At 38.7% G+C, this 144,179-nt stretch overlaps 2 protein-coding genes across 2 annotated transcripts in view; both read right to left on the reverse strand.

Annotated features, from left to right (window-relative positions):
- Positions 1 to 808: 808 nt before the first annotated feature.
- LOC117382985 (kinase non-catalytic C-lobe domain-containing protein 1) lies at positions 809 to 64,378 on the reverse strand. Its single transcript, XM_033980229.2, has 31 exons — positions 64,145 to 64,378; positions 51,041 to 51,239; positions 47,187 to 47,245; positions 42,744 to 42,890; positions 38,953 to 39,061; positions 38,727 to 38,866; positions 37,435 to 38,031; positions 36,466 to 36,580; positions 35,673 to 35,744; positions 35,520 to 35,581; positions 34,971 to 35,129; positions 34,098 to 34,175; positions 32,496 to 32,580; positions 32,110 to 32,299; positions 31,275 to 31,915; positions 30,440 to 30,578; positions 25,864 to 26,123; positions 23,206 to 23,537; positions 20,169 to 20,262; positions 19,481 to 19,578; positions 18,753 to 18,937; positions 17,985 to 18,095; positions 17,724 to 17,871; positions 16,964 to 17,119; positions 16,150 to 16,356; positions 15,297 to 15,379; positions 13,918 to 14,059; positions 7,642 to 7,764; positions 5,611 to 5,670; positions 3,855 to 4,012; positions 809 to 1,432 (listed from the first exon to the last, which is right to left on the reverse strand). The coding sequence occupies exons 1-31, from the start codon at positions 64,259 to 64,261 to the stop codon at positions 1,204 to 1,206; spliced, it is 5,295 nt and encodes a 1,764-aa protein (XP_033836120.1). The 5' UTR covers positions 64,262 to 64,378; the 3' UTR covers positions 809 to 1,203.
- Positions 64,379 to 106,430: 42,052 nt separating this feature from the next.
- LOC117382974 (adhesion G protein-coupled receptor A3) overlaps positions 106,431 to 144,179 on the reverse strand; it is a 368,539-nt gene continuing 330,790 nt past the window's right edge. Inside the window, exons 17-19 of the mRNA XM_055227043.1 lie at positions 128,415 to 128,572; positions 108,070 to 108,165; positions 106,431 to 107,820 (exon numbers count right to left, since the gene is read on the reverse strand). Coding sequence (XP_055083018.1) covers positions 106,479 to 107,820; positions 108,070 to 108,165; positions 128,415 to 128,572 — 1,596 coding nt within the window. The 3' untranslated portion in view covers positions 106,431 to 106,478. The remainder of the gene's footprint in view (positions 107,821 to 108,069; positions 108,166 to 128,414; positions 128,573 to 144,179) is intronic.

Here is a 144,179-nt window from a genome sequence, read left to right on the forward strand (position 1 = left end):
TCATTCATTGTTAAGGCCAGTTATGGTGTAGTTATTATTATGTGGTGCCAAAATCTATATAATACAAGACTAGTTTGTAAAATAATTTCTCAGGTGAGTCGCATGATCCAGCTGTAGTTAGAATTCACGTCCCACTTTGACTTGCCAACTTGTTTTGTTTTCATTGTTTTGGTTCCTTGAGACTGCTGTTCTGGGTAAACAGACAAACAAAGCCTTTTGTCTAACTTAATCTGTCCACAAGGTCAAAGGCTCGTATTTGTCATTTAACTTAAGGAATGGGCACCTTACCAGTCACGGGAGGTTTGCTGGGTCAAAACCTCATTCACACACGTGCTTCTGTTCGGCCCCTGGGCAAGACACTTCACCTACAGTGTCAACTCCAGTCCTATATGTGAATTAATTCGGTTTTCCTATATTTTTATAGCGTTTAATGTTTGTTTTCAGAATGATATCACAACAATCTGTAGGATAATACTTAATGGAGATGGGGATAGATAAAATGACTATGTTAGATGTGCCGATTGTTGTTATATGTTTGAGTTCATGGACTTTCTTTTATTAGATTTTATATGCATGTCTGGTGCTGTGTTTTTATTGTATTTTGGATACTTACTGAAAATACAGCAACTGAATACTTTCCGTTAAGTGATTCTGATTGTGATTAATCATTATTAGATTGGATTAGAGATAGAATTTATGGGTATTCCTTATGAAAACACCATGTAATCTATCAATAGGAAAATGTCTTCTGTCACAAACAGAAAACCGCCACTGAGAAAATACATACAACTGATACTCTGATACTGGCTGGTACTACTGCCTCACACGAGATGGTCTGGGGTCTGATTTTTGGGCTGGGTTGGGTCAAAGTTTGCATGTTATGTTCATGTCTGCAAAGGGTTTCTGGTGCTCTTATTCCATCAGATGAGAGGACTCAAATTCAAATACAATTCTCACTTTTCTAGTTAAAGAAAAATACATTTGAAAACTATACATTCAACCTGTACCACTTTGTCAAAACATATGGTCGGTAAAATATATTCTGGAAGATTTGAGAATACTGTCTCTGTGTAAGTGCATTTAAAAATAAACATTTGTTAAAATAGTTTTCTGGTCTGCACAGGCCCAGGCTGGAGGTGTGGGTCCAGAGGCTGTAGCTGTGTGCTGTCGACCCAGTGTCGGGGTCTTGTTTTGGGGCAGAGCTCACTGAAAGCTGGCCTTGACCCTCCGCAGTGTGTCATGAATTCTCCGTGCTTGGCGCTCGCTGGTCTGTTGGAAGTTGGCCTGGTTTCCTGAGGCCAGCTGGTGGATGTCTGCGGAGCCCATCCGTGTAATCCGGACCCGCAGGTATGACTGGAGGTCCCGGTCTGGACTGTAGGGAAACACAGCCTCCTGGAATGCATGGACCTGGCTCACCACCTTCGCTATCCTCCTGAAGAGAAGAATAACAGGACAAATGCTGATAGTGTGTAAAACGGATGAATGTAAAAGAAAATACTGTTTAGCGTATGGAGTCATTTTTCTCCATTATGAAAAATGATATGTTCAAATCCAGCACATGCTTTGTTTTCCAAAACCAAGGAAGGGCACCTGATGTAAAATCCATACCAAAAACATCATGCAAAACACAGGATGAAGAGGGGCATGTAATAGGGTCTAGCCAATTTGCAAGAAAGTAAATCAAAGACACAGAAGCACGGAAAACTATACAATTCATCACCACATTATCAGTGCCTATTTTGCAGTCAGTTTAATCAGCTCAGTTACTCTAACATATGGAAAGATAAGCACTCTGGAAAAGCTATTTGTTATCTCTTTCAAAAGGTCCTAGGTTGAAACCAGTTAAACAAATTACAAAATGGCAGCATGTGCATTAAAAACATCTCAACTAACTAAAACTACTCAAATAAAGTAAACATCCAAGTCAATTATTAGTAATTATGTCAAAATATTTGTCTTTTTTGACCAAAAGTCTGTTGTTTGCACCAAAAAAAAAAGTCTTAGAGAATGTGTGAATCTTTATTATTATTATTGTTTATACGTTGCATGGTACAGTAATGAACATAAATGACAGATGCTGCAAACATGTCCATCCGCTGTCCCACATTCGCTCCAAAAAACACCCATCTATAGAGACACTATAGGGATGGTGCGTGAAGTGTCTTGCCTAAGGATACAGTGACAGTGTGTACTACAGCCACAGTCACCTCACTGCGGCACCTGGTATTCCCAGCGAGATCAGGCATCGTCGAGGCATGGCCAAATTTTATCCAAGTTTTAGTAAGTTTAAAAGTTTTGCCTGCATTTATAAAACATTCTCACAGCATTGTCTCCTGACCTAATTTAAAAAGTCCATGTTAACTCCAGACAGTGTCCACCCTGACCTCCACATCTGGACAAGAATCTCTCTTTTTCCAATCAACCCCTCACTCCTGTGTTCTCCATCTGCCTCTCCTGGCTCCTCACCACCAGCTGAACCCAAACAGATGTGCCATTACCATCCCAGCATCACGAGCCCCGACCCCAGCAGCTGTCGGCCATATTGAAGTGGGAGAGAAGGACACAGGGAGAAGTGTCCCCAAAGAGTGTGGGCCAACTCTGTCATAGACGGATACAGCGCACGGGTTTGGGAGAGGAGCTAATGTACAGTTAATGAGGCAGTATGCACAAGGACACAGTGAAGTGACAGGGAATTACAGTTTAATTTGATCTACTGTAAAATATAGCCAGGAATATTGATTATAGGCTGAAAATAATGGCAATGGACTGTGAGCATATTGTGGGGTTAATGGCTTTACGAGAACAGAGGCAATGACATTCTGACGACATTCAATAGAGAAATTTTTCAGAATGGAGAATTTGGTTAAACAAAATCAACTTATCAGGAAAGTAGAGTTGAACAATTTTGGAAAAATATCTTTTGGCATGCATTGGCTTCAAATTTGATTTTTGATTTAGGTTTTAATAATGGAGTTCTGTTCAAAGTCAGCATTTTAAACATGCTCAGGAGCATTAACACTAAAAAGATTAGAAACATTAACTTTTTAATTTAAGATAACAGGATACTTTATTTATTTTATTTTTATATTTTTTCTATTACTAACTATTTTGTGGTTTAAGCTGTGTTGGCCTCAAGTCGAAACATTTCTGTGAAACGAAGTGAAACATTTCTGGTGGATGTTTTCCAACATGGAGAATTATAGATGCTTTTGCTTTGCCTGGAATGTTTCACAGTATGGCATTAACATGACCTATATCCAGGTGACGCCAAGGGAATGAGCAAGTTTAATGCCATACAATGAAACATTTCAGCAAAGCAATAACATTTCCAAGCAGTCAAGCGAGTAGCAAACCCTCAAACAGAACAGTTATATAGTGCAACAAGAATCCGGTCACAGGTCAGAAGAGGCACAAGAGCTTGAGTTTTGTCTGTTGAAGTGTGGCCATGCCTCCTTTGTAGAGAGGATTATAGACTCTGATGACAGAGGCTAAATAGAGCTATCAGCACTGACATTTCAACAAGGTACAGTAATGACATTTACCCATCACATCTGACATTAAATAGAGTGTATTATCCAAAATCAAGAGAGCTTTCTACCATGTTATAATATTGTTCCCTCAATAAAAAACATGCCTTGTGATCTCCCGGGTGACTATTCGAACCCTCGCTACGCATAGCAGTATGATTTTATCCAAGACTCCGTCACTCCTGCGTGGCAATTATCCACAGTTAGCCATTAATACCCCACCGAAGTGTAATCCCCCTCTTTAAACTTACACAAATCAATATGGCAATTCTATGAGGCAGATTATTTCCAAAGTGAATGCTAAACAAATGAGTTACTGAATGAGACCTGAGCTTGTTCCACTTGTATGCTCCGGTGGTGAGTTTGAACGCTCCGATCTCCAGCTGCTGTATGTGCAGAGCCAGGATGTGAGCCGAGGGCAGAGTGGGCCTCCTCCTCATGTGGTCCCCTCCCATCAGGCACAAATCGTCACTCTTCAGAAACACCTGAACACAGTCACACAAAATGTTCAAAATGAAAAAAAGGATTCTTCTTAAAAACTGACTTTGAAACCACACCTGTAACGTCTCTTCAGTGGTGTTTAATAAATCTTAGCTACTTTGAAAAAAAAAATGGTGTGATAGATACGGACACTGACCTTGTCTCTAATATAAAGCTTTCCTTTCTTCAAAATTCTTGATAAATGATAGAGGGATATTGGCTCATACCACTTAATGAATCGGAAAGTTTGATTTCATACATAGCTGGTCACATTGTTGAAGAATGGTAATGTATTAAAGAACTAGAAATGAAAGGAAATAGTGTTTACAGTGTCTATAACTCTGAATTAATTGTAAATGATGTCTCCTCCTGAATTTCTTCGCAATGAAATCTGAACTTGTGAAATCCCTGCTCTGGAAGTATTTTTACAAACTGAAAAAAATCAAAAGACACTAAGAATAATAAGAACCGAGACAGTCACTTTGCATGTGGGTCTCTTGATGCACCACAGAGTAAAGTTTTTGCTACAACTAAAAATACTTGAGCAGAAATGGCATAGCTCCAGGCTTTATTTCTTGTAGTAAAACTCACCAGGGCCTGCTGCCATTTTGAGACTGTCAGAAGCACTTCACACTTTTCAAAGCTCAAATGTGGTTCTTTTTGGGTCAGAACTGATTCGAAAACTATGTGGTGAAGGATTGTATTGCAAATTTCAATTGATAAAATCTGAGTGAAGTGTTTCTAAAAGAGTCATTTGTAGGTTGCTTAAAATGGTATTAACCTTTTTTTTTCTCATTTGTGTTAGTTCACATTTAGATCCTAGTTTAGACAATGCTGGAGACCTGGTTTAGATTTAGATATGGTGGGATTTCTTCTGACAGAATGTCTTTGAGATGGCCTATTTTGATTATTTAGTATTAAAACAGCTTAAATAGAAATAATACACAATGGAGAAAAATCTGGACACCGCTTTCTTTGCTTTTCCTTGTGTCAGTCTAACTTTATCTGAAGAATTTTACGGTGATAGCTTAATCCTTAACATCCTTCCCGCATACATTTACTACTCCACTACTCACTACTACACTACTGTATATGTCTTTGCTTTGAATGTTCCACAGCCTGGCATTAACCATACATATCTTGCATTTATTCAATTACAGGTGTTACTACTGTCAAAACAAAAACAAATGACCTTGAAAAACATGCATTCTTATAGACTTGCTTTTACATAGACCAGTAACTTCGCCTAGTGTCACCAGCTGCTTGTCTACATGGCAATAGATAAGTTTAATGTCATACCGTGGAACATTACAGACAAAGTAATAACATCTCCTGAAGGTGGCAGACGCTCCACCAGAACAGGTACTATAAATGAAATAACTTATACATTTTTTTCAAACGCTTTCACAACTTCCTTACTACTAAAATGCTGAATTGCTTTTTCAATTTCAACTTTTATTGACAGTATGAGCTTCAAACTTGTCCTGCAGAGTTAAGTAGCTTGAAGCGGTTTTGTATTGATTTCTTTGCCCTGCAGGCCACTTCTCGAGATATTGTGCACAGGGCATTTCAGTGGCTGTTTGGATGTTTGGTAGGCACCAACCTGAACAGCTCTCAGCTCCTCCAGGATTTCACACACCTTAGTGGGCAGGTGTTTCCAGGCCTGTAGGCGAAAGAGGCAGACTTTTATTTAGCATCTAATACATGACTAATTAAATCAGTTTCAGTGAGTGAGCTAATGAATTATAACCTGCTTTCAAATGAGAGACACTGTAAAAAAGGAATACAGTGTTTGCCATTGATTTAGTTGAGATTATGGTGCCACTTTTTTATATGAGTAATTGTGGGGTATAACCATAGACTATATATATATATATATATATATATATATATATATATATATATATATATATATATATATATATATATAAATGGACATAGCTAACCTGGTAGCTGCCACATTCCAAATAGGACGGGAGCATGGGCGTGCTTCTGGAAAACTCTCACCCCTCTCTCTCTGCTGTCAGGCTCGTCATTTTGGTCTTAAAACGTTCACATTGACCCACTCTACGTGATCCTGGTATTTTTATTTTGCTATTGTGTCCATAACTCAAAATATGAACATTAATAAGAGGCGTCTTCTTTCCCCAAGGTTGCTCCTACTAGCGTTAGCAACAGTTTTGACTTACAGTGTTGCTAAGCACCTGCTCCCTGTTAAACAGACAGACTGGAGCCAAACGCTATGGATGACGTCACACTGCCTTAGTCCTTTATACAATATGGGTATAAATGACATGTATTGTCTATTTTAATTAATGCTGTCATTTTTTAGACCTATAATTACTTTTGCATATTTACAATACAAAACAGTACAAAGTGATTTTGTTGTGTCAGTGTAGTCCAGGTTGGAGTTGCACATACTGTAAGCACTAAGCCACTGCGCTCAAAGTAAACGTTGTATTAAGGTCGCAAAAATAAAATTTGTTCACTTGACACAATTCCCTCTTTTGCTTTGAAACTACCGGGAAACAGTTAGCAGTTAAACAGGTAACAGGAAACAGTTATGCTAAGGTTTCCTATTATTCCTATTTGTAACATTAGTTATGAAGATTGTAAGTCAGTCAGTTCATACATATAAACGTTTAATGATAACTCTTGACAGGCTTCCCAGATGAACAGTTTAAATGACAATTCATGTGGGGTGGTTTTGTGGTTTGGGCCTGTTTGAAGGCATTTTCTGCCAATTTTTTGCATTTGAAAATTTTGAGCAAATTTGAGCCAAAGGATAGCTGAAAAAAAACTTATTTCAGGCCATGTCAGGTTTGGGCCAAAAAGGCGCTTTGAAGAGCTCATATTATGCTATTTTCTGATCTATGTTGATCTTGTTATAATGTTGTTGTGATCTTTTCCTTCACACATTTAACACATTAAACTCTGCATGTTCAGGCTGAGTTCTTCTCTCAAACAGAAAACACTCTGTTCCACCTTGTGATGCCATGTGATACAGGAAGTGCTCCACTGTGTTTTTAAAGTCCACACACATCCACTAGAATCATTTTGACAATTTCAGTCCTGGAATTGCCAATCTCTGCTGAACTAAAGGTAAAAGGTAGCTGAAAACAACCACTACATGACATCACACGGTGGAATAGAGCATTTTGAGCTTTGGAGGTGTAGACAGACTTATAATACAGGATTACTCAAACGTGTGAATGCATCAAAACACAACTCTGGGTATGTTTTAATGAAGTAACAACATTATAACACGGCTTAAAGCTCACAAGAATTCATTTTGTGTAATAGAGGACCTTTAAAGGATGGGTCAAATGCAGAACAAATTTCTCTCCACCAAAAGGCATTCTGAATAAAAGGTAGATTTTTTTTGCAGTGTTTGTGGAAATGTGGTGGCTTTTTTCCTCTATGCTAGTGTTTTTAATTACCACTCCTCATAGCTTTCATTCCTCTCTGCTATGCTCTGCTCTATTTGAATGCATTAATGTTAATTTCTCATTTGTGCAACTAATTAAACACAGTCTAAAACCAATCACAGTTGAAGGAAACATTTGACTCCGGGGCATCTGACTTATTGCATGCGCTGAAATCCCGAATGTTGGTTATGAGACGCGGAGCTTACGGGTAATTGCCTGACGATCACGTTCTCCAGGCCTCCCAGGATTTGCATGGCGGTGGCAAAGTTTCGGGATTCGTAGCAGTGTTTTCCAATCCACAGATACTTGGTCAGCAAAGCAACTTGAGTCTGCCACAAAAGCAGAGAGAAAGTGGTCATTATAAAAGCAAAGAAATGCAACACAAGGGAAATTGTATAAATAGGCTTGTGCAGTGCCGGATAATTATGGTTGTGTAATGAATAGAAAGCACGGGAAATATTAATAAGCAACATCCTATTATAAAATCCATTTGTATGTGAGCAGTCTATCAGGAAATGCAGCGAGGGAAGGAGAATGTTGGTTTTACTTGAGTAAGCTCTGAGGTTTTGACCAAAGTGTGTATCTATGTTTAGTCTAGTGCTGTAGTCAAAGCCACACGTATTAACTCAGAACTATGTGTTATGCAGGCAAGTACTCGCAAAGTATTCACAAACATGAAGCTTACAGTGCAGATGACAGGTTAGAGTAGTAATTTCACTAAAACATAGCTGACATAGTTATATTTAAGATTTTATCAAAAAATGTTGCCTAGTTTCTTTAAATTTTGGTGAAGTTTATAATTTTGCTTATATGCAGAGGTATGTTACCTAGCAACCATAATGTTAATTAAAGCCGCAAGCGGCGATGATGGCCCTCGCCCCCCGCGCGACCGCCCGGGGCCGGCCACCGCCCCCACGCACCATTTTCCCCGCCTGGCCACCCCACGGCTGCAATCCGCCCCCCTTCACACAGTTTCTATATAAATATGTGTGACCAACACATTATAATGGAGGTCCACGGCGTTGAACCGGCAACCTCGTGCACAATACAGGTATGGTGTAATGGACTTTTTTGCCTCTTTTGAGGTCCACAATGATATCACCAACTTTCATGCCAATCGGACAAAGTTGAGTTTTTTACCTGTACAGTAGGGGGCGCTATGGAGGTCACTGGCCACATGTTTATAATGGTTCTCTATTCACAGTTTTAATCCGCATCAGTGATTAGAATTTGAGCTTTTTAGTCTGATCCACGTATCTGTGAGAGGGAATCAAATATGCAGGAAAGCAGTCATATTTTGACAGTGTGCTGTGCATAAACCAGAAAGAATATCCCCAAAACGTGGATGATTATTGACAATAATCATGTGTACATGCTGTATGTGGAGTTTGAGGAAATTTGGATGAAAAACCTAGGACTACACAGTTTTCATTTGCACTTAAGGAAAAGTCGTGTAGGAATTTAAATCCAATGACGAAGTCATATTTTGAGGGCATCCTACTCATGAACCATAAAGAATATCCCCAAAACGTGGATGATTATTGACAATCGACATATGTACATGCTGCATGTGGAGTTTGATGTAATTCGGATGAAAAACCTAGGAGTAGATATGATTCATAGACATGCAAGTCAAAGTGCCAAGTGCCAATTTCTTTTCAATTCATTGCGCCCCTGGTGGCCAACAGTGGAAAATAACCCATGGCCATAATGTAATTTTTTGTTTCTTCTGAGACCATGAATTGATGCCCCAAATTTCATAGGAATTGGATAATGTTGGCATTTCATCTTTATGGTAGGGGGCGCTATAGTGTTCATTTTGATTAAAATTAATATTGCATTCCATTCAAGGCCCAATCTTGCATATGTGATGTGAAAGTGAGCTCTGTAGGGCAATGCCTGTGGTCGTGAGAGGACATCGAAAAAAACAGGAAACGAAGGCGTATTTCGGTGGCGGCGTACGGGCGAACCGTGTGGAATTTGGAGAAAACGTGGATAACTTCTGAAAACCCATGTGTCTGGATGTGGCATGTGAAATCTGAGCTCATTTGGACCAAAAACCTGAGACTAGTAGCATTTTGAAAACATGCAGCGAAAAATTTGGCGAATTTTCGATTCAATATAGCCGACTTCCTGTCTGTCATAGAGCAGTGCTTCAATTCATATTTATGCTTGTCCCCCCATTCTCTATCACTGTTCTGATTTTTGTGTGTGTTTTCTAAAATAAACCAGGCTCCTCTCCCATAGGGGTGAATTTTTAGGTGGCGCCGTCGAGTCAGGGGGCATGGGACATTTTCCCGACACCAATTTTATGAAATTTTTTGCAGAGCCGGTCGATTCTATACCCCCATGTGAGACTTTTCGTGAATGTTCAGGGGGTGAAAAATGCGATTGTTTTGGCGGAAAAACGAAGAACAATGTTAATATGCAGTGTGGCCCTGAGCTGTGTGGCCCTGACTCTATATGAGAGGGGTCTGTGGCTTTGCACCGGCAACCACGTACATAATACAGGTATGGTGTAATGGACTTTTTTGACCCTTGTAATGCTCACAATTATCTCCCCAAGTTTCATGCCATTCGGACAAAGTTGTGTATTTTACCAATACTGTAGGGGGCGCTATAGTGTTCATTTAGATAACAATTAATAGTGCATTCTATTAATACCCTCACATCACACGTGTGATGAGAATTTCAGCTGTCTAGAACCATGTATGTGCGTGTAAGAAATTTTTTAATGATTTTTTTTTTGTATTTGTGCCCCTGGTGGCCAACCGTGGAAAATGACTCATGGCCATAATGTAATTTTTTGTGTCTTCTGATGCCACTGATTTATTCCCCGAATTTCATAGTAATCCGATAATATTGGCGTTTCACCCCCTATGATAGGGGGCGCTATAGTGTTCATTTTTATTACAATTAATAATCCATTTTATTAATATCCTCATATCACACGTGTGATGTGAATTTGAGCTGTGTAGACCAATGTATGTGCGTGTCAGACATTTTTAAATTATTTTATTTGGAGTCTTTGCGCCCCTGGTGGCCAAGTGTGAAAAATGACCTATGCCCCTAATATTATTTTTTGGTCCACGTCATGCCCCCAATTTATTCCCCGAATTTCGTAGGAATCCGATAATGTTTTCGTTTCACCCCTATGGTAGGGGGCGCTATAGTGTTCATTTTGATTAAAATTAATATTGCATTCCACTCATGCCACAATCTCGCATATGTGATGTGAATGTGAGCTCTGTAGGGCAATGCCTGTGGTCGTGAGAGGACATCGAAAAAACAGGAAACGAAGGCGTAGTTCGGTGGCGGCGTACGGGCGAACCGTGTGGAATTTGGAGAAAACGTGGATAACTTTTGAAAACCCATGTGTCTGGATGTGGCATGTGAAATCTGAGCTCATTTGGACCAAAAACCTGAGACTAGTAGCGTTTTGAAAACACGCTGCGAATGAAGTGGCGAATTTTTGATCCAAAATGGCCGACTTCCTGTCTGTCATAGAGCAGTGCTTCAATTCACATTTATGCTTGTCCCCCCATTCTCTATCACTGTTCTGATTTTTGTGTGTGTTTTCCAAAATAAACCAGGCTCCTCTCCCATAGGGGTGAAATTTTAGGTGGCGCCGTCGAGTCAGGGGGCATGGGACATTTTGCTGACACCAATTTTATGAAATTTTTTGCAGAGCCGGTCGATTCTATACCCCCATGTGAGACTTTTCGTGAATGTTCAGGGGGTGAAAAATGCGATTGTTTTGGCGGAAAAACGAAGAACAATGTTAATATGCAGTGTGGCCCTGAGCTGTGTGGCCCTGACTCTATATGAGAGGGGTCTGTGGCTTTGCACCGGCAACCACGTACATAATACAGGTATGGTGTGTAATGGACTTTTTTGCCCCTTTTAATGCCCACAATTATCTCCCCAAGTTTCATGCCAATCGGACAAAGTTGTGTATTTTACCAATACTGTAGGGGGCGTTATAGTGTTCATTTAGATAACAATTAATAGTGCATTCCATTAATACCCTCACATCACACGTGTGATGTGAATTTGAGCTGTGTAGACCAATGCATGTGCGTGTCAGAAATTGTTTAATGATTTTTTTTTTGTATTTGCGCCCCTGGTGGCCAACCATGGAAAATTACTTATGGGCATAATGTAATTTTTTGTTTCTTCTGATGCCACCGATTTATTCCCCGAATTTCGTAGGACTCCGATAATGTTTGCATTTCACCCATATGGTAGGGGGCGCTATAGTGTTCATTTTTATTACAATTAATAATCCATTTTATTAAAACCCTCATATCACACGTGTGATGTGAATTTGAGCTGTGTAGACCAATGCATGTGCGTGTCAGACATTTTTAAATGATTTTATTTGGAGTCTTTGCGCCCCTGGTGGCCAAGTGTGGAAAATGACTCATGGCCATAATGTAATTTTTTGTTTCTTCTGATGCCACTGATTTATTCCCCGAATTTCGTAGGAATCCGATAATATTGGCGTTTCACCCCTATGATAGGGGGCGCTATAGTGTTCATTTTTATTACAATTAATAATCCATTTTATTAATATCCTCATATCACACGTGTGATGTGAATTTGAGCTGTGTAGACCAATGCATGTGCGTGTCAGACATTTTTAAATGATTTTTTTTGGAGTATTTGCGCCCCTGGTGGCCAAGTGTGAAAAATGACCTATGCCCGTAATATTATTTTTTGGTCCACGTCATTCCCCCAATTTATTTCCCGAATTTCGTAGGAATCTGATAATGTTGGCGTTTCACCCCTATGGTAGGGGGCGCTATAGTATTCATTTTGATTAAAATTAATATTGCATTCCATTCATGCCCCAATCTCGCATATGTGATGTGAATGTGAGCTCTGTAGGGCAATGCCTGTGGTCGTGAGAGGACATCGAAAAAACAGGAAACGAAGGCATATTTCGGTGGCGGCGTACGGGCGAACCGTGTGGAATTTGGAGAAAACGTGGATAACTTTTGAAAACCCATGTGTCTGGATGTGGCATGTGAAATCTGAGCTCATTTGGACCAAAAACCTGAGACTAGTAGCGTTTTGAAAACACGCTGCGAAAAATTTGGCGAATTTTCGATTCAATATAGCCGACTTCCTGTTCGTCCTAGGGCCGCACTATGATTGGCTTTTTTGCTTGACTCCATAAGCTCTATCACTGGTGTGAATTTCGTCAAGCTAAGGCGAAAAATGCATGTCGGCTCCCAATTCATTTTAAAATTTTGAATTTTCTAGGTGGCGCTGTCGAGCCAGTGTGTGTGGGTCATTTTTGTGATGCATATTTTCTTGAATTTTTTGCCAAGCCGGTCGATTTGATACCCCCATGTGAGACTTTTCGTTGACGTTCAGGGGGTGAAAATTGCGATCCCAGGGGGAGAAAAAAAATAATAATAATAAGAAGAAGAAACCCAGGAAGAACAATGCCCCTCGCCATCACTTCGTGAGTGGCGAGGGCCAACAAGAACCAAAACCTGTCTAAACTGCGTGTTAGTTAGGATTGGACAAATAAAAATAAATCCTAACACATTTAGTCAAATCCATGTTTAATTTATTTTAAGATGTGAAACCTGAAATATCTATCCATATCCTAATGTAGTGCAAACAAACCCATCATTTGCATGGTCTGATAATTTGGTGAAACACTTTAACTTCTCCACCAAGGGCAAGGACACTAACCCACTAATGATGAGCTCCAAAAAGTTTCTAATTAAGTTTGTATTCAGTGAATTCTAATGAATCATTTGCCTGATGAAGGCCTAGTTGCCAAAACATTGCTCCACTTTAACTAAAGCTCACCTATGCAACAAAGATGGAGTGAAAGACATTTTATACTTCAGCTTATAATCATATATTTATTAATTTATCAGTTAAAATGCTGGCTCTGCTCTGCAAGTTGTTGCATGGTAGCTCTAAGTACTTGTGGGTACATCAAAAAAACACAAAACTGTTCACAGTTTTCAGCTTCTAATTTTATGAATCATTTTGAGGACTTCAAATTCAAAATATATGACATTTTATTTCACTAAATTGTGAATTGCTGCGGCAACAGTCCTGGTTACTCATCATTCTGAAACTCATGAATAGAGGATCACTACCCCTCTTCAGTGTTTTAGAGTGAATAACATTGCCTTATTTGTGTGCACTTACAAATGCACTGTGTTCTTTGTTATTTACGGGTAATAGACGCTTCTCCATAAGTCACGTCTGAACCTAACAAGAACCGGTTATAGCCACATTCAGTTCAGTTCAGTGACAGATACAGAGTGAAGCCACAGTTGGTCTGAGTGGGACTGACACTTCGCTCTGCGCCCGATGAAGAATCTAACCCACATGCTGAGAGACTGATGCTCTGGTCTCGCCCTGCACCCTGACCCTGAGTGACTGATAGTGCGCTGTTATTGGTGTTATTGGTGTTATCGGTGCTACAGTGAGAGTGAATGAGGCTTCACCTTCACAGAGTCACACAGGACCACTTCAGCGCAGACCCAGTGAGACACGCGGTCCGAGTGGAGGAGCAGCTGATGTAAAGAGCTGTGATCTGCAGACAGAGCGCCACTGCCCTCTGCTGGACACACTGGGGAGGACACGTTTCTGAAGGAAGAACAAACAAGATGGACAATATTTTTTAGTAAAGGTGCTTATGTCCCTCGGTCATATGGGAGCAATAACCAGTCCTATTAATTTGAACGTACTTGATTGTTGTTGTATAATAATGCATTGGATTTATATAGCGCCTTTCAAGACATTACATTATTCATTCACTCTATACTTGGTGATGGCAAGCGGGGTAAAGTGTTTTGCTTAAGGTCACGGTTGTAAGAAATATAACACTTCTTGAAACTCATTCTATATTTTGCACTGTGTACCCTACTGTTTGTTAGTTGCCAATTGTTGCTGCAAATAGGGTCAGGGTTTTGTCTGGATGAGAGTATGAATGCTTATTGTTGTCTGTCTGCTCACGTATAATCTAGTATTCTATTGAACTGCTGAAGTGTTGTTCTGTGATGAAACCAAACCATGTATATGTGTCTATATGTTATGTTATTGTATGAATTATATGTGCATTATATGTGCAGGTTTGAAATAAATACTCTAACTAACTAAATATTGTGGAATGCTAGTAAATGAATGTTCTGGATCGTAAAAAAAATATTTACTCATGCACTTTATAAAGGCTACATTAGTTTACAAATGGTAATAGAAGCAGGAGATGTGTTAAATATAAACTGTATTTATGCCTGAAGCCATGTTAGTCAGGGTTACAGCACTGACCTGACCATAAAACTGAAAACTACTTACTTGGAATATAATGCATTTCAAGACTTGGTGGACCTACATTAGATTACATCATGTGTTTCAACATACAGTTTTGTTATACTGGGAATATATAGTTTGCGTGCTAGCTGGGTCACCGTTAAGTAATGTGACAATCAGGTGCTCTTCAAAGATTCCAACTTACAGGCGTTAAGAAATATTAAATAACTAAGCATATCGGAGTGCCTCAGATCTTTTCTTTTACCTAATACAGTTTTGTTACTTGTTTAAATGTGTTCTATTACAAGATAAATACGGCCAACGAGGTACAGAAATGGCACTTAAAGTTACAATATTTTTTTTTTCTTGAATACAGTTGAAAATTCTTAATAGTGAATAAGTCTACATAAGTTAAAACTACTCAAAAAAAGGTTCATACTCTAAATGCATTTCATACTAAGTCATATAGATGTTCTTTATGTTTACAGTGTATGGAGATTGTACTGTCTCTCTCCATTTCCCTTAAAGTTTGAGTTTACAGTAAACAGTCCAGCATGTGACAGTAGTTTCTTACTTGTTTGTGCTCAGGGCATTGTCTGTGACCCCCTGAGTTCTGGAGTTCAGAAAATGAACCGGGTGACACCTCCGGAAAATCTCCTGCAAAAAAAACCCAAAAAACAAATCAGTTACATGTGAGGTCAATGTGGATTAACCTGCAGTATGAGCAAATGGGAAAATTCATGTCTGTAAAAGAATAAGAAAAGGTGAGATCATCAATGGGCCTGATCACAAGTTAAAAAAGGGAAAAAGAGGAAAATATTTTAAGTAAAAGTCCTTCATTTAGGCTCAGGATATGAATATTATACCATGGAATAATATTGCGCATAATTATACATAGTGTCACCAAGTTTGGATCCAAGATTCAAAGCTAAGTGACTATAATTATAACTCTGTGTAGCTTTTTAAATAATAAATTGCTGGTGTGAGCGTGCATGAGATCAAATTTGCAGTGAAAATACTTTAATAACAATTCTTGAGCATATTGGTGGTTTGGGGCAAGAGCCAGTTTTCCCTATTAATTGCATTGTATTCTCATAATAAAAATGCACAAATGTTGAACCCGATCATTTATTTTAGTGAGTAGACCCATTAACTTGCTATATTAAAACACAAATTAGCGTTTTAACAACATTCATTTTAGCCGCCCCCAAGTCTGTATTAAACATTATTGGCTTATAGAATATTATAATGTCCCAGCAATCGAGGTATTTTAATTTTCAACTTTTTTCCCCAAACATTTCTTCACAAACCGATGCAAAACTGCGATAAATATTGACCACAGGTACTATCCCACCAAGCAACGTATTAATTATTAAAAAAAACTCGATGAATACCTGTCTTTATGCATGTTAGTGCACCTATATTACCTGTTCGATTAGAGTGAGTTGCTGGGCCAGGTGCTGCGGGCTGTATTCGCTCTGGCAAAAGGGCAGTCTCTCCTCAGCGTGCACAGAGGCGCTGGGCAGGTCCTCAAACAGAGAGGCGTAACAGGGCACGGGGAGAGCAGCCGAGATGGAGAACGACTTGTCTTTGGGCAGAGAGGGAGAGGGCTCCACCACACGAGATATACGCCACTGAGGAATACGTACGAGCAGATATGTGTGTTTTTAGAGTTTGATGTGTGGAACAAAAACGCGTTGACATCATGTAAGGGCTGGCAAATCAAATGTGTAATCAAATTGAAATGAAATTGAGGTCCAATCAATAACTTTTGCTGTTTTGCTTTGTATTTATATGGAAACAAAATACTACTTCAGGTGCAACACATATGAGAGAACATAAACTATAACTTTAAAGATGCAACGTATAACTTTTGTGGTAGAGGGTCTCCATGGGGATGTTAATACGTTGCCAGGAATATTCCACAGTCTCCATGAATAGAACTAGGATACAACCACTAAGGATAGTTACAGGTCTGATCCATGGAGTCAAAAGCCAGCACACAGTAAGAAAACATGTATTTTTTTCAGCCATCAAAACACATGTGAGTCAATAAATACCAAAGTTTCATGCCATACCGTGGAACATTCCAGGCAAAGCAATAATATCTCCATGGTGACAAGCAGATAGTGGACCAGTTCTCCTTTCAAACATGAATTTGGTCATATATTTTAGTGTTAAAAATGTCAAACTTCAAATCATAATAAGTCTCATGATATGTGATGGTGTTGATGATCTCACCCTTTTCCCCAGATCCTCAGTTGACGAGTGGAGACAGACCAGGTCGTCCTCCTCCACCAGGCTGAGCTGACTGCCTCTGTCCTGGGCTGAGGTGGTGTGAGTGGAGCTGTGCAGAGCAGACAGAAGGGCCTCTCCACGACTGTCCACCGGGATCACCTGAGACATGAGAGGTATTTAAACTCCATATAGTGTTTAAACGTAATTCACTCTTAAATTTAAGTATGAATTAATGTCCGTTCTTTTACAGTTATGTGGGTCTCTGTTACAACACCTCCACGAATGCACGGTTTGAATCAAATTACGGTAGTTTTTGAAGAGCTTGTTCAGAGCAGTGGTTCTCAAACTTTTCACATCAAGTACCAATAATGGGGGCAATTATTTTTTCCCCAGGCCATATCCAAATCCTGGCATGTGGCGTAGAGCTGGACTATAGTGTAATCATTGGTGTAACAAATGCTCATTAGCACATTTCTACTGCTGCTGAATGCTCTGAACTGACTTAGATAATGTCTGGCTTTGTGAGAACCATCAGATCTAAACTCAGCAGGCCTAAATTATGGTTAAGCATAATGGATAAGATAGCTGTAAAGGAGGACAAAAACATGACTAGATTTGTTTCTAAATATAAGAAAAACTTAAACTGGCCCTTATGTACCACGATTTAAGATACACTGAAGTAGAGCTAAATGTACTTTGAGGTATTATTAACCGATACGTAAAAGTACAAGTGTTGGAAAAAGGTTTATTTGTGTGGCCAGACCTGTGTGATGATAAAGTTTTCTAGTGTCTCCATCAGGCTGCTTCTCCCTGTGAAGTCCACGTCTTTACAGGGTGAGACCCAGAGCTGCAGCAGGTCCAGGCTCCTGTGAAACACCTTCAGACTGTCCCCTGACAAGTCCGGACCCTCCCTACAAACACCAAATATGTTCATCTTTCATACTATTTCTATTGGCCAGTATTGGATTTATATTAGAATAAAATATACTATATATCTATAGTATACATATTGTTACAGTTATACCTTGCAGCGCTCATATACTTGTCCATTAGAAACTGTAGTAACTCCTCTGGGGTGCAGAAGTAGCGGAAAGTGTACAAAAACTGCTGGATGTAGCCCTCCATAGCAGCATTTCTGTGACAAAAAGGCAACTTGGTTAAACTAAACATTTATATATTAATATATTGAGTGTTCAAGCTAATTCTGTCCACTGCATAATTTGATTGTAATATTTTTGTGACAAAGGAGATTAGTACTAGCACCGCAAAACACAATCGAAAAGTTCTATCTTCCCCAACATATACAGTATTTAAGGCTTTAAAATACATACAGATTTGGCCTTAGGTGGTGGGAACTGAAAGTGGGTCAGATATTTTCTACACCAGACTACGAAAATTTAGAGTGTAAGCAGACGAAATATAAAATATTTAAGAAACCAAGACAACAGGCAAAAATAATGATGATATCTGGCTCTTTATACTGAATACTGTCTAAATTTGGATGTTAACATAAAGTGTTACATAGAACACATTTAAAAGATCAACTTTTACTCTAGATGTATGTGCAGGAGCTTCCAGTTTCATTTAAGACAATTAATCCACTTGTAATAGGCCTAAGATCCAGCTGTTTCAAAACATCAGAGATCATCTTGGGGCTTTGAATACGAGGGGTCTACAGCCAAACTAAATAGTGAAAGACATTTTTATTTAAAATCAAATACAAAATTGTGGCTATCTGTTTTTTCCCCAGCTTGTATTATACATGTAAAATATCCAATCATCTCTTCTTTACCTGGCAAAGAGATAAGCCATGAGTCCCAGAGGAGAGCCGAGCTGCAGAGTGCTCCTCCCTTTACAGCAGTTAAACGACAAAACAGAAGAATCCTCTGAAGCCTGCAGCTCCAGACCGTCAGCTCCACAATCAGCCAGAGAGGGCAGAAGTGATACCTCCAACCCCCACTGGTCAATGCTCAAAACCTGGACAACGAGATACATGTGAGGATGGCAAAACTTTATATACTGAAAAACATACAATTAAAAATACATGCAAAGCGTAGACATGTAATTTGACTTAAATGCCCTGATTTTTTCCAGGTATTTGACCAAAAAATGTGCCCCAGTACATATGTATTTGTATAAGCTGCTCTTGTCCAAGAATCAGGAAGTGCACAGTTAGCATGCTAGTTGTTGTTAGATTTAGCATTGTGGCAAAATTCCACTCTGGTCTCTGAAAGTTGTAAAAGTGGTTTAAACTCATTGTGATAAGTAATTAAGATGCTCTGAATGCATAAGTTAAGTGAGGAATAACTTTAGGCCACTTAAAGCTGCTTAAAAACTGAAAATTACATGATGTTATTGCACTTATTACATATTTAGATTCAATTTCCCAGGTCCGTCCCTCCATGTTCTACATTCATCAACATGTCTCCTCTTTTTCTACAATTTAAGGGGTTACCCTAGTGGCGACTGTAATTTTCAGTACAGACAATGTACAGCCTTTAGATACTATAGCGATTTTACCTCGAGGTATTTCTTGACACTTTCCAGGAATATCACCCTGGACCGCAGCTCCTCCAGCTGAGACTTCAGTTTACTCAACATCGCTTTGTTGTCAGAGCCTTTGGAACAAAATTATGATAACATCAACTTTATATTTGGAGCCGTGGCCTCAAAAGAGTTTAAGCTCAGACTGTGTTTATTATATGAATGTTGGTTAATTTGCATGTTTGTTATTGACCAATGACAGCTTGATTTTGTTTCTGTTGGTTAAATCAATAATCTCATTAAACCCTGAGAGGCGACTGCTGTTGTGATTTGACTTTACAAAAATTAATTGACTTGAAATTGAATAATTCATCTAAGACTTGAATAGAAATATGAAATCTAATCTTCTATTATTAAAAGCTGTGCTCTTCTGGTGGATGGTTCACCACCTTCTTGTCTCCATGGAGATGTTATTGCTTCATCTGGAATGTTACACAATACTACATTAAGCATCTCTAACCCCATGCAAGCAGGTAGTCCCACCAGGTCAAGTTACAGATCAGATCTGTGAAAAGGCTACCCTGATCACAGCACAAATTAAGTTTTAAACTAAGTTTAATGCAATACTGTGGAGCATTTCATGCAAAGCACAGGTGACCACCAGAAAGGTTACATAGTGGATCTTTAACATCTTTTACTATATCACTATTATACTTGCACTTACCTTTGTTCTTTCTCTCCTGTTGAAGTAATTTGTGATAGAAATTCCTTGTTTTCTTCAAATTTCTCGTCTCAATTACCAACTGCTGCTGTACTTCCTGTTCAGAGGAAATTAAACAGAATTAGACACAAAAAGTATAGCCAGCCATATTGAAAAAAAATATATATATCAGAAGATTGTGCAATTTTTAAAGGTTCTACATTACACAACATTGACTCTTGTGAACTATAAGCCATGTTGTAATGTTGTTGCCTCATCAAAAACATACCTGGAGTTGTATTTTCTTTCACTCACACATGTTTGAGTAACACTTTATTATTAGTCTGTGTACATCTCCAAAGCTCAAAATGCTCTGTTCCACATTGTGATGTCATGATGCTGCAATTTTCATGCTACCTTTTACCTTTTGTTCGGTGCAGATTGGCATTTCCAGGGCTGAAATCATCCAAATGATTCTAGTGAAGGTGTATGGAGTTTAAAAACACACCGGAGCACTTCCTGTATTACCACATGACATCACAAGCTGGACCAGAGTGTTTTCTGTTTGAGAGAAGAACATAGCCTAAATACGCAGGGTTTTGTGTGTAATACCTGGAGTTGTGTTTTGTTTCATTCACACATGTTTATGATGAAGAAACATTATAATATAGATCATTAAACAGTACAATATGGCCGCTTTAACGTACAGTGTGCAAAGTAGGAACCATTTCTACAGATATATCTTCTGAAGTGCTCTTCTGTACAGACTCAGAGCTCCTCAGGTGTAGCATTATTAGTGGATGTGAAGGAGGAGAGGAGCCATCAAAGTGCAGAAACACAAAGAGCTTCATTAATATGCTTCTGCTGATGATAATAGCCTAGTCTGCCCAGGGCTGAGTTCACCGTGTTAGTATTCACGTTCAGCTTGGAGAGAGTAATATACAGCTATTATCATACAGTCTCACACATGGCTCTGCCCTATTTCGCCGTCAGCCTCATGTGCCCCACTTCAGAGCACAAAAGAAAAGATGCATTCAAAGTTCGCGAAGGAGTAAGTGGAACAAGAACGAACATTGGAAATATTTAATCCAATTAGAGTTCATGAACAATTTGCAGAAGTGGGCAGATTTAAGTTATCACAATTGTCATATTCTTTTATTCATATTTTAACTGTCTTGATTATGTATTTCTATTATTTGGTAGTTTAATGCATTACTGTTATTGCAAAAAAAACTTCACAACATTTTGAATTTTTTCTTGCATGTTCCCAAAATGAATACGATCATTTACATTAAAGGTGTACTATGAAACTATCTGCACAGACAGCCTTCTCATACAAGCGGATTAAAAAATGGAACGAGATCCCAGACAGACTGAAACTCTCCTCTCCCTCCTCTGACCTGAGGGGCTTCTTTTATAATGTCCGTGAAGTCCTTTTATAGACTCAGCATTGTCAACACTGATTTGTAACTGCATGCAGCAACTTATATGGTAGTTTTTGAGAGTGAGAGAGTTAAGTGTCTTGCCCAAGGATACAACAACAGCATTGTGGGAGCTGGAATCGCACCGCCAACCTGTGGATCAGTGGATCTGTTCGCTCTACCCATGATGCTTATGTGGAGGGTTCAAACTACCAACATTCAGATCAGTGGATGAACACTCTAACTGAGCTACTGTCACCATCTACTGGCGGAAAAAAAACAGGAAAAAATAGATAAATAAATAAACAAAAAAACATAAAAATAAAAAATAAAACTCAATAAATCTAAAAAAAAATAAAAATACTAATTATATATATATATATATATATATATATATATATATATATATATATATATATATATATATATATATATATATATATATATATATATATATATATATATATCTCATTCTAACCAAACCAATAACAAGCAAGAAAAAAAAAGTTATAAATCCCCATTGTTATAATGTCATATTTTACTGTGGGAAAAACATTTACATGCATACACAATTATTTACTCCAAGGATGAAAAAGTAAGTCTTCAAGATCATCATAATATGGAACCACTAGATTAGATTAGATTAAAGTTTCTAATTAAGTCAAAAATAACATTCAGATTCTGTCTGTTACATCAGAGTTTCCCAACCAGTTGTACAGGGACATACTGAGCACGTGGCAGGATGTATTTGAATGGTTTCAGATTTTAAAATCAGGTGAAAATAAGGTGGTGTTTGTGGTACATTTACATCCTTCAGAATCCTTTATTATCAAGACGAGAAATATAACAATGCAATAATTCACGATAGTAGTTAACAGATTTAGTACCCAAATGAGGGAGTACTTTGAGCACTTTGTAATTTTAAAGAGGGGGTACTTTTTACCTTGTATTGTTCTGAAAATGCTATATTCACCAGAACAATGCATCATCATGTCTCACTTTCATTTTTGAAGCTCTAAGTCTCCCCTCCCTTTCCTCCTCATGCTAAGTCACTCCCCCTTCAGTACACTATCACATCAGGTTTGTCAAGTTGCTGTGTATAGTTTTGTATCATGTTTTTGTATATTTATAGAGAAAGAGCGAGGATGACATAGGATTGTGGGCTGAGCATTGGACAGAATCTTCTAGCTAATTGTAAAGAGGGTTTGAATAGAGCCCAGAAGAGATCGCTAAATTGCTCAAACATGCATGGATGACATCTAAAACCTCTTCAGGCATGTTTTTGATGAGAGAACAGCATTATAATATGGTAAAAAGCAAAAAAATAAATTAAAAAATACTGCTACTAATAAAAAAATGCATAACACCCCGTCTTTAATAATTTTAACTTATTTTAAATATTTTCTAAACCCCATGACTGCCTCTGTCCTGCTTTAAACATCAGTCTAACTCCCATCCAGAAGAGCACCTGGGTAAAAGTTCTATTAGTTTAGCTGCAAAGACGTCAGCCATGATTAAATAAACGCTCATAATATTCAAGACAAAAAGGTTAGGAATCACTGTTGCATAATAAACAAACCAGACACACTCGTCTTTGTTCAAATAATGTCATATTTGATGTCACCTTTGCTTCTCCTCACCTGTGTTTTCACGTCCACACACGCCGCTCCTCCTGTATGCTGACCCAGATCCACTGCATACTTCACCACCTCTTCACTAAAGCACTGCTCCTCATAGAAGGCTAGGTCCCAGGCTGAGCTCAAGGATGGCCCCGCTCCCTCTGCCCCAAAACCCCTCACTGTCCCCGGGGAGAGCCGCCTATCCGAAGCCCCCGAGTCGCTGTCCTCCAGGTCCATGGATGCTTCGTCTCTGCCCAGCGCTAGCTCGGCTTCAGAGGGGCTTTCATCGCTGCCCCCCGCCGAATGTTCCCCGCCCTCCATCAAACCAGTGTCCGAACTGTCTGTGCTTATGCCTAGAGTAACAAAAATAAATTATAAAATGCAAAAGGCTTAAAAGAAGACGTCAGAAGATCACATGCAGTATCAAAACAAGGAATAGTCCAAGGCAGTAGCTGGGGGTGTGGGCTCATAATGTTAGCACGGTCGAACAATGAAGATACTGTTTGTGGCTTTGTGCTTACAGGCGATTGAATATCAACGGGTGTGTTATCATTGTATTTTGAGTATAAGACCAAGTGTGTGACCGAACAGTTGGCTTTGGGTGTTGTCCAAAGTTGGTGTATTGAAAGAAAGTTGAGAAAAGCATATTTTCCACAGACTTGGACTGGAATGAATGCACTGAAATCTTTAGAGAAGTGTCCAACTGCCAATCAAATTTGGTTTATGACGTCAGTGTGTGTGTGTGTGTGTGTGTGGGGGGGTGGGGGGGGTGAGGGGGTGGGTGTGTGTGTCAACAATGAATGGAAAATAAATATAAATAAACATTGGACTAATGAAATTTAGGTGACTTTGTTCTTTATGTTCTGACAATAAAATATAAGTAAAATAAATAAAATTAGTATTTTATGTGCACTGCAGAGTAATATCTAGGTTACAATTACTTGAAGTAAGAATATACTATCTAATTTGATTCGTTTTGACTTAGAATAAAGCTTATTGATCTTTTTCAGCTGATGTCATCAACATTTCCTGGGGGTGTAAAGCTAACTGAAGGCACTATTCTGTCTGAATTAATAAAGCTCTGTTAGTTAAGAAGTTAGACTTTAATCTAAGCTTTATTTTCACACAATCTAATCATAAAGAACCGATGTGTTGGAACTACAACAGGTGAGCTAATTTATGCTGTTAAACAAGTCTCTATCGAAAAAATATTACAGTCAAAAGCTAGCTAGCATTAGCCAACAGTTTTTCAGTTAGTTATCAACTTTATTGTTGAAAATCAAACACCTAAACAGGACTATGAACATACTGTAAATATCGTATTGATCACAGGCTGCTGAAAATGTGCTGTTTAAATCCATTTTGTATTTTTTCTTGAGTTTTCAGACTTAGATCATGAAACTTATCAGGCTGTGTTTGCTAATGCGAGCAATGTGTCACCATGGTAACTGCTAAACATTCCGCCATAGGCATAGATGAAGTATACTCCCAGTGTGAAATTTCAATTGCACTTAACATAAGTGCACTGTGTTATACCTAAAGTAGGAAGTAACAGCATATTATATTTCTGAAAATATGTTTGTACATTTGGATAACCACTTGAAATGAACCATTCACATTTTCAAAGGCGTCCTATGGAAAAACATCATTACATTGGCAGATAATGTTGCTGTAATGGTCAAATGCACTCAAATAGAGGTTTTACTTTCATTTTAACCCAGATTTTGTTGACCAATATTATGAAAATCGTGATCCTGATGCTACTCTCTGCTGCAATGAGCTGTACAATGTCATCTTCTTATCATTATTCACATCTGCCCTTAATCGGCTCTGCTACAGGGAATGCTGTATATGCCATGTGCTTAACACGGTCTCTGTGCTAAACAACAGATTACTGTATATTATCGTCTCAAGCCTGTGGTTGCATAGATTCTATTATACTGAGGCAAATACAACATCAACGCAGTAAAAGTTCCACAGTAAAAGTATGTATATTTGTAGTTCAAGTAAGTAGCACTGATAATGCTTACAAGACTCGACTAGAAGATTACCTTCACAGAAACCCTGCCAAAATCTGCTGTTTATGTCAATTATATAATGAAACTGAATTACTGCAATATGATTCGATGAGTAACACATGATTCTGTAAGGGATGTAAGGGATCATGACGTAACAGAGTTTCACTGACCTAGTTTTTGTCTTTTATCATTTTGAAGGACCAGAATCTTATGTCAGATTCCATTAACACTACACTATGGATCAGATACTATGTCCAAACACCTGTCTAGTATTTGAGAAGTAATTGGACTTTATTTTTTTTTACTATGACTCGAGCACATATTCAGGTCACTGCTTGTTACTTCTACTTAGTTAAAAGTAATGGTTCTCTGACTTGAGCACATTTTTTTTTACTCTGCATCTTTGCAACTATGGGTGGGAGATATAGATGATATATTGTAAGTGTTGTTTGAAGATATGGAAAATTGGAGCTATATAGTCTACAATTTAAAAATAAAGAAAGAAAAGGGCTGCAGTTACAAATGCTTAAGAATACTTCAACATATTATTTTGGTCAATATTGTCCAACTCTATCTGCTACTTCATCTTTAAAAGAATGAATCCAAGCCATTACTTAAAAAAAAATGATGGCGATCTCTCATGTTTATTCTTATTTTTTACCTTGAAAAATGCCTCTCTGCCTCTGCTCTGCTCCTAGTTCATCGTCTTCAGCTTGGTTTGCTTGTCCATGACTAGCCTTGAGCTCAGCCTGGTCCCATGTGTCCTCTGCATCAGTAGCAGCTGTAGTGTGGATGTTTCCATTGAGGTCCAGGCACAGCTCTCTGCAGTCTTCTCTCCAGCCACCAGGGGGAGCTACTTCAATGCGAGATGCCCTTTTCACTGCCTTTGAAGCTGCCTGCTCATTACTGCTCCTGTATGGGCTGCATTGGGAGACACAAAGCAAACATGTTCAAAGATGGTCATGTTAAAGACAAAAACAGAGGAAATGTTATTAATCCTGTGTTAATAATGCGGGGCCAAGGTAATATCAATGATGAAATGCGATTACAGAATGGTACAGTGCACTTTCAATGACTCCCTTCTTTTAGCGTTCTGTTTATAGGCATCCTTTTGAGTACGACTGACCATTCAGAAGATATAATACTTTGTGTTAACTGCTATGGCAATAAGGCAAATTTTCCATCCCTCTAAAACCTATGGATTTGAGATGAGCGAAAACGGTATTACTTGACAACTACTATATTGTTTAGTAGTTAAAAAAGACACTCAAAATGTGTTTCTACTTTAAAGTGTACTTTTCTGATCCACCATCTGCAAGTTTCTATGGAGGTATTATTGCTGTGCCTGGAATGTTTCATGGTTTGGCATTAAACCCATGCATCTCCATGGAGACAAGAAGGTGACAACATCAAACCAGGTTAGAGGTCAAACCAGTGGACAGGTGATCCCACTCGCAGTAAGAATGTTGTGTTTTTAGTTAATTTCAGCATAACTATGAACTTCTGATGTAGACTGGCTCATCGACTAAACTAAACTAAACATATCCTGATTTGCAAAGTAGTGCATAAATATTAAATCTACGTAAAATGCACACGATTATGAATCTAGAACACTTCACACCCAAAGCTGCTTCAAAACACTTCTGAAGACAGATAAAAGATTACACAATGTCATATGAATGAATAAAAACTTGTGCTATATACACACAACACAGTGTTACCTGTTACAAATGAAACTGTTTTAATACACAACAAGTAGTGACATTTTTACACATATTTACACATCACATTGTATAAAAAAGGGTTTACCGTATCAGTTCACACCTGTATGTCAAACTCTATCCCGACAAGACCAAATTCAACACACGTCTTCCCTTAATCACTGTATATTCGTATATCCAAATACATCGGTACTCCACGCTGTTATGTCCACTGCCCAGAGGAGCAAGCTAGCCTATTAAAAACCTGTGATGTTTCCCACTGGAGCAGATTAAAGGTTTTTTCCATGTATCGCCCAGAGCAGAGAGCACGGATGAAACGCAACAGCAGACAGACCAGTGCCTATGTGCAAGCTATTCAAATGAAAGCGAAGGTGCATGCAGCAGAGTAAACTAGCTTCATTCATTCTCAATGGACTCTTGAGCCTTGCCATGGGCCACTTGTCCATTACCGTGACAATAGACTATCTTCAACATTGACACACTAATCACAATTAGATACACAGTGTACAGAAGTAACCATAGGGATAGTGCCTTGATGAGTGAAGTTAGTATTAAGTGTATTGTGTTAAAGCTGATTAATGCAGAAATGGAGTGGGAGGAGGAGAGGCTCTTAAAGCACACAATGGAAAGTAAACGAGAACTGAAAATTAATTTGTGGTTGTTTAATGACTTTGCATTAATTAAGACATTTGAAGAAGGGGGAATGGAAAGGGAACAGGCAGGGGATTGTTTTATGGGCAAAGACAGGTAAATCAAGCAGATGCTAAATGACATCATGTTTTAGTGTTACCGTTGTTATTAGTGTTATTATCACTGTACCTCAAAGCTGAAGGTTGCATTAATGTAGTTATTAAAGCTCACAGTTATCCATCTTGTATGATTGCTAATCTGCTCGGGTCAGCTCACAGTTTTTTTTTAAATATTTTATTAACTGCGGATCACTGCAAACCATTTGAAGTCAACTTTTTTCATGTTTTGAGACAGGTACAGTGCCTTTAATCATGACTGATGAGGTAGCAAGAACACCAAGGGGAAAGTCTAATGCTACTCATTTATTTTGCCAAAAACTACGTGGTTTTAATATTGTAGTATTTTGTTGTTCAGCTCATTGACTGGTGTGACTGGATATATAGAGCTGTAATGCCAGTCTGGGTTTTGTCAATATTTGCACCAAAGCATCTTATTAGTTTGTGAGAAAAAAATCCATCCATTTACTTCTGCTTATCCCGGGCTGGGTTGTGGGGGCAACAGTCTAAACAGGGACTCCCAGACTTCCCTCACCCCAGACACACCCTCCAGCTCCTCTGATGGGACCCCAAGGTGTTCCCAGGCCAGTCAAGAGACATAGTCCCTCCAGCATGTCCTGGGTCCTCCCCGGGGTCATGCCCAGAACACCTCCCTAGGGAGGTGACCAGGAAGCATCTGGAAAAGATGCCTGAGCCACCTCAATTGTCTCCTCTCTACATGGAGGAGCAGCGGCTCTACTCCGAGCTCCTCTCATTTGTGAGAAAAAAAATCAGAATCTGAAAATGTACAAAAAATGAATAAATGTTGCACACAGCCTTCAAAATCCTGTCAACCAAGTTTTAGTTGACACGTATAAAACCTTACGGCGAGAAGGAGCCAGTGATGAGTCAGTCTTTTATACTTCCAATAACAAAGATGTTTGATCTTTAGCAAGAGCATGTTGTGATTTATTGTATAACTGCCAATATTATTCAAAAACTTAAATCTTTACATTTGAATATTTTTCCACCTCGAGTTTAAAGACTGTAGGAGTAGTTAATGTAGTGACACTATTCCTGCTCTGAAACAGCAGTGCATGTTGATAACACCATGAGAACATTACATCATATTACACCCACTGGTTGTGCCATCTGCGCAAGTGGCAAACACATCTTATTTTGATTTGTCGTGCATCAGCTCTTCTCTTATGTAATTATCTTAATATTGTGATTGCTGTACTTTTAAATGACAACTAGTCTTTTTCTCTCACAGAACTGCTGTTCAGGGGCGTCATGTGGCACAGGTCTGGGCAATTAATCAATTAAATTTGAATTGAGATAGAGATTCAGTCATTTCTATTTGGGAACGGTCAGCTTGGGTCTTTTTAATCGAAAGGTTCAGAGTCAATCCTCTGTCAGTAAAAGCATGTGAGTTGGAGTTCGGACTTTGGAGGAACAAATTGGGCTTTTTGTGTTAAATGACTTATGAAATTCACAAAATAAATACATACATATTCAAAAACTTTTAACTATGTAATACTGTTGTCCCCTCATCAAAAACATACGTGGAGTTGTATTTTGTTTCACTCATGTTTTTTCATTAATCTAAAGTTGTTTTCTTTTTTCACATTTCACATTTTGCCAGTATAGTTGCATCACAGATAAAACTCCGGACTTCTCCTATGCAATTTTTGAGCTGATAAACCATCAGTGGACTCATTCTATGGTCAAATTGTGTTCACAACGAATGCATAACTATATTAGTATAACACGGGACATAAGGACTTCATTTGTTTGGTTTTTAATTGTTTGTTCCTTTTGCTGACAGCAGAGGGAGCACTAGCTCCTAAATGCCTCACTGGAAACAGAGTGTAGTTTACAAAGTTTATGTTCCAAATTCGGACATTATTAGAATTACCGTAGATAATGTGAAGTACTTATCCCAAGATGAGCAATTCTTTGAGGGGGAATTAAAGCCACAAGAATGCATGTGTTGTTGAAAGCAATTTTTATTTTATTTTTAAATGAAATTGAAATTGTAAAGAATTAACATATATGATTTATTCTCTAGTCATATCTCCCAGCCCGAGTGTGGTGAGTGAAGGTTGCCTGTGTGGTCAGAGTTATTTTTTGCAGTTTTACAGCCTTAAGTGCTTCATGCGTCATCATGCAATTATTGTTTTCCACTTGACATTTTAGTGCCCATAATTGCTATTATGACATTGCGGATCAGTACAATTGTCTAGAGAGCACTGCTGAGATAATAACATAACTGACAGACCTCCATAAGTTAACACAAATAAACCAAATTTGATTTATTTTATTTTAATGGAGAAAGTAAAATAAAATAAATCAATGATGTATTGATTCTATTGTAAAAGTGACTCAATCTGTAGCTCTATTAAGACTATCAGCAAATGGATGTGTGTCAGTCCTGGACACATCTGCAGCCTCCCGTCCATGGGAATGGATCTCTCCTTCACTGTGGTTCTCCTCAAGATTTCTCTTTTTCCCACTGGGTGTTTTAAGTGTTTCCTTGCCAAGGACAGAGGACAGGGAATGTTCTGGGCAGTTATGCATTTGCTTGTCTTCTGTTGGTTAATGTGCTTGTCTGTTGTTGACCAGTGTCTGTTTCACTGTTGATTTTATAACTTTCTGTTGGTTAAATCAATGATCCTATTAGGTTATAAGAGGCAACTGATGATTTTGGGCTTTACAAAAGTAAATTGAGTTAAAATTGTTTTGTTATTTGAGTTATATGATGGCTAGTGTTTGTCTAGGTGTTACTCACATAGTGACTGAGCTGTAGTTGACCAGACAGTGCAACACTCCCAGCAGATCCTCATCCCAGTACAGGTCACTGAACCTCTGCCTCACCACATCCGCAAACACAGAGAACTCCAGCTCCTTTAGAGAGAAGATGTACTCCCCTCGGGACAGAGAAACACACACGATTTTAAATGACTGTCTGTGACTGGTACTACAACTACTAGTATTGCTGTTGCTACTACTGCTCCAACAACCTGTTACAACAACCACAACTACCATTACTACCCCTACTCCTACTACTAATATGAAAAAACAACAACGATAATCTGATGCTAATTGATGACTTAATTAATACTGAAACTAAGAATCTATGATTATTTTGTGTTGCAAAATAACACTCTTTTGACTAAAGAGTATATTTGTATTATCTTGCAGTCCTGAAATCGGCATTGAGCATTTCCTGTGTGTTAAAGTTTTGTTTGAAATTTTCATTCTGCTAATCTAACTTCAATCCAATAATGAAGACCTTCTTTAGAAAAAATAGAGTACATTTTGAATAGTAATTGGTCATTCATTTCAAAACTAAACTAGGTCTAAAACTTCACAGTGACTTTAAATTTTACACAAATTCTACTGGGGCTGTCATCTAAAATTGAGGTTTCATAAACAAACAGTACTAGAATTAGAGTGTACAATTTAGTCACTAAATTAGAATTAAAATCAGGATGACAAGAAACCAGGCAGATATTTTTAACATCACCCAAGGCATGTCATTTGGAATACTGGTTAAATACTACACTGATTATAAAATATAAATGCAGATATAAGATCAAAAGACTTATCCATCTGGTGCTTACCCATTGCGATGTCCTCGTGTCCATTGTCCAAACCAGAGTTGAGAGTAAACTCCCCTTTGAGCAGGTCTATCACCTCCTGTAGAGCTGGGTGGACCTCTGGAGACATGGACGCTGAGGTTTGTCTACTTGGCTTAGCTTGTCCATTTTCACTTTTATTGTCAATTAAAAAGCTACAATTATTATCTAAAGGAGGAGCATTGAAGCTAGTGCTGTCATTGATTTGTGAATTTGCTAATAGTCCCTTTAAAGATGGTGGCACCAGAGATAAGTTTATGTCCAGGCCTGGTACAGAATCGGGGGCTCGGATTTGAACAGGGACCAGGTAAAGCTGTCCAGTTTTGGGATCTTGCCGAAAGAGGTAATTGTTGAATACACCACAGTTATTGAGGTTTGAGTTTAAAGATGAAGGTAGAGAGACTTCAATATGAGAGACTTCAGAAACGGTGGGGTCAAAGGTCACTGGTGGTGGGTCATTTGGTGGTGTGTTAGCTGAAGTAATAGTTGTGTTTTTAGGTGAACAATGTAACTTCTTTGCAGTAGGGCAAGAGGCAAGGTCTACAGGAGGATCTTCAGGGATGGAAGAGGAGTCCAGGCCAATTTCCTCAATGTTTTCACTGCTGTCTATGAGTCCTTCCATATATCTGAAGACAAACGGGAGATTTTAGTTAGATTTAGACCTCTCTTTGTCACCCATATACATAAAACTACTTTGAGAAAACCCAATTTTGTCTGATCTTGAAAGCTAAGCAGGGTTGGGCCTGGTTAATACAGGGATGGGAGACCACTGCGAATACCAGGTGTGAAGGTATGTACTATCTAATGCATATCTCCTTACCCCTCCAGCTCATCTCCAACACTAGGACTCTTCTCCGCTGCGTCCTGATTGGTCAGAATGATGGGGGTGAAGTGAGTGGCGGTGGAAGTGAAGGCTTCTGGGAGCTGTAGTTCTCTGACGACTGGATAACTGTGGGGAATAGGGCCAGGTACAGGAGCCAGTCGGCTCTCAGTGGCCATGGGCACAAAGCCTACGCACAGTTACAACAACGCCAGACACAATATCAATGATACTGCCACATGCACTGCACAGAGATATGACTGAAGACTCATGTGACAGTATCCACACAGTATAGACATGTACACAGACTTTAGCCTCTAATACAAGAACATACAACTGGAGAGCAATATACTGCAGCTGCGAGAGTGTTATTTAATATTACATACCACCGTTGAGTTGTGCGGAGTCTTCATTTGAAAGTTGTTGACTATCACTTGTTTTCAAATCATCTTCTATGTATTTTGACACTGGCTGAAAAAACAAAAACAGACTACTCAAAGCACTTTGCATTGTATTTTTCTTTCACTCTACCCACTGGGCCGCGTTAGGAAGTGAGCATGGACGAACTTCTGGCTCCATCTGACTCCAATTCACTTTCTATTGAGAAACTGTTGCCCATATCTATGGAAACTGCTGCTGTCGGGCTCGTCATTTTGGTTTTAAAATGTTCGTATTAACTCGCTCTACATGATCCACTCACTACTGTGTCTGTAAATCAAGATATGAACAACAGACAAATCAGGCGCCTTCTACCCTGAGGTCACTCCCGCTAGTGTTAGCACCAGGTATAATTGGCAGCATTGTTAAGCACCCGTTAAACCAACAGTGTGGGCAGGAACGGGCATTTACCTTCAACAGCCTCATTTCAGATTGTCTCTTTGGTTGCTATGGTACCTGCAAAATATGGAACTACAAATTTGTCCCTATAACTGCTAGCATTGATGAGCTTTATTTGACTGGTCGATATCACACTCACTTAGTCCACTTCTTTATACAGTTTATGGTTGTAATATAGCAAGTTCTAGGGAATAGTCACTAATACGATTGACCGGTTTCAACATTTTAGAATTTTGGATATATCTCAGGATTCAGGACAATACAATGTTATTAATAGGGGAAACTGGCTCTGGGCCCCTATCTGGCAATATGACATAATTACATTCTAGCTCCTGAAAAATATCAGTAGTTTTGTTCAAGGACACAATGAAAGTATTTACCTGGAGCTGGAAAAAAACAATTGACCTTTTGATCCATCGATTCAATGTTCTAATTCATGATTCTTGGAACAGGCTTGTGAATGATGTACATGCTATTCGAATCATGAACGGACAGAAAATAGACTGATGAGGCTGATGTTGTGAAGAGCCACAGCGGTGACTGTGTAAGTGTGTACGGGTTTTGATCAAATTGTGAGGACTAAAATCTGTGCATACGCTAGGGTTGTCAAAAGTATCAAAAATCAGATACTAATCGATACTAAAACTAATATCAAAACTAGATAGTCATTCACAGGATAGAAATGAACCTTCTCTGAACAGCTTTAATGTGATCTTGAGCTGTATCAGAACACGTATGAGGCTACACAGACTAGTACACGCCCATGGTATGAAACCTACCTGGATGACTAGAGGATTACATAAATATAAGCCCGCATGATAATATAAAAGAAAATACTATTATTTCAAGTCTATTCCTAAGTATCAAAATCGAGTCTGAACTTTAAACATCATAACAACACTAGTACACACTCACATCATGGGGACGGCTAATCCTATGAGGACAAATATTAGGTTCCAATAATCAATGACATGGTTTAAAGTTCAGATATGGGTTAAAATATGTTACGGTTATGGTTAGGCAAGTAGAGACGAAGGTTAGGATCCTTCTCAGAAAATGAATGCAAATCAATGAAATGTCCCCATAGGACATGCAGTCATGTGTGCATCATGTGTGTGAGTGTGTGTGAGATAAGAATAGCCTGACCTTACCTTGTGCACTCTTTGTATGAGCCTGTCCCACACTGTCTCTGCGCTGGTCCCCTGACGTGATAAGTAGTCACGACAAGTCTGCAGCAGATAAATGTGACGAAAACAGCGCTCAGGGACACTTCGGAATAAACAATGTGACAGAGTGGAAAATAACAGGGTGCATGAAAAACTGACTGCAAATCAAATACAAAAAGCATTGTAGCTGATCAATGCCAGTATAATTAGCACCGGTACGTTTTGGATGAGGTTCATTCAAAACAAAACTCTTCTGGAATAATGCACTTCATAATGGACAGATTCAGCACAGCACTTAAAAAAAAGGTGACTTATGTACTTATTTGTTAGTGAAAGAGTTGAAAGAAATGTTTAAAATATTCAACATCTCATCTAACTGTATTTTAAAACCATATGTAATTAGATTAGCCACCCTGCCCCTGTTGTATTCTTACATAACACCACTTATTATGTTACCACTATCTGATAATGTACCAGCTTTAGCCTGACAGAAGACCAGAAAGCACAGAGACAAAGGGGGAGGGGGAACAGGTTTCAGATTTACTGGCGATAAAAAAAGGGAAAAAAAATCAAATAAACCAATAAATGTATAATTTATAATGTCTATCGAAAATAACATATCCCCCATAGGCTGAGTAGACTGTGATGGCAAGTATTTCTTCCTTAAATAACTGTACTGATAGAATTATTTGATTATTATTTAATTAAACAACAGGCAAACAGTATTAGTTGTTATACCAAAACTATTGCTGTAGTTGTTTTTAAATGATGCGTGAGAAAATTTGACAATGAGGGATCGCAGCAATAATCTCTATCAAAGGGATACACTGAAAAACAGACTTATAAGAAACAACAAACCTTTTTAGCCGTGGCAATAGTTGGCCTCTCGATGGGAGTCCTCTTGGCCATCTCCAGCAGCAGCCTCTTCAGTTTACGGGGCATCGCTAGCTTCTGATTGGCTGATAAATTGAACTTTGCCGTAGCCCACAGAATAGCAGCGATGCCGTAGATGCACACCTAAAAATATATGAGATACTTCATTAGGTCTATCCTGATTTAAAGGTGCACTGCATAACTTTTTTGGTACTTCTGTCTGGCATCTGCTTGTATCTGAGATGTTATTTCTTTGATTAGAATGTCTCACAGTTAAGCATTAAACTTATTCCATCTTCGTGGAGACAATGAAATTATCCTACGAGGTGAAGTTACAGCTCTTATCTGTAAAGAAGCAAGTTAGCTCTCTCTTTTCAAGCTATTTTATGCAATACAAACTCCTGAAATTAAATAAATGTTGTATATATGAATGCAATACTGTGGGGGATTCGAGGCAAAACCATTTTATCTCCATGGAGACACGACAAAATTAAGCAGTGCACTTCTAAGTGTGGACAAATTCATACAACCAACCTTCTCAGTGACTATTCCATGCTCTTGATATTCAGGGGCAAGATAGAATTCATCACAGTAACCTAGAAATACAATGTTATTGAATAAAAGGGCATTATAAGAAGTACGAAAAAACCCACACAGTTCAGTATCAGATAAACAATGTAAAAATACCTATGTTTTTTGGCTTTAAGAAGAGTACCTCCCCCTCACAGCCCACAAACACGGTGTCCAGGGAAAGATATGCTGGAAGAACAAACAAGAACACAGAAAAAAGAACAGAGAAGTTCAGTGCATTTTGTTATTTATGCATTTTAAATAAAACTGAAGCATAAATTCAACCAGGGAGACTGCATTTTCTATCATAGATAAACCTCAAAGGGCCTGTATCCATTTTCCCCATGACTTTGAGCAATATTTCTCTTCCCCCAGTACAAATATATTTTATAAGCAGCTCTTGAGGTCAAAATAATGTAGTGCACTTCAGGATCAGCCACAAAAACACTTCTTAATAAGCTTCAGACAGAACACGGCTAACATGTTATTTGCTGTTAGCGTTTTGTTAACTTTTCCCTGACACTCAGCTCTGAAAGTTGTGAAAACTCATCACGGTGAACAATTGGGGTGATTGGGATGCATAAGGGAAGTGAGGAATAACTTTGGATCACTGCAGACTGTTTAAAATTAATTAGTTTAGTTTTTCACGTTTTAAGACAGTCAAAATCCTTTAATCTTGTCATATCTTTTTTCCTACTCATCATCCTGTAATTACATTTAGTGCTATAAAGCTGTAGCAGCAGAACCAGTAGCCTCCTCAGATTTTCCCTCATTATCTCATTGCCAACACTGTACAGTTTATCCATAAGCTATTCATTACACCTCAATAATTTGGCTGTCTCTAAATGTATTTCCTGATTGTATTGTTTGTTAGTGAGTTATTGTTTATATTATTGTCACATCTTCTGACCTGGGAAGTCGATGTAGGTCTGCAGAGAGGAGAGGCAGGTGTAGCACAGGGCCCACAGCTCGTTCACACTCAGCCTCCGACCACAGCGAGTGAGCAGCTCTCTCAGAGAAATCCACTGCAAACAAAATATTCAACTGAAATGCGATACAAGTTAACATAAAACCATATAAAATAGTAATTGTGTGCTCCTGACGGCTCAGGTAAAGCACCTTGAGTACCCTGAAAGGCTGTATACAAATCAAAGTCATTATTACAACCTTAGTGGCAGCTGTGCTCTGATGTGTCGTAAGAAGTGGGCGTTGAATTTTGTTTTCTAAGATTAAGTTGTACCTTGACAATTTATAACTGACAAAATAGCTTTCACTTTTCACCCTTTAAATATCAATATCAATATTTTAGGAACATGCACACCTAACTTATCATATATGCAGTTTATAGAATCTCTTTATATAGTTGTATGGTAGCAGCTTAAGATCTCTTTAAACAAGTATTCTATCTTTATCTTAACATTACACATCTTGTATTATACAAAATGGATTCTTGTGAGCTTTAAGCCATGTTATAATGCTGTCACCTCATCAAAAACATACCTGGAGTTGTGTTTTGTTTCATTCACACATGTTTGAGTAACACTTTATTATTAGTGTGTCTACATCTCCAAAGCTCAAAATGCTCTGTTCCACCTTGGGTCTTCTGTTTGAGAGAAGAATTCAGCCTAAATATGTAGGATTTCTGTGTTAAATATGTATAATGTATAATTATACATATATATAATTGTATTCTTTTGTAATCTCTAAAGCACTTTGTGAATAAAAAAACTTTCTTTACTTACTTATTTGTGAGCTTGGCGAATAATGATATTGTTGATGCATTATAATTCAAATGTAACCTTTTTCAGCTTAAACCCAATTTTCCACTTACCAAACTTAAAAACAATGCTAGTCAGTGCTTAAAAACAGTTAAACTAACCTCATCCTGAGATTCCTCATTGAGACACAGCATACTTTTGGTCATGTGGTTATTTGTGCACAGCCCATTATTTAGAGAATTCCCACAAGAGTCCTGCTCCAGATCTTGACAGGAATTACAGAGCGACAGTAAATCCCTTTCTCCTTCTTCCTCCCTGTCCTCCTCTCTGTTCACCTCCTCTATATGCAGCGGTTCATTTAAGCTTTCCCGGGAATTGTAGCATCCCATCGTTGAGTTCATATAGTCTTCAATGGTGCTAACAGTGTAGCATTCACAAGAACTACCCCGGTTTAATCTCTCCATTTTCCAGGTGGATTTTGGCTGGTCCTCGTCTCCGCCGATCTCACTGAGGTCGGACACGGGAATGCTGATGTCTCCACAAGACTTGGGAGACAGCAGTGGGGGATTGTTGGAGTCCGGGACAGAGCAGGAGCGGTTAAGAGCCCCTCGGATTCGGTTACACCGGGCCTGGGAACGCCTCATCACTGGGGAGCTGTCAAAAGAACGGAAATCCAACTCGTCTCTGAAGTTCATACTATGTCCGATGCCACTGTCCATGTCCTCAGCCCATAGGGAGGAGTCCCAGCCCGTGCACACCTAAAGAAAAAGAAAATGTGAATTAAAACATAAAACTGTAAAAGGCAATGATCTACCAAGGTAGACAGATGTATTAAAAAAACATTATTATACGTAATGCATCCTTTGTATACATTTGTGCACTCTGGTATTTCTCATATTTCTCTTTGTACTTGGAGTTGAAATTTGGCGCCCTCTGCTGGTAACCATTCAGAACACAGCATCTTGAAATACCTTTTTAGCAGCAGACATACCTTACCTTAGCATGGACAGAAAATCATTGTATGGTAAGGTATACAGTACTTTAATGATGCCTCGTGAGGGAAATTCATTCTCTGCATTTGACCCATCCTTTAACCAGTGCCACGGGGGCATTGGTGGGTTACTGCCACACATGATCTTGACCCAGGCTTAGTCAGGACTACCTTAGCTGGGAGATTTTACCTATGGTGCACCTATGGTTTTGGGTTGATGGAGGAAATTCACACAGAAACATGTAAACTCTGCACAGAAAGGGTGACCCGGGAATCGAACCTGGAACCTTCTTGTTGTGAAGTGTGAGTGTATTCAGGCGAATTGTGGTATAGAAACCTATCAACATAAAACTTGTACTTCATTATAATGTTGCTCAGACACAGAACTGAACTGAATCTTAGACCGCTACCATGATAAGTAAATAAAGTCTATAACAGTCACAGTGAAAAGTTGCCCTATACCTGTTGCCGGGACAAACCGTTGGTCTTAATTGGACTATCAGCGCTCAGGTTTTTGTCATTCTCCTCTGAGCTCAGTCCTTTCAGCAGACATCTGGGTTTGGGATGCTGCCACCGCGCCTCCCATGAGCCTTCTGCTCCATCTGCGGAAAGACAAAGACGGCAATTAGTCCAGATTCATCCAAACATGGACCAAATGGAGAGAGAGATAGAGAGGAGGGAGGGTGACCTTGGAAGGACTCGATGGAGAGGACCCTCCTGCCTGCAGACGACAGCCTTCTGCAAACAGCTGCGGAGGAGGTGTGAGAGAGGTGGGACTGGGCCAGAGACAAGACGTCCTACAGGGAGAAGGGGGGACAGTATCAGACACATGACTATTCAGTGAAGAATACAGAGGAACAAGGACAAAAGATAGGGCTGCATGATATTAGGAAAAAATATGTCAGGTTCTGTTCATAAAGCTAATTTCCAGAGCACTAACATTTGAGCAATGATTTGAATATCAAACGCAAACCTCTAATTCAAGAATCCCATGCAATTCAGAACATGTTCGTAGAGTTACTCGTAGAGTTTTTTTTCAATAATAGTCTGTTTTGTTGTTCATAAAGAACATCCTAAACAATTGAAGTCTTTGTGATTTCACAATTGGATGCAAGGATTCTGTTCTGTCAGCATGTTCATTGTTCCTTTGACAAATTGTTTTAGACAATGAACAAGCAGTATCAAGTGATGCCTCATAAGTGGGCCTGTCACAATAACACAATTTGAAGTGCAATATATTGCTGAGGTAAATATAGACAATAAATGATCATCTAAAAACTAATTTATGCCACTGATGCAATAATTCAAGAGCAGATTTAAACTATAAAACTTTTTGAAATGGACAATATTGTTAAAAAAAATCATGAGCTGCAATGAATGATTATCAAAATGAAACACTTTAGTACTTAGTTTGTATCTGTAATGGGTCATGGAAGTTATTAATTCAACCTTTTACAGCTTAAATCTTATTGTACAGCAAAAAATAAAAAATAGAAAAAATTCCGAGTAGTGCAAAGAAAATATATTAAAAAAAAAATATGTTCCAGCTTTCATATATTGAATGATAAGTTGATATAGTAATTATTGTGACAAACCTACACATAATACAGACAGAAATATTTATCGTAAGTCTGGGCCGTTCTGTTCTGGAGTTTGTTTGGAGCATCTACAAATATTTTGGAATCTGTGTGGACTCATCCCTGTCATTCACCACACATATCACACTTATCACAAACAAAGGTGAAAGCCAGATTATCATTCCTCTTCTGAAATCAAGCTTCATTTACTCATTACACCAAACACACCTTGGTTCAGACAACACTGGTGCCCATCTTGGACTATACCGACATAATCTAGAAAATAGCACCTAGCACCATTCTCAAAAAACTGGGTATACTTTACCACTCAGACATTTGCTTTTGCACCAACGCTCCCTTTCACACTCACCACTGTGACTTGTATAAACTGGTGGGCTGGCCCTCACTTCATACGCGGCGGCTTAATCATTGGTTTCTCTTCATTTATAAAATTGCCTTTGGCGAGACACCTGCTAACTTATCATCACTGCTCAGTCTCACTCAGAGCACACACAGCACCAGATCAAATCAGCTCCTCAGGTTCACTGCTCTTAAAAGCTCTACTGTTTTTAGCTGTGACACTTTTACACTACTGTCCTTTGTTTTTAGCCTGTTGATTGTTGATTTGCTCTATATATTGTATCTCTGTCTCTGATGTGTAGAGTGTGTATGAATGTTTTCCTGATTTATCTCAGTTCATTTAACGTTTTCAATTCATTATACAGCCCTATTTATCCCAGCAGAAAATGTATCATAAACGGTTTTATGTAGCGCTTTTTTACCTTCAAGGCACTTAAAACGCTTTACATCAAGAAACCACCACCAAATCGCACACACTCATACGCCGATGTAAGCAGACACTGAGATCAAGGTGGATTAAGTGTCTTGCCCAAGAACACAACACAAGCAATCATCTGTGGAAGCTGGAATCACACCACCAACCTGTGGGTCAGCAAATCTGACCGCTCAACCAGTGCTGTTTACGTCAAGAGCAGGATTTGAACCACCAACCTCTGCATCAGTGAACAAACACCAACTGAGCTACTGTCACCTATGAATAATAAAACTAATGCTGATGTGTTTTCTAATTCTGGAAATCTGGATAATATTGAATAAAACATTTCAAAATTAAACTACAAATTTATAATCTACTATCCTCGAGTTTAATGTTTTGTTTTACATTTACAAAACTCACATTTCATTTATATACACATTGTTCAAATGAAAATATTTGATTAGTGTTGATCCACTGCAAGATAACTAAGGTTATACAATACTTTTAATATTCCATCTGCACTGACACACTTTCACCACTAGGCGCTGTTGTAGAGCAAAAAATGAACAGAGGCCAATCCTGTGCATGTAACTCATGTAAACGCTATGGGCTACAGTGACAGCGGATATAATTACTCGTATGTGGTTCTCAGCTCGTGTCAGTCTGTAACACGCTGCAGCGAGTGGTAATTTACACATTTCTTAAGATATGATTAAAACAGACCAGCGATGATTAACCCCTCCGTCTCATGCTGAGGGTTTAGTCTGATTTACTGGCTGTGAACTGCTTAACCGTACTGCAAACTTGATAAATGAAAATGAGTGAATTAGACAGACAGCCTTGTTATAAGCCCTGAGTTAAAGCTGGACATATAAAGACATTTCATTTATGCTGGACATCCATTAATATATCAGTATGTACATTTTTACCTTATTAAACACCCTGCTCATTTTTTTTTCTATTTATTTGAGCAAAATGTGTCTTGCTCCAGTACAGATACATTATATAAGCAGCTCTTGAGGTCAAAATATGTCCACTGTGTGCTGTCTGCATCTAATTATAACACAATAATCAGTGCACATTAGCATGCTAGTTGTTATATCTTGTGAATAAGTAGGATGCTCAGAATGTATAAGGTAAGTGAGGAATAACTGCAAGCAATTTAAAATGAACTAGTTGTTTTTCACTTTTAACGACAGTAAAAATCAGGTACAGCGCTTTTAATTTAGTTACAGAGATGATGAAATAGCTCAAAATGAAAACGAGATAGATAAATTAATGTCAAAACTACACTGATTACTGCTCTGGTTAGTAGTTAGTGGCTGTCTTTGCCTGTGTCATATCATCTTTTTTACATGAATAAGCTAATGACAAAAATAAAATGTTGCCACTGTTATGAGTATAGAGAAAACATCTGGTAGTGCCCCTTTAAATCTTATATGGGTTATTGTAAAAATAGCACAGGCGCATTGTTAAACCCTACGTTCATTCATCTTCTTGTGCAGAGGTCGCAGGTGGCTAGAGCCTACATCAGCATTTTTCCTCAGTATATGAAATCTCGCTGCTTAAACAGTTGAAATCACAGTGTTTATGTAATTAAAATAAGCCTTTAATGATCACATATGTATTTAGCGCTTTCGTATCTCCACTGATTACATAAAGCCCCGTGAATACATCAGGGAGAGCTGTGATTAACTAAAAGACACAACAACAGTAACAGTATGTGATGTTGGGAGCGGGAATCAAACCACTGACAGTTGGGTAAGCAGGCGAACACAACCGACAGCTACTAATTTTTGTGGCTCTGTTATTTATTTATGTATTTGATAAGGACTTAGGGATGCCAAGGTTATTCAGTAAATCTGTAGTGAAGATTTTACAGATCATAATATAATATAATATAAATCTTATGAGCTAAAAACAATTACATTTGGCCATAACATTTTACAGTTTGGCATAAAAACTGTTGTTCCGAAGTATAGTTTTAACTTTCAATTTCCATACGATCATGCAGATGACGTGCCACCTTCAAAAAGTTACTCAAGGTTACGTGTTTGTTATTGAAATGTGTCTTTCGCTGCTCCAATAAACCAGCCTTAGTCCTCGTGTTTATCCCAGTGGCTGTACCTTAAGGGCGGGCCTGTCCTCGGGCTGCTCCTGCTGCATCTGCTCCAGGAGAGAGGACAGCTCCGGTCCCAGATCAGACTCCAGCTCTGGCTCGATCACAAAGCTCAGAGCAGCAGAGAGAGTGGAGCCCAGAGAGAAGACATGGCCCTGCAGAGAAAAACATACAGCACACAGGGACAATGTCAGAGGAGAGAGGGGAGTGTACAAGGGATCCACATTCAAATAAGATACTTTTCAACCGGATTTAATCACAACAACAAGAGCCAAGGGATTGAATTGCTTGGGTGACAAAGTTTCACCAGAAGACATCACCAGAAGACATTAATATTGTCCGTCACCACGAAAGCAAACAGGTGACACCACCAGACATGTTACAGGTCAGATTTGTGGAGCTTACTGTATATTATTAATATTATGTTAAACTAAATGTATTTTGTTGCCTAAAAACTTAAATACTAAGTTACATTCTTATAATGAGCGGGTTAACCTCTCCACAGATCTTACCAGATGGTGTCACATGCTTGTCTCAATGAAAATAGATAAGATAAATGCAATATTCTAGAACAAGGGTTGTCAAAGAGGGGTCCGGCGCCACCTGGGGGGCCTCTCAGATACTGCAGGGCAGCCCTCAAAGATTGTCTACACAACAAGCACCTGAGTTTGAAATCAGATACATATATACATATATTTGTTTAGAATGATTACACAAGTACTGCTTTTTTACAAATTAAATCATTGTTATTTACATTTCAACTTTCAACTGTCATTTGAATAGGAGGCTTTGAGGGATCTTTGGATGAATAGGGAAGGCCAAGGCGCTGCAAACTTTGGGAACATCTGTTCTACAACATTTCAGGCAAAGCAACAACATCTCCATGGAGACAAGAAGGTAGCAGACACCTCAAAAGAAATGTTACAACTGAATATACAGTATTTTTGAATTTCTATATTGTGTATTTTTTCCTAACCCTAAAAAGCGATGAACATGACATACTTTGCAAAATAAAATAAGTCTCAGCATAACGAGCTTTGCAAGTTTACACTAGTAGTAACACAATCTTCTAAATTTAAAAGTTCATTCTGAAATCTTGATCCTTAACCAAAACATTGAATTTGAAGCATTTTTGTGGATTTCAGGAAAGACTGGTAACCCACAGATTTAAATTTAACAGATCAAAGGACATATTTCTGTCACGGTGCGTAAAATTTAAAACTGGAATGCACTTTATATTTGCAGTAGCACCATTCATATGTTTCATGGTGCTTTTGTTTTGCCGGGGCTGCGTTCCCTTGTTATTATGGTCAGGACTTTGGCAGAGCTATATTCAAACCAGGTGCAGTTCAGTCATCGTGACAGACAAGGGTCTAATCTCTCATAAGTCAAGTGGAGTGTGGCTGTAATTATGTGGCAGAGGAGAGCTCCGTGGGTCACCAAAATAGATTGGTGCAGAGTGAAGTCGCTGTTTTGTTTTCGCTAGACTTGTCTCTCAAACACCAAGAGGCATTATGGGTGTGCTGTCAGCGAGCACAGAGCAGAACAGCAAAAACTCAGGGTAACAGCGGGGGATATTGACAAAGAAATGAATCTGTTATGAGGACGAGATTATATTGTGACAATCCATCATCGTCAAGGGTTACATGTCTCGGTTAAAGAAGCGGCATTAAGCAAAATAGATTGTTTTTAATATTTCTGCGTTATAATGTTGTTCCCTCATCAAAACAAAATGTGGTTTTAGATACATGTTGCAAGTATTTTTGAGCTCTCTCTTGGGCCCTATTTGAACCCTCTTTACTGTTAGCTGTAAGATTCTATCCCACAAGCCTACATCATCCTCGCTCCCACACGACAATTCTCCATAAATATACAAAAGCATGATACAAAACTGTACACAACAACTTGACAAACATGATGCAATGTGCAATAGCAAGATGCAAACTATTGGTGTTGCGATAGTGCTTTGAAGGGGCAGTGAAACTTATAAAACATGATAATATGCTGTTTTTGTTTGATGAATATAACATTTTCAAAAATAAAAAGAAGCATAGTGATCTAAATATGTTATGTGTTAGTTGTTAAACCCCGAGAAAAGTAAAATAACTCCCCTTTAAAGTAAGCGTATTGTAGAAAACGTTGCTTTTAATGTACCTAAAATGAAGAAATACACTGATTTTAAACTCTAACTTTTGTGGTGGGGGGCTTGTATCCACGGATATGCTATTGCTTTGCAGAGATGGCTCCACAGTCCGGCATTAATCTTGCGTATCACCTTAAAAATAAGCAAGTGACACCACCCGCCCAAGTTATGTACAGGTCCGATCTGTAGAGCTCACAATAAGGATGTGTGTGTGTGCTTTTGAGTTTTTTTTAAGCCATAAAATTTGTAATTGGATAAACAGAAAATAGACAGGTTTAATTAATATTTAAATACTGATGAACATTCTAGGAAAAGGAGTAGCATGTCTTGTTAACTTATATTTAACGACATTTATACAGGTAGGGAAAAACGATGTATTGTTTTATTTATGAGCTATTAGGATTGAATGTGATGAAAACAGTCCATCATAGAGAAGGGCACAGCTGTGGGAGTGAAAGTGTCTGTTAGTGTCTGTGATTAAGTCATTGCTCATGTCCAGTATGAGCCAGCGCCACCTCATGTCCACAGGAGCGGAGAGCCGGTGACAGACGAGTCCACCACGCATGAATTATAAATGAAGCTTGTTTAGTATGTCACATTTCATCTGCGGGAGCTGGAATTGCACTGCCAACCTTTGGAATTGCACTGCCAACAGTAGGTCTGACCAATGATGTTTATGTCCAAACTCTCTACCTCCACCACCAACTGAGCTACTATCGCTGTTCCAATTAAATCAGAAAAGTGTGAAGTATGCCATATTTTGTAATCAATAAAGTGCTATAATGGAACAGGATAGAGGAAACTATTTGACCCAGGGAAGTTTCGCCCGTTTGTTCAGCTGACACACTTTTTGACTTTTGCTTTCGGGATGGCAGCGAAGCATCGACCTACACGAAGGGACGCTCGATATTTGAACTCTCACCTCCTCTTGAAATAACACCCTAGTCCATAACACCACCACCTGCGCTCCATTTCTATAACACAGTACCGTACTGTACCATATTTACAAGGGCTGAACGATTTGGAATTGGAATTGGATTTTTCTGACAAGCATTGACAAGATTTGCAATTTAGATTTTAATTGTAGGATTCTCTCCAGTGTTCACATGTCCAGAAGAATTTTCAAACAAACTAATCACATTTCAGAGCATGTTTGTATAGATGTAAACTACAGAGTACATTTTTTATGCAGAATGAGACCGGATATTTTTGTTTGTGAAGGAAATTATGGTACTTCCAATACTGCAGCCTTGATAATTGTGTCCTATCAAATTGCAATTTTGATTTGACTGTGATTAATCTTACCGCCCTAATACTTACTTCTAACATAAAATTGTCCTTTTCTTGTTCAAATTATCTTTATGGCTGGCCTGTGTGAGTCCATTCCACTGTCCCATGTTTTCCTAGTCACCTGCAGACTGGAGCTCCACCAAAAACTGCAGTAAAGCCTAATTCAAGATGATCTGTTGGTTTTTTTTTTTCCACGTGCCATTTTCTTTGCATTTCTATTATATTTACCAGAGTTTTTTCAGATTATCTGCACCTGCCTCTGCTCAGCTCCAGCCTCACTCCAGCCAGTCAATCCTGCCTGTAATAAAATTTTAAAGTATTTATTCCTCTCTGCCTGCATTTTTGGATCCATTCTTGTACTAAGTTTAACAATTATTTTTATTTCTTTTCTGTTACTTTGTACGTGTTAAAAACATTTACACTAGCTTGTCTTTATTTGTAGAAAATGTTACTTCTTTATACTGATTTATACTGAATATTGGTATTGCAAAAGTCAATGATTGCTAATACTATAGGCAATTTGACAATAAAAAGTCATCATCTCACACTGGGACGATTTTCAAATCTATAGCGGCTACACTCGCTCTTCTTCTGTTTGGTCTGCCTCAGTTATAAGTGACAGGCGGATACAACCAATCACAATCACAGCAGATGTAAAGCTTCTTACATTTTAAAGTACAATGACATTCTTAGCCCAATATAACCCACTTGGTTCCATCTAAATATACCCTTGTACTGCAGTATGAGGAGGTCTTTTTACAGGCACGTCCCAGAAAGCCCTAACATTTTTCAGTAGGGCAGAAACATCATTATTCTACACTGGGAGAATTTGCTGAACTGACAAAAATGGTTCAAACCCTTGGACTTGGCTGGTCTATTTTAAGCCAAGGAAGAACCACATACAGCAGCAGAAGCAGTAGTGTCCTCCACCAAAGTGCCCCTGACTTTGAACTGTTCCCTGAGGTAGAGGCGAGCAGAGGGGGGTCTGTGAGGAGGAAGACCATTCATCAAGTCTCACCTCAAATGTGCTGCCGGTGCTGTCAAACTCCGGCGGGACAAAGCTGCCCTCTGGGTCATCTGCAACACAAAACACACAGGTTTAACAGAGGGATATTGTGTTGTATTATGTTGTACAGTGATAAATCAATATGTAATGGCAAATGCACCTTACACCAGACTTACTTTGATCCTTTCAGTCACACCTAGAATTACAATGAAGGGATGACATATCGCTTCTATAAAATATTGTATAGTCATAACTAGTGTTTGACAACTTTATTCATGGTGCACAATGTGACTTTTCTGGGGGAAGGTAGGCTAGGTTACTGGTCAGATCTATGCGGAGGTGACCCCTGTTCAAGAAGGCATGCTTTTCAACAACAAGATTTTTACCCATAAAACAGAAACGGTAGATTGTTAGGGTCACAAATGTATCACTCCAAATGCTCCAACCACTTTCAAACTAAATAATGTCTTGCCTAACGAAACACAGCAAGTTTCTACTAGAGTTACTGTTGTTCTACTGGTATTCCTAGCCGTCTCCCATCCATCCAACTACTGGTATTTCTATTCAGGGGTGGGATTTAATATGTCTTCTTCTTCCCACTCCTTTTTGAGCTTATATAAGGATTAATTTGTGAAATGTACTTTAAGTGTACCTGATACATGTGCTCGAAATGAATAAAAAAATAAAACAAAACAAAAAAAACTACGAACCAGGCTCAGCTCAGGTTTAACCAACAAGTATAACCACCAAAGAAATCATTTGCACTTTTTTCTATCTTCAAACATGAATCATAATATAGAAAACAGAGGAACATTACCCCCTATTTCCATCATATTTTTCTTTTGATCATATAGAAGTATATAAGTACAAAAGGCTAGTAAAGTGTAGGTGACCCTGAAACAACCACTGAAATAGGTTTCCATAGTGACACAGACGGCCTTGGGAGCTGATGTGGAGATTGGTGAGTCATCAAAGCTGCGGATCAACAGGTTTTCACCGCTCTTCTAAACATTATTTCCTCCAAAGAAAGTGGTGTTGTCGGAAATGAAATACGAAGACTTCCTTTCAATCGTTTCTCCTGGTGGGCAACAGCTCACTTAGTCACTATGGACATTGCAAACTGCTGTTGGGCTGCACACAGAAACCGTGAATTGGTTACACAGTGTCTCAGCTCCAATAAGTACACTGTTGTTGTGTTGATGGGCAAAACACTTCACCACCTCACCAATGTAGGGAGAGTGCAATGTGTGAGTGAATAATTGGATACGGAGTTAAATAAAGTTGCTGATGGACAACTTGGTCAAACGCAAGTAACTATAACACTCACTTAAAAAACAGATTGTATTACTTTTTACTCACTGCATTTGAAAGATAAATATAATAGTTTTCATCTCTGTTATGACAAAAAGTATTCATTTAAAAAGAAAACTTGGCTGCAGCAAAGAAGACCGCAGGCAGCACATGTGTTCATAGGGGGATACTGCATGCCTGGCAAATCCAGGATGATATCTCTCTGTATTTTTTATACAGATTGATATCAGTCTGGTCCCCACGTCCTCCATTGTGTCTCAAGCCCAGTCAAACGTGATTGTGCAAGCAGATTTGTTTTGTTTTTTTCAAGTGACGCATGTGAAACAAAGGAGCTCACTGGTCACCTTGCTGTTATATGGGTCTAAATCTATACGCAGGTACCAAACAATGAAAGTACAGCAGTGTGAATAGCTTTTACCAACAACAATTGTAAATATTGGCTTTCAAATGCATGTCTACAGCCTCAGTATCCTTTCCCAGACGGCCTGTATACAACACATTGTATTTGTGCGTCTGTAAACGTCCTTTCCAGAGCTGAACATCTCACTGCCTCAATAGCTCACAAAGAGTTCAATTAAACGGGATCGATACTGAACAATGGTGGAGTTTAGTGTTTGGCTGTGTTCACTTTGTACCACGATCAGCAGCTTCTCTCTCTCTCTCCACCTACACGTGAAACAATCCAACAAGGCATGTCGGTAAATCACTCCGCAAGATCTGGAGCTATTGAAGTACTGATAATAAAAGAGTTTTTATTGTATTTTATTGATGCTTGGAGATTTTAGAGGATAAATAGATGAGATGGGTTTATGATACAACACAGAGTTAGCAACGCAGCATGTGTAGAGGATGAACTGAGATGTAACAAGAACTAAATTTCCCTTGACAACAATAGGGCCAATTCAGTACAAAAAGCCTCTCCAAATGCTGTGACTGCAAAATAAAATAAATAATCGGTGAAGACTCCATTGTATTTCCCACCGCCTGCCTCTGTTTGTCTGTTATTCTATTTTTTTTTTCAATGTGAGTACAATACGTTTACGCCTACTCCTACTCTTACTTACTCTTCCCATTGTGAGTAAGTCTACAAGTGACAAAAGCTTTACGTTGGCAATATGAAACAATTTGAACACTTGCGTTTCCTGCACCGCTCTTTCAGAAATAATTACGTTTTTTCAAATGTGAGCTATCCTTTGAAAATACCAGACGTGTGCATTATGTAATGTTTAATCCTTCCTTCCAATTACATTAACTTCAAATTATAAATCCGATGTTACGACGCGACAGTTGCTCTTTTTGGACTACTTGGACTACTATACTTTTTATTTCTACTCAAGTGATATTATTTTGAAGTAACAATACTATAAAACCATCTCCTCTTCTCCTCCATCTGTCTATTTGTCTCATGAGTATTTCTTTACAAATCCATCATTCTCTCCCTTTATTGAATATCTGACATCTCTTGCTTTATTAATGTATGTAGATTAGGACAGTACATGTTATTTAATATATCAGCACGCAGTTTCAACATAAATAAGATGGATTTTTACATCTAAATACCTACAAATACACATAGAAAACACAGACTATTTACAGTAATAATCATGTCTTGCTGGGGTCTAGGTGCCAAGGTTTATCTTCAACAAACTTTCATTGCATCTCACGTGTCGGTCTGTGTCTCTTTAAATCTATTTTGGATTTTGAAGCTTGCATATTAAAAACTTTGAAACTCTTGCACTGTTTTTCTCTTCACCCAGAATTGAAGTTACATAATCCTAAATTGGCTGCATAGCTCAAGGGCCCGCTTGTGTCAATTGCCAATTTCTAAAGAGATTTAAGTGACATTAGAGAGAAGACGGATGTTGCTGTTGTGGAGTCAGATAAAAGTTGCTGCGGTTTAATTTCCTTTCTCTAAAATGAGTTATCGATGTGGACAAACGTCTGGGTCAATGCACCGATGCAATTTAACAGTTCTGTCTAAAGAGACTGCGGCAAATTGGGAAGCATTGGACTTTAACAGAATTTTAACAGAAGTTATATTGAAAACACAGCTATTTTGGGTTAGAACTTTCCTGAGAATGTGGTTTTATATTGGACAGAAAACTGAAGTAAGCAAAACGAGCACAAACATCCAGAATAGTGAGAATGTGCAGACTGAATCAAACAGAGATCAATGAGGTTAGATTATAAAAAAAAGAAAGCTTATACTCAGCTTCTACTTCTACTTTTGCTGTCCAGGGCATTTTTTTATTCCCAGATTGCTTGTCTTCATGGACATGTTATTGCTTTGCCTGGAATATTCCACTGTATAGCATTAAACGTATCAATCTTTCCTTTATTATTACAGATGTTTTTGTATTATTAACACTGAAACACATGCATTCTTATTGTGAGCAAGTTTGCCTCTCCACAGATCTGACCACTAACTTCATCTGCTTGTTTTCATGAAGACATCAGAAAGACACCTAACCACCACAAAAGTTACACAGCGCCTCTTTAAGTCAGCGTATTAGCGTCACATATGTCTACAAACGATCAGTGCAGCGTTGACTCACCGCTGAGCTGCTCCATGAAGCACACGTTGCCATGGGCGTTGAAGGCCAGAGTGTCGGGGGTGATGCACAGAGAGTGGAAGAGTTGAGACTGGCTGATACTCTGAAGAGCCAGAGCACACTCCCCACACATGGCCCACACCTCGTCCTCCAAAAGACAAGTGTCCCTCAGAGACAGGATATCAGCCAGGGACACGTTCTCCTGCAGCCAGAGGAAGGAGAGGTTAGAACAGGGCTGGGCAATATGACAACAAAAATAATGGGGGAAGACAGACTATAAATCAATGCCATTTAACACCACAAAATAGTTCAATCTGGTCTCTAGAGTAGAGCTGACTGTTCTGTGGAAAATATCCAATGTGTTTGTGATTAGATTTGCATTTACATCTAAAAGTGTTTTAATCATAGGATTCTGTTCTACCTGGATTATATTCAATTAAACCTGTCCAGAAGAATTGACAAAATTACTGAAATAAGAAGTGACAAATAATTAGAATTACGCATTTAAGAGCCTGCCAAAGAGTTAGAAGATAATATATTTTGTTATTTGTGGCAAACTGAGATATTGCACTTATCCAATATTTATATATAATGTTTACATGTTAAATAGATAAGCTTCAGTGTAAAATATTTTCTTCGGATCAAGATAAAATTAATAAAATATGCAAAATATATCTGTTAGTCAACATTAGTTAGTCATTTGTGGCCATTAACAAAGCGGCTGGAAGAGAGCTTGGTTTAAGTTAAAATGCTTAAAGTTCTAGCTGTAACAATTGTGTACTTTATTGCATTTTGTTATTATAGTCAAAAATATTACTTATTGTATTATTTATACTTGTAGGATTAAAAGCATGGTGTCTGAACAAGTACTATTTTATTAAAAAGTGAGTAGCCATCTCTGATTATGCTAATACCCTGATTTCCAACAGGGACAGCTCATTTATTTCACACAAAGAAATATTCCCCTGATAGAACAGGTGCACTTGGTAAATTAAACAAAGGACATGAATGGCTGAGCACAGCTGCAAATTAATAAACAGGGTTAATACAATAGAAACATTGAAAAAATAAGTATCAAGTATGTAGACTGTGGGCAATCAAATCACTTTACATCAAGGAACCACTCACCCATTCACTCACACATTCATACACCAGTGTACACAGACACTGGGGACGAGGGGGGTTAAGTGTCTTGCCCAAGGACACAACAACAGCATCATCCATGCCACCACCAACTTGTTGGTCAGTGGATCTGACTGCTCAACTAATGATGTTTACGTCGAGAGAAGGATTCGAACCATCAACCTTTGGATCAGTGGAAAAACACTCCATCAACTAAGCTACTGTCGCCCAAATACATTGTTTCCTAGTACTTTTTTCTGCAGAAATTGTTGTTTTTGCATGAACCCCCCTAAGGTGTAGTCTTGTGAGCACAGTCTGGGTTAGATCCATAGAAATACGTAATTGTTTTTACAGCTTTAACCACGCCACTTTTTATTCAGCTAATTGACCTATTCTTTAGTCGACTTCAGACCTAGTACCCATAGTTCTACGGTGCTCGTTTCTTATACTGCAATAGTTTATCCACATCTCAGTGACATTTTGCTGCCACTGAATTTTTTAAGAGTGTGGGCGTCAGGCAGAAGAGCTATAGGTGAAAAGGCTCCTTAGTTTGCATAAAATATAACAAAAAACAGTGGAAGAAGTACTCAATTTTGTTACTTAAGTAGAAATACAGACACTGAAGCAAAACAATACTCAAGTAAAAGTAAAAGAATCATATGGAAAAATCTACTTAAGTAAAAATATTTAAGTATGTGTTTGAAAATGTACTTAAAGGGGAAAAAATAAGCTTTTACTTTTCAGTCCTGTTGTAGTGTAGTCGAGTAGAAAGTATCGATACCTGCTCTCATGTAGTGAAGTAAAAGTATAGAGGATGCTCAGAATGCATAAGATAAGTGAGGAATAACTTTGGACCACTGATTTTCATGTTTTTAAGACAGTAAAAATCAGGTACAGAAGCACATTAGAAGTAGAAGCACATTACTACTTCAAGGTCAAAGTACTTACCTCTTCCCTCATGTAACCCATCTGCTGACAGACGCCATAGAAACAAGAAAAACACTGTTATCCGCGCTGCCTCACCTGTCATAACATCAGGACTAATTGGTCCATATCTCCAGCAGGATTCAAATGACAGTAATTTACACTGAGCCAACAATCTCATGTGCGTACTTCCTGTTGCTAATACTATCTCAATATTGCAATATCGTGCAATAAAGTAAGGAACTGATTTATGGGAGCATTATTTACCAGAACGTCCCATTTTTCACTCTATATTTTTTGTGATAACACCACGAAGTATTTAAAGAGTGTGCACAATTTCCATGTCTAAATAATTTGTTAAAGTTGATGTATTATGTAAAATCGACTTTTTAGAGCCTTTAACCATGTTATAGTTGTTTCCCTTCAACATTTACTCAGTTAAAGGTGTATTTGGAGTGATTTGTGTTTATTTTCAAGACTCATATTAATCCCAGTTTCACCTCCACTGCTCTCTACTTAGTTCTCCAATTTTATTTTCTTAATTAGTGATACGAGCAGGATTCAACAGTGTTGCATACTCATTTTGGTGCAGATGAAAACAAATCTGATACTCACTAGCATGATCTGCAGCTATCCATAGGCGACCCAAAGAGCCGACAGCTGCATGGCTCTTTGTTGTAACGATATTTGCAGTGACCTCAGCTCTCACTGGGCACCACATTGTTCAGTGTTTCTTTTATTAAGTTTTTTTACATTAATATTAAGGTTTAAAATGTGCAAACTATAACATATTATCCATGAGTGTTGCAGATTATAACTACATAAGAGACACAAGCAACATATGTCTTCTTTAATAATGTTTAGGCCAAGCAATGACTTTAGTTAATACAGCGCTATTTAGTGTTTACTGATACAAAAGTGCATAGTCAGACCTGTTTACATGTTGTCTTTGTTTTATCTAAAGTATCAACTGAATAAAAAGTGTATCTCTGAGAATACATTTAGATAATTCCTATTTCTTTCAGGGCTAACCCTCAGCAACAACTTTATATTTTGCCTTAATTCTAATCTCAAGATGTCTGGATGGCAGATCGAATATACTACGTCAATGCAAGGGAATTACTTCAAAACGAACAAGAACTGCAGTGAAGAAGGTGGCACTGACAGAAGAATGAAGTCATCTTTGGAGTGATGCCAAAACCAATACACAACCAGGGAGACAAACAAAACACTCTTCACTTAAGTAGCTCTTATTGGTCAAGACGGATAAAGTTTAAGGAGACTTCTGTGTGAGAGGTACAAGCTACTTCACTTTTGATTGGTCTAGTTACTTAACAACAACATGCATCTAGAAAAACACTTTCTTTAGACAATACAACATGATTTTCAACATTAAATAAACGTATTTTCTTCTATATTACCATGTGGCCTTATATCTGTGTAATCTCCCAGCCGTTCAGGCAGGTTTCATAGTGGTCCATGGGCGTATACTAGTCGATATTATTCTGATACAGATCAAAATCATTCTAAAACTATTCAGAAAAGGTTAACTTCTGTCCTGTGAATGTGACTTTTTTTAGTATCGATACATGCTCAAGTTTTAATACTAGTTTTAGCATCAGTTAGTATCTGATTCACTTTTGACAACGCTGCCTTGTTAGAGCTGAATGATTTGGGGAAAATATCAAATTTTATCTGATTTTGTTATGAAAAGCATTGCAATTATGTATAATAAGATTCTGTTCAAAGTTCAAATTTGAAATGTGTCCAGGAGAACGCACAAATAGACTGAAATATCCAAAAAGTAAACAAAACTAATACACAGTCACATTTCAGAACATGTACACTTCTAAACTACAGAGTTAGCAGTATTTATGTAGTATTGCAGCCATCTCTATTTAATTCCAATTTATCTTTCAGTCCTAGTTCTTGTACAAATTTTTACCACTCAAGTTGAGACGCCTTGGCAACATCAGAGACAAACGCCTGCGGTGAACGTAAACACCACATTTATTTTTGGTTTCTGCCTGTCATACACAATTAGCTGTAACAATACAATGTGAAAATAATGGGATTTGAGATGTATCCATGTTAACAATACTGACACATGACAATCATTATGAAGTCTAACCGCGGGAATGTCCGGATATTCTTTTCAAAATATACTGGAATTGGAAAGATAGATGCGTCTAAGCCAAATTTCCAGCCTTGGTTCCCAGCGCAGACCTCTGGAGTGTGATGAAGGAGATCATGTATATATGTATTACAACCATCAAAGAAAACCCAAGCTGCTCGTGTTTAGAGCCAAGACACGATTTGATTGCACTGAGCCAACAGTGCAACAGCTGCAACTCAGAATATAAATCTGAGAACGTAAATACCAGAAAAACACATCGCTTTAAGTGCTTCTGCAAATGAGACTTATGATGGATTGAAGCATTGTTGCATTTTAATGAGGTTTTAGTCAGCCAACGATTCTGACTCCAGCACTATAGAAGTTCCAGGGTTTTTCATGTGATATTTGCAGTGGTGGAACGTAATAAAGTAAAAGTAGTAAAGGACTGTACTTAAGTAAAAATTTTAGGTATCTGGATTTTACTTACGCACATTTTAAACTGGATACTTTTTACCTTTACTTCACTACATTTGAGAGAAGGCATCTGTACTTTCTACTCCACTACATTTTTGAACTGGAATGAAAAGTAAACGTATTTTTTTATTATTGTTTGAGAGCTGCTGAAAAGGCTGAGGGATTTATTTTCAACAGGTTAATAGCAAATAAAAATATACAAAGAAAAACAGCCAAAAAAACCCCGGCTAATTCAGTTGTTTCTGTTGAACAAAATTCAGGACAAATCTGTATCAAAATCAATACATTTGAAGACACTTGTACTTTCATGTGATACTTTTACTGTTACTTGAGTATTTTTTGCTCCAATATCTGCACTTTTACTAAAATAACAAATTGAGTACTCAGTATCTGTGAAATTTAAAATGACATTCATGATGTAGTACAACTTTCCCACATATGTCAACTTTAATTCTGAGCTGATATTCTCAGGAAAACCAACCCACACAACCTCATGCATTAATGATCTGATATTAAAATGTGGTTTAGAGGGAAAAAAGCTCAACCAGAAACTATGAAGTACCAAACTTTTTTGTGAATTACTGCTTCAGGACATCTTACCACGCCAAGCCAACCGGGTCTGGACCAAAAGCCCATGGGTAATGAAGGATTTTATTTATTTTTTCCCCACATTACAACAATGAAACAGATGACCTTTAAGATACATATTAAACTTGGAGGCAGGGCTCAACGATTAAGTGGAATAATCGTCACTAATCGGATATTAAAATAATCCTATTCGTATTTTTAACACTGTCGACTGCACAAATCAGGCTCTAAAACACAAGCCAACAGATGTTCTAACAGAAAGACAGCTGCATTATGAAATCAAAATGGCAAAAAAGATTAAATTATCTCTGATTTGCATAAATAGTACACCTTATTCATAAATACTCTCTAAAAGCCTTCAGTCAGCATATTTCACCCTTTATTTGGCCAAAATGTATTTTTAAAAATTCTCAATGTAAATTAGAAAGAACTGTTTGACTAATAGTGTCATGATACTACAATTTCAAACTCAATTTTGATACTAAGGAATAGACTCAATACTTAATACCGATTCTAATACCACGAAACTGCATACTAAATAGTTTCACCTTTAGATCAGCTGGTCTGTCGTTTAAATGTGTTCAAGTCTATCCGTTGTCATAATTCTGTAACTTTTGGTGTAAATCTATGTAGACCATGAGATGAGCCTACATTTTGTTCAATTAGATATTAGACCATACTATATTTCAAACTTGATTTCAATACTAAGGAATAGACTCGATACGCAATACCAGTTCTGATACCATGATGATCATTATGATAATTTCTTTAGACAACAGAATTTGATTTTCAACATTAAATAATAGTGCTTTCTTTCATATTATTATGTGACCTTATATCTCTATAATCCCTCAGTCATCTACGTAGGTGCCATAATGGTCCTTAGGTCTATACTAGTCTGTGTCTTATACTTGTTCTGATTCAGCTCAAGATCATTCTAAAGATATTCAGGAAAGGTTCATTTCTGTCCTGTGAATGTGACTTTTTTATTATCGCTATGTGTGTAAATAAGTTTCAATACCAGTTTGATACCAGTTTTAGCATCGATTACTATCTGTTTTTTGATATATTTGCCAACCCTACTGGCTAGTCAACTAATCAAAAACAATTATCACTGTCTAGTTAACGATTACTCCCTGGGATTTAATACTAGCTACACAGGATATCTTGCTGTTTTATTGTTCTTTGTCTATGTATCGTATTTTTGTTTTTTTGTTAACTTTTTATGTGAAGCACTTTGGGCAGCTGAAGTTGTTTTTAAATGCGCTATATAAGTAAAATTGAATTGAACCGAATATAAAAATAATCATTAATTGCAGCTCTGAGAAGCAGTAGTACACAATGGCACACAATTACATATCGTTCAAATTGCATGTTATTCACACCCACATCAGTACAGACAGTATATGATGTACTGTGGCCCCATTTATCCTGCAGCAGTGGCAGTGATCTCAGAGCCTCCATGGAGAAACCCGTAATGTTCTGCTCAGATAATGACAGCATCTTCACCAGAGAGTTTGGGAGTCGAGACAAAGGGCCGTTTCACTGCACACTCGTAGGTCATAGTGGGAGTGGACCGGGACAAAGCCAGGATTGTCACAGATTATGCACAGCTTCCATTAGCCGTTAGCCTATAATCATTTCAGTTTATTTATAGTTTGATTTGTATCACCCACACTGCACATGAAGGATGTTCCACTGGTATTTCCAATGTTCTGGCACAAGTACGAATATGAATCACTCATATAATTTATAATATCTGTCATAATCCTTAACGATTTGAACAAGCAAACTTTTGTTCCCAGTGACAGTTTCAGAAATTATTTTATTCAGTTTGCTGAGCTCATCTTTTCCATTTCGAAGTGCACCGTGCAGCTTTTCTGGGTCTGCTACCTGCTCGTGTACATGTTTCACACAGCATTAAATGTCCATCTTCATGAAGACAAGTAGGTAATGTTATCAGATCAGATCTTTATGTGTTTTTCAATGCATTCTTGAAATCCCATAAATGTTAGCCTAACTTTAAATGTCTAAAAGCTTTAAAAAAAAAAATGGCCACGATCATAATCAAATTAAAGCACACATTCAAAAATTTCCATAACTGGCTCAAAGAAGATGGAAATATCTTTTTTTTAATCTGTCAGGCTTATTCCCACTAGTTTGCTGGTTAGTTGAACATCTTAATTCTTGCACGACAAACCATGGATTTTTCTATGTTAAAAAGGCACTGAATTCTTAGATTATGTTCAAAACTAGAGCTGCAAGATTCATCAAAATCAAACTGAAATTCCCATTTGGGTGGACACACAATAAGCAAATCACCGAGGGCGCATTTTTCCTCCTCAAGCAACAATATATCTGGTTAATTCTGCACAAACTGCTAATCCTGTAGTTTAGATCTCTACAAATGTTCTGAAATGTGATTCTTGTATTTGTTTTTCGTTCATATTTCAGTCTTTTTGTCAATTCTTCTGGACATGTATAAATTGTGAATCAAACAAACTCCCATTACAAAAACATAAATCGCAAATTGTAATACTTGTCAGAAAAACCTCAATTTGATTTTTTTGTTTTTTTTCGCACTACAAAGCTGTGAAGCATTGGATGTGTTCCCATTGGTTTTTCTTTCAGGCCAGCATTACCTGACCTAACACTTTTAAAAGAGATTAACAAATTGTTTAGCAGAACTCAAATTGATTTACTCTTTGAGCTGCTTGGCTTGTTTGGCAGACCTCCCCATATCCACAATCACCTTTATTGCCCCTTTAAAACACTCAACTGGATTTACAGGGTCAAGTGGAGTCCAATCTGCCTCAGTTTTAACCGGATGATTTCTGTTAAAACACCAGCATAACCTATAATTTCTTTACGCAGGTCAAAGAAGGTCGTGTAAGATTTCCTGATTATAGACAATCGAATAGGGAAAAAATTGACACTGTTATACGCAAAGTAAAAGCAGATGGACTGAGCTATGAGCTTTATAGTGTGAGAAGCAGCTGGATAAAAATATAACATTATGCAAAGTGATCCCTCATTAGCACATGGACATTTACAATCTATTCAGAGGAATCGGAAAGAATAAGCCAAAAGGTCAACCCGACAATGTCCACGCTGTACTAGGGTTGGCAAGACACTGAAATTTCAAACTTTACGCTCAATATACACTTTATAATACAACAAAACACTTAATAGAATGTCATTTTAAACACAGAATAGTGGTAGCTTCTTGCCATGTGGTATAACAGTTCGGATATCGCACTATTCAAGCAAGAAAAGCTCCTCTTGCGACCTCTTTTGTCATTTTTTCAGTATAGTTTCGATATTAATTTCAGTTTTGTTATTCATGTTTCGTTTTTTATGATGATTCTCCTTCATAGCTATGACTGAATCCCAGCACCAAAAGGTCTAGTATGGAAATTTGGACACCCACCCACACAAGAATCTTCAACACATTAAAAACCCATCTAAAATTACCACAAAGCAAGCAATAAAGTTAACCTCATACCACACACTCCCTGCCCTCTAACCAGGCCCGTCGACAGAAATTTGGGGGCCCGGGGCAAGAAGTATCATGTGGGCCCCCCTTCTCTAATATAAATCAATGAAAAGAGAGTCCAATTTGTCAAATCCTCTACCAGCCAAGTCAGTCTTTCCTTGCCGTTAGAACTCTTAATCAATCAATACGCAAATGTAAACCTGTCTGTATCTACGCGTTTTGTTTTGTGTAGTGTTGTATTCTATTTGGACAGGAAGGAGGTGAAAACAGACATTACTCAAACATGCATGCATCACTTGGACACTGTTCGAACACATCGCTTCTTTAATAATTGAGTCCAGATTCCGTAAGGCGAGATACCGTTTCTTCCGCAATGACCCCCCCCCCCACACCTGAGTTGTCTTAAGTGTGGAAAGCTCACATCTTTTCTATTCATTCCACTGTGTAATTTATAACAGACCATAGTTGTAAAGGTCTATGTACAACTGTTTGCCACTTCCACAAACTCACTTTTTACTATTAGTGTATCTCTTGACCTAGAAGCGCTCCCAACTATTGTTTTATATCCACAAACCCGCAGTTGTGCCATATTGCAGTAAACATACAACACAAAACTCTCATGAAATATGCACCTGCTTGTGTTTGTACCCATGTTTCTTGGTTCTAGTGCGTCGCTGCAGCAGAAACAAACTGTCTGAATGTGGTGGAGTCAGTACAACACAATTACAGGCCCAAAAATGCAGTTTCAGTCAGAACAAAGTAGTTCCATAAATAGATGTTTTCCCGGGAGAATAGTGCAGAGGAAAGCTACAAGTCTCCAACCCCCTGTTACTTCAGTGTACTGCCCTATATACAGTAAGTTTGTCTGCAAGGTCCGAGCTACTGGAGATGTATACACTAACACTGTCCTTGAGATAGTCTTTAGTCAAAGGGGTTGCAGATAAAAGTACTCCAGGGAAGACTGTGCAATTAATCCATTTTTAATCAAGCCTGAGATTCAGTCATTACTAATCGTCAATGATCACCGTATGCGTTTAGTAGATTACTCGGTCGATGGTGTCTTAGTGGACCAAAATTTGCATTCGTTGACTAATAATTTTATTTAGATGATAAGGATTTATGTGGAACAACAGTAGACACTGCTTCCAAGTACTTTTTTTCTGCATAAATAGTTGTTTTGTGTGTATTCTAGTGTAGTTGTAGTCCTCTTGTGAGTGCAGTTTAGGTCAGATACATAGAGATATGTAAAAGTTTTGAGAGCTTTTGTCACACCTCTTTTAGTGTACTAATCAATCAGCAGGACATGTCTTTAGTCGTCCAAGAATTTCTTTCACTGACTACAGCCCGAGTATTTATGATGATTATTTAAAGTCTGTATAATTGATGAATATGAGAAGGACAATCGTGATGTTTTTGTCGTATCACCCAGCTCTAAGGTTTTTTGCCGTTTATAATGACATTCAAGAGCAATAGGATTTGGTTGGGGGCTAAAAGGTAATACCTGTAATGTGCACTCCCACTGGTTTAAATAATGGCTCCACAGTCTCAGCTGCATCTGGGATTTCATTACTGTCATCATATGATAGAGAGCTCGGTTGGAGCTCAATTTGTTTTGGGGTAAGATAAATTAATTGAGAACCGCTGTGAATGAGTCACTGTGTTGCTCTAGGTGAAATTAATATTAGATTGTAACAGTTTTATTTCATGCAACGTTAGAGATAAGGTTTTGGTTATTCTCATTCAAAATATGATTAAACATTTGGTTGTAAAGTCTATAATTATTTAAGTGTTTTTTCCTTTCCTATTTGTTTTATAATCAGGCCTTGATAAGATATGGGCTGTGAAGGGTAGAAGTAGCAAGTTTACTAATATATACATGGTTAGTACTTGCCAATGTTTAGTTGTAAACAGGTTATGCAATGGTGTTCCTCACTGTTTGTTTTCGTGCACTTTGAATGACGCTATGACCGCTCCAAATCTAGTGCACTCTTAATTAGTGGATGCTAAATATGCCTGACTTTAAACACATGTAAATTAGTTATTACAATGGCTCATTAGCAACATCACGGGTGTCCATAAACTTTAAACAAAATGCAGCATGTTCCTGTTGTATAATTCTCTGTGGGTGTTTTCATCTTTGGCCTGGTTTGGTTTAGGTTTAATCCTGGTTTAGTCCTGGTCTAGTTCCAGTTTGGTTCAAATTTTGATGTTGTTGTGTGCTTGCAAATGTTAATTCATCCATAGCCCTGCTGCAACATTGTGGTATAAGATAAAAGCCCATGTAACCAATATTTTCCATGTATTTGAACACAATTTGTCATGCCCCAGTACAGATATATTGCATAAGCAGCTCTTGGCATCAAAATAAATTCCACTGTGTGCTGCCTGGTACTAATTATAAAGCAATTTTTTGTACAATAATCAAGAAGTGCACGTTAACATGTGAGTTGTTAGTAGCTTTACTGTCACTGTAAAACTCCACTTTGGTCTGAGAGCTGTGAAAAGAGCTTATAAATAATTAGGATGCTCTGAATGCATAAAGTAAGTGAGGAATACTTTTGGACTGTTTAAAATGAACTACTTCTGTTTTGCACGTTTTTAAGACAGTCAAAAACACGCACAGTGCCTTTAATATAGTGTGTGGGAAACTGGTCATGGTCAGTTTCACATTGGACAACAAAATGATTACAGAGTACAGGGCAAGGCACAAATAATCTTGTTCGCTTGACAACCATGTTACAGAACGTAAGAGAATTGAACTCTGATCTAATTAAATGCACTTGTTTGACATATTGTTTCTGTTTTCCATTACTGGCCTGGTATGAGCTGACATCACTTGCCGTAATGCAGCTCCAAAGTCTTATGGTAACTCACAATGATAGAGTGGAGGAGTACGTGTGAGACTTTCTGTCCGCCTGTAGACGAAGGACAACACTATATTACTGTCTAAAAACCTGTTTTGAAACTACAAATGTACAGTTGTCATGGGGCCATCACAGCTCTTTTAAGTTTTTGATTCCCGTAGAGGTCCATTATCTAACTTTTCTACCCACCTGATTGTCTTCATGTGCACTGGTTATTGTTTTACCTGGCATGCTCCACAGTATGGCATTAAAGATATCCATTTTGCATTTGCTCAATTAAACGTTTTTATAGCTTAAAAATTTATAGCTTGAAATGATGGAGATGAATACATTTAGTCCCATACTGAGGAACACTCCAAGCAAAGCAATAGCATCTCCATGGAGACGAGTTGATATTGGACCCTCCACCAGAAAAGTTACATAGTGCACCTTTAACATCCAGGATTCTTTTCGAAACTGCTTCAGTCTGATGGCAGCATATCCAAATGGTAATTACTGTACCTACTATATAAATAATATACATTCTTGAGGTTAGGTGGGACCGTGTGTTCGACTGATTTATTAGATTTAGTCATAGATCTATGGGCTTGTTTGGATTAAATAACTTGGATTTGGAGGAGTAGAGACTGCATTGAAATGTTATGGTGAAGGCTGCCTCACACTTTTCCCAGATGCCCTAGTTACTGCATCTGGGCCATTACATCAGCATAGTAAAGACAAAATGAAGGCAGACCTATATCATAAAAACATATAGGAAACACAACTGCAAAGCAAAACAAATAGGCTACAGTAAAACGCATGAGCAGGGATGTCAGGGTCATTAGGTTAATCAATACTTATGATTACTCACTTAACAATATAATCCTAAGAACTAGTAAAATAATGTATTGGCTCGCCGTTAGTCATTCGAATGAAATCTAATACCCCTAAACTACTCAATGTTAAGTGTTTTTCTGTTTTTTTTTTAACCTGTTTATCATTTACATTAACTTAAGTTTATCATTTACAAAGTTTGAGTCAATAAACCTGTCCACATACTAGAGGGATGGTTACAATCACCAAAATCTGATTCATATCTCATTTCTAGATCTTTAAAATGACTTAAAAGGAATAAAAACTGCACAGTTTGATCAGAATAACCAAAGTGACCATGATCAGAAAGAAATCAGATGGTTTTGCTATTTACATTTCATTTAAATTATCTTTTAGCTCCAAAAATCTACAACATTTTGAGTGTGCATGTAAACCCAGCCAGTGTGACTGAAAGTGGATTCAAGATTACACTGATGTTTGGTTTTGTTGTCAATAATTATGAATAACCGTGAAATCATGATCTTTCCTTTAACAGTAAGATTGATATTGTGACATTATGAGCAGCCTAATTATAGAAGAAGAATCGATTACATGGTCATAAGTTGCTCATAGACTTTTGGAGCGACATTGCTTGGCGAGAGATGTCCAAACCTCCCAAATCTACAGATCCCACATTGATGCATTGTTAACTTGAGCCTGATTGCACCCACCTCATCCTCTAGTAACGGTGGCAGATGTTCCAGATGTTCCAGATCATAAACTCCGTCTATTTCGTCTGCTTTCCCCAAGTACGTGACTCCGGCGTCGCTGTTACGCGTCTTCTCCATTGCTGCAACTTCCTTCGATTCAAGAAGCAGCGAGGGGATTTTCTACCCACAATGTCTTTCCAGTCGAGACGGATGGCATACCGAAGTTTTTTTGATAACGTGTGTTGCTTATTTGCGCACTGCTGCAGCCCAAAGAGGCGGTATACACAGTACGACGGTAATGCGCACACGCTCATACACGTTGGCACGGATAAAAAACAACAAATAACGCGGTTGGTTTGGATGGATACTGGAGAGATGAAGCGCGGGGAGGGAGGGGGGAGGCGTGGAGGAGGCTGGCCGATAAATAGTGCGCCTACACGGGGGAGACACGACGCGGAGGAGTCGCAGTTTGGAGCAGATTTCAGTCCCCTCCCCTCTTCTCCTTCCCTCTGCGCGCTGGCAGGATACTGACAGATTGGAGAGGTAGGTAGAGGAGGAGAGAGGGAGAGAGCGCACGCCTCCGTCCTCCTCAGCGCACAGTGAGTCATTACTAAACACTGGAGTTATTCCTGTGATCTGGACCAGTCGTCAAGAGAACGGCTTTATCTGTAATATAGACAGACAGCAGTAACTCCCAGACTGAAGTAGTGAAGTAGCGCTTAGCAAGGACTTTGAGAGTGAGCAGCTTGAGTTCATTAGTGTAAAACTCTCCTGGGCACTTCGGATAGTCCATTTTAAGAGATAGCAGAGCGGCCAAAACAGTGTGGGTGTAAAAAAACAAGCACTAAATGGTAAATGGTTTCATTTTTATATAGGGCTTTTCCACCTTCAAGGCACTTTAAAGCACTAAAACTCTAGGTCTGGGCCAAATAAATAGCAGAATGAAGAAACAATTACCCACAGGAGTTACTTTTTCAACCATCTACAGCTAAAATTTTACAACATCACAACAAAAATACCTCAAATCTCCCCAATTCTCTAAAGAAATTGTACATACGATAAATTATGAGCCTCAAAATATATTGTTTCAGGTTTTATATATTGAACGATAAGTTAATATAGTGGTTATCGTGGCCTAGTCATAGCTGCCCTGGGACGGAAGAGCAGAAACATGACTCCCATTCTGTGCCTATGGTCTCTTACATCACACAAAAAGCTAAATCAAAGCACTCATTCATAATTAAGAGGTAAAGTGTCACACAACAGTAGTCAGTGTGTAATGCTGTTGTGGGGATCAAACATCTAAACAATACGGGCCACTACAAGCTGCACTTAAAGAAGAGAATCTAATTATCAGAGGGACTGTATATAGGACTAAATGCCCCTCCCAAAAATCCCTGCATAGACAGAACAAGACACAATCGAAATGGTAATTAAAGTATTTCTGACATCACTGCAGCTTGTTGTAGTTGGACATAAAATATTCTCTTCCAAACAGTGTTCTTGAGTGGGTGTAGTGCAGTGACCACAGCATTAGTCTTGGCTCAAGCTAAGGTGAAACCACATTTTCCCACTAACGTTAAACATTTGTCACAGAGAATAATCAGCGTTTGTAAAACACGGCTACAGTTGTTTTAACGGCACTGAGGGATGGCTCAAATTCTGAGAGCCAAATTTCTTAGACCAGGATAATATGTAGAATTGACTTTTGTGAGCTTTTAACCATGTTAGAATGTTTTTCCTCATCAAAAACATACCTGAACTTAACCTGATAATGTGTCTTGTTTCATCCACGTATGTTGAATATGAGTAATCCTTTAATTATTAATCTGTTTTCTCCAAAGCTCAAAATGCTCTGTTCCTCCTTGTGATGTCATGCAGTTGTAGTGGCATCTTTTGTCTTTTGTTTAGCAGAGATTACCATTTCCAGGAGTGAAATTATCCAAAAGATTCTAGTGAAGGTGTACTTTAAAAACAGTGGAGCACTTCCTATACTACCACATGACATCACAGTAGTACCGCTGGGTCCCACTCTGCAAGAAAATATTATATGAACAGAAAGAAATAGCGAAAGACCAACTGCAAAGAGAGGGTACGTCAGGTCAGAAATACTGTTCTTATACAACCTCTGTTATATAAGAACGAATGCTGTCGTTGTGTCCTTGGGCAAGACATTTTATCCGCCTCGCCCCCAGTGTCTGCGCACACTGGTGTATGAATGTGTGTGCATGAAGGGTGAGTGGTTCCTTAATGTAAAGCGCCATGACCATGTGACTTACTAACTTCAAATTCACTTGTTATATTGTGCTCTGTACTTCACCAGATTGAATCCCGGGCAAAGGACAAGATAAGAGTTCTATTTATAATGATTGCATAAGGGCTTTAGTTCAACAGTACTCAACACTACAATTACTACATAACGCTGGAACTTCATTTCCATGGAAACAGACTGTACCAAGTTTGCAGAGTTTACTTGTTATAAAAGTTTTACCTAAATGTGGAAAAATGCATCTAATATTCAGACTGAAGTGTTGTGTTCATAATTCATGAAGGTTACAGCATATTTCTATTGAATCTAATGGGTAAAATTTTGCAGAGTGGCAGCCCCATGTGGTTTGGACTCTGGCTGGACTGGATGGAGGAGACTGGTAAGTGCTGAGACATGCACCTCCCACATGCACGAAACTAGAGAGGTGTCACAATTTTGGAGTGGACTCAGGTAGAAAGTCTCCTGGGACTGAGGGAGCAGCACCGCAGATAATAAGAGAAACAGGTTTAGGGAAGAAGGGAGTCGGAGGAGCTAAAAAATGCACCGTATTCCCTTCAATCCATTATAGAGTAAGGCCACATATAGTAATAATGGTGGTAACTGCACCTAAACTCATTAACTAAACCTGGACTAGAATAGGATCAATCCAATTTTAAGACTAATCTGGGTGGACTACACAATTTTGATACTAAGGAAAAGGCTTGATACTAATTTCAATAACATGGTGATAACAAAAGACAATTTCTTTATACAATTGAATGGAATTTTCAACACAAATTAATGGTTATTTTAAAGGTCCTATACTACACAAAATTGACTCGTGTGAGGTTTAAGTCATGTTATAATATGATTACTTTATCACCTGAAACATTTCATACACACATGTTTTGTAACGGTATTATTAGTCTGTCTACATCTCCAAAGCTCAAAATGCTCTCTTCCACCTTGTGATGTCATGAAGTAGTAGTTTTCAAATTAACACCTCCTTTTACCTTTAGTTCAGTAGAGATTGGCATTTCCAGAGCTGAAATTATCCAAATGATTCCCATTAAGGTGTTTGGAGTTTAAAAACACAGTGGAACGCTTCCTATATTACCACATGACATCACAAGATGGAACAGTGTTTTTCAGTATGAGAAAATAGCGTAATATGGGCCCTTTAAGACTAAACTGGGCAGACTAAGTCCAGACTATTGTTTTATACATTTTATACACAATTTTCATACTAAAGAAAAGGCTTGATAATCTATATTGTTACTAGCTTTAGCATTAATAATTATCTAGGTCTTCATTTTGACGATTTGCTGTGACTGCACTCTGAAATAACTTTCTTAAACTCAATATCATCCAGTATTTGATATATAGGTTTTATGTCATTTTCGGCAGCTAAATTTCCACATCCTGAGAGCGTCTACAGTATCCCTTTGGTAAATGGGAGCAATGTTTCAGAAAAATAATTGGAAACATTTGAGAAATTCATGTTCACCATAGCAGCAGTAGACGCTACACACAGTCTGTCCTGATAAAGTTATACATAGTCATTATAAAGTTATTTTATTTCTCAAACAGAGCTTCGAAATTTCTAGTGAAACTTTTCTGGTGGTGCCACTGCAGGTTTATTTTTGGTTCTGAAAATCCTGGTTTGGTTTAGTCCTGGTTTTATTCTAGGTGAGAACTGGTTCAGTTCTTGGATATTTAAATGAAATATTAGCCCCATTTTTAGAGCTGGTTTAATCGTAGTTTAGTGTTTTAGAGCAGGTTGAGACCATTTATCATGATATTTATTAAAGCAAGTGTAGTTTTATCTTTTAACATGTTTATTGTTGCACTAATCCTTTATTGTACTTTTTGTTTTATTGTTGTTTTATTGCATATTGTATTTTAAATGGCTGCACAGTGGCCTTGAGTGTCTTGAAAGTAAGTAGAGTATCACAGTTTGCAGTGGTCCAAAGTTATTCTTTGCTTAACTTTTCAGCTTTTCAGTTTTATGCAGCTAAAACTTGGAACAGTCTTCCTGAAGATGTGAGACAGGCCTCTACTTTGACAATGTTTAAATCCAGGCTCAAAACGGTTCTGTTCAGCTGTGCATACGACTGAAAGCACTATATTCTGCACTCTTCTCCTTTAATGGTAATTTTATGATGACAAAAGAAACATGGACTGATGGACTTTTATTAGACATAGTAAAGTGACAGGAAAGTATTTGAGAAGTGACAGGAAAGTTTTTTGTGAAGTAATGGGAAAGTTCTTAAACTGAGCAAGACAGAGTTTAAAGAGAGCCTTGCCTTGTCTTAACTTAACTTATGCATTCTGAGCATCCTAATTATTCACCATGATGAGTTTATAAGCACTCTTCACAACTTTCAGAGACCAGTGCAGAGTTGTGCCGTCATAGTAAAGCTAGAAACAACTGGCATGCTAGCAGGCATTTCCTGATTATCATAGGAAACTTTATAATTAGATGCAGACAGTACACAGCAGACTTATTTTGACCTCAAGAGCTTCTTCTACAATAAATCTGTACAGGGGTATGACAAATTTTACTCAAATACAAAGGGAGAAAATTCTGGCAGAGGACTTTTAGGCTACGTGTGTGAGAGTAAACTAACTCCATGCACTTCTTAAAAAGGCCTGTACCTGCTGCTGGACTCCTGACTCTAAACCTTTACAAAGTGTAGCTCTGACAGTTTTATGGTCCCATTAAAGCCCCAGCGCTCTGCTAATCTGAGAACATCTGCTCTGAGCATTTAGCCGCTGTCATTTATTAGCCTCTCGTGATGAGCCATGAGAAGGGAAGCCTCTCCGTGCTCTGTTTTCAAGGTTTCATTTCAAGTTAAAATAAATATAAATGTACTATGTGACTTTGCTGCTCTATATGGGAAAAAGCAGGTTAAGATGCAGGTTATGTAAGTGTAGGTTTATAGATGTAGGTGTATAATGCACATTTAACCACAGCAGGTAAAGAATAGAAAAAATCCCCTGTCTACTTTATAAAAGAAAGTCAACATTTAAATTGTTGTTTGTGTAAAGATGACAGGAATGTGCCATTATCAAGAAGAATTGTATTTATTTATTTATTTATTTAAGAGATTAGGAATCATCTGGCAACACATGTGGGAATTAAGGGTACAGTACTCTATTAGTTTCGATTCTATCTGTCTGAGGCATTTTCCTGTGAACCTAGACTCTTTCTAGTATACGGTGTTCCCCAGGGTTCAACATTAGTGCCGGCTTTCTTTGCTCTGTACATGCTTCCTCTGGGTGATGTTTTTAGAAAGTATAATGTCGCACTTCTTTCTCATTTTGCACATGTGTTCATACAAATATATATATATTACAAAGGCATTTGATAAGATATGTTAATCAGACTTGTTCTATTGTACTCAGTGGATTCTAAAGTTTTTACCTCATTTAATACACCTCTATATGGGCACCATTCGTGGCACGAAGCACATTGAGACAGTACTCAATTTCTTGCCATGTTCGCTGCAGCATAGCCTCATCAGTGGTAACAATCGCATCTGTTATCTTTTGCTTTAGTTCAGTAATGTCCCGTATCTTTGTTCGATGCACGATATCTTTAACAAAGCCCCATAGAACCCATGATACATATTGATTGTGCCTTAGGGGTTCATTCAAAAGGATGTCTGACATACAAAAATTGAATGTGATTAAAATGTTTTATAACCACTACGTACAACAGAACAATTAATTAATCTAATGAATATATCTTTCCGATTCTCTTTGTAATTACATCTTAAAATTGTACAGAGACTTCATGGACACCCTGTACATCTGCCAGTGACCGTCAATGACAGCCAGACCACAATCAAAGCTCTACAGGATTGTCTCAGGGATGTGTAGAATTGTGTAGATGCGTAGAGCACAAACTTCCAGAACTTAAATCAAAATAAATCCGGGATTGTGGTGTTTGGCAAAACTAACCCACTGCTTGGGCATGACAGTGTGTGGTCCACCGTCCTCTTACTGTCGTCCTGCAGTGAGGAATTTAGGGGGACAATCAAATCAAGGTTTCAGCTGGCTGCCATCTGAAACTCTTTTGCAAACTGACAGTTCTGAGATAGAATTTATACAGCGCTTAACTTTTAAAAGTGATCTGTCATCGGAATATTTCTACTCTTTAATTTTCTGAAAAAGGAGACAGTTGGAGCAATCAGAGACTTCACGAAAAGACCCCAGCGCACACTAAACCCATGCTCTATATTGTTATCGTTGAAGTCATTATGAGAAAATGTATTTGATTTGTATGAAATTGAAGTATGCGCATCCTTTTACCATCAGATGACCCTTAATCCATTATAAATCACACGTACCACTGTCTCCTTGTGGTTTCGGTACGCCCTTAAGTACAGTTGTATGTCCACAGTCTCCAACACATAGAAAAACATTGGTCTGCATCTCATTCACTCTCTATCTAAAGTGGAAACAGATGCTGGCTGGAGATACTGAATACATTTGAGGTTATGAACAAAGTAATCTACATTTGCTTTGTAAGGAGAAGAAAAGATTGTTGGAAACTGTTGGTGAAGAATAGTTGTTTATTTAGAGATTTGTATCGAAGTAGAACAAACCGCTGCATTGGAAACTATGGATATTTCATTTTAGTGGCGTGTCTTTTAGATGAGTGTGTATCTTGTATCTCCCTGTAGGGGTGTGTGTGTGTGTGTGTGTGTGTGTGTGTGTGCGTGTGTGTTCCTGTAAAGTCAAGCTATTATTTTGATTTGTAACAGTGGATATGACTTGTAATGTAGGATGTCAAAGTCAAATAAACTCAATTTTTTTTATGTTTAGGCAATTGGGGGTGTTAGTTCTCCTTTTGTGGCTTTATCTTTTTTCTGAATTTTTAGTACACATGAGTCAAAGTAATTTGTTAAAGGGAAATGAACCAGGAAACATGGTTTAGTCTGTCAGTCTGTTAACCCAGCCAACTTAGTCCTTTGAACCACGTCATAGAAACAACTGTCTGGGATAGTCTCATACCATTGTTTCCACATGGGCCTCATCAATCTCCATTCACTTGGTTGTCTGGGTTCAAGTACACACACTTCTTCAGTACTTTTCTACACAGTGACTCTGGGCTCTGTTTTCAGACGAGTGCAGATCTAACCTAAACCCAGAGGCTGATAAAGTCGTCAGTGTTGTTACTTAAGTTAAAGTACAGATACAGAGGCAAAAAGTTACTCAAGTAAAAGTAAAAGTATGAAATGAAAAAAATGACTTAAGTAAAAGTATTTAAGTACCTGTTTAAAATGTACTATAAGAGTAAAAAATAAAAGTAATATTGATTAAAAATGATACAAATTTTGGTCAACATTTGCAATATGAAGCTTTTTTTTTTTTTAATTTTACTCTTGTTTGCTGAAAGTAAAAGCTTGAACTCAAAAATGTAGTAGAAAGTACAGATACCTGCTCTCAAACGTAGTGAAGTAAAAGTAAAACGTATCCAGTACTTAAGTAAAGTACAGATACTTACAAATTCTACTTAAGTACCGTACTTTACTACTTATACTTTGGTATTTTCCACCACTGCCTAAAACTGTACTGTGGAACATTCTAAGCAAAGCAATAACATGAATGCTCAATAATGACAAGCATTGTGATAGGACTTTTGACTCTTTTCTGGGATCTGAATCTTTTGGATCCATTCATTTCAAAGAGCCGTTTAAAAGACTGGCTCTTTTACTATTTATTTATATGACAGAGGCCGATGTGACAACTAATTTAAACAACAAACTAAACATAGGGAGAAAAGACCAAGTTAAGATTTTGCCGTAAGGGCTAGTGCGGGTGCGGACCAAGGAGTGCAGACTCGGGGCAAGTTGACAGTGTTTATTTACAAAAAAGTGAATTTCAGTTTTTAATAGTTCCTTTAACACACACGGGGAGCCAGGGAGCGGGAGGCAGGGCAGACGGGCGTAGTGCAGAGCGGGGACGGGAAAGCCAGGACCAGAGCGAGGACAGGATTGGGACGAGACCGGGGCAGGCCGAGCCGGAGTAGTCCAGCACGGGAGGAGAAGGAACTCCGCCCAGCTCCAGGCTCAGACAGGTGAGGGAGGGGAAAGCACACAGGGAGACAGATACTACAGGCATCATGACAGATTTGCTTAAAATGGTTCAAACGGAAAGTGTTTACCCATTGAAATGATGCAAACTCTAAATAAAAGTGCCAAATATGTTTTTCTGTGGTGTTCACGCGTGTTGCCTGCCCTGCTTCTGTTTTGACTCTTATGTAGTTTCAGTGTTAATCAGTAAAATGCTGAAAATTAGAAAGATAAAGATTCAGTTCTTTTAAAAATACTTTCCATGCATTTGAGCAAACTCTATCTTGCCCCAGTACAGATATATTACATAAGCAGCTCTTAGAGACAATAATATGTCCGCTGTGTACTATCTGCACCTAATTATAAAACTGCTATATAGTACAATAATCAAGAAGTGTGCTGTTAGCTTGCTAGTTGTTCTTAGCGTTACTGTGAATAATCAGGATGCCCGGAATGCATAAGGTAAGTGAGGAATGATTTTGGATCACTGCAAACAGCTTAAAATGAACTAGTTCTGTTTTTCACATTATTAAGACAGTACAAATATGTCGCTGTGCCTTTAAGCAGACTATTTTCACCACAGTCTGTGTTTAAATCCCCGTAGCCCTCCAACCCAGTCTGTCCTACAGTGACCTCTGCCCATGTACACTGTAGAATATGTGTTTGTCTTTATCTAGGGAGATCTACGAGGCACGGCCAGAGCAGACATCTGTTTTCACCTTGTTCACATACACAACAGGAAACCACATAATATTTCCCCCTATTGGCCGGAGCGAAGGGAAAAAGCTCAGAGAGTATTGACACATGAAGTACTGTGTTTGTAATGGGCCGCGTTTCATAGAGTGGGATCAGGTCTGTGTGGGCTGGTACAATAATATACGGATTACATAATCTGACACTGGCAGGGGATTAGAGGGGATGGTGAAGCATTTTGGCAGGTTTTCTATGGAAACAAGCAAATCTAATGTGAGCATAAATAAACTCATTGACCTCTGTAATTTACTGCATTAGCTATAGCGCAGTACATATGGAGAAATAAAAGGCCGCTGCTGAGAACTGTGTAAAGCCTGTGTTTTGTATGAATGCTGTATAATTTGATGCTAGGCTACTGTGCACCGTGGTACTTATCTGTTTGTTTATTTATTAATTTTAAACGTATAGTGTGTAACATTTCTGCACGATTCCATAGAAATTGAAAGTTAAACTCATACTTCAGAACATTCTCCATGGAGATAGATAATGTTCTATGACATACTGTGGAATATTAGAGCCAAAGGAGCAGCATTTCCATGGAAACAAGCTCTCCTTTAGGACAAGTAAGAGGTTTTTCAGAGCTATAAACATGAAAACACCAAAATGACAACACAAGCTTTCATTTTAATCTATTTCTGGCTAAAAAGTTACATACTGTGGCTTTAAACATGTGCACATTAATGCTGAACAAAGTAGTTATTGGTGTAAGAAAGCATGATTTTTTGGTTTTATTACTTTACTTTTCTTAAACCTTGTGTTAAATACTGTGTGTCTTAAACATGGAGGTGAACTTGTTTCTCAGTAAGAATGTGACATACTTATTTTAAGATGTCTACACTGGAACCTGCTCCTTCGGTTACATGATACAGGTATTCATCGTTCGGTTGAAAAGAGGCCTTGTAATCCATCTTTTCAGTGACTGCAAGCATCTTTTTAGGGACGTACAGTATTCTACCTTCATGTAAATAGCTAACGGTATATCCATTTGTGACCTTGTACGGACAGTATGTAAATAGGACCAGCCTTCTATAGATAGTATCTTTCTTGGGGTATAAGTACTGGATGGCTCCTTTGTAATGTAACTTTGTAAAGTGCTTGCCAACCAGTGCTGATAAACATATACCATGCACATTAGTTATAGACTCAACGCAGATTTCATTAGGACATTCTGAAAAAGCAGTAACACATCTGGAAAAACACTGCCACTATATCAAATCAGACAGAACTACTGAATAATTTTACAGAAACTTGTTACTGAAAATTCACAAACATGCTTCAGTGATGTGGTGGAACATTAGACAACATAAAATAACACCAGATTTATTCATTGATTCATTCTTTCGTTGACTCACCAGCACCGTGGCGCCATCTAGGGCAGTTGACCTAATTTATGTTGCAATAATAAAACTATTTCCTGCTCTCATTTGCCCCAAACATAATGATCGGTTACGCTGGACCACTCTTGACCTCTGAATGGGCTGTGTGCTGGATCAAAGCTGTTTACTCTGGAGCTTTTCAAACCACCAGGAAGAGGTCTGTCTCATTGTGGGCTGACATCATGCACCCGGTTGGAAAGTACAAGACTATCTCCACAACAAATGGGTGATTTAGGAAGGCTCAATTTGATTATTTATGTGTCTCTTTGCTAAACTGTTGTGCGAATAATGATTGAGGGTATTTATTTAAACTTAGGACAATGTTTTGGTCACCATCAGTGAAGAAAAATCGGATTTATTTAATACTTTTATTATAGGTTTTGTAAGATATTCTTGTCCAAAGGCATTATTGTACAGGGAAGCTGAAAAGTAAAATGAGGGAAAGAGAGGGTTGAGATATTCGGTAAGTGGTTGTGGCTTGGAGGTGAATGCACAAAGCAACACTATCGCTATGCACAACATCTTAAAGAGCCCATACTACGCTATTTTCTCATCCATGTTATAATGTTGTTTCCTTATCAAAACATACCTGGAGTTGTGTTTTGTTTCATTCACACACGTTTAGCACACAAACCCTGCATATTTAGGTTCTTCTCTCAAACTGAAAACACTCTGTTCCACCTTGTGATGTCACATGGTGATACAGGAAGTGCTCCACTATGTTTTTAAACTCCATACACCTTCATTAGAATCATTTGGATGATTTCAGCTCTAGAATTGCTTATCTCTACTGAACTAAAGGTAAACTCCAACTGTTAACTTGAAAACTACCACTTCATGACGTCACAAGGTGGAATAAAGCGTTTTGAGCTTTGGAGATGTAGACAGACTAATAATAAAGTGTTACTCAAACATGTGTGAATGAAACAAAACACAACTTCAGGTATGTTTTCGAGGAGGTAACAACATTCTAACATGACTTAAACCTCACACAAGAGTAAATTTTGTGTAATATAGGACCTTTAAACCAAAATATTTTGTCCACAGAAGTCCTCAAAATGGCAGCTATAACAGCCAACCATAACATAGGAGTTTGGGAATATAGATTAACGCTTTATTATTTATCAATTCTAATTAATATATGCAGAAATAATTATGACATATTGTCTGTGACTGTCTGGTGCTATGAGGAGAACTGAACTTTTATAGAGAACTTTATAGAGAACTGATCTGTAACTTGCTGGTGGCGTTGCCTGTATGTCTCCATGGAGCTTTTATATCATAATGCAGAACATTCCAAGTAAAACAATAATCTCTATGGAGACAAGCACCAGAAAAGTTACATAGAGCATCGTTTAACTATTATTTAAACCAAAATAAAAATAAAAAAATCAATAGTTTCTTTCTTTCTATCTTTACTGATGATTTGTATCTATGAGAGTTGCTGTATTTCAGTTGAGACCCTCTAAAACAGAACACAAGGCCCGTTAAAGCTCCAGAGTGTGTTGACATCTTGTTTATGGCTGTGACTGATGACGAGTGATTACTGAACACAAATCACTGTGAACTGTGGAGCGTGACCCAGCATCAGTCAGACGCGTAACAGCTCCAGAGATCTGACTCAACATGGAAATATTTATCTGCACTTGATCCAGTTAAGGGCTTATTTTCACGTAGCTTCTTTTATTTGTTTACATTTGCGTATGTATTAATGAGCTTTATGAAACAAGGAGGCAAGAAAGTGCAAAATTGTCCCATTAAGAAGACATCCGGAAATGTCTGGGTACATCGTTTAGAAATGAGAGATTATTCAACATTATTTAAAAGAGCATTGGGTATCCTCTGGTGGTAAAAAATAGGCATTACCGTTTATAATTCATGTGGCTAAAAAAGTAACTTATAATGTCTGAAAAATCTAAAATATCTCATTTCAATATGGGAAATAGAAAATGGTCATGTTTTTATATGTCAAGGCACACACATTCATATACCAGTGTACGGAGGCAAAGCAATAAAGGTGCATTGTGCAACTTTTATAATGGTGGGCACTCTACCTTGTTATCCATGTAGTTACAAGTCAGATCTGTGGATAGGTGACTCCGCTCTCGGTAAGAATGTTTATCTTCTCTGTGTCTTCTAGCAGCAAAACACCTGCAATTAAATAAATGCAAGATAGATTATTTAATGTTATACTGTGAAACATTTTAGGTAAAACAATAACAATTCCATGACATGAGACAAAAAAGCAACATACTCAAGGATATACTGAGATTGAGAGCGTAACAGAAGTTGCTCTCGTCGTCGGTAAAGTTGGACAAAGTGATCTGTATGTAAATGTGTGTGAGCTCTGATGCAGTGGAGCTGTTGTTGTGAATGAGCCAATGGGGCAGAAAAGCAGAGAGAAAAATGAATATTCATCTATTTATCCAGCCTCGCAGACACTGCACGGCTTTAGTCTGAGGAGTGAGGATAACAGAGGCAAAGTTACAAAACACTGGGACAAAGAAAACAAGACCATTTCATAATAAGTACACCTTATTTAGCCTTAATTAATCATGAACAAAAACCTAATTCATAATGGGTGAATAGTTTATTAAAGCAGACTTATTATGCTAAATCAACGTGTTATACATGTTATAGTTGTTTTCCTTTCTCAAAGTTGTATTTGAAGTGATTTGTACCTGTTTGAGCAATCTTTAATCATTTATTTTCAAGACGCCATATTGCCGATCAAGCCCCATTTTCACCGCCACTGACATACGCTCACTATGACGTACGCACTTTGTTCTTCACTTTTATTTTCTTGATCGTATGTATAGGATTCGTCAGTGTTGAAAACAAGTGATGAATGACTTGTTTCTTTTATTAAGACATTTTAGATGAATATTGCGATTTAAAATTCTAACATAATGATCCATGGGTGTCATACTGTAGATTATAACTATATATAACAGACACAAGCCCAATATGTCGTCTTTAAGAATAATTCAGGCTTAGTAACCACTTATTTCTGTGGTTATATTTAGGGATTAAGTTATTACAAAGCCTGAATCATACTTAATTGTTCCTGATTAATGAAGTCTTTATTAATTTGATATTCACTGTATCCGTCTTATATTTATCCACTCATGCACAAATCTGACTTGACCTGGTAGCACCACCTGATTTATGGTCGTAGATATGTTTGATGCCATATTGCGGAACACAAAAGACACCACAAAAGTTACATAGTGCACCTGTTATTTTGAATTATAATTTTATTTGTATGAGGCATTTGCACAAGAGCAGGTCTAGTCTGTGTAGAATATGTGGAGTAATTGTAAAGGAACAGGACACACGGACAGAGCCGAGTAGTGGATTTTATATGAAGTCAGAGTTTCTCCAAATGAGCAGTAGAAGTTATTAACTCCAAGGGGTGAAATCAGGAAAATGGAGCGTGGCTGAACTCAGACCAAATGTAAGCTAATACGTGCTCACAGTCTCCCCTCTGCTAAGTGCTCCTCTCCAGGGACGTGTTAGCATGAGGCTACTGCAGGAAACTAGTTCATAAACATTTATCACTTCACACCATTTTATAGACACGGGAAAAGAGTGCATTACGCCCTTTATTTAAACTCACTCTGTCAAATCTGCAGTGGCGGAACGTAATGAAGTAAATGTAGTAAAATACTGTACTTAGGTATACATTTTAGGTATTGGTACTTTGCTTAAGTACATTTTAAAGTGGATTTTTTTTTTACTTTTACTTCACTACATTTGAGAACAAGTATCTGTACTTTCTACTCCACTACAATTTTGAACAGGACTAACAAGTAAAAGTATTTGAGAGCTGCTGAAAAGGCTGAGGGGTTTATTTTAACAGGTTCATAATTTAAGCAATGAAAAACATACAAATTAATCAAACGGCTAGGGGAAAAAAATGACAGATTACATTTTTCTGTTACAAAATACATTACAAATCTGCACAAAAAGTATACTAAAGTACATTTTTAAATAGGTACTTCAGTACTTTTACTTAAGTAGATTCTTAAGTAAAAGTAGATTCTAGTACTTCTTCCACCACTGCAAATCAAGCACAATCACAATTTAGCACTTGATACTGAGCCTGGAGATATTGATTTTATATTTAAAAAAAACGCGTCTCAGCTGTCCACACCAAGACAACATACTAATTTATTTTGTTCACCTGTGGTCGTCAAAATTACATGTAATTAATTTCTCATTTCATTTTATTAATTTGCTCCTGACCCCATCCATGGTGTTGAGTACAAATATTACTTCCAAAGCAGAAGTACAAGAGTATCCAAAAGTTTTAAGTGTACATTACTTACTAAATAATTTTACTCAAGTAGAAGAAAAAGTGGCCGAGGAAAATACTCGAGTAAAAAAAGAAAAGTATTTAAGATATGACTGGTATTTTAACAACATAACGCTTTTGTCACTTGTAGATTTATTCAGTACTGTTACACTGTCAAATACAATACTACAATAACACAAGTATGACGTCTCAAAACTAATCTAAAAAGCACAATTCTATTTTATATTTTTAAAGTTACTCAAGTAAATGTAACTGAGTACCACATCTTGTACACCACATACCTCTTCCCACAGCTGTATCTGAGGCCATGTTACTGACTAATCCTTTCCTCCCCTGTCCCTGTGTCAGATTGCTCCTCTCCATCTGCCTCACTGCCCAAACATCTCCTCCAAGTGTAACTAAAAACCCCAGCTAAAGCATTAACCCGCCTATTAACCCCGTCCCCACCTCCCCCTCGTCCCCCAGCTCCTCCACGCTCCTCCACGCTCCTCCATGCTCCTCCATGCTCCTCCATGCTCCTCCATGCGTTCCACTGACTACAGATGTTCCACTGACTACAGATGTTTGAAATCATTGACACTGAAGTACTGCCACCACCTCCAGTAACGCGTTTTGGACACTAGATAGCACTGCTGTACTGAGATTAAAGAGCTGGGGAGAGATTGATATTCAGTGCGTGTTTGCGGCGCTGATAAGAGTCTGCGGCTTTAACGTGAAGCGTGAACATGCGCCGGCTCCGTTCTCTGGCTCAATGACTGTGCTTTTATTTGCATGGTAAGGAAGCCCAGAGGAGATGTTGTGTCTCTCTCTCTTTCTCTCTATTAGACTATCTAGCCTTAGTCTATCCAGCCATTTATCTCTCTCTCTCTCTCTCTGTCTGGCTCTCTCTATCCCTCTCTCTGTCTTTTCTTTCTTCTCTCCTTTCTATCTTCCTCCTTTTCTCCCCTTTCTCCCTCCTCTATTCTTTCCCTCTCTCTCCTAACACTCATCATTTTCTCTCTCTCTCTCTCTCTCTCTCTCTCTCTCTCTCTCTCTCTCTCTCTCGCTTTCTCTGGGAGAAGGAGAGAAGAGAGAAAAGTGTCTCTTCTCTCCTTTCTATCTTCCTCTCTTTTTCTCCCTTTTCTCCCTCCTCTCTTTGCGTGTCTCTCCTATCATTCTTCTCTCTCTTTCTCTCTCTCTCTCTTTCTGTCACCTTTCTCTCTTCTCTTCTTTTTCTCCCTTCTCTATTCTTTGACTCGCTCTCCTATCACTTATTCTTCTCTCTTTCTCTCTCTCTCTCTGTCTCTTTCTGTGTCACATTTCTCTCTTCTCTCCTTTCTATCTTCCTCTCTTTTTCTCCCTTCTTTATTTCCCTCTCTCCTATCACTTATCATTCTTCTCTATCTTCCTCTCTCTCTTTCTGTCACCTTTCTCTCTTCTCTCCTTTTTCTCCCTTCTCTATTCTTTGACTCGCTCATTTATCATTCTTCTCTCTTTCTCTCTCTGTCTCTTTCTGTGTCACATTTCTCTGTTCTTTCCTTTCTATCTTTCTCTCTTTTTCTCCCTTTTCTACCTTCTGTTCTTTCCCTCTCTCTTATCTCTTATCATTCTTCTCTCTCTCTCTTTGTCTAGCTCTCTCTATCCCTCTTTCTGTGTCACCTTTCTCTCTTCTCTCCTTTCTATCTTGCTCTATTTTTCACCCTTTTCTCCCTTCTCTATTCTTTCCCTCTCTCCTATCATTTATCATTCTTCTCTCTCTCTTTCTCTCTTCTCTCCTTTCTCTATTCTTTCCCTCTCTTTCCTATCACTTATCATTCTTCTCTCTCTCTCTCCTATCTCTCAAATCTCCCCTCTCTCTATCTATCATTTTAACTATCTCATCCCCTAACCCCAATGTGTCTCCTCTCTCTCACCTTTCTCTCTTCTCTCCTCACTGTCTTCTTCACCCTTACACCCTCTCTATCATCCACCACCCTGTCTCTTCTATTCTTCACTTCTCTCTCACCCCTCTCGCTCTCTCTATCTCTAATCATCACTATCACTATCATCTCTCGTGTTATCCTCACTCTGTGTCTCTCTTTCTCTTCTTTACCTCTCCCTCTCTCCGCCACCCTCCTCTATTGTCTCTCCACTCCTCACCTACTTCTATTATCCTCATCTCTCACTCTCTTTTTCCAGTCCATCTCTCCTTCTCCCCTCTCTGTATTCTATTCTCTTTTTACTCTCTCGCTCTTTCTCTTTCCCTCTCTCTATTCTCTCTCTTCACTCCTCATTTATTTATATTGTCTTCCTACTTTCACCTCCCTCTTTTCCCTCTATATAGCTTGCTATTCATCTCACTGTCTTGCCCCCTCTCTCTTTATCATCTTTCTTTCTATTTCTCCCTCCATTCCCACTCTCCCCTTCTCTTATTCATCTCTCTTCTCTTCCACCTCTCTTTGTCTCCCATCTTTACTTGTCCTCACTTTCTCCAACCATCCTCTTTCTCACTTACCTGTTTCTCTCTCCATCTCTCACCCACTCTTCCTCTCTCTCTTCCAGTCTCTCCCTTTTCTCTCTATGTCCATATTCATCTCTATTCTGGTTCACTCTCACCCCCTATCTCTAGGCTCTCTCTCTCTTTAGATATCTTTTCCTGCTTCCTCGCTTCATTCTCTTTCTCTGTCTCCCATTATCTCCACCACTCTCTCCCTCTCTCACCCTCTCTTCTCTCACTTTCTCCCGTTTTCTCTCTATGTCCATATTCATCTCTATTCTGTTTCACGCTTACCTCCTCTCTCTAGTCTCTCTCCCTTTAGCTATCTTTTCCTCTTACTGTTTCCTCGCTTCATTCTCTCTTTCTGTCTCCCATTCTCTCCACCACTCCCTCCTTCTCTCTCACCCTCTTCTCTCACTCTCTCCCGTTTCTCTCTATGTCCATATTCATCTCTATTCTTTCACTCTCTCCCCCATCTCTAGTCTCTCTGTATCTTTAGCTATCTTTTTTTATTAACTCCTCTCGTCATTCTCTCTGTATCTCTTTCCCTCTCTCCCACTCTCACCCTCTCTCTCCACCTCTATCTGTCTCTCCCTTTTCTCTCTATGGCCATATTTTTCTGTATTCTCTTTCACGCTCACCCCCTATCTCTAGTCTCTCTGTATCTTTTCTTTTACTGCCTTCTCTCTTTCTCCATCTCTCCCTCTTTTCTCTCTGTCCATATTCATCTCTTTTCTCTTTCACTCTCACCCCTGTCACTAATCTCTCTGAATCTTTAGCTATCTTTTCTTTTGCTGCCTCCTCTCTTTATTCTCTCTCCATCTCTCCCTCTCCTCTCTCCCACTCTCACCCCTCTCTCTCCCTCTCCCTCTCTCCCTTTTCTCTCTCTGTCCATATTCATCTCTTTTCTCTTTCACTCTCCCTCTCTCCCTTTTCTCTCTCTGTCCATATTCATCTCTTTTCTCTTTCACTCTCACCCCTGTCGCTAATCTCTCTGAATCTTTAGCTATCTTTTCTTTGCTGCCTCCTCTCTTTATTCTCTCTCTTCATCTCTCCCTCTCCTCTCTCCCACTCTCACTCCCTCTCTCTACCTCTCCCTCTCTCCCTTTTCTCTCTCTGTCCATATTCATCTCTTTTCTCTTTCACTCTCACCCCTGTCGCTAATCTCTCTGTATCTTTAGCTATCTTTTCTTTTGCTGCTTCCTCTCTTTATCCTCTCTTCAACTCTCCCTCTCCTCTCTCCCACTCTCACCCCCTCTCACTACCTCTCCCTCTCTCCCTTTTCTCTCTCTGTCCATATTCATCTCTTTTCTCTTTCACTCTCACCCCTGTTGCTAATCTCTCTGTATCTTTAGCTATCTTTTCTTTTGCTGCTTCCTCTCTTTATTCTCTCTCTTCAACTCTCCCTCTCCTCTCTCCCACTCTCACCCCCTCTCTCTCTCCCTTTTCTCTCCATGTCCATATTCATCTCTATTTTGGTCCACTCTCACCCCTATCTCTAGTCTCTCTGTCTCTATAGCTATCTTTCCTTTTCTCTCTCTCTTCCTCTCCTCTTTCTCTCTCTTTCCCAAAATGCTTCCCAATATGACACATTCCAGACACTTCCACATCAGTCGCCGCATGTTTAAACTGTTTAAGAGTCAAGTGCGTAAAAACGTCCTGCCAAGAAATTTAAGAGGAAGCCATGTGCAATCAGCGCGTCCCAGAGCTCCCCCGGTGGACACACAGAAGTGGTGCCGCGTGGACAGAAGGAGCTGAGACTGTGTGCCAATAATAAAACACATCAAGTGTTTTACGACGAGCATGCAGAAGCTAGTGAACACGCCTGCATTTGGGAAAACGATTATGGCACTGTCTGTTTGTTGGGCCTGGAGGAGATGGAGAGGCTGAGGAGGCTGATGGTTCTCCTGCTGCAGGTGGCAAAAGCTGCTGGCTGAGTGTTTAGATAATACCTTGTTAGTGATTGGTTGGGAGGTAAAGGTAACAGATTGTCATTGGCTGATAGTGATTAAGAGACGCCAAGAGGAAAGAACAAGGTCGTACTGACTTCATGTTTAAATATAGCTTCGCAAACTAATCGCTGTTGAAATAACTGAAGTTGACAAAGTGTTGACAAAGATCATCGATAGAGTTATCCATAAAGAATTGTCAAAAAGGACTTCGCTGGAGATGTCCAATGGAAAACTCCCCAACTCAAGTCTATGGTGATTTGTGATTTAAACAGCTTGAGACTAGATGCAAACTCCCATCTAAAAATTGTTCAAACTAGATACTCCATTGAACAAGTATTGTATATGTGTCAAACTCAAGGCCCGTGGGCAAAAGGCGGGCCGTCAGGTCATTTTACGTGGCCCGCCAGAAGGTGAATTTAAAGGTACGACTGTCTGTTTATCAGGAAAAACACAGATATACAGATATATTTTTTACATCTGTGCAAATGCATATGTAATATTTGTAACTTGAATTAATAATAAATACAGAAATAGTTCATTAACAAGTCAAGAAGTACTTAATTTTATTTTAAAGTACATTTGATTACATTTATATTGCCTTACATTTACATCTGGCCCCTTGAGGGGAACATTTTGCTGATGTGGCCCTCAGTGAAAATCAGCTTGACGACTCTAAAGTATTGGAACGGGAATTTCTCATGTATAAGACAAAATTGGACCCTTCCTTTATAGAATCAAGTCATATCAAAACTCTTATATCCAATGATAAATATATTGAAAATTCCCTTCTATTCTTTAAAATGTGTTAATAATTGTGGTATTGAAATTAAATCAAGTATCAAGCCTTCTTCTTACTATCAAAACTGTGTTTGAAAGTTTAGTATCATGACAAACAGTCAGTGCAGGAACATAAAGTAAAAATAGTAAATTACTGTACTTGACATTGTTAAAGTGGATACTCTTTACTTTTACTTCACTACATTGTCAGTTACATACAGATACATGGGAGCATGTATCTGTATATTCTACTCCTCCACATTTTGAACAAGACTGTAAAGTAAAAATATCTGTTATTATTGTTTGAGATGTGCTGCAAAGGCCGAGGGGTTTATTTTAACAAGGTCGTAGATTGAACAAACAAGAATGTACAAATAAACAACTGATTCAATTGTTTCTACTGAACAAAACACAGCACAAAACTGTATCAAAATCAATACACTTGAAGCCTTATAAGACCTTAAAATATGTGTGAAATATCTTTACTTTTTACTCTTTAAGTATAGTATCTGTACTTTTACTGAAGTAACAAAATTGAATATTGTTTCACCAATGCAAACTGTAGTATGTTTTCTGACCACTTTGCCGCTCTGCTGGTATTAGAGTCGTATATTTCAGAAAGAAGAAGGATCGTGTGGCTTCCTTTTCTGATATTTGGTAACAATATATTGCGTGAGATACAATTGTCATAACTCACACTTTGTCCACTGGAGCTTATGAAATTCCTTGATTGGACTCAAATCTTCTCTCCATCTTCACCTTCGTCGGCTAAAGCGAAGAAACAAGGAAAGGGTGTGTCTACTGTTCAGCAAACCTGGCAACAACACGCACAGTTAGCCAAGATGCACATTAAATCGGCGTCTAATTCAGGCTCCTAATTAGCCAAAAGGGTCCTAATTAGCCAAAACACACATTTAATCCTAGTCCAATTCAAGGTCCTAATTATGAAACAAAACAACACATTGCATCCTGGCTATTGTAATATCTGAGCAATTAGCCAAGAGCTTTGATGTAACTATGTCTGGAATTGTATTGCAGGCTGTTCTGTTCAACAAAATGAACAAAAAAACAAAAAATACATGAGTTGTAAACAAATTATTTGGGACAACATTACACTTGGCAGTTCCCATTGTGGTACATGTATACGGTTTCCCTTTGTTTAAAAAGATTTACAATTCAGCAAAAGTCAAACAACATGATTTGCTTAGGACTACACAAATCCATGAGATATTTAAAGAACTGGAGCCCAAACATGTTCTATTCTTTTCTAATCTATTCTGCTTCTCCCAAACAACTATTGGCAGTCCAGATCTCAGCACCCTCACTTCTCTGGTTTGAAGGGAAGTTTAAAGTCAGTAGATAATAGGACCAGTTTTATTATTGGTAGAATAGTTTATCCCAACATAATTTTGACATGTGAAGTATAGAGGTGAAATGTAGCAGAATACAACTCACATTTTACCACTAAAACTATTAGTATTAGACTATTAGTAGACATTTGTTTCTGCCAGTCGCAAACAATACATTCAATGGACAGCGTATCACGGAAAAGGCTAAATACATAATTTGGCTTTGTCTGGGGATTCTTTTCCAGATATAAATCATACTTATTGAATCTACTGAGCTGAAGTGCCAAATGTAGACCTATATACCTGGAAATAAAAGTGGTTTTCAGACTCTATAATGTGATGATGTCATACTCCCAGATGGGGGCCAGAGCCAGTTTTCTCCACTGATAACATTGTACTTTGCCATGAAATATCCAAAAGGTAAATACACAAATGCTAAACTTGATGATTTTTCTTTCTGAATAGGCCCCAGAGCTCACAAAAACCTGCATTTAAACAATATTAATTATAGCTGCGCCCATTAGTTTTAAAGGGCCCATATTATGACATTTTCTAATCTGTTATAATGTTGTTTCCTCATCACAAACACACTTGGAGTTGTGTTTTGTTTCATTCACACATGTTTAACACACAAACCCTGCGTATGAGTGAGTTCTTCTCTCAAACTGAAAACACTCTGTTCCACTTTGTGATGTCATGCAGTAATACAGGAAGTGCTCCCCTGTGTTTTTAAACTCCATGCACTGTCACTAGATAACTTCACTCTGGGATTTTATTTTTTATTTTTTTATTTTTTTTTTATCTCTAAAGGTAAAAGGCAGCTGTTAACTTGAAAACTTCCACTTCATGACATCACAAGGTGGCACAGAGCATTTTGAGTTTTAGCGATGTACACAGACTAATAATAAAGGATTACTCAAGCATGTGCGAATGAAAGAAAACATAACTCCACGTATGTTTTAGCGGTGGAAACAACATTATAACATAAATCACAAGAGTCAATTTTGCGTATTATAAGCTCTTTAAATATTATACGATGTTGTGATATCATCAGAAACCCAGCGATACATGCAGAACAGCTGAGGACCTTGTGAATAAAGAGCTGCTATGCCCCATTACAACCAAAAGAACAAAATGCCAACAGGGACCAGCTTATGTATACATCACAATATTGTAGTAGTAAAACTGTGCGCTGTTGATATCCGTGAATGTATGACCAAATCTGCTTAGCTCAGCGGTTACGAGCCCTTAATAAACACTCGGCTCCACATACACGCCCTCCCTGTGTGAGCGTGCCAGTGTAATTTACAGCATATATTATAATGGAGATGATGGTGTATAGGTGAAGCAGTGATTCTCAGTGACACAGACTCTTATGGATCATGTTTGTCTGTCTCCTCTCATTACTCACGAGGCATATTGTTCCTACATTCACACTTGTTCTATAGCTGTTTGCCTAGCGGGCAGAGACGGCGCTTTATGCTAATGCTGAATGTTAAACATACTGGGGCTGGAAATGTGCTAGTTGTTTTTCCATGCTCCCTTCACAAATGGTAAAGGTGCACCGTGTAACTTTTAGTGAATGGTGAATGGTCACATTTTTATATAGCGCTTTTCCACCTTCAAGGCACTCAAAGGGCTTTACATCAAGGAACCACTCACCCATTCACACAAACATTCATACACCAATATATGCTGATACTGGGGGCAAGGTGGGTAAAGTGACTTGCCCAAGGACACAACAACATCATCTGTGGTAGCTAGAATCGCACCGCCAACCTCTAGGTCAGTGGTCAAACATTCAATGAACTGAGCTTCTGTCGCCTTCTGGTGAGAGTCTCAATGGATATATTACTGCTTTGTCTGGAATATTTCACAGTATAGCATTAAACTTCTTATTTATCTCCATGGAGACAAGAAAGAAGTGACCCACCAGTGACGCAATGGATGATGTCACACTCCCTTAGTCCTCTTCTTTATACAGTCTATAGTAAGAGTACATGTTTTTCAAGGTATTTTTGTGTTTATTAGCAAACTTCTGTAATTGAATAAATGTGAGATAGATAAGTTGAATGCCATACTGTGGAACATTCCAGGCAAAGCGACAACATCTCCAAGGCGATATGCAGATGGTCCACCCTCCACCAGAGAGATTACATTGTACATTTTTAAGTAAAAATCTGAATTCAAGAAAACCATACGTAGAGAATGGTGAGTCCACACAGAGATTATAGTAAATCTTTAGTAAATTGTGATAAGGAGTCGTCTGCATTTGACCCATCCTTTAACTAGTGACAGTGGGAAACCTGTTTGGTGAAGTGAGTGGCCATTGAAACCAACACTCCGATCTGATGACTCTACCTGTTGAGCAGCACTGAAACTCTTGCTTGAGCTTTTCTATTATTATTGTATTTTACTGCTCAATATGTTTAAATTGCCCCTCAGTGACAAATAAAACGATTTATTGATTGATTAACCTTCAGAGCATGTTTTAGGTTGATAGCAGAGGTCTAGCACCAAATTCAAGGCTCTAGGTATAAATCATCTTAGGGGGCCCTCACTACATATCGTCTTATGACACCCCTGGTTGATAGTGAAAACAAGAGTACTCAAAGTAATTTAGCCAGATAGATACAAAGAGCATGCAAAATTATAGTATTGAGCATGTAGGTTAAACAAAAAAAAAAAAAAAAAAAAAGGAAAAAAAGGCTGATTACAATTGAAACATACTAGCAATGTAATATTTCAAGGGAAAGTGATTTTTCTACACTTGCTTTTTTTTATTATTATTATTTTTTATTTGTGCAATCAAAACATTTAAATAAGTGTGTTGTGTTGTATTAAATTGGATTACTAAATTTACTTCTGATCAATGGGTTAATTCAAAAAATAATATAGATGAATTATTTTTTTCTAAATATGCAAACTCGTAATACATAAGAATCAGGAATCAAACTTGCAACCTAACGATTCATCTACCACGCTAACCACAATATCGGAGTCTCTGCTTCCAATTCCTAAACCAAACTCAGTCTCTAAGCTTTCCTCGAGAAGACCCCTGATGACTATTCTCACATGAAAGTATCAAGAAGTTTAAAAAACATTCTAAATCTGCTGTTTCACCGCCGCTCGCTGTCACAACCTGAATCTCTGCCTGTGACGTCAACCGAAGCTTCTTGCACAAAACCCCAAAACATAAAAAGGACTTCAGCATTTGTTTGAATGACATGCCTGGATATTCCCTTTAGCTTGTTTTCTTGTCACAGCCAGTGGCCCCTGCTGCGTTGTCAAATCTCTCTTCGCATCAAACTCGTTTTATTTTTTTCTCGTGTCGTGTCTTGAGCCAAAGAAAAGTGGAGTCAGGTGAGTGTGAAACTGCGCTGGCATAACTCAAAGCTGTTGGGAGGAATCCAATGGCTGCCAATCCGTGCTGTTGCATCTTTTGATAGTCCTCCGATGTCTTCGCTCCCCCCTTTCTCTCTTCTCCCTCTCAGCTCCCGGTTTCGTTATTTATAGCTGTTTCCTTCCAAACGTGACGCAATGCACTACAATGGGAAGAAGCGAGGATCATGTGGTGGTTTAACGCAACAGACGATCGGATTATTAGAAACACACAAAGGCTGGTATTGGATAGTGTAGCAACAAGCTTGGACAGTATGCAGTGTATACAATCTATACGGCGCTTGGATGTACTGGCTTTCAGGGGTGTAATGTGTTGGCACTATGCTACTGTTCCCATCCCTCTGTGTGCAATGCGAATAGGGTTGTAAAAAGTATTCAACATCAGATACTAATCGATACCAAAACTAGAATCGAAACTAGAAAGTATACTAAAAAAGTCAAATGAACCTTTCCTGGAGAGCTGTAGAATGAACTTGAGCTGTATCAGAACAAATATAAGACACATAGACTAGTATACGCCCACATACGACCACTATGGAATCTACTACGGACGTCACTAGTCCTATGCAGCTGTGTGGCCCAGGACTGAGGGATTACACAGATATAAGATCGCATGGTAATATAAATGAAAGTACTATTATTTAATGTTGGAAATTACATTCTATTGTCTTATAAAGAGTGTTTTATTATCACTGTAGTATTGAAATTGGTATGGAGTATCGAGTGTAATCCTTAGTTTTGAAATTGAGTTAGAAATTTTAGTATCGTGACAACACTAATTACAGATGATAAAAAGAATTTGACCTCACTGCAGTTTTTTTTTTTTTTAACCTATGAGCTTAAATTTACCACATTCAGCATCAGGTCCCTACAGTTTGAGGTGGTCATCCTATCAGTACACTTAGCAAGACAATGTTTCAGCACTTTATGTAATATGACAATAGTGTTTCTCCATTAGTCCAATAAGGTTTGTTTAACACATTTAAAACAACTTGACTTAAAGACTTAAAGCTACCTCGTATAATTATATATAGTTGCATTCTCACCTATCACCACTAGATGCTATCTATGTTACTGCTTTGTGATAGTGTCCCAGCTTTGGCCTGACAGAAGAAAACCAGAGCGCACAAATGAGCCTGAACAAAGGCCATTGAGGGGGAACAGGTTTAAGGACTGCCATCTACTGATAAAAAATAAAAATAAAAATAAAAATAAAAATAAAAATAAAAATAAAAATAAAAATAAAAATAAAAATAAAAATAAAAATAAAAATAAAAATAAATAAATAAATAAATAAATAAATAAATAATAATAAACTTGCAGCTGGCAGTTTTTACTGTGTCTACTCTACTAACAGTTAATTTAAATGAGTGCATGTCCTAAATATAGATCACTGAATTAGAAACCATGTTGTTCTCCCTTTAATGCAGCGAGGGGACAAATATAATCACTGCATTGTTCTGTTTAATAGCAGCTTTGTGTAGTACAAGAATCAGTTATGTCGCACAGTGAAGTACACTGTTCCTGCACGCTGACAAATATACATTTTATACTTTCATGGTAGCGATTGGACAGGTTCAGATTCGGTTCATAGAGAAAACAGGACAAAGAAGCTGGGCATTTATTTTTTCATCCCAAACCCTGAGACTAGCCTTCAGACAGACAGCACCAAGGCTCGTTCCACGTGGCTAAATATAGACCCTGCCAACTCACTGTGAACTGCCCACAGCCTTAACATATGTGCTGCTCTTATTTCAAAGAGCACAAGCACAAACAGATCAGGGCACTTATTTGATTTAGAGATTTTTTTTTATTCATTGTTCAACATTTAGATCCAGATATGATTTGATATTTGGCCTCCAGATGTGTGTGTGTGTGTGTGTGTGTGTGTGTGTGTGTGTGGGAGTGCGGATAATTAATGCATTGTGGGGACTAAAATCTGTATACACACTCACGTTATGGGGACATGCTTCACGTATGGATTGAAAAGGGTTAATTTTGGGGCTAAGGTTAAGATTAGGCGAGTAGAAACTATGGTTAAGGTCAAAAAGCATGGAAACCCAACAAGTGAGTGTGTTTTTCATAATAGTTTGGTCTATTGGAATCAAATGGTCATTCTTGAATCTTTTTTATCCAGGAAACAGGAACAAAATGAGACTTAGTTTAGTCTCCCCATGAAGGAATCTGATTTTTTATACTTTGAAAATGAAACAGCACGGTCACTAATTGATTTTAAGCACGAGTTGTAATTTCCAAGTATGTCTTTTTCCCACTAATCCAGAGGCTCGGCTAAAAGTTCAATTGTTATCTTCATACAGTCTTTGAGCAAGACACCTATTTCTGTCAGTCTGCCCTAAGGCAACCGTGACAAGATTCCTTTTCTTAGTTGTAATACGATTGGATTTGAGCTGTAGAGGTTTGAGTAAATCACTTATATGGCTAATTATTATTTTTTCAGTCATACCTTTTAATGCCTTCACGCCATATTTTAAAACTGGTGTACTGGCTTATGCAATGCACCAACTTATAACAGAATTTTGACTATTTTGAACAAAAAAAAAAAGACTAACGCTTATTATCAGCTGAAAACCGCCAATCAGATTCAAGAATTGGAATTTAAATTGCTGTCCGCTAGCACTTGCCCTTGCACACTTTTAGATGCACAGATAGAAGAACAGAGTGCAGCCTTAGTTTCCAAGAAGTGGGCTGATAATATCTTATAAGAAGTTTGGCCCTCCTCCTCCTGTCTGCCTCTCCACTTTGATCTCCGCGCATTACGGCTTTAGATCCTTTCTTCCCGTAAGCCTTCAACTATCCATCCAAATCCCTCCTTCTCCGCCCGCCGCGCCTCACCTCTTCTCCCCAGCCACGGAGCACCTCTATCGGGCACGCCGCTCTGCCAAGCCCCCTTACTCCTCCTTCAGATCCATTCTTCATTTCTGATTTTTTTTTCATAAGTCAAGGACACCATTAGCATGATGATCACAGTTTTCTATGGCGTACTTGTCTCTGCCAAGGCTGGAGGAGCGGAGCCTTGTTGAGAAAGGAGTAAAAAGAAAAAAAAAAAAAAGCTACTAAAAATTCAAGAAGGGAATGCGTAAGAGCCGACGGCACGGGAGGTTCGAGTACGCATTTTAGCAGAAACCAAAGATAACTTGTAATTATGTCAGATTGGGTAATTTGCTCGGTAAGTGTTGTCTGATCACTGCACATACATGAAGAAGCCCTCCCACTTCTTGTCAATGGGAGACAAAAAACTAGAACAAAAAAATCAGGCATCACAAAAACTACACTACAGCGAGAGAGCCTGCAGAGATATTGAATCAGACTAAAGCTAGCGTCGGATGCCAGGACTGTGTAAGCAGACGACAGCGCAGAGGAAACGTGCCAACCTAAATGTTTTTAGATCAAAGGCTGACTCTGCCGTGCTTAATGGTAAATATATGTTTATTAGTGGTGACTGGTGGTGACATTTCCATATTCTGACTGCACTGTGTTGTAGGAGAAATGGGTCAGAGTATATTTAAAAGTGAGTTTTCAATGTACATTTCAATATCAAATTATGTATAAGGTGGAGTCGTTAATATAAGTACTTTGCGTTTTATGCTTTTGTCGTGATAGTCCTTGTTTAATAAATACAATTGAATTTAAATTAATGGAAAATATAAGCTGTGTTTTTTTTTAGAAGACACTTATAGAAAATATAATGTCTCTCCAGGTACAGTATGTGGAGAGTCCCTGCCTCAAGTGGAGGAGTTCAAGTATCTCGGGGTCTTGTTCACGAGTGAGGGAAGGATGGAGCGTAAGATTGACAGGCGGGTCAGTGCAGCATCTGTAGTGATGTGGTCGCTGTATCGGACTGTTGTGGTGAAGCAGGAGCTGAGTTGAAAGGCAAAGCTCTCGTATTACCTTTACTATTCTCCCTTATGGTCATGAGCTTTGGGTAATGACCGAAAGGACAAAATCATGACTACAAGCAGGGAAAATTAGTTTCCTCTGCAGGGTGGATGGGCGCTCAAGGGATAAGGTGAGGAGCTCAGTCACGCGGGAGGAGCTCGGAGTAGAGGCACTGCTCCTCCATGAGCCAGCTGTGGCTTGGGCATCTGTTCTAGATGCCTCTTGGATGACCCACAGGCAAAGTGTTTCAGGATAGATCCAGGACACACTGGAGGGACTATGTCTGTCAGCTGACCTGGGAACACCTGCCTGGAGCTGAAGGAAGAGTCTGGGGTGAGGGACTGCTGCCCCCCGTGAACTGCTCCCTAAAAAAAGATGGAATGATGATGTCGCCATATTAATATGCATAAACTAAGAAGCACATTACATGAATGATGAAGGTAATTCCAAATCATCAAGAGACACAGTGTTTTTTTTTTTTTTTTTGAGATTTAAAAAAAAATAATGAAAAACTGCATCCCACAAGACTTTAATTGAAATTAAACAAATTTGAATTTATAATTTTGCTTCTTCAGCTTTGGCCTTCAGTCTGAACAAGCCCATTTGAATTCAGACCCAGTGCAGCCTTCTCAGAGAATATACAAACATGGAGCACCACGCCCTTTGTCCTAATGGAACAGCTCTGCTCACAGACATTTAAAACCACATTTCTCTGCCTTTCTCTCTTTTTCTCTCTCTCCCTCTCCCTCTCTCACCATTTACCCTCCTATTTACTAGAGCAGGAAATGAAAAGACAGTTAATTGTATCACAAACACACATCTGCCTTACTAAAACCAGATTAATTTTTAATGGAACAGATGCCGTCCAGGGCTAGTTTGTCCCTCGGCCAGCTCCAACCTGCCTGCACTGTAAAAAAAAATAAAAAAAAAAGGAAAAAAAAAAAGCTTCACTATAGCTTCTAAAAGTGCTGTAAAATGCTGTAAAGTGCTGTTATTTCAATCTCTGTACACCCAATAACAATGTTTAAACACACGCTCACAAAGAATAGTTACAGACACACAGGTGGGAGAAGTGTCTTGCCCAAGGATAACCTTCTCATACCTGGAGTTGTATTTTGGTTCACTGACACTTGTTTACTTGCTTAGGATTCAGAATACAAACCTCCCCAATACGTCATATGAAGATCGTCCAGTCGCTGGTGGATCTCCCGAGTTCAGATGGACTTGACTGACAGGTGGATTAGCCAATCAGGGACATACATGGTCAGTATCAAACAAATATGACTGTTTATGAGGAAAAAAGAGAGGGAAAATATCACAGGGGACTGAAAAATATGTAGCAGAATCAGTGAGCAAAGCTTTAAACTCTTAAATTTAGTTTGTAAATGATGACCAATGAGCTCCTTTGTTCCACATGCATCACTGAAAAAAAAAAAAAAAATCGTTCTGGCTTAAGATGCGATGGAGGGCATGGGAACCAGACTGAAAATACAGAGATATAGCATCCAGAATTTGACAGGCAATTATTTTATTAATGAATTAATCCAAAGTAAACATGCACTCAAAATTTCTCCGTTTGCATTTTGGCTGGATTGTTGTGTCAGGTCAAAATCTGAACTTCTCCCACTGTTCACAAACCATCAATGGACTCTTTTTGTTCAAATTGTTCTACAGTTATTACTCCATAAATACTGTCTTATTAGATTATATAGAACAAGCGATGGTGTTGATTTTCAAAAAAGTCATCTTTTGCAGTGTGCGTTACCTCCTGCCCTCACAAATCCAAACTGAAGTAGCCTCCCTGTGCTGCTGCGCTAAGCTAAAAGCAGAGCACTTATAGGTTTAAAAGCACCTAGTGTAATTAAAGCCATCACAACCTCGGAGCCATCATCGATATAATCACCACGGCAACTTGGCTGGCCCGGGCGCAAACAAAATCATTCACCCTCCAGACTTTTATTTGGACATGATTCACCTCATTCTGTACGGCTCAAAGGGTCATAAGCCAAATACTGAACTGCACATAGAATAACAATGGTTTAAAGAGGGAAAGAGAAAATGCCAATCAATAGTTCATTATAATGAATCGCACAATAAGAGGTAAAATAATTATGAAACGGACAACTCATTTATTTTCTTCCCTGTATAAATAATTAGTGTGTCCTATACGGGTGTGGGTTTAATTTCAAGGCAGTGGGATCTATAGGTGCAGCTTAATCAGTGTTTGAATGTAACTGGATAGAGGCAATCAATCGTGAAAGTGACTCTAAACTCTGAGGAAACTCAACTCAAGTTTGAGAATCATTCAATCATTTAAAGACAGAGAGATTTGCATTTAGCTTTGGAGTTAGACTCAGGAGAAGACGTCTTTGAATTACAGAACTGGACTTGATGGTAATAAAAAAAAACACACAAAAATTACACTCACATTGTTAAAGGGACATTTTTGTGGTTTGTGTCTGCCATCTGCTTAGAGGTGTCGCTTTTCTTGAATGTTTCATGGTATGCCTTTACGCGTATCCATCTGCTAGCCCCTGCGTTAAAAATAGGAAGTGAGCATGGGTACGCTTCTGGCTCCAATTAACTTTCTAATGAAAAACTGTCTCCCTTCTCTCTGTAACTGCTGCTGTTAAGCTTGTCATTTTGGTCTTAAAACGTTCGTATAAAGCTGCACTACATTTTTTATTTCGCTATTTTGTCTGTAAATCAAGATAGAAACATTAATAACAGACAAATCAGGCACCTTCTTTCCCCAAGGTTGCTCCCACTAGCGTTAGCGACAGGTTTGATTGACAGTGTTGCTAAGCGCCCACTCCCTGCTAAACCAACGGTGCAGGTGGGAAGAGGCGTTAACTTCAACAGCCTCGCTCTTTGGTTGCTATGATACTTGCAGTCCAAATTCCAAATATGTAACTTGGCTCCAAATCCGCTGCTATAACGAATGAACGGCTCCAGCCAAATGAACCTTGATGAGCTTCACTTGGCTGGAGTCGAACACTATGGGTAACATCACACTCCCCCGGTCCACTTCTTTATACACTCTATTCTGTCCATCTGTCCTGTCCCCATATTGGTTTTATGGGTGCAACCAGATTTGAGCAACTCCTATATATTGTACTAAAATAAACAAGTCCAAATATCCAACATTTAATTAAAGAATACTTAGAATATGTGGGTGCAGGACTTTGCTAAAGGATATATTAATTGGAGATGTACTACAGTATTGCTAATCGTTATCTTATTGCACCTTTTGTTTATTCTGAATCACTGTTCTATGTCAACGAGGCACAGAGCATACAGTAGATCTTGACTTTTATTCCCCTTCACTTTTGACAATAGCTATATTTATGTCAAGTCTGATTGAACATAATTTTGTAGTACCATCATACACACTATACATTTACACAATACTTCTTCAAATACCCCATTCACCCCGTCCTCCAGGCAGTGGGGATGGGCCCTGACATCTCCATGAGACGTGTAATCACGGGGTGGACAGTGAGGGGCTGGGCAATCTACAGATCTGTATGGAGAGAAGGAGAGAGATGGAGAGATGGAGAGAAGGAGAGAGATGGAGTGGAGGGAGAGAATGGTGGAGAGAGAAAGAGAGTGAGGGAGAGAAATATATGGAGAGAAAGAAAGAGATGCAAGGAGGGAGGGGAAGGGAGGGAGGTAAAGGGAGAGAGGGAGTGATAGGGAGTGTGACGGATAGAGAGAGAAAGGGATAGAGAGAGAAAGCGCAAGAAGGAGAAAGAGAGTGGCAGGGAGAGAGATGGAGTGGGGGGAATGGCAGAGAGAGAAAGAGAGTGAGGGAGAGAGAGATATGGAGAGAAAGAGAGGGATGAGAGAGAAAAGAAGAGAGGGAGGGAGAGATAGAGAGAGAAAGAGAGAGGCACAGAAGGAGGGGAAGGGAGGAAGATGAAGGAAGGGAGTAAGAGAGAGAGATAGAGAGTGAGGCAGGGAGAGAGGGAGTGGGGGAGAGAGGGAGAGAATGGAACGGAGAGAAAGAGAGTGAGGAGAGAGATATATGGAGAGAAAGAGAGAGGGATAGAGAGTAAAAGAGAGAGGCAGGGGGAGGAGGGAGGGAGGGAGAGATAGAGAGAGAAAGAGAGAAGCACAGAGGGAGATAAAGGAAGAAGGAGATAGAGAGTGAGAGAGAGAGGGATAGAGAGAGGCAGGGAGAGGGAGTGTGGGGAGAGATATATATAAAGAAATAGAGAGGGATGGAGAGAGAAAAGGAGAGAGGCAAGAAGAGGGAGGGAAAGATAGAGAGAGAAAGAGATGCAGGGAGGGAGGGGAAGGGAGGGAGTTAAGGGGAAGAGGGAGGGATAGAAAGAGAGAAATGGAGAGAGAGCAAAGGAAAAGAGAGAGAGATAAATAAATACATAAAAAACAGCTGAATGTTAAACGTGGTGAGGCGTTTCATGACCTGTCAGAGAGGGTTGATTTGTGGAGCACTCAGGAGGCAGGGCAGATTACCCGCTCTCCACTGCACACGTGAAGGCTTGTACGGTATCGGGTTATGGTAAGGGTCGGGCGCATAAACACACACATACATATATATTTACAGACAGGAGGGGGCGCTGGAGCATGCTCCCATATGAATCTCTCCCCAGGGGCCCATTCATAACACATCTCAATCTCCATTATCCTGTCACAAGGAGTAAACATGGTAGAGTTGTAACGCAATAGGAGAGCAGGATATTCTCTGACAATGACATCTGATTATACAAGTTAAACCGGTGTCATTTTAATGTTTATTATTTTATAGCATTTCCAATTGGTTGCAAGATGTTTAGATGCATTATTATTACAGACTGCTTACATTTCAAGCCTACAGAATTTGATCTTCCAAAAACTCTGTAGACTTGTATGAACTCCTGTAGACCTTTAGACGTTTACATGATAAGGATTTATATAGGACAGTGGCAGAAAGTTAGTAAGATTTGATATTTTGGGGTATTTATATGTAAAAAATCTGATTAAACTCATGATTTACAGGGTTAATCTGACTTTATATAAATACTCTGTTTCCTTGCACTTTTTTTTCCTGCATGAATAATTGTTTTTGTATGAACGCCTGTACAGGTTTTGTCTTTTGAGTGGAATTCAGGTCAGATACATAGCATAATAGCTTAGAGAGCTTTTGCCACACCCCTCTTAATAGGCAAATAATACTTCGCCATGTCTTTAGTCAACCAAGAATTTTTTTGTTGACTTTTAGTTTTAGTTTCTCTGAACTTGACGGGGTTAGTGCTTGGATGGGAGACACCGCTAGAAATACCAGGTGCCACAGTGGTACAGCAGTGGCTCTAGTCTAGTGCATACTGTGGTATGAAAGGCAGATGGCGCAGATTGGCAGTTTCCTTAATTTCTTCAATGTACCCCAGAGCAGTTGTGGCTAGAGTAGTATCTTATCACCGAGTATGGATTGAATGAATATTGCAATGAATAGGAGCGACTCTGAGCATCTGGAAAAGTTCACGAACTCACGAGAATCCATCTTGAGAGACTCTAAGGTTAAGAGGCCGGATGGAAGCCAAAGACGAAGCACCCACGTGAACCAAAACAAACATGGCGACACAGACAGATGTACTTCACCGTATTTTGTTTGTGAAAAAAGTGCAAAAGATTTCTCTCAAACGGGATTTAACCAACCATCCCAGACTGATGTGTAGACCTCATTTCAGAATACTACACATATTAATCTGGCGTGAGCGATGTTAGGCACTCCCTCGTTGCCATTGCAAATTATGATCAAAACCTTTGCACACTTTCGATCACAAATATTAAAATTGTTCGCAGCCATATTGTTTTTCCGGAGGCCATTCTTCAATAAATCTCAACAGGCAATTCCTACCTTCCAAGTGTCTTAATATATCACTTGACCAGTACCTTCCGAAGATATTACTTTAGAAATATGAGTGTTTTACCAGTGTTATTAATGACATTGCTGGAGTGGGCGATCATTTGGATATCTCCCTGGAGGCTGATCCATAAACTGTCTCGGTCTCCATTACCCTGTCATGAGAAATAAACATGATGTAGATTCAGCTCAACCCATCACGTTTATTTCACTGGTGTGTCTGGGATACTAAAGACACACAGTATAACCACAGCATTTCATTATCGTTGCTAAGGTATGATAGTGCTGCAGAATAGCTTGCTTGGTAATATGAATGCCATTTACACCTACAGGGCAACAGACTTCTATCGACCCATATTGTTTACTTGAGATGTTTGGATATACTTTCTATCACGAGTAATGATTAGGATTAAAGCCCGGGTAGCTGATTTTCACCTAGCAAAAGGAGGAAGGACGTATTTTATTCTAACTCGTCCCCAACTTTCACGAACCGTTTTGCACACTGTCAATACCCATGCAGCTTTTTTTAGATGGCGAAGTGAAACTGGGGTGGACTGTCCCAGCGCAACCAATCACAGTGATGCTTTTGGTGGTTACTTACATGCAGAAGTGTAACTGTTTTTTATACAATGTACTGTTTGGGAAAAAAAAACACAAAACTTACCGGAAAAATTTAACATTTGAATCAGGTACCTCAGCTTTTCACAAATTTTGCATATTACTATTTTGTTCTTACCTTTCATCACATGCTCATTGTTGTCAACCAGTCGACTCTCCTTCATCCTCCACCCTCAGTTAAATATGTGCTTGCCATGTTTCACTCACTCAGCAGGACTAATAGCCACCTCAGCCTCACTATCTTCTTCTCTTTGCCATACTCCAGACTCAGAAATCTCCCAAAATGCATTTGTTTAATTCTTTCTGGTTGAAAAAACATGCACAGGACTCCCTTAGCTAAGTTCCTTCAGCTAAGGTAGTCCTGACCGAGCCTAGCGCAACATCTGCTCCTGACATGTTGCCCCAGTGGCGTTGAAGAATGGGTCAAATGCAGAGGGCAAATAAACAGTGTTAATATTGCTGTGCAGTTCTTCATATTGGGCATTTATTTCTTAACTTTACAATAGACTGGATTGTGTCTAAGCAATATCCTTTGAGACTTTACAATGATTGATGCAATTTTTTTGGTATTTGTGACTATATGTTAACGCTAAGTGTCTTAATTTATTTTCTATAACAAATTTTTCATAATGTATTTAAAGAGGAGGTTTTACACAAAATCAACTTTTGGAGCTTTTCACCATGTTATAACATCATTCCCTCATCAAAAACATGCGTGAAGATTTTTTAAATGTCATCCATGCATGTTTCTGTAATTTAGCGATGTTTCCTGGACCCGATTCGAACCCTTCGTACTGTTAGCTGTAAGATTCTGTCCAATGCTCCGCCCACAAGCCTACATCATCCACGCTCCCACACACAATTCTCCACAAATATACAAAAGCATGAGACAAAACTGTACACAACAGCTTGACAAACCTGATTCGATGTGCAGTAGTTTCATTAGATCCACGCTGATTGTGGTCTGATTGCACCCTGAAGGGGGAGTGACTTAGCATGGAGAGCACAGAGAGAAACATTTAAGTGAAACTGAAAGATGTTAATACGTTGTTTTTGGTGAATATAGCATTTTCAAACAATAAAAGGTAACATGGTGATCTAAATATGTTATGTCTTAGCAGTTAAGTGCTACGTGTTACTGCACACAAAGTTATTTATATGACACAGGTTCATTGGTTGACTTGATGTCTTTGTAGTTTTGCCCAATGCAAGCTTCTCATTGTAATACTTCTAAATGTCTTAATTGCACTTTTGACCTGTACACTACAGAACAATAGTTCATTCTTTGAAGCCAAACGACTGAACCAAAGCTGCCAAATTTTTGTTGTCACACTACAAACAATCAGGGCTTTGTGATCATTACAAAACCATTGAAAGCACAAACATGCCAATCATAGCCACAGAAAAAGTGCAAATATTTCCATAATTATCATTCACAACAAGAGAAAGAGTGATTATACTGAGTGAGAACTTCATTTGGCAGTTTTGTCATTTTGCAGTCAAAGCACAAATGGTGGGGCATCATGGGGCTTGGTTTATATCAAACTGGGACAATGAAGAGTCTATTATATATTACATAAATGGGAAAATTACTGGAAACAAAACAATTTATACTAAATGAATTTGGTATAAAAAGGCCTATAATGATGATGCCTGTGTTGAATATGTGAAAACCAATCTATACAATAAAATGCATTTATTTGGTGTTCTCCTATTATAACTTTCCAGTTTATGTTTATAGTTTATGAAATATTCTTTGGCAAATTTTGGGAAGAAAGTCTTCATACAAGTGAGTGTTTGGTCTTCTCCCAATTCAGCTTTTCTTGTGAATATATTGGATTCGCTCGAGATACTGCTGTTGTAACCCCTCATTTGTCCCGGATTGGTCTATGGTAGAAAAGTAATTTTAAATAGGGTATTTTTAGTCAATTGGGCAACAGAGAGAATATAATCCAATACGATCTTTAGACAGTTCTGTACAATGTTACATACTGATTAAATTATGTTATTAAATGGTAATGTTGTAAATTATGACAGTCTGAATAATAAAACCTATTTGATAAGACATTTTTTTAGAACTATAAAATAACAATCAGGAATGGCATCTTATTTTGCCACGTTGTTGGATGAGAACCCCACGGAAGCATTTGTTAATAGTTCCTTCATGGTTCAAAATGCGGTACAGGCCAAGTTTGGTACAATCTAATGAAAACCAAAGTGTTACTGACTAATATTTGAGTTTAACAATAACCTAGAAGCAGAAGAAAGTCTGTTAGCCATTCATTATAAACCATTGCACTTTTAATTGTCTTCTTACAAACAATATTCAGACATCAAATAAATGCAGTCATGATCTCACTCGTTGCATGGTGAAAAAATACATTTATTGGAATCTGTGTCAATGTAGAAAAAGTGAAAAGTGGCTTCAGGTTTTGTCACAGTACCACAGGCGAATGCTTGGACAGAACTGAAATAACCTACAGCCCGCGAACACATCAGCTCTGACAGTGAAAGCTCAGGCTGCTCCTAAATGCACCAACAGCAAACACACACATTGTAATAGCATTAACACAGGACTGTCAGGGGCACCACAAGCTTTAGAGAGAAGCTGCTTTAGGCCACGTCCAAATGAATATGGTATACTTTTATTTGTATCTGCATTTACTTTTTTACTTCATTTGGGTAGATCAACGTTTGAGATTAAGTGACATTTGAATCTGTCTCTCTTAGATGAAAATTAAAACCTCCTAAATGAAAAACTGCTTTTGCCTGGGATCCAGAATACACACCTAATACTCAATACTTTACAAAGATGTGTTTGGTCACTGGTGAATCTTTCCTTCTTCAGATGGGCATGATTGACAGGTGAATTAGCCAATCAGGGACAAGCATGGTCCGTCTGTATCAAAACAAATATGGCTGGTTAAACGGAAAAAAATATATATCATGGGACAGAAAAACATTGGATTTCTGTTGAACCAATGAGTGAAGCACTACATCTGGTTAATCTGCGGTGAGAGAAATTTTAATTTATTCAAAATGTTGGGTGACCAATTTTCACATGTGTCACAGAAATAAAGAAATCTGATTGCACACTCATGTTTGGTTCTGGCTCGAGATGTGAAGGAGGGCTTGTTGACCAGACTGATATCCTTGTGTATAAGAAGAGATATCAACTGCTTTTCTAATCTTGTTTCAATGGCAAATCATACCTCATTTTATTAGCAAACTGTTTGATATATGTTTTTTTGTCAGATGTAGACCATGACATGTCCACTTAAGGCCAAATTTGAAATCTGATAAGGAGTTAATTAAATAAGGTATTGAATACTTGAATCTTGACTATCTCTTAGCTATAGTTATTTGATCATAGCACCACGTTTGGAGAAGAAAGTTGTGGGTTTGATTGCCATGTGTGGTGCTATACCTCAGAGAAAGCTGCTTGTCCGAGTGATTTTTTTTTAAGCATCCAAAAGAACTGATAAAAAGGCTAATTTGATATTGTTTATTGATACGTTCATAATTGTTACCATGTTGTCTGGAACTTTTTCACCTGAGACATCGGGAAAGTCAATAAAAAATAACAATAATACAGTGACATTTAAATATAATCCCACATTTTTGTAACCAGATATTTGCCAATTTAAAATATAAACACTTTCATTTGGACGTGGCATAGTCATGACTCTTTTGTGATACTGTTACAAACCCTTTCTCTTCATTTTAAAGCCAGGGCCACTGACTGCAGCCTCCAAGAATGTTCACCACAACCTGCAAAGATAAATGACAGGCCACTGTTTTGACTTAGGCCCAATAGAACACCCCGTAGCCTCCAATGGCCTTTCATTGTTCAAAGACTTCCATTAGAATGTGTAGGTAGAGTGTATTTGATCCCCCCCTTGTTTTTATCCCGTTTTAAATGGTGACAAATTTAACTATGATGCTCCAGACGTTATAATGGGTAGTGCATTTCTATTGGCGATGTGACAGGATACAACACATGATGGCTCTCCATACTTCATGGAGTCAAATTAAAATCGACAAACCAAATATTCCAAAACAAAGACATTTCTAAACTCAGATACTGAGTAGTAACATTAAGAGGTCAGTTTTTCCATACATCTTTCTTTACACTTATTTTTTATTCTTAAATATCTTCATAAATCTCATATAAAATAATTACTCAGGAACCAATTCTATATACAGAGACAAGAGTGCACAGGATGGAGAAGAGAGGGCGTGCATGGCAAAGGTTTGAACTGGTTTGATCTTGGATTTACTCAAGTTAAAAAATATACCTCAAAATTATAATTCATGTAAAGAAACAAACAAATTAGTTATTCAATACGATCCCATTGGAGTTGTAGCCTAACCTTCATGGTGATGAGAAAACAACCACGGCCTTGGCTGAGTCCAAGCACAAATTAGAGGATTTTGATTTGAACTGAACTGTTTAAGGTCAGACCTTTATATAGACTGTATATAAAATGGACAGTGTTACAATAAGGACATTCTAGTGACTATAATTACTTTGTATAGTTTGTCACTTTTGGCATTTGGGTGGACTTTACAATACCATTACACTAGCTTATATATTTAGGTAGCACTTTACTTAGTGGCACTTGACTGGACACATATTAGCACATTTCTCCCTGTCTCTGGGTAGGTTTGCTCTGGACACTCTAGCTTCCCCCATCAACCCAAAACATGCACATAAATCCTCCAGCTAAAATAATCCTGACCAGGACTAGCTCAAAATCTGAAGATGGCTGCAGATGGCTGAAGCAGCACTGAAGTATGGGTCAAATGCAGAGAACAAATTTTCCCACAGCGACCAACACCTTAACCTTGACATTACTTTATAACAAGTGGCTGCATGATTGATTGAAATAGCAAGCTAAAAGTGTAATTCATCTTACTTACACGGTAACTGTGTAAACAGGACACATACTAATCATTTTACTTTTGTGATGATTAACCTTAACCTCAACCACAGACTGTATAAAGAAGTGGACTAAGGGAGTGTGATGTTAGCAAGGAGTGGGTGCTTGTCTTGTCTGTTATTAATGTTCATATCTTGATTTAATAACACACAATAGCAAAATAAAAACTCCAGGATCATGTAGCACGGATTAATACGAAAATTTAAAGGCCAAAATGATTATTCTGACATTAGTTATGGAGATAGGAGTGACAGTTTTTCAATAGAAAGTGAATTGGAGCCAGAGTCAATAAAACCAGAAACGTGCCCATGCTCACTTCTTATTTGGAACGCAGTGGCTAGCAGGTTAACTATGTCCATTTATATATACAGTCTGTGGTTGTGGGTTGGGTAAATATTACTCCCCGCAAACAAGACAAAATTGCTAAGTCACATTTCCATTGCATAAAAACCCTAAGCAGAGATGCTACGTTCACTATTTGGAGTTGACAGAAACACATCCACCATATTTCAGTGTCCTTTAATAAGCTCTCAAGTCTTATTGTATTGAAAATGTGTAAAGTTACAGTTAGCTCCCTCCACTGCTGCCCTACATATGACCCTGGAGCTATTGGAGTGTATGTCTAAAGCTGGGTCTTAAATAAAGCCCTATGCTTTATGTGGGTGATGCAACACGGTACACAAAACTGCAGCCAATGTAAGCTCATACAAGCTTTAACAGAACTAATATTTGAAGTTTCCAAAATATTAGGAATTGGGGCAGTAATAATAATACATAGCTGAGTAAAGTGCATATGGCAGGTTTTCATGTTTTTTAAATGTGTACTTTGTTTGGTGGGATAGTACATGTAGCATATATTTAGCATATGTTTACACCAGTCAAGTGGCAGTTTGTATAGAAAAGCTGAAAGAAAGAAAAAGTTTAAAATGAGTAGTAGTCATAGTAGTAGTAGTGCTAAGAAGGAATCCCCACTATGTCATCAACACACAATTTATATGCTAGGAACAATTTAAATATTCATTTAATTAAAGAGTTGTCATGTATTAAATGGGCCTTGTTTATGGTTGCTAGGTAACACTTACAGAATTATCTTTATGTTTTTATCAGTTATGTTAACTACATGAGTCTATCCTGTCATATGCACTTTAACAGTATGAAAACCACTGTCCATTTTATGTGCAGTCAGGTAAGACCAAACTAGCAAAATGATTTGTGAAATGAAAAAATATATAATAAAATAAAATAACGATAGCAAGCTGCAGCAGTCTTATCAGGTCAAGGCAAATAATTTGTTTACACCAAAATGAACATTTAGCTTCATACAACAGCGTGCATGCTTTGGGAATAAATTAAATTAATAAAAAATGAATATGCAGCATTCAACACATCTCTGCCACATGTGAGATTGGCCACAGCTGATGTTTTAAAGGTAATTTGATGCCGGCAGTTTTTTTTTGTGTGTTTTTTTTTTTTTAAATAACTGTTCGTCCTTCAGCTGTTGTTCAGTTTTGTTTTGTGATTGAAGGAAGGGAAAACAATTGTTTGGCAATTAACTGGGTGAAAACCTGGCTATCTGTTGCACAGTGTAACCAACTGAATAAATAACACGCTTCATTCACAAACGCCATGGCACAGACTCCCTATTCAATGTCGCTCAGGAAATCAGAAACATTAGTGAAGACATCAGACACACGGTACCATCAATACAAACCTGGAAAAGGACGCCCAATCTTTTACAAGTGTGAATTTTTAGACCTGGCATCCACACAGCTCCTGCAAGCGACAGTATCTTTGTATAGTATTTAGAAAAAAACAAAACAAAACAAACTCTAGTTATTCACAGTTGACCCAATGACAAAAATACCCATGGAGTCTAAAATTGCTGGTTTAGTTTCCTAAAACATGATGCCAACAGTTTGTTAAAGTACTGGAGGTGCACTGTCATCTTAGATTATTCTGGTCCAGAGAGTATAAAATCTTGCAGCGAGTTGCCTTGAGCACTAACACACAGATTCAAACATACACCATTCATGTTCTTGAATATATAGATCTGTAGTAACATGGAGCAGAGGGGATACCTTCAGGAACATGTGACACCAATTCATCTGGATGGAAGAGATTCTGGTCTGTTGATGTAACAGCGCTCACTAGTGAGCACTCATTTCATTACTGTACAGTAAAACGGCACACAGAAAACATGACGTGAAAATCAAATATTCCACACTGATTGTGACAATTCCAAAGTTGTTAAATCCTTTTCTCATTGAGAGGGAGCGAGGGTTATATTTGGTGGGGTTTGGGTATATTCCATAGTGGGACTACACAGTAGTTTCATTCTTCCAGGGCCCAGTGCGTATATTCCCTGTGCTGTCGGACGTGTACAGCAGTCCTTCGTGCAGCCCACCTTTTAGAATCCCGTTCTGATTGGGCGGGTTCTGGGGGAAAGACTGCCTGCGTGGCGCCGCGTGCATCTCTAGATGATGAGGGGCCTCCTCCTCGGCCACCTTCCCACAGCCGCACAGAAACACGCCCGTGTCGGGCTCTGCGGGGCACAGCGAGGGAAACAGCTCTGCTTTGGCACAGCACATGTGCCGGTGACAGGGGGCGTGGCAGGCTGCGTGGCAGCTGTGGTGAGCCTCGTGCTCGTGGAGGTGTGGGCAGATGTGGGCGTGCCGCTCGTGTGTGCTGTGAGGGCTGTCAGTGTGAGAGCTGTGCACACTGCCCGCGTCTCCACTGGACGAGATGTGGTAGGCGTACTCCCGCTCTCCACCACAGGGGGTGGCAGCGGGCCTACGGCTGAGGCTGCGGCTCTTAGTCCTGCCGCTGGTCTTTAGACAGGGATGGAGCTGGAGACCAGGCCGGTAGCCCTCTGGGTCTGAGTGAAGCAGGACATGAGTGGCCCCAGGCTCCTGGTCCAGAAGCTGCTGAGTGTGCAGAGCAGCACAGCAGGGGCCCACAGGAGCCACACACGACACATGGTTCTGATGTTTACAGTGACAGCTCAGCAGAGCTTTACACGCAGAGACGTCATGGTGACAGTGGCCGTGACAGGGCACGTGGCCTGCCGTGTCGCCGTTTACGTTGACCTTTGGTCGGGGCGGAGCCGCAGTGCCCTGGGGGGCGGGACAGGCGTTACCGCGGCGACTGGGGCAGCAGGAGCACCAGCAGTGCCACACGTCATCGCGCTTGGCGCAGTGATGGATGAGGATGAAGAGGCCGAGCGTGACGGAGAAGGCACCGTACAAACAGCTGAAGATCATGTCCAGGAAGTGGCCCTGTGACACGGCCAGTGCCCCGAATGTCCATGTGGCTAGAAACAGGAAGAGCGTGAAGGCGGCGGTCCGCAGCTGCGCCTTGAATGAGTGCTCATTGGCCAACAGCGCAGGGTTGATGGGGATGCCCGGGCAGCCCGCGGGACAGTGGCTCCCAGGGGCCGGAGCAGTCAGAGCCCCTGGCTCTGCCCCCTGATGGCAGTGAGGGGGTACATCCACAGCTGCCAGGCGCTGCTGCTCCTCTGATAGTGTCTTCAGCTCGTACTTCTTTTCTGGATGCTTCCGCAGCTGGATGAAGGTGCATATGAAATAGACACAGGTGACCAGGACAATGAATGCCACAGGGCCAAAGAAGGCCCCCAGACTGGGCTCCCAGGCCATCCAGCAGCTGTGCAGAGAGAAGAGGAGGGGCAGGTCAGGAGTTTATACAGAATATATTCACATCATACATTCACACAGCTATTGGTCCATAGCAGTGCAATGTGTTTTTATAAATCAAAATATGCTTACATAACTTATATACAGTATAACATTGGTGCAATATTTATTCCAACACCTCCCAGGGAAGCAGATGGAGGTAAAGCCTGTGAAATATGATGAGATTTGACCTTGAGATCAGGAATAAATGCAGACTTACTATGGCGCTTGCTCCCCGCTGCCATAGTTGTCTATATTGACGGCTGCCGTGACCCCGCAGATGATGAGGGGCACCCCACCACTGACTAAATAAAATCTGTGGAGAGACAGAGGGAGACAGAGAGAGACAGACAGAGAGAGAGGAGAGAGAGAAGTCAGACACAGCACTTTAAACTGCCCGTAAGCCCTGTATCTTACATCTGGATTACAACAGCACAAAGTCAAATGTGATGGAGTAATAGCATTAGACAAGGCCAAACCAGATGGAGAGATAAAGTGACACGTAAGATTTAGGCTTTTGCAGGGTACGAGCCAACGCTTTGCTGATATATCTGGGCATTTCCACGTGAAGTAAATATTGAGGAACACGAAAAACAGCGGGCCGAATTTGTCAGCCGCCAGGACACGGCCATCTACAGAAATGAAATCCTGAGCGTGATTCATCAGTTTGTTTGGAGTGGCACTGTGCAGGTGTGATGACAGCTACAGTCTGTTCCTCTGAGCACAAACCAAATGTACATTCAATATCACAACAAATCTGAGACTCCAGAGACACTGCTGCTGCTGAGGCTGAGCCAGACCCAAACATTGAGGATGTGGACTAAAAAAATGTGGAAAGAGAGGTGTGGAGAATTAGCATATTTGGAGATATGGTTTGAATAATAAAGAAAGGTGGGATAATTGGTTTACATTAGAATATAAATAGCATAAACTGGATTGACTCTAAATTGATAATGATGTTTGAGATCAGAAGTGCAGAGAGCAATGAAAAAACACAATGTAAACACGCCAGTAAAACCGTACAGAAGACTCAACTACTCGTCCACCCAAACAATAAAATGGAACCGAAGCACAAAAGTAATGTCACAGTCGAAATACCCTGCATGTCTTGTAGCTTTCTCTACACGAAAACAGGAACATAGGACAGAATGTGAGAAGGAAACAACAAACAGGTGCACACAAGCAACAAAATGCAAAGCAGAACAGGAGCAGCTCAACTCATTTATGATCATTGTAAAAGAGTGAACCACATTATAGACTGGGATGGAGCAAACGTCATTGGGACAGAGGACAACAAACATTAAGCGTTGGCTTAAGGAGGCAACTGAAATATGGAAACGTGCCCACGGGACTATAAACTGGGACGAGTCGGACTGCAGATGGCACTGTCTTCCTACCTCCACCAGTAAGAAGACAGTCCAAAAATCAGCTGACCAGACACGTCACAGCAACATCATGTGACCACTCTGAGGAAGACCGCTAGTGAAGAGTTGAAACAGTCAAGCATGAAAACAAACTAAACCTTGGTCTGGAAATATAAACTATTAAAATAAATTAACAGAAGACCAGATGAACCTTATTGGACTATCATGTTTTTATTAAGTTACCATATTTAAAACACATTTGAAACATTGGTATTTGAATGCGTTGAGGTATACTTTATACTTTGGTCCTCTACATTTAACCTTCCTTCAGTACTGCTGAGGCAATGTGTCAGGAGCACTAGGTGACGACCATGCAGTGCCTGGGGACCCATTTCCAGATCTTGAGCTTGGCCACTTAGGATTTTACCTATGCGTGTTTTGTGTTGCTGGGGAAAACCGGAGTACCCGAAGGAAACGCATCCCAGACACATGGAGGACATGCAAACTACGCAGAGAGACCTGGGTTACTATGGCACATATGGATTGCTATATGGATACATTGGTGCAACGTTGTTCTTTTCAGGAAGCTAAAAGTTCGTTAACAGTTTTATGCAGTATTCATCCACACTTAAGGTGGTAGAAAACATGTTTAGCCACTACAGACTGACAGAAACATGAGATGCCATTCTGTGCTCTGACCACCACCAATGTAACAGCTACAAGAAAATCATCTGCATTTGTCACATCCTTTAATGCCTGTGGAAAACCTGTCAGGAGCAGTGGGTGATAGAGTGCAGCTTGCGGGGATCCATCTCCAGATCTACAGTCAGGTTTGTGACCAACAGTACCTTGCCTGGAAATTAGCCAGCTATACATGCTTTTAAGTGCGTGAATAAATCTTGCCCAATGACACAACAGTAGTTTAATGAACAATAGTTTGTAACTGCCATCCTTGATTATAAGGCATTCGCTCTACCTCCTGAGCAATTCTCACTAATTTGATTGAATAGTTTTAACTCATTGTCACAGTTGTCACAATAGCGAAGCCCGTAGCCTTTTACAGTGCTCAGTGGAACATTTTAATAAGAATAATAATTACTACCTGAATGATCCTTCTATTTTACTGTATGATTTTTTTTTCACTGTTCCTACGATTAAAACTGAAAGAGTAATAAAGGAAAAAGTTCCACTTGTAAATTTAATGTTTTGTTGTTTTTTATGAGGTCTTAAAATGCTTGTATCTTTAATATTAGTATAAAGGTTGCAGTTATTATTTAGTTATTAAAGGTTCACTATGTAACTTTTGTGATAGCGGGTCTGCCAGATTGTGTCTATAGAGATGTTACTGTTTTTTCTGGAAAGTAACTGATGATCCAAAAAAACAAACAAACGTGTAACATCTATGCGCCAACATTTTGGACGAAAACATCAATGACTTGTCCTGATGTATAAAATTACCAACCCACTCACCTCACTCCAGCTGACCACTGAACCAGATCTAATCATCCATACAAGTATCGAACCTTAAAACCCAATACAACCCAGTATAAGAACTATTTTTTTTCCCCAGGCACCATCCCAGAATGGAACCTACTACCAACAGACGTAGTTTTAAGCCTGACTTTGCACACCTTTAAAAGTCATCTGACAAAACCTTAACATCACGTACTCTCTTTTCCTTCACTGGCGTAATATCCATTTGGAGTTTGCCGATTAATCGACCAGAACCAGTTTTGTTTTCCTCCCTATTGCCAACAAAGGTAGTTATAAGTAGCATTCAGAGACAAACTGTGACGTTTTCAACAGAAATGAACATGAAGCGTCATATGTCTCTTTGAACTGATGCTGTGACCCCATGTGTGAGATTAGAGCGTGTAAAACAAACAGGAAACAGGGTAATCCAGTACCACCTCCATCACAACAGCTGCCTCCTTAAGCCTTTTAATGGGAGTCTGCTGGGACAGTGGAGCCTTGTTTTAAGATGCTACAATGATTAGCCTCATACACACACGATTAAGAGGTAACAAGAACTTAGCGCTCATCAGGGAAATCCATACAGCGCTGCGTGTCTTCAGCGCTAGTCGTCTTTGTGTTTATTACAAACTGTTGATGTATTGGAGCAAAACACAATGTGCAGTTTAATTTACTAATGACATGTTTCCTTACTTGCAAATTTAATAGCGAACAGAAATTGCACATATTCTGGAAAACCATATTCACTTCATTCAACTGTTCATCACCGTATGTGTTTCCAGGTCAGTACTTACAATCAAAAGTCATTTTAAAGTATGGCCCACTTCAATTTGTCACTTTAGGTAGGTTTCTATACCTGACAGTCAATAATGAAATAAAATAAAACAGACTTTATGTTGGAAAACTCAAGACTCCTTCATACAATACTGCAAATAGAGAGTGAAGGCAGACAGGTCAGGTAGGTTATAAAAGTGGGTAATATTGACAAAAATAACATATAGTAATACATGTTTGGGTTATGGTAAATGGTCACTTTTCCGTCTTCATGGATTTCAAAGCGCTTTACATCAAGAAACCACTTACACATGCATAAGGATACAAGGCCTCATTCATCTGTGCAAGCCTGAATCGCACCGCCAACCCGTGGGTCAGTGCATCTGGTCGCTCAACCAATGACGGTTTATGTCGAGAGCAGGATTCGTAGCCAACCTTTGCATCGGTGGACAAACACTGAAACTGAACTACTGCACTCTACTGTTATCCTAATGGCAATATTTAAACATTTGCAACCCATCGGAAATGTGCAAAAACATGGCAGTAAAAGTCTAGGTAGAGGTTCAAGTATGTCCCAAAATGTGAATGGACTTTTATCTGTATTTGAATTATGACAGTGCACATTTGTTTTAGTTCTTATCAGCTATTTTTGTATGTAATCATTTATGTGGTCTTACACTTGTTCTGATACATTGCAAGATCATTCTAAAGCTATTCAGGAAAGGTTCATGTCTCTCCTGTGGTCTTTCATTAGTATTGAAACTTGCTAAAATGATTATCTACTTTTAATACTAGTTTTAGTATTGATTAGTATCTGATTTTCAAACACAATTAACATGCACTAGTTGAGATTCAAGTACATTTTTGGATGACAATGAGAAGACACCTATGTACCCACACAAACGAGATATTCTACAGATAGTCAACAAAACTGAACCCACAACTCCCTCGCTGTTGCCGTAGGAGCACTAACCATTCTGCCATTGTGCATTTCTAAAAATATGTCTTATTTGTATTCATTAACTTATGAAACCTCTATTCAACAGATCAAAGTTTATCAAGCATGGAGCAGACCTCAAATTACAGTTCAATGTTGCATGAAATGATCTGAATATGACTGAAAATAGTGCCCTTTTTACACAAAACACTCTGATGTGCACTGGGGCTAGGTGTCTTGTTGGAGCTAGCAGTGAGGCGATTTATTTATATGGATTTGAACATATTGTAATTTCTGATAAACAAGTATTGATGTCAAAACTACCATTCATGAATATAATACTAGTTACATGTTTTGAACTTGCACATTTTGTACTTTAAAAAGCTCCCACTAAAGAGTTTATATATTTGAATAGCACAGCGTGTATTAATCGCCAGCCAGTGCTATGAATACACCAGATTTAGCCCAGAGCTGGTTTCTGTTTGTATAGTTCCATGGGGGGTACTTATATGACTCAGACTGGAGTTTTGATGAGTTGCATGAACAAGCTACACATATTATTCTTTTTTTTTGGACTTAAATAGTTAAAAGTTTTTAAAAAATGGTTAGGGACAGGTCTGTCTGTACATCCTAATAAAGGCTGACAACTCCCACGAAGCTAAAGTGAAATTACAACTCGAATGTATTTTTAATTTGGTAACACTTTATAATAACTACACTGTAATTAGTCTCAAAAAAGCTTAAAAAATGACTTGCTTCATAACGAACAAATATTTTATTAAGAATGGTTCAGGCAAGTAACTGCATAATAATGTCTTAACCTTAACTCCTAACCCTAATCCCTTAATGAAAGCGTTACCAAGCCTGACTCATTCTCAATAAACTATCTGTTGATTATGAATTAAGTCTTTGTAACAGCTGGGATCAAGAGAAAAATGGAGTTTGAGCTGGTCACAGACAGATTAATCAAAACAAAACTTTGACTTGTCATTACAAATCCAACTTTTCCAGTGAGATGACGAGGGGAAACCATTATAAACCCCACTAAAAGCTCTTAAAAGTCACTGTTGCATAATATGTCTCCTTTATACAATGAAAATATATGCTGATGACAGCTTCCTGCTCTGTCCTTGTCCTCTTCTTATCGCTCCCCAATATGCTATTTCCTGTTCAATCTCCACCTTTACCTCCATGGTAACCTTCCTCTCCTTAGCTTCACTTTGCTTTATAAGCCTTCTCTCATCCCTCTGTCCCCTCCGTCCCTCTCTCCCCCCTCCTGCTTGTTCCTCTCCCTCTCTCATTGCTGTGTCTTGTCTCTCTCCCTCCCTTTCTCCTTTTCTCTCTCCATTCTTTCTCCTCTCTCTTCCGTGTCTCTCTCCCCTATCTCCTGTTGTATCTCTCCTCTTACTCTCCTCTTCCACTCTCCTTCCACTTTCCACCCCTTGATTTTTTCATGTTTTCTCTCTCTCTTTTCTCTCTCTCTTCTTCTCTCTCCCCCACTCTCTCTCTCTGTCGCAATCTGTCCTCTGTCTCAAAGCAGCCGCCTCGCTTACAAAAAGAGAAAAAAAAAAAATTCTATTACAATCAAAATGTTTGTCTGGGCGGGTGCATGGGTGCTGAGGGCGGGCGGCTGGTCGGAGCAGGGTGGGGGCAGTGGGGTGGTGGGTGGGGGCATTCATGGGCTGTCAGGGCCGTTACCTCCAGGGAACCTTCTCTAACAGAAAACCATTTGCACAAACGTCACAGAAGAGTATAAATGAGAGAGACCAGAGCATTCGACATAGCAAAGCTGAGCCAAGGAGAACGTGCAGCCATGATGTAGAGGGGCATGAGGGGCAGCAATTTTATCTTTGTTTGGCTACAACAAAAATATGTCAGTATGTCTGTCCTGACAATTTAATTTTCCTGAAAAAAATATGTGAAATCCTTCAAATATTTGTTTGTGATAGCTATTTTTTTAGGTATTACTCATTGAGGACAGAGAACCTTCACCACTGGCCAATGTAGACTGGGATCACAGACTTAAATGGATAATTTGTAGTTTACAAGGCACGACAAGCCACTTGATGGGGGGGCGAAACATAAAAATAGGGCGTGGGGACTTGTACAACATACATTTTAAAGTTTGGTTCTATCACCCAGTCCAAAACTATTGTCCAATTGACAATTAAATTTTCTTTTGCTATAAATTAGAGCAGTCTTTAGCCTCAAATATTATGTTGTAAAATCAGCACGTGACAAAAGTGACAAAATTAAGGTCTACATTTAACTGTAAAACATTTTACCAAATGTAAACCCAGAAGAGTCAGTTGTATCCATAGACTGTATATATAAATGGACATAGGTATCCAAATGAGAACTGAGCATGGCTGTGCTTCCGGCTCCAATTCACCTTCTCTTGAAAAACTGTCACCTCTCTCTCCGTAACTGCTGCCATCAGGCTCGTCATTTTGATCTTAAAATGTCTGTATTTACCCGCTCTACTGTTATATATATACGCTTTTGCTATTAGGCCTGTAAATCAAAATATGAACATTAATAACAGACAAATCAGGTGCCTTCTTTCCCCGGGGTCTCTCCCACTAGCGTTAGCAGCAGGTTTGATTGACAGCGTTGCTAAGTGCCCGCTCCCTGCTAAACCAGAGGTGTGGTCAACAACCTCACTCCGAATTTAGTCGCTATGATACTCGTGGTCGGAATTCCAAATATAGAACATGTTTTGGGATGGTTGTCCGCTCCTGCTATGCTTTGATGTCAAAAGATGTGTGTCTAAAAATACATTCATGATTACTGGCGATGTGACAATGAGTTTATGAAAGGTATGGACAAGTTAGATAAAATACTAATTAATCATTTCAAGATTTGAAAGTCAGATACTTCACCTTGAATTAAAATCTTTAAAATGTACTGCTTTAAAATATACTATTCTTTTGTTAGCACTCATCCCTGGTAAAGTGACTGTGAAGTTGGAATGCCTGCAGCAAAATGTCCCAAATAAAAACCTCTCCTGTGACCCTTTTGCGACTTTGAATTTCACCATGACGACAGATGCTTCAACCATCCCAAGAGAAGATGCAGTAAATATGACAAGATGCAGCACAAACACAATGTAACTTCATAAATCCGGTGCCAGGTTCAATAAACCAAAAAGAGCAGTTTATGTCACAAAGTTATAGCATAGTCAAACCGCAGCAACAATATATAGTCTCTGAAGAAACCTGTCCAACATTTCAGACCATCAGCAAAAAAGGATGAATGATGGTATGAATGTTAATAAGGAGAGGGTAGAGTAGAAAAAATAGTTCTCAAGTAACACTAACATTAATTGAACATATTAGTTAAGTATAAAGTACAGCAGTCCAGGAAATTACTCAAATAAGAGAAAACAATATTTGGGGAAACTACTCAAATAAGATTCATTGTTACAGGGTTGCCAGATATGCATTTTTTCCCCGCAGAACTGGGCTGCTTTGGGTTGCGGAGGAAAAATATTGCCTGTGGGTTTGGCCAGAGCTATTTTCCATGTAAAAAGTGCTGATTTAAGAATGATCCTATTGACAGTTCTGAATTTTGGTGACAAATCTTCATATCCAAAGCCATCAGCGCTCTGTGGAACTTCAATTTGTGTGTGAGAGAGGAGAGGTGGAGTTTGTGTTACCAGAGGAGCACAACTTTCATAAATACAGTGGAAAATACAGCCGTGTGTAGGTTCAATGGGTTTTGGGCGGTTTGTCATACGCTCTTGTGCGGGTTGGGTTTGCTGGAACCTTGCAACCCTGAATCGGAAGGACAAAACATTAAACAGTGCGCAAAATCTGATGGATGTGATTTAGTTTCTTCTCATTTCAGTGGTCTTGCCCAAGGACACAACACCAGCTTTCATCTGTGGGAGCTATAATTGCACCGCCAACCTGTAGGTCTGTGGATCTGACCGCTCAACCAATGATGTTTATGTCGAAAGCGGGATTCGAATCGACAACCATCGGCTCAATAAATAAATGCTTTACCATCGAAATATAAAACTTTTGTCACTTGTAGACTTACTCAAGCACCAAATAAGTCTAAGAATAAAATTTGGACGACTGAGGGATTGCACAACCATCTTTTGTTACACTGTAAACCAAATTAACCAAGTACTACGAACAGCATTGTGTAATAAAACTCTGATAAGTACAATTATTTTTAAAAATGTCTTAAGTAAAGGCAACGTAGTACTACCCACCTCTGCAAATTACAACCATTAAAGTCTCAATCTCCATGCAATATTCATTTTTTCAAACAATAATTGCATCTTTTAAGTGTTTAAGTGTTTCCCAATGACCAATAAAACATCCTCTCACTGCAAAACCTGCAAAAACTGAACCCATTACAGAACAACAACAAACAATATATTATCTTTATCTGAAAAACTGCTGGTAAATGTCTTCCCAGTGTGCTCATTTTGCCTTTTATTTAATAGTCCCTGGGATATAAACACAGTGGTGGGGTATATGGAGTTGTTTTAAGTGTGTCGGGAGCAGTAATCATGGGATATAAATAGACTGAGTGTTTTTTCTGGTGCTATGGTGTAGGGGAGTACGCGTCTCCTCTGCCCCAGCCCCGAAGCTCTGTCCTCTGTTTCTATACCTCCACAGCCTCCCCGTGTCTGGAGCAGAGCCAGGACATAAGCACTGTCTCGGTACAGTTCATGGTCATTGGTGAGTATAGCCCGTGTTATGCATAATGAGTATAATGGATATTCACAGCTTAAACAAAAGGTTGCATGTGTCAGTGACTTTGAACAACAGATCAGAGTGCTCAGATAAAGAGCTTTTGAATAATGCACGGTATACAAGACCTCATGGGCAGTGTGATGTTAATGAGAGGATATATGCGTGGCCTTTAACACAAGTGAAAAGATAAATTAGACTAAAATCATTTGATAACTTAAAGAGGGGGTGTTTTACTTCTACGTGGTATTAATTGATAACACATAACATATTTGGGTCACCATGTTACCGTGTGTTGTTTTAAAAATTTCCCCAAAACAACATGATCAACACGTTTTGTAAGTTCCACTTTCGTTTTTGATGCGCTGAGTTCCCCCTCCCTTTGCTCCTCGTGCTAAGTCACTTCCCCTTCACAGTGCAGCACAACACAGACAGTGTGGATCCTGTTAATGAAACTACTGCACATTGTATCAGGTTTGTGAAGTTGTGTGCAGTTTTGTGTCATGCTTTTGTATATTCTTGGAGGACTGTTGTGTGGGAGAATGGATTGTGGGCTGAATATTGGACAGATTCTTACAGTTTACAGTATGGAGGGTTCGAATAGGGCCCAGGAGAGATCGCTAAATTACTGAAACATGCATGGGTGACATCTAAAACCTCTTCACACATGTTTTTGTTAAGGGAACAACATTATAAAATGACAGAAAGCTAAAAAAAAAAAAAAAAAAAAGATTTTGCATAATACCCCCTCTTTAAAGCACCACTATGTAATTTTCTGGAGGTGGCATGTCACCTTCATGATTCCATAGAAACAGAAAGTTAAAATATTATCCATGAAGATAGATATATTTATGCAAAACAGTGGAATATTATAGCTATAGTAACATAATTTCCATGGAAACAAACAGGAGGAGGCCAAGGTCAAAGTTTGTGGACATGCAAGTCCACTCACACTAAGGGCGTATGTTTTTCAGTGCAAAACGAGTAAAATCAGTCTCCGTGGAGACAAATTTAATAAATTCAAAGTTAAATGTCATTGTGGAAGATTTCTGGAACAGCAATCGCATCTCCATGTTTCCATGTTGACAAGCAAGTGGCAAACCTCCAAACAGAAAAGCAACAAAGTGCCATTTATGTAATACTTTAATACAATAATATTAAGAATGATGCCCTTTTAAAGTTGACTAAACTCATGGCCAATACCAAGACTTAAAAATATTTGCTATGGCCCCTAAAAGACAGGGAGCAGCCAAAAGTCGTTTCTTTGTGTGTGTTTCTTTCACATCAAATCCCAAAGTAAACAGTCACAGAAGAGAAGAGGCGGAGAGGAGAGAAGAGGAGGAGAGAGGAGAGAGGGGAAGTAAAATAAGTCAGACTGACAAAAAAACAAACAGCGTGACTGTCTAAAAGTGAACTGAAGTTTTTCATGGTCAAAAACACTGGTCTTGTTTTTTATTTTAGAAAGTTTAAGTAACTTATTTGGTGTATTTATTTTTTACTTTTTAAATTTTGTTCCAATTCCTTTTCATAGAGTTGTGCAACAAATCAAATTTTAATCTAGATTCAGTCGTGTCTAACCATAAATGGTTGGGTTGGTGATCAGTAAAAGCCTGTGGTTTGGAGCAGAGTTCAGACTTTTAAGGAAGACATTAGACTATTTTTGTTTCAGATGGCAATTATTAAAAGTATGTATTGATTCTGTTCATGAAATTAACATTGAAACCTATTCTTACTCGTTTTATAAGACAAAATAAAATCAAATAAAATGTGTGATCGATCAATATGAGGACGCTGTCAGCTACGAAGATGAACAGAACTTTGGTATGAAAAAATAATATACTAAATTGACAGGAGACCAAATGAACCTTGTCCATGTTAAAACCATAGACAGAATTGGACTAAATGAGTGTGACATCACCCATAGAGTTCGTTTGAGGCTGTTGAAAGTAACGCCTCTTTGAATAATCATATGCGTCACCGTGTTAATGTTGACAGCCCTAATTCTTACCAAAGAGTCTTTTTTAGTCTTTTTCCTTCACTTTTCCCACTGTATCTTCTAAACAAACCCAGTGCTTTTGTGGGATTTGAGAGAGATTTCGTCTTAACTCATATCTCACTTTATGCACCAGCAACCGCTAATACAAATCACAAAAGCTGCTGGCCTATTGCACTTTGCTTCTCCAGGTTTAAAAATACTAACACCTCAGGAAAACAGAGCCGGCGTATTTGTGAGAGTGGATTTTTGTCAAGCTGCAGGTCTGACAAAGCATTTAACAACCGAACAGAGAATGCATTCATTTTTCATTATTGACAAGGCCTTTGGAATTAAATATGTGCTGAGTGACAGGTAGAAATAAAACTGTTAGTCTGCGGATTTTACAGTAAATACTCAGCTATTTCTACATTCCTCATAAACCTAAACAAGTGTATTTATAGCATACAGAATTACTATAGCAAATGCGAGATAAGGACGGGGTTTGTCAAGTCTCTCAAATCTGTTGCAGTCTACGCATAAAATTTGACTTAATTTAAATTCATTGGCACCAAGAAACTGCTGATTACGTAATGTACTCACACAAGCAGCTAATGAAAATAGCTCTGGAATAGAACTGGGAGTCACTTAAAAATACACTATGAAACTTCTTCCACCTGCTTGTCGCCATGGAAATATTTTTTATTGCTATAATGCTACACAGTATGGCATTTATGTTGTCTATCTCCATGAAAACAAGCAAGTGACAATACCGTTACAGGTCAGATCTATGTAGAGGAGACCCCGCTCACAGTAGGAATACAGTACATGTTTTCAAGGACCTTTTTTGGCTATATAGAAACAGCTAAAACACAGAGGTTTGGTTTGGAACTTTCCAGACAAAGCAATAATATCTCCATGGTGACAAGCAGGTGGTGGACCCATAGACTGTATAAAAAAAGTGGACTAAGGGAGCGTGATTTCTTCCATAGTATTTGTTCCCAGTCAAAAGAAGCTTATCAAGGCTAGCAGTTATTTAGCAGTTATTTTAAAGAGGCGCCTGATTTGTCTGTTATTAATGTTCATATCTTGAGTTACGGACACAATAGCGAAATAAAAATACCAAGAGAGCGTTAATACGAAGTTTAAGACCAAAATACCGTGTCTGACAGCAGCAATTACAGAGAGAGGGGCCACAGTTTTTCAATAGAAAGTGAATTGGAGCCAGAGTTGATGGAGCCAGAAGTGTACCCATGATCACTTCCCATTTGTCTATGTCCATTTATATCTACAGTATATGGCTAGACTCCTAACACAAAAGTTCCATAGTGCACCTTTAGGATAGGAGTCATAGGAAAGACTACTGTGAAAATTGTGCTACTATGGACAACTCCTGGATGAATGAGGAATTACATAGGCATTTTTATACCATTCTTCACAAGAATGAGCTCTTTTTAACGCTCAGTCCATGCTGTTTAAATATAGTACTACATAACGCTATTCTTATTTTTATTTCTTTGCACAGCTATTTACTTTTAAAATGTTTTGCAAAAGGGAAGGGAATTATCTTATAAATGGGACCTTATAATATTTTATTTTATTTTACAATAGCAGAAATGATCTTGCTGAAATATTGCATGTTGATTATGTATTAGAGGTACTATTTGAGCTGATTAGAAACTTCCAAGTATGACCTTCCCTTTACCTCAAAGGACCCTTCCCTTTTACTCAACTTTATTTAAGTGAACTGTGTAACAACATGTTCCCAACACAATACGCACATGTGTGGATCAGGCAGCGACAGTATCCCTTAAGAACTACTTCTGTGGGAGGGGACAGGTACATGGGTGAAGGTCTCTCAAAGGGGTGGAGGTAACATGGGGGCTGGGTGGTCCCTCCCTCTCTCCTTCTCTACGTTTCTCTCCCTCACACAGGTGTAAATTGATTTGTCTCTCGTTGTTAAGTCCCGCTGGTCGAGCCTTGTCTGACGGAGAGTATTACCGTCAATCATCGCGGATCAACGCCGCAGCGATCCTAGGACAAATCATCTTGTTCAGGAGCAAAGCATGATGGGAAGAAGAGAACAGGACAGGCCATTTCCTCCTTCCTCACGCTTTCTCTCTCTCTCTGGGGGGATTTGCTTGCCTGTATCTGCTCCTCTCCTGCTCTCCCTGTGTCTCTTTCTCCATCCTCCTTTTTCTCCTCTGCTAATGAAACAAAGCTATTTTTTTGGCTTCTGTCTCTCTATCTCCTTTTGTCTCTCTCTCTCTATCCCCATCTCTCCCTCTGTCTTGCGGGTGTCTCTCTCTTCCCCATCTTTCTCTCTCTTGCAGGTATTTTCTCTCTCTCTCTCCCACCTTCTCTCCGCCTCTATCTTTTCTCTTCTCGTCTGCCTCTCTCACTCTCTCTTACAGGTCTCCATCCCGCTGCTCTATCTGCGTCTCTCTCTCTCTTTCCCTCTCTCTTGTCTGAGGAGATTTGGTTCCCTCTCGCTCCCTCCATCTCTCTCTATCCCATCTCCCTCTCTTCTCTCTCTCCCTCCCTCTCCATCCTTACCTCTCCCTCTCTCTTTCTCTTAAAGTGCTGCTTGTAAAAGTTGAGGAGCTCCTTATCTGATAGGCCTGATTCTTTCCGGTGGCTCTCAGAAAAGAGGGGAATACATTACAGAGGAGATTGGACTTTAATAATGTCACCAGTAAAACATGATACTGAGATACAGAGATTGACTATGTTAGATTTCATGTAACTTTAACCTTTAATGAATTAAAAGCACGAGCAGGATTTTTACAGTCTTGTGAAAATGTGAAAAACAGTTCAATTTGAGAGGTTTAAGTTATTCCGCACTTCCCTTATGCATTCTGAGTATCCTAATCATTCACCGTGATGAGTTTATGAGCGGTTTCCACAACACTCAGACACCAGTGCGTAGTATTGCAGAAACTCTATAGCTAACAGCGCACTTCCTGATTATCGGACAGTAAAATGCTTTCCAATTAGACGCAGCACGCAGTGGACTTTTGACCTCAAGAGCTGCTTATACAATATATCTGTACTGGGGTGAAGTACATTTTACTCAAATACATGGGGGAAAAATGGGGTAATGCTACTACAATTACAACTGGTTCTTTATTTATTTCTTTTTAAAAATATGATAATGTGATTGACTTACTGACAAGGCTGAAAATACTATCGTACTGTGAGATAATACGGTAAATGTCTCTATAAATATTACAGTTTTTATCTTCATATTTTAATTCTTCTGCTGCTGCTCTGACTGTAACATCACTGAACTTTCCTTATTGTGGATTAAATCAGCATTTATTTATCTTTTCTCTGGTTTTAAATAATGCAATCCAACTCCAGCGTCATCTGCATATTTTGGTCTTTTAGTATATCAACTTTTACAATTCATAATTTCAAAAATTGTTTTATCAAAAATACTGTTTTCCTTCACAGACACAGTGATTTCTACACAGGGTCACACTATTTCACTGGTTACTCCTCTACAAAATAAAACAAAACTTTAAAACTCTTTATTCATTACTCAGGTTTTGCTCAGGAAAATGATGTAGATTGAACTTCCGACTTTTAAAAGCTTTGGAAAATGTGCAAAGCTTTCTTAATATTTAGGTCAGTATTGTAAATGAAAAGTTTCAAACTGTTGTCCTTGCTGACCTGTCGTAGTGCCTTGTCTGAAAACCCATCTTTTTTTTTTTTTTCTAATTGCACAAAATCCCTGTCCTCTTTAAAAAACAGTCAGCCGTCACAGTGAGTATCTGTGATGGTGCTCTCTCCATGTCTCTGCTCTCAAACCAAACAGCTCCTCCTGAAGCCGCTGGGACCCACCTGAGTCGTGTCAAAGGCTCTTCTGCCTCCAACCAACCAAATATAGAAACAGGAGCACAACAAAGAAGACAGACCCAGAATCCAGTGTGACAGGGAAACAGAACTCAAACTACTCAGAAGGATAAAGAGAAGATGGAAATTACAATGTTGCAACACGAAGTACAAGAACAGGGGAATCAAAAATGTGCAAAAAAACAAAACAAAATAAAAGACTTAAAGTGGAACAAAACACAAAGTTCACTTTTTTGTGCTACTAAGCGTTTTATATAATGCTTTAGTAGCATTATATAAAGTTCTTAGCCATTGTTTGGCAATTTTAGACCAAAACTATGTATATTTGCATCTTTCTATTAAAAAACAAGTCAAATACTGAATTTGTCCTGGCTCGAGTGTCCAATGCCATTTCAAGTACTATGTGACTTCACACAAGACTGCTCCAATTACAGCCAGGTGTTTCTAGTCACCCCAGGCACTGTCCAGCTTAGCAGCTGTTTAAAATGTGGTAATGGGTGGAGTTTTACATGTTTTTCTCTCCTTAAATGTGCAGGAGGGTCCACCACCTGCTTGTCTCCATCAAACAACTATTGCATTACCCAGAATACTCCTCAGTATGGTGCTAAACTTCATCTTTCTCTATGAAAACCAATTTAAGTTACATATCACATCCGTAGAGAGGTGACTTTGCGCTCACAGTAAGAATGCATATTTTTCAATGTATTTTTTAAAGCAATAACCTGCAATTGAATATAAAAGATTATTTAATGCCATTCTGAGAAACAAAGCAATAACATGGAGACAACCAAACGGTGAAGTAGTGCAGCAGTATTGCACATGATTAAGGTAGAAGACACATGTATAGGACTAGCATCTTTCAGTCGGGAAGCAGAGACCCGCAGAACCTCTCCATCACAGCGAGGATAGATCAGGTTAAATACATAGAGACTGGTGATAACGTGTTACCTTTAGGTGATGGGGGTAATTATTGGAGTGTTAATGGTGCCATGGAAACAGGTTGTGTAAGATTTCTCTTTCAATCATGTGTTTCTTGGTGCTGGATTACCTTAAAGAGACATGAGGGATAATGGCTCTTCACTTGGCCTAATGGAGTTGTGAAGTTGTGAATGTCATAACTTGACTCATTGTATTTGAATGAGAAACAGAAAAATCTAAAAATATTGAATCGCATCATAATTTGTTAGGGATTGGGATAATAAATTTGCCATACTGATCTTGTTGAAAAATGACACCACTTTTTAGACTATTGTGTGCTGATAAAAGAACCAAAATTATGTTTAAATGTTTATTATGTAACTTTTCTGGTGGAGGGGCAGCCAGTTGCTTGTCTCCAAGAAGATGTCACTACTTTGACTGGGACATTCCACAGTATGTCAGTAAATGGATCTTCACGGAGACTAGAAACAGATGTTGCAGATCAGCTCTATGGAGAATACATGTTTATGTTTTTTCAATATATTTTGAGCAATTAATGCATTGGGAGTTGAATAAATGGCACATAGAACCAGCTGATGCTGTACTATGAAATATTGTCGGCAAAGCAATATTTTCTTCAAACAAACAAGTGGTGATCTCGTTACCAGAAAAGTTCCACAGTGCACCTTTAACCTTGATGTATGGTTCTAATTTCCTTCTTTATAATGGTCATATTAAATGGGTAAACAAAAACAGTGGGATAAGATACAAATTCAGTATAAATGCTATGTCCTCCTTGAGCTCGTACATCTCGCTGTTACTCACAGGGAGATAGTCCATTGTACAGTGTGGTTGTGTTGCTAGGTAGCAGAGTCCACCTTTGAATGTCACCGTGAACCAAGAACAGGCCTCCCAAGGTTTTACTCTGATTAAAGACAATTAACTCAGTACTCTCGTCAGTGTCTCATTTAAAGAGTGCACAGTACAACTCTACAAGCTTTCAGACACAAGCTGTGGCTTTGAAAAGATTAGATTTCCTGTCATTTTCTGTATCAAACACCGGAAGATAATGTGTCATGTCCTAATTTGGCACCTTTTAAATTAAACTCGTTTAACACTTTAATATTAAGTGTTCTGTCCACTGTGCTCAATTTAAATGTATATCAAAGTACTATTTCACAGTTTATTCTTTTAAAGAGAAACTAAAATGATCTGTCAACAATTTAAACACATTGTTTTTTTTGGGGTTTTTTTTTTTGGTTTTTTTTTATCACTTAAAGTTTATATTCCAAGAATAATTTGGTCGAATAAATCTCAATCTCAAAACTGAAGTATTGTTACTATGTTACTAGGAACTCAAGCTAAAGTTTTTGCACTCTGAAAACTAGTGCCAAATCAGACAGGGTTCCAACTCAAGCAATGACAAGGCAGCTGTAGTTTTAGCTTAGTAGTTTTGTTTCTTTTTCTTTTTACATTTTTACAATGCAATAAAAATTATAGTTTTGGAAACCAACTTTATGTTTGAATTTTTTCTTTTCTTGCCAGGGTATGTGAGTCAAATTTTGTTTCCTCCACTGCCTGGGCGCTAACCCTTGTGGTGCATTCACACTGGGGCATCAGGGGTGTGTCTGACACATCTGCATAGAGGCGTCCACCTAGAGTCATCCAACTAGAGTCATCCAACTAGAGGCGTCCAATCTGAGGCATCCAGATCATTAGAGATCTAGAGTGAGGACCTCTGTGATCGAAAGAAGCTTGGAGTAGTGCTGCTGCTCATCCATGTTGAGAGGCGTCAGCTGAGAGACTGAAGAGAGTACACTTCTGTGACCTGGAAATGCCTTGAGTTCTCCGAGACAACATGTAGGAAATGTTTGTGGAAAGTGAAGTCTGGGCATTCACACTTAGACTGCTGCCTCCTTCACCCAACTTTGGTATTTAGTATTGCCAGAATAGTACAATTATATTTAGTTTGGACATCTGTGCACATTATAAGTAGTTCAACGTGGGCATACGTAAAGCGTATAAGTAGTCAATCTACAATGTAATTGCAACAAGACACTATACTTCTTATAAGAGGCTGCAGTTACCCATTGAAAGTAACAGGACCCAACGAATATCTGAAGAAAACACATAAGCCAGTATAAATCACCACTGAAAGCCCATTCTGTGTTAGTACTACGCTTGGGTTCACTCTGATGAGAGGAGTTAGCCACACATAAAATAACACAGGATTCAATTTAAGGCTATAGAAAAACAAACAAATACAAGTTGCTGCAGGTTTAAGAGAACATATATCTAGGTGACTATGTGCAAACTAAAAATGAACTCAAGATCAATATCAAAAGCCAGGTTTTTCAGTGCTGTTGGAAGCAGCAGCCACACTGTGTAGGTGAAGTCATATGAAGGTCAAGTATATAAAACATGTTAGCTACAAAACATGACTTTCTAAGCTCTGTGAAAATCTTTCACTGATTAGGCTACACAGGTAGGTCCAATCATGTGCCTATATTGATTTAAATAAATACATACATACAAAATAAGCACCAACAAGTCCAATTAAAAGTCTTGTACTCAATATTTTTCATGTATTTGAGCAATATTTGTCTTTCCCCAGTACAGATATAGTGCATAAGCAGTTCTTGAGGTCAAAATAAGTTTGCTGTACACTGTCTGCATCTAATTAGAGAGCCATTTATTGTCAGAGAATCAAGAAGTTCACGATTAGCTTGCTAGTTGTTGTTAGCTTTAGCGCTATGACAAAACTCTGCCCCTGTCTCCAGTGTGGGGGGTAAGTGGGGTCTGACACTGGACATTTGCTTTATAACTACGCTTGTCATGATAATTACTATATAGGCTTATCGTTCAACATGAAAGGGGGAACAATATTTTTTTGCCATCAATATTTACTGTGGGTACTTTTTCTTTGCAGTACTTGGAAATCTATAGTTATTTTTTGGCCATATAAGATTTGAGCTGTAGAAGGTTGAATAAATAACTTCTATGACCCAATACAGATGCAGACTAAGTGCTAAACTCTTTAATTTTGCTGTTTATCTATTGCAGCTCCTGTTTCTTTTTTTTTTTTTACACAATATTTTAGATTTAGAATAGTTTTTGTGGTTTAAATCTGCTCTTGGGTTATTGTGTCAGTGGCATAAATTAGTTTCAGTATTATCGTTTATCATCTATATTTACTGTAGCAATATGGTTTTGCTCCAGGTTTTAAGTGGCAGAACAAGAGCTTATATCCTTCAGAAGAAAATTTAATTAGTAGTTTTTTGTTTCCTTGATTATACCAGTTATGTAATTGATTAGTACAATAATTGGCATCACAATTTCAATTTCATTAAAACTGCGTGCTAGGGATGTCAAGATTATTCGCTGAAGCAATAATTCCAGTTAATCATGTCAGAGTATTGCTGGGTTTCAGATGTCAGCGTAATCCCTCAGTCATCCAGGTATGATCCAAAGCAAACTAAAAATTCAAATCTGTCAAGTGGACAAAAGTTTTTGAGTGGAGACATTTCACTGCTCATCCAAGCCGCTTCTTCAGTTGTGGTGAGATTGCTGGTGGACACTGCCTTATTTCTCCCTGAAGAGAGGAGCCAACTACACTGAAACTAACACACTTATATTTTACAGTTTCTGTTTGTTGGGGAAGTCTGCTGAACTGCATTAAGTGTGAACTGTGCCTGAGTCATGTTTTGCATAATCATTCAGGCCCCTAATGGGTGCTCTCACACCTATAGCATACTGGCTATCGCTACTGTTTAGAACCTAAATGTAAAGTGCTTTTTTATCTGGCTGTTTATACCTTAACTTTACTTAATTATTGAAAAAGTTTGATCATAAAGCTCGAGGAGTAGTGATGCATTAGACACTGAATGGATGTAAATAAAGAATTTCACTGCTGTTTGGTGATAGCATTAATAATCATGAATAATCCTTACATTGATGCTTCTTTTCACATTAATTGTAACATTACATCTTGACGTCGCAGCATCCCTATCGGTGGTTTTCCAATTGTAGAATGTGATGATGTCCCAAAATTTGCCATAAAATGTCCCAAAAGTAAATACGCAAATGTTTAACGTGATTATTACAATTATTTACTAGACCCACAAACTCACTGAACCCAAGATGGCATTGTATTGTTTTCAAAGGCCTGTGCTCATTGGTGCATGGACCCAAAAACAATTTTCTTTTCCGTATTACTTCCTCAATACGGGCTAGCGCCTCCCACCCATGCGATGTCAGAAACGTGTACCGAATGACCGCTCCTGACCAATCTGAGTGAATGCTGCTAGAGTGGAGCTAGGGCTCATTGGCTTAATTGTTCATGTTGTGTAAAAAGAGAAGAACAAAATCCTACAAAATCTGACCTTTGTGAAAGCTATAGATGCCTGGTCACCCGATCACAGGCAGTTTGAATGTTTAAAAAATTAATTGTGCTCTCTGGGAGGATTCTTTCTGGGCTCAAGCTCCTGAGAGCTGCAGTACCTCACTGTATTATTTGTATAGGTGTAGGAGGGTGCTATGGGGTTAGGTGAGGAGGCTTACCGGAGCAGTGGCTGTCGTAGCGGCGAGGGAGGTGGAGGTGGAGGGTCACCATCTTGAATCTGCACAGGCTTCTTTGTCACTTGTTTGTAGATGTTTCGAGCCGTGACCCCAAGCCACAACATGGTGGACAGAGACGAGTAGTGCAGTACCACTCCCACCTGCACAGATACAAAAACAGTAAGACTTTAAATAACGCACTGGAGGTTGCTATATAGGTTTTTCTTTATAATGGCAGGACAAAGTATAATAATGCCATCTGAAATTAAATGAACCAATACCAAAGATAAATACAACCGAATTAGCCAACTAGCAAAACATCTATGTACATTATCATGGTAACAAGATCACCAAAATTGTAAACATTTTCTTAGATGCACACATGTAAACCATGATCCACTACATGCTTTTCACAGCTTTCTCTTTGTAATCCAATCACAACTTTCTTCAGTTTCAATTTTATCATGATTCATGTACACTTTTACTGTATTCTTCGATTTAACCCCTTAAGAGGTAAATAACAATCTGCTTCTTTCGAAAATCCACAGTTCACAGTGATTGGTTAAATCCAGCTGGTGGGGAAAAGTATGTTTGAGCAAACAGAGACAAAGAGAATCACAAAATGACCATAATAGCAGATGGATGACACAGGGATGACTTCATGATTAGCTTTTTATCACCATATCGTCCAGCATTAAACCCAATAGTCCCCAAGTTTCAATCAAGAACTGAACAGCTGTTAAAACTCCTCTCTTCTCTCTCTCTCTAGCGCATTATCAATGTCACTCCAAGGTCTTTTGCTCACATTAGTTCTGAGTGATGTGAAAGAAAAGTCATGATTTTCCTTTTACTAAAAAAATAAAATAAAAATAAAATCTTCCAATTTCAGTTTTGTGAAGACAGACCTTTAATCAGTGTCATTTAAAAAATAGTCAAACCAAAACCACATGCTTTTACAGATATGACGTACTAGCTGTAGACCCTTTGTTGCATGTGTGTGTAATCAGGTAGGGTTGAACGCAAACGTTTTCTTATTTTTTCACACTTACTCTTATATAATGCTTTTTTTTTTGCTACTTGTCCAAGTAGTTTCTTAAGTTCTGACAGGGCTCTGGTAAGTCACTGCCTTATATGTGTCTGAAGAGAGGATCCAACTACACTGAAACACACCCTAGTTGTTGACAGTAAAAAGTTTCTGCTATAAGTTAAGTCCATTGAAAAACCCTAAGGTGTGAACTGAGTCATATTTTGCATAATCGTTCATACCACATGCAGTAGACCCCAAGTAAAAAGAGTAAAAAGACCCTGAGCTGATCAAACACAACCAACAAAATGATAACAATTTTCTAATAAGTAAGCACATAGGGGGTAAATTGTGATCTGCTACATACTTTTCCTTCTAACCCAATTCTCTCCAAGTTTCAACAGCAAACTCAACAGCTCTTATATCTTCCCTCTCTTTACCGCGTTATCAATGTCACCACAAGGTCTTAGTATTTCTTTAAAACAGTGCTCCGTCTTATCTGGCTGAAAGAACCCTGCCACTGCTTTCAAAGTGCAATTGAGCGCTGAAGGTTGTCTGGATGAGAGCGCTCCGCTGGGCTCCACTGGTGAAGTCTTATCAGGGCAGCTGGAGGACACGCTTGGACAGACGTGAATGTGAATGATGGTCACCTTGGCGACTATCGCGAGTGATGGATTTCCAAAACGCACTGTACACATAGATACCGCTGTTTAAATATGCATGAGGCAAACTTTGTCTAAAGGCTTAAGATGCGGCGGACGGGCGGAGGTGACATAACAGAACCAGTCAAGGATTATTTGGGAAGTGTTCGGAGTATATATCACAGTCATGTTGTTTATTGTCTGTGTAATCCCTCAGGTAGGGTGGATCACAAATGTTTTCTTATTTTTTTTACACTTACACTGACTATAACGCAAAGATGCTGAAAATTTAATTCTGTCAAGTGGGCAAAAGTTTCACCAACTGTCCAAGTAGCTTCTTCAGTTCTGACAGAGAGGAGCTAACTACACTGAAACAAACACACCCTAGTTGTTTACAGTAAGGAGTTTCTGTTATTAGTTAACTTCATTAAACTACCCTAAGGTGTGAACTCTCACCTGAGCCACATTTTGCATACTCGTTCACACCACTAATGGGTCATCTAACTCCTATTAGCATACCCTTTTCACCCCTTCATACCTGAGGGTAATTCAACAAACTGTGAACAAATAGGGTATGTTAGTTTTAGAGTAGATACTGTAGTACTGTAGTCGCTCCCTTCAGACGGATATTTAACTGAAGAAGCTACTTGGTTGAGTGATGAAACGTATTCACTCTTAAAAGCTTTAGTCCAGTTGACACAATTCAGTTGTCATGTTGTATATAATTATTCTTTATTTAGTAGCTGCTTATTGTTCTAGAAACTAGAAACAAAAGTAAGCATACACGAAAAGAGAACAATAGCAGGGTCGTTAAAAGTTGAATAGGGTAGTGTCAGCTGTTTACAGTTTCAGTGTGGTTAGCCCCTCCCTCCTGAGAGATATAAGGCAGTGTCCACCGGCAATGTGACCAGAACTGAAGAAACGGCTTGGATGTGCAGCAAAACATCTTCGATCTTAACGATTTGTCCAGTTGACAGATTTTAACTTCGTCTTTTCCTATGGACCTGGATGACTGAGGGACAACACAGACATACACTAAAAGTCTGATGTAACTTTAAACCATCCAACTATGAATAAATAAATCAATTAAATATATGATACTTTGCAGCTGATGTCTTCAACATTCTCTGGGGGTGATGCTAACTATTGCCACTGCTCTGTCTGAAGCTCTGTTAGATTTTAATATGAGTTTTTATTTAACAAAATCTGACCAGACAGAGCTGACATAGTTGGAACTACAACAGGTGAGCTGATTCGCGCTGTTAAACAAGTCTCTCGCACATAGACAGCGTTTTTTGAACATCAAACACCTAAACAAGACCCTGGATGCTCAAATAGTTCACCGGCTCCAGAAAATGTGTTGTTTAAATCCATTTTCTTTTTTTTTTTTCTCAAGTTGAGTTTTCAGACAATCTAAAATCTAACCAGGCTGGGTTTGCTAATGTGTGTATTATGTCACCATGGTAACTGATGAACATTCCACCAAAGCCATGCGTGAAAACCCCCCCGACATAAAGTCACAACAAAGTATCAACATGTTCCTACAAACCCCAAATCTTGATACGATTGTACAGTGTTGGGAGAAACGTCAGGGATCGAGCAAGCTTTAAAGCAGTAAGTGAAAACCCCATCTGGCCCCTATTACACAATTCAAAAGTGCAATAGCAGCGCGTTAAACGAAACTCAGACAATTCACTTCTTTTCCCCTCATATATATTTAAACAACCACCAACTCAATGGACCCACAAGTCTTTCAAACAAAATCCAATTCCAGTCTGTTTGCTTATTTAAATGACATCTGTGCCTCCCAGTTTGCAACCCTCTCTTCCATTTTACCAGTGCAATGCGTGCTCTCCTGTTAAACTCTATCTAAGGACTCGTTTTAACTATTTTAACCATATGCTAACAATGCTGTACTCTCAACCCCACCTAAGCCTATGTCTATTGGCGTATTCATTATATCGACTCCCTACTGTTTTCTGATGCATAAGTAACCAGCTCTGGATTTGTACATGTGGGGAAAGAGACTCCAGACCGCTCAAATTGGACCCATTGGAAGCGCAAATCAAATCAGACTACATATTGTAATATCCATAGCAGTCTTTCACCATCACCAGCTAATTTCACAGTGCAGCGCTAATGAGGGAAGCGTGTTTAAACTGACAGCTAAAGCTAACCTCAGATCTGGGTCATATTTCGAAGCGAACCATTATTTAAAGACGGACTCTTGGAGGTGAGACGAGGCTACATAAGGACGTACTGTTTGCTTTGGTTAAGAAAAGGTGATAGAATAAAATGTATGCAGGTAGGAAGGTGCGTAGAGACAATTAGAAGTGATGGGACTTTGAGGGCAGAGATGTTCAGTATTCAAAACGCAGCGTGACAGTGGAGGAGGAGCACGGACGACCTGTTCTTTGGGCTTTGTCCATGACCTGTTTTATGCTAATGGTGTCTTATAAGACTTGCAGCAAGGTATGCTATTGGTCCCAAAGATGGACTAGCTAATTTACTATTACTGGTAGATATAGGTATTTTGACAGTTAATTAAAGGTCCTATAATATGGTAAATGGATTCTTGTGAGCTTTAAGCCATGTTATTATGTTGTTACCTTATCAAAACATACCTGGTTGTGTTTTGTTTCATTCACACATTTTTGAGTATTTTTTTCTACAAAGCTCAAAATACTGTGTTCCACCTTGTGATGTCATGAAGCAGTAGTTTTCAAGTTAGCATCTACCTTTTATCTTTTGTTCAGTAGAGATGGGCAGTTCTAGGGCTTAAATGATCCAAATGATTAGAATGAAGGTGTATGGAGTTTAAAAACATATTGGAGCACTTCCTGTATTACCTCATGACATCACAAGGTGGAACAGTGTTTTCTGTTTGAGAGAAGAACTCGGCCTAAATATACAGAGTTTGTGTGTTAAACGTGTGAATGGAATAAAATATAACTCCAGGTATGTTTTTGATGAGGAAACAACATTATAACACAGATCAGAAAATGGCGTAATATGGGCCCTTTAAGGATTAAAGACCCACTGCGTAACTTTCTAGCCAAAAATAAAATAATGCTGTTTTTTTTCACTTTAGATGTTTTTTTTATTGCAGAGTGTGAGAGGGCTTGCACAAACCTGACTCGTACTTGGCCTGGAGGACTGTCACCACCGCTTGTTTCCATGGAAATATTCTTCTTCTGGCTATGATCTTTGACAGTATTAAACTGTCTCTATGGAGAAAGTATGAGTTTAACTTTCTGTTTCCATGGAATCGTGCAGATGATGAGCCACATTCAGAAAATTACGCAATATTACTGTTTTTTTTCTGACATTAGGGTTATTTGTATACAGTCTACCACTCAAGTAAGAAAAGCCCCATACTGATCACTGATGATTCAAAACAATTAGATCACAATTCAACAAGATTGCGAGCTTCATAAAATCTCAGTAAAATGACTACAAATCGAAAACAATTCTTCAGTTGTGAAACAATTCAAATTGCATGATCCCTTTTCAAGTAAGAATATGCTTTGTCAGAGTAAAAAGCCACAGTAAGGACAAGTTCTGGATTGGAGCTTTGTGCGATCACGCCTCTACCCCAGCGCTGCCGTAATTATCCCAAACACTGTCTGCTGGGACCCTTCTAGTCTCATGGGACCCCCACACAGTCTGGGCTCCGACCCAAGTCTGCGGAGAGCTAGCCGCATTTGGTTAGTGCAGCAGCTACAAAACCACCATTCACAAGCCCAGGCACAGACGGAGATAAATATATTGGAAGAACAGGGTTAATGGGTTTAGTCAATGCACCTGCAGAAGAGGTCAGCAGAAGTGCAGCCAAGTAATCTGTGGGCTTAAATCAAGTTACAAAGTTTGTCTAATTACCATAATGGAGGGGTTTTGTATTTTATATTATGGTACCAAACTGCTAACTGCTATTATAAGGCTGGGGATATTTAGCAACAGAGAGGCTACCTTAAAACTACACTGTTACACTGTCTTCCAGGTCATAAATAACATTTGACTCAAACTTGAACAGAACTATTAATGCCACTGTTGCTAAAACGAAGCTTTAGGGGTGGACGATAGAGTTAAAATGACAATTATCAGACAATATTTTAACATTCCGTCCAAAGTGGGCTCAAATATGCTCATAAGTTCTGGCTGAGGATCAAGTAACACTCAAAATATAATGAATGTGCAACCCCACAAAAACAATAATTTTGATATTATTACTTTTTAAATGTATCTCCAAAGTCTACTGTTATTCCAGCTGACGTTCTTCACATTCTCTGGGAGTGTGATGCTAACTATAGGCACTGCTCTATTCTGAGGCTCTGTTAGACTTTAAGATGAGTTTTAATTTAACACAATCTGACCAGAAAGAGCTGACTTGCAGTTATAATCACAAACTATTATTATTATTAGCTATTAACTTTTTTTTTTTCTGTTAGTTACTCTCATAGTAAATGTCTGACTGACGTTCAAGTAGCCCTAAAATTATATGGATGTGCCACACTACAAAAACAATAATTTCGATGTTATTAATTCCTAAATGTATCTCCAGCATCTACTGTTATTACTACTGTTCCTATTTTTGAAAACCTTTTACAACAGTTTAGACAAACATGTTCTCATAAAGATGGGACGTTGTCTTTCTGATCTACTAAATGACTGATGTTAAAGTGTGTAGCCATTTTCTCTCACATGGACCTAATTAAAAATGTAGCACCGAATGTCATTTCAAAACAATCAATAGATTTTCACATTGATCTACACCAAGACAGAACATCTGATTAAGGGTTTTTTGTACCAATATCTGCCCTGGTAATTGGTCTGTTATTCATAGATTACCATTATCATCGGTTAACAGTGACATAGATATAGGACCAAAGAGACACACGGGGCACCGACCTGAGGTATTTTTACAGAGTGACCAAAGCAAATAGTTACATGTCCTACATAATGCGTATTTAAAGGGCCTATATTGCACTATTTTTGATATGTTATAATATTTCCTCATCACAAGCATACATGGAGTTGTGTTTTGTTTCATTCACACACGTTCAAAACACAAATCGTCTGTTCAAGTGATGCTCCACTGTGTTTTTGAGCTCAATACACCTTCACTAGAATCATCTGGATCAATTCAGCCTTTGCCTAACTTTGAAGTTATTATTAGTATTTCCAGTTATTGTTTTAGCCTCATTGAAACTGCTCTACTCCTCTGTGCACTAGCAAACATTAGAGAGGCTATTGACAATCTCAACTGCACAAAAAGGTGAAAATAAATAAATAAATAAAAGCAAGAATTTAAGGTTATTCTGGAGCAGAGGTGCCCAAACTTTTTTTTATCGAGGGACACATCTCAAAACATGTTCGAAGCAGAAGGCCACAGACCGGTGATCAGTGCAGTGTGATGCTTTATACACTGGTTTGACTGAGCCGCTGTATATTAATAAGACTTGAAACACATTCATTTAAGGTCTGTATCACAATGCAATGTGATGTTTGAGGTTATAGTGGTAGAAATAGCTTAATTTGCTGTTAAAAGTACTGCTTATGATCAATTGGACCGGTTCAGCAGTTCAGCAATGTGTGAATGAAACAAAACACAATAGGGATACTTTTGAGGAGGTAACTTTTTCAAAGGGGTCAGTTTTGCATGATATAGGACCTTTAAGGTTTTGTAAACAACTCACAAATGTATATGCATAGAAAACATGACAGCCCTGATTTCTGTTCATGCAATACACCAGTTTAATTGGGGTTACAACAGTTGCTACTATTAAGAGATGGGTTATAGTGTAGACAATTTAAGACAAGGACAAGTGGAACCATGTGTCTTGATCACTGGAATGGCCCAAACCAGATATAGGATCATTTAAACAAGCTTAAATAAAAACATGTCACCAGATGTTTTTGACAAAAAAAATAAATAAAAAATCAAATATGGAAAAAGCCACTATGAGCTTTGTTTGACGCACCACTTAGCAAAAACGCAATGCTCAATTTTACTCTTACAAGCAAATTAGACCGAAATTGTAATCTCTACAAAGCAGATGGGATGCAGTTTTGAAACCACTTGTGTCCTGGAGTAGCTGTACATTTGTGGACGGTTCCAGTGCAGCAGATCTGTCTTTCCAAGTGAAGCCAGCCTCCAGACCAGTTCAAAGAGCATTAGAGATGGAAGGGAAGCCAGGGACTCTGAAATCCACTCTTTCATTTGGGCAGGACTTACAGGAGGAGACATGAGTATTAGAGCTGTCATGATACTGAGATTTTAAACTTGATTTTGATACTAAGGACAAAAAATAAAAATAAAAACACCATTCATTTTCACTACAAGCAATGGTAGTTCCTTTAATATTAGTTTTGATACAGATATAGACTGTTCTAAAACTGTTCGAGTCAATTTATCTAGTTTTGTTACTAGTTTTACTGCCATTATCTGTATGTTTATAATGACAAACATAATTTATACACATGGGAGAAGAACTGCACTATTGTTGTCAAGAAATATAAAGCTTACATAGCAGCTCGGTGAAATACATTGTAAAAATTCACCCAACGCCGGGAAGCAAAACAACTTTTCATGCTTCAAATACGCCATTGAAATTTGGTCTTAAGTAGTACAATTTCAACAACATGCTGTTTTCAATATCCCAAAGAAAGCAAAGGGACTGCATATTTGAAAGGAAACCAAAAGCCGTTTATGAATGGAAATGCTATTACTAAACAATAGAGTTTCCGATTAAGCTTTAATGAGGCTGCAAATATGGGTCTGGTTGTATTAAAGCATTGACTGACCTCTTAAGTGCAAACTACTCTCAGCTCTATTCTATTCAGCTATTAAAATAAACAAACTACAGTACACACGCTTAATGTGTTTCTCACTGCTCATAAAACAGCCTTTACTGTCATTCATCAAACCCACACATGAGAGTAACTGTAATGAGGGAGCAACCAAGGAAATAAGTGTAAGGTTAATGTTACCTAACCTGGTTTTAATGTGTTTTAAACAACACAGAGGAGAGGTGAAGTGAAAGGCTACACGGTTTAAATAGAGTTTACTGGATATAATGGTCAAAGTAAACACACTATGGGAATATGCTAATGGATAAAAAGGTGGGTCAGATATGGGACATTTTTAAAATAAAAACATCCTTTGAAATTGTGCAATATCTGTGATTATTCTGGGTCAGTTCCATTCACTCAAATATTTTTACTTTACTTTTTACTACTTTAAGAGTAGTTTTCAAACAGCATACTTCTATGTTCTTCTATGTACTTGAGTAATATATTTTCCAGTGCAACAGTACTCTTACTTGAGTCAAAGTTTTGGTTACCTTTCTCACAGTGAGTAAGTCTGTAAGTGACACAATCTTGGTTTGCAATTATGACTTGTATTTTGAGTCTCGCATGTTTGATTTATTGTCCTACAAATGAGGCTTGAGTGTTCAGAAAATCTCCACTTTCACTTAATGATTTTCAAGAATAAAATTGCAGTGAAATTCAACAATGAAATGGCACTGCTGATCTAACTGTGCAGTTTTCAACAGGAAGCCAGTTGTACCTGTTTCTATCATAAAGCCCTTTTAGATACAATACTATATTCTTTTGTGAGTATAACTTTCCCCAAATACTTATTAAATCTTATGTAAGCAAGTCACCTTTCACAAATACAAATCAAAGCCATGTCTTTCCTGAAAAAACGTCCTGTATTTCCCTGAAGCGGAGTAAGTCCAGAACAGCCACATGTTTCTCCATACACGTATAATATTTGCTTTATTCCGCTAACGCCATCACTTCATAAGCACACAGGTCACAGACCAGACGTCTCCTACCAGACAGTGGCTCCTGCCCCAGCCGCTGTCACTCAACTGTTCCAGATCCTCCACTTCACACAAACTAGCCCTGAAACTAGCTCATGTTTGATTAAATGACTGTCTGTATTTCTATAACTAACATCTGATCATTAGAGAGGTCAAGCTAAAAGACAGTTATTTTAGACACTTGCGTTCAAAGTTGGCCCTGCTGTTGTCGTCTCCTTCTGCGCACGTGCACTCGCTAGAAATCTCCTCAGATATCCAATTCTCATTAATCTATAAAATGGGTTTGTGCAGTGCTGTTTGAGCCAGCTATGGTCCTCAATATGCATGTACATGCACATGAAAGAACCAGTGGGCAAAGCAGATGTTGAGAGTGTGGCGCACAGGACGACAACACAAATTAATGAGACTTATGGAACCGCAGTCTGCTCAGTGACCAGTAGGGTGTACTAAAGGACACCGTGACTTCAACTATGCTTCAAACAAGCGGAAGTGAAGGGAAAATTATTGTAATTATTATATATTATGATTTAGATATATTTCAAAACAATTTAATAATATTTTTGTCAGATGATAATTTAAGATTTCATTGGACAAGCACTGCTTTCTTTGATTGGCCTGACCGCATGCCACTGTTGCACAACTATTTTGTACTTCTACTTCTTGAACTACTTGAGAAAAAATATTTTGAAGAAACAAGACTCCCAATTTTGGCTGCTCTACTCACAAGTTTAAATTATGATCCCAGTGTGCTAATATCTTCCACATGTATTTTTAAAAGCTCACAGAGTAAGTTAGCATTTAGCAGCTGGTCTGGAGTCAGTTACAGTTTAGTGGAGGAGCTTTTGACAGCACTGACACAGAGACTGCTCCACACAGGCCATCCTGTCAGGCGCACTGCTGTGGACCTGACACCAAAAGTGAAATATGAAAAATGACACTTAAGATGGAGGAGGAGGAGGAGGAAGAAGAGAAGGAAGAGGAGGATTAGAGGAGGGAGGAGGAGAGGAAGGAGAAAAGGCATACAGGGGGAGGAGGAAGAGGAGTGCGAAGGAAGATTAGGCGGTGGTGGAGGACGAGATGGGGGAGGAGAGGGGAAGGAGCAGGAGGAGGAGAAAGAGGAGGAGGAGGAGGAGGAAGAGGAGGAGACTAGTGAAGAATCTAACCGGATAGTGACAAGACAGGTCGTGTTCAGATAGGAGGCAGATTGTGAAAAGTAAAGTGAGTAGCATTGGGATTCTATAAAGGTAATATTTTGGGCTTTGCAGTGAAATTATAGGTGGTGTCAGCTGGAGGTATCAGACAGACAGGATTCAAGGAGTTTAAAATAAGCACTGAATGAACAGGATATATAATACTATGAGAATCCCTAATCTTAATGTTTTAGTCTTGTTCCTTTTGCTAATTCTACTTATTTCTGCCAAATCACGAGCTTGGATTGAACATCGTTATCAGGAAAAATCTGCCATGTTTGAATAGGTGTAGTTTGTAAGTGTGCAAAACTCTTATGGAGATACATTAGCCAAAATCAATATAGAGAAGGAAACAAAAGAGCTGTGGAACAACCCGATAAACTGCTGGGCCAGTACTGGTAAATACATTTCACTCTATATAATTCTATGAGGTGAGACAGCACAATCCCAAGCTCTACTGCCCCAACCACCAAACTCATTCACAAACAGGATAATTCTGCATCTTTATTCTTAACCAAGATCCTAAATCATACACCACCACAAAAGGCCAATTTTCCTTATTACATTACGTTATCATAAAAGGAACAATATGTAACTTTTCTAATGGAGGGTCCAACACATGCTTGTCTACAAGGAGATATAATTGCTTTGCTTGCAATGTTCTACAGCATCGCATTAACTTATCTACGTTACAACAGGATTCGACCCACCAACCTTCTGATCAATGGAAAAACACTCTACCAACTGAGCTACTGTCACCTAGAAAATGGACAGTTTTAATGCCATACTGTGTAACTCTGTTGGAAAAACAATAACATCCTCCAGAAAAGTTGCGTAGTACACCTTTAACCTTAATTGATACTAACTTATTGGCAGTAGATGTTCTTTCTAATACACTTATCCACCTTTATCCATGTTTGGAACTGAGCAAAAGGAATAGTTTTTTCTTGGCTTCCTCGGCTTTCAGTCATTTTTTGAATACATACAATCTGTATATTTCCCAGTATACCACACATAGCTTAGCAACCACATTAAACTAGCCAAAATTGAAACAAACGAAGCTAACGCGTTTTAGAATCTACCACTGACACTTCTGTAGCTTGTGGACTACATTTCCCTTGATTAGGCACTCAGACGGCAGTAGTGCCAGTGCAGTCCATCTCTGTCTGTGAGGTTCAGCTGAGGTGAGGAGTCAGTGGAAGATTCTGTTTTGTGCTCAGAACCCGAAGAGCTCGACTATCAATCACCCAAAGCACAAATCCACCCGGAGCTTTTGGCCCTCCACCATCTTCCCGACACTTATTTTAACACACGGCTACCTCAAAAACAAAAATAGAGCAGTACATGGGTCTAGTAGTAAGTCTGTCAATGAGGTTTAGCACTAAAAGCTAAGATTTGTGTGAGGCTTTCAGAAGTAAAATGACAAAATTGTTAAAAATGAGCAGTGTGTACCATGGAAATGCAGCTTTTCATAATTTTTAGAAAGAGATATTTGAAGATATTTGATAGAGGACATCTGAATTGTTAATATGTCTGTGAGTAGCCACGAAAACCTGTACTGTAGTAAGACTACTCCTATGTAAAATACTGTGATAGTATACAGCACATCACAGATACTTAATATATTGAAAGTAAAGCAGGCTCATATTGTTTATTTGTATTATACCTTAAAGTGACTGAGCTCCAGTCACATGGAAGGAGCTTGGAGTAGAGTCGCTGCTCCTTCGCATTGAGCGGAACCAGCTGAGGTGGCCCAGGCACCTGCTCCGGATACCTCCTGGATGCCAACTCCAGGGAGGTGTTTGGAAGGTGACCTGGGAACACCATGGGGTCCCACAAGAGGAGCTGGAGGAAGTGTCTGGGGTGAGGAAAGTCTGGGGTGTTTGCTTAGAATGATGCCTCAGTGGAAGAAAATGGAAGGATTGCTTAAATTCAAGTACTACTATAGTTGATGTTATTGCTATCACTGTACTAAACAATTTACAAGCACCAACTGAGGTAAAAACAGATTAATATGCAAAAAAAAACAACAGAAAAATAAATAGAAATTTACATATTGGTGCCACAGCGGTTGGCACTTCAGCCCTGCAACAAGAAGGTCCTGGGTTTAAGTTCTGGGCTGTGTGTTAAAGCGTTCTTACACCTTGCAAAATAACATGTAATTTCAAAGCAACATAACAACATTAACAACAAGTATGAATGTAAAATGTACCTCTGTTTTACTTAGCCTTTAGATTTGTTGTTCAGCAAACCGAAAATGACCTATCCCTCAAATGATGTTGTGCTGAAAGTTTCAGTGGAAAAATGACTTGAAAAATGTGTTTGAGCCACCCACCAGTGACCTCGCTCCAGGACAATGGCCAAGAGGGATGGAGGGAGGGAGAGAGTGAGAGACAGAGAGACATAGAGAAAGAGAGGGAGTGGGTTGAGTCATGGGCCTATTCACAAACACTTTGGTAAAAAGACTGTCCACTTCACTCAGCCAAAGTATAAAAGACCTCAGGAGTGGGCACCATTCACAATACTGCACAATACTGCACTCCTACGACCCACATACTACTAATACCAGTTCAAATTATGGACGTCGGTTCAGAACTAAACTAAGCACATTTTATATAATGCAGTTTGTTCTTTTTAAGCACTTGTTTTTCAGCACTTTTGTAAATTTTGGCTGTTTTAAATGTGCTCTATGAATACATTTTGATTTGAACGTATTTGTGTTCCAAGTTTTGAAATCTGGATAATGTTTTGTCATTCAGAAGTAATTTTCAATCCAAAGCTAGAATTCATACTATCCTACAGGAGTTACAACATGAAATTTGCTATGGAATTGCTTTTCTTGCTAGTTATGCTTCATTTTAGACTTTTTCATGCTCTCATCCCAACATATTTTGGCAACGTATCAGTCTCTTAGCTCCGGGATTGCGACTGGCAACTAGACAGAGGCACAGAGGTTTTCATAAAGTGCTGTTTTTACAATGCAATCTATGGGAGAACAAACAAAACTCATATACAAGAATAAAGTCAGGTACCCAAAGTAGTATCATAATTCAACCATAGAGGACAGTATGACTATTTGAGAGAGGCAGAGCTGAGGCACGTTTGACCGTGTGGCCTGTACAATAAATGTCAGGAGCAGTAAAGGGTCACAGTGCAGTGTGTAATCCCTGCCACCTGTCGGGTTACTCTGTCATCTACACTGATCAATGCTCATCTCCGAGACACTCAGCCCACAACTGGGTTAATGATAAATATCCTGGGCAGCGCCGTAGCTTCCTGCTCCTCTGTCCCTCCCACTCCACTCTCACCCCTCCCACTCCACTCTCACTGGGTGCTGGGTGCAAATGCCCAGAGACCCATTTACAAATCTTGAGCTAGTCTTGGTCACGACGACCTTAGCTGAAGGATGTGACCTATTGTTTTTTTTTTTGTTATAGTGATATTAGAAACAATACCAACAATAAAAGACATTAGACATTTTGACTTGAGGGAAGAGGGGGTGCATACATCCAGATTTGAAAGAGGTGACGAGACAGTAAGAATGGCATCTGTTCTTATCTGAGTATCTTATTGTATCTACCATATTTTCCAGAGGATAAATCGCATCCGAGTATAAGTTGCACCCCCGGCCAAACTATTAAAAAGTGTGACTTATAGTCCGAAAAATATGGTATATGGCGTTTTCCCCCCTTTTTATATGTATATTACCCTTTTCTCCTTCCTTCCCTCTTACAATGTGACATACTGTACACATTTTGGGTTGATGGTGCAAACCGGGGTGCTCGGAGGAAATCTACCCATGGGGAGAACCTACATGAATTCAAGTATTTGTACAACATCACAACAGCTCTCATTATAACCACATTCTACCACTTCACCACTGGAACCTTGAGGACATCAGTGGACAGTAATGAAAACACATTGCATTGCTTCTCCCAAAAGTCGACATTTTGACTTCTGTTTGCGGTGTTCAGTATTAAGTAGTTCAATTTGTCCCCCAAAAATCAAGACAAAGTACCTCATGATGAAACCCACCAACTCTAATGACAACATCTGACGCTAAAACACTTGCTTCTGAACTGTCCATCAACACACCCCAGGCTAAATCAGAATAAATTATGTATGCATCTGGGGAGAGTTGTCAGAGTTCACTCAAATCTTACTTAAATGATTTTCTGCGAGACACGGGCCGCATCCCATTTTTCATCCTTTGTCTTTTCCTGTTTTCCGGCCTCATCGCTGAACATTTCTCATTATCTCCAAAACAGCTGAGAGCGAGTGGGTGACTGCTTACAAGCCAAAAGCATGACGGCACATTTGTTACTCGGGGGAAAAGATAGAGCCGGAGAAAATGAAAGCAAAGGAAAAGGAAGACAAGCTTAAAAAGAATAAGATTAAAATGTGGATGTCAAAAATGTATTGTACAAATATAGCGGAAGAGGTCTCTGCAGTGTTATATTTGTTTGTGCGTTTAGTTGCTGCTTTAATTGGAGGTGACTACTGTAGGTGTTGGCATGAGGGGAAAAGCATTATCCCAAAACCTGAAAATTAAAAAGATTGTTTAAGGTTTTGCTTCTAGTTTCTCAAAAAGTAACGCACTGACAAACTTGTGTCTGTGCGGTGTGGCAAATACACCTGTCACAAATACTGCTATATCAACTGATCCTTAGAGCTACCATCTGTAATTAGACTGGCTGACCCGCCCCCTTGTTGTATTCTCACATATCACCACTAGATGCTGTCTACATTATTGCTCTCTGACAGTGTGCCAGCTTTGGTCTGACAGAAGAAGACCAGAGAGCACAGGTGAGTCTAAACAAAGGTCAAATTGAGGGGAGGGGGGAACAGGTTTCACTTCGGACAACTATTGGTGAAAAATAAATGAACAAACATACAGATGGTAGATTTAACTTCTTAAAAAAAACGTTCACGGTTAATTATAATTTCATTCTGCTACTTATCTGTTGCCATACTGTACATTTTAAAAAGCTTTACAGGGATTATTATTGCTGCACACACTTGATTGTATGTGTATAATAAACAGAAAACATAGAAAACGACAACAATTTCTCCAGCCCTGCAAC

The sequence above is a fragment of the Periophthalmus magnuspinnatus genome, chromosome 15 (genome assembly GCF_009829125.3).
Source record: "Periophthalmus magnuspinnatus isolate fPerMag1 chromosome 15, fPerMag1.2.pri, whole genome shotgun sequence".
Taxonomy (NCBI): Eukaryota; Metazoa; Chordata; class Actinopteri; order Gobiiformes; family Gobiidae; genus Periophthalmus; species Periophthalmus magnuspinnatus.

Coding starts and splice junctions, on each gene's coding strand:
- LOC117382985 (XM_033980229.2), bottom strand. CDS start 64,261: ATGGAGAAGACGCGTAACAGCGACGCCGGAGTCACGTACTTGGGGAAA. Junction 16,357..16,963: donor CTGAGGATCTGGGGAAAAGG/GTGAGATCATCA, acceptor CGTATTCCTCAG/TGGCGTATATCTCGTGTGGT. Junction 14,060..15,296: donor AATGCCCTGAGCACAAACAA/GTAAGAAACTAC, acceptor TTCTTCCTTCAG/AAACGTGTCCTCCCCAGTGT.